Here is a 144179-nt window from a genome sequence, read left to right as displayed (position 1 = left end):
CAAATAGTATTTAATTCACTTCCCGAGCCCCTGGAAGCATGAAAATCACTTTAAACATGCTAATTTTAGCTCTAACACTGATGATCCACCTACAAATGTGAACTGACGTTCAAAAATAAAACATTTGAAAACGGACCATTTTCCACATTTCTGAAGCATGACGTAATGGGGGGGTGTTATCTCTCTTGTCGAAAATCAGCCGTTTTTGCTCGAACATTAAATGCCTCCAAATGGTATTTAATTAACTTCCCGGGGTGAAGAAACCCTTTTTGAGAACTCAGAGTGAGTAAATTGGCCATTTTCATGCACTTTTAACCCTTCCATAAATCTTGTGTTTAGGGCCCCTGGAAGCATGAAAATCACTTTAAACATGCTAATTTTAGCTCTAACACTGATGATCCACCTACAAATGTGAACTGACGTTAAAAAATAAAACATTTGAAAACAGACCATTTTCCACATTTCTGAAGCATGACGTAATGGGGGGGTGTTATCTCTTTTGTCAAAAATCTGCTGTTTTTGATTGAACATTAAATGCCTCCAAATAGTATTTAATTCACTTCCCGAGCCCCTGGACGCATTAAAATCACTTTAAACATGCTAATTTTAGCTCTAACACTGATGATCCACCTACAAATGTGAACTGACGTTCAAAAATAAAACATTTGAAAACGGACCATTTTCCACATTTCTGAAGCATGACGTAATGGGGGGTGTTATCTCTTTTGTCGAAAGCCAGCCGTTTTTGCTCGAACATTAAATGCCTCCAAATGGTATTTAATTAACTTCCCGGGGTGAAGAAACCCTTATTGAGAACTCAGAGTGAGTAAATTGGCCATTTTCATGCACTTTTAACCATTCCATAAATCTTGTGTTTAGGGCTCCTGGAAGCATGAAAATCACTTTAAACATGCTAATTTTAGCTCTAACACTGATGATCCACCTACAAATGTGAACTGACGTTCAAAAATAAAACATTTGAAAACGGACCATTTTCCACATTTCTGAAGCATGACGTAATGGGGGGGTGTTATCTCTTTTGTCAAAAATCAGCTGTTTTTGATTGAACATTAAATGCCTCCAAATAGTATTTAATTCACTTCCCGAGCCCCTGGAAGCATGAAAATCACTTTAAACATGCTAATTTTAGCTCTAACACTGATGATCCACCTACAAATGTGAACTGACGTTCAAAAATAAAACATTTGAAAACGGACCTTTTTCCACATTTCTGAAGCATGACATAATGGGGGGGTGTTATCTCTTTTGTCGAAAATCAGCCGTTTTTGCTCGAACATTAAATGCCTCCAAATGGTATTTAATTAACTTCCCGGGGTGAAGAAACCCTTTTTGAGAACTCAGAGTGAGTAAATTGGCCATTGTCATGCACTTTTAACCATTCCATAAATCTTGTGTTTAGGGCCCCTGGAAGCATGAAAATCACTTTAAACATGCTAATTTTAGCTCTAACACTGATGATCCACCTACAAATGTGAACCGACGTTCAAAAATAAAACATTTGAAAACGGACAACTTTCCACATTTCTGAAGCATGACGTAATGGGGGGTGTTATCTCTTTTGTCAAAAATCAGCTGTTTTTGATTGAACAATAAATGCCTCCAAATAGTATTTAATTCACTTCCCGAGCCCCTGGAAGCATGAAAATCACTTTAAACATGCTAATTTTAGCTCTAACACTGATGATCCACCTACAAATGTGAACTGACGTTCAAAAATTCTGAAGCATGACGTAATGGGGGGGTGTTATCTCTTTTGTCGAAAATCAGCTGTTTTTGCTCGAACATTAAATGCCTCCAAATGGTATTTAATTAACTTCCAGGGGTGAAGAAACCCTTTTTGAGAACTCAGAGTGAGTAAATTGGCCATTTTCATGCACTTTTAACCATTCCATAAATCTTGTGTTTAGGGCCCCTGGAAGCATGAAAATCACTTTAAACATGCTAATTTTAGCTCTAACACTGATGATCCACCTACAAATGTGAACTGACGTTCAAAAATAAAACATTTGAAAACGGACCATTTTCCACATTTCTGAAGCATGATGGAATGGGGGGTGTTATCTCTTTTGTCAAAAATCAGCTGTTTTTGGTTGAACATTAAATGCCTCCAAATAGTATTTAATTCACTTCCCGAGCCCCTGGAAGCATGAAAATCACTTTAAACATGCTAATTATAGCTCTAACACTGATGATCCACCTACAAATGTGAACTGACGTTCAAAAATAAAACATTTGAAAACTGACCATTTTCCACATTTCTGAAGCATGACGTTATGGCGGGGTGTTATCTCTTTTGTCGAAAATCAGCCGTTTTTGCTCGAACATTAAATGCCTCCAAATGGTATTTAATTAACTTCCCGGGGTGAAGAAATCCTTTTTGAGAACTCAGAGTGAGTAAATTGGCCATTTTCATGCACTTTTAACCATTCCATAAATCTTGTGTTTAGGGCCCCTGGAAGCATGAAAATCACTTTAAACATGCTAATTTTAGCTCTAACACTGATGATCCACCTACAAATGTGAACTGACGTTAAAAAATAAAACATTTGAAAACGGACCATTTTCCACATTTCTGAAGCATGACGTAATGGGGGGGTGATATCTCTTTTGTCAAAAATCAGCTGTTTTTGTTCGAACATTAAATGCCTCCAAATAGTATTTAATTCACTTCCCGAGCCCCTGGAAGCATGAAAATCACTTTAAACATGCTAATTTTAGCTCTAACACTGATGATCCACCTACAAATGTGAACTGATGTTCAAAAATAAAACATTTGAAAACGGACCATTTTCCACATTTCTGAAGCATGACGTAATGGGGGGGTGTTATCTCTTTTGTCGAAAATCAGCCGTTTTTGCTCGAACATTAAATGCCTCCAAATGGTATTTAATTAACTTCCCGGGGTAAAGAAACCCTTTTTGAGAACTCAGAGTGAGTAAATTGGCCATTTTCATGCACTTTTAACCATTCCATAAATCTTGTGTTTAGGGCCCCTGGAAGCATGAAAATCACTTTAAACATGCTAATTTTAGCTCTAACACTGATGATCCACCTACAAATGTGAACTGACGTTCAAAAATAAAACATTTGAAAACGGACCATTTTCCACATTTCTGAAGCATGACGTAATGGGGGGGGGGGTGTTATCTCTTTTGTCAAAAATCAGCTGTTTTTGCTTGAACATTAAATGCCTCCAAATAGTATTTAATTCACTTCCCGAGCCCCTGGAAGCATGAAAATCACTTTAAACATGCTAATTTTAGCTCTAACACTGATGATCCACCTACAAATGTGAACTGACGTTCAAAAATAAAACATTTGAAAACGGACCTTTTTCCACATTTCTGAAGCATGACGTAATGGGGGGGTGTTATCTCTTTTGTCGAAAATCAGCCGTTTTTGCTCGAACATTAAATGCCTCCAAATGGTATTTAATTAACTTCCCGGGGTGAAGAAACCCTTTTTGAGAACTCAGAGTGAGTAAATTGGCCATTTTCATGCACTTTTAACCATTCCATAATTCTTGTGTTTAGGGCCTCTGGAAGCATGAAAATCACTTTAAACATGCTAATTTTAGCTCTAACACTGATGATCCACCTACAAATGTGAACTGACGTTCAAAAATAAAACATTTGAAAACGGACCATTTTCCACATTTCTGAAGCATGACGTAATGGGGGGGTGTTATCTCTTTTGTCGAAAATCAGCCGTTTTTGCTCGAACATTAAATGCCTCCAAATGGTATTTAATTAACTCCCGGGGTGAAGAAACCCTTTTTGAGAACTCAGAGTAGGTAAATTGGCCATTTTCATGCACTTTTAACCATTCCATAAATCTTGTGTTTAGGGCCCCTGGAAGCATGAAAATCACTTTAAACATGCTAATTTTAGCTCCAACACTGATGATCCACCTACAAATGTGAACTGACGTTCAAAAATAAAACATTTTAAAACGGACCATTTTCCACATTTCTGAAGCATGACGTAATGGAGGGGTGTTATCTCTTTTGTCAAAAATCAGCTGTTTTTGATTGAACATTAAATGCCTCCAAATAGTATTTAATTTACTTCCCGAGCTCCTGGAAGCATGAAAATCACTTTAAACATGCTAATTTTAGCTCTAACACTGATGATCCACCTACAAATGTGAACTGACGTTCAAAAATTAAACATTTGAAAACGGACCATTTTCCACATTTCTGAAGCATGACGTAATGGGGGGGTGTTATCTCTTTTGTCAAAAATCAGCTGTTTTTGATTGAACATTAAATGCCTCCAAATAGTATTTAATTCACTTCCCGAGCCCCTGGAAGCATGAAAATCACTTTAAACATGCTAATTTTAGCTCTAACACTGATGATCCACCTACAAATGTGAACTGACGTTCAAAAATAAAACATTTGAAAACGGACCATTTTCCACATTTCTGAAGCATGACGTAATGGGGGGGTGTTATCTCTCTTGTCGAAAATCAGCCGTTTTTGCTCGAACATTAAATGCCTCCAAATGGTATTTAATTAACTTCCCGGGGTGAAGAAACCCTTTTTGAGAACTCAGAGTGAGTAAATTGGCCATTTTCATGCACTTTTAACCCTTCCATAAATCTTGTGTTTAGGGCCCCTGGAAGCATGAAAATCACTTTAAACATGCTAATTTTAGCTCTAACACTGATGATCCACCTACAAATGTGAACTGACGTTAAAAAATAAAACATTTGAAAACAGACCATTTTCCACATTTCTGAAGCATGACGTAATGGGGGGGTGTTATCTCTTTTGTCAAAAATCTGCTGTTTTTGATTGAACATTAAATGCCTCCAAATAGTATTTAATTCACTTCCCGAGCCCCTGGACGCATTAAAATCACTTTAAACATGCTAATTTTAGCTCTAACACTGATGATCCACCTACAAATGTGAACTGACGTTCAAAAATAAAACATTTGAAAACGGACCATTTTCCACATTTCTGAAGCATGACGTAATGGGGGGTGTTATCTCTTTTGTCGAAAGCCAGCCGTTTTTGCTCGAACATTAAATGCCTCCAAATGGTATTTAATTAACTTCCCGGGGTGAAGAAACCCTTATTGAGAACTCAGAGTGAGTAAATTGGCCATTTTCATGCACTTTTAACCATTCCATAAATCTTGTGTTTAGGGCTCCTGGAAGCATGAAAATCACTTTAAACATGCTAATTTTAGCTCTAACACTGATGATCCACCTACAAATGTGAACTGACGTTCAAAAATAAAACATTTGAAAACGGACCATTTTCCACATTTCTGAAGCATGACGTAATGGGGGGGTGTTATCTCTTTTGTCAAAAATCAGCTGTTTTTGATTGAACATTAAATGCCTCCAAATAGTATTTAATTCACTTCCCGAGCCCCTGGAAGCATGAAAATCACTTTAAACATGCTAATTTTAGCTCTAACACTGATGATCCACCTACAAATGTGAACTGACGTTCAAAAATAAAACATTTGAAAACGGACCTTTTTCCACATTTCTGAAGCATGACATAATGGGGGGGTGTTATCTCTTTTGTCGAAAATCAGCCGTTTTTGCTCGAACATTAAATGCCTCCAAATGGTATTTAATTAACTTCCCGGGGTGAAGAAACCCTTTTTGAGAACTCAGAGTGAGTAAATTGGCCATTGTCATGCACTTTTAACCATTCCATAAATCTTGTGTTTAGGGCCCCTGGAAGCATGAAAATCACTTTAAACATGCTAATTTTAGCTCTAACACTGATGATCCACCTACAAATGTGAACCGACGTTCAAAAATAAAACATTTGAAAACGGACAACTTTCCACATTTCTGAAGCATGACGTAATGGGGGGTGTTATCTCTTTTGTCAAAAATCAGCTGTTTTTGATTGAACAATAAATGCCTCCAAATAGTATTTAATTCACTTCCCGAGCCCCTGGAAGCATGAAAATCACTTTAAACATGCTAATTTTAGCTCTAACACTGATGATCCACCTACAAATGTGAACTGACGTTCAAAAATTCTGAAGCATGACGTAATGGGGGGGTGTTATCTCTTTTGTCGAAAATCAGCTGTTTTTGCTCGAACATTAAATGCCTCCAAATGGTATTTAATTAACTTCCAGGGGTGAAGAAACCCTTTTTGAGAACTCAGAGTGAGTAAATTGGCCATTTTCATGCACTTTTAACCATTCCATAAATCTTGTGTTTAGGGCCCCTGGAAGCATGAAAATCACTTTAAACATGCTAATTTTAGCTCTAACACTGATGATCCACCTACAAATGTGAACTGACGTTCAAAAATAAAACATTTGAAAACGGACCATTTTCCACATTTCTGAAGCATGATGGAATGGGGGGTGTTATCTCTTTTGTCAAAAATCAGCTGTTTTTGGTTGAACATTAAATGCCTCCAAATAGTATTTAATTCACTTCCCGAGCCCCTGGAAGCATGAAAATCACTTTAAACATGCTAATTATAGCTCTAACACTGATGATCCACCTACAAATGTGAACTGACGTTCAAAAATAAAACATTTGAAAACTGACCATTTTCCACATTTCTGAAGCATGACGTTATGGCGGGGTGTTATCTCTTTTGTCGAAAATCAGCCGTTTTTGCTCGAACATTAAATGCCTCCAAATGGTATTTAATTAACTTCCCGGGGTGAAGAAATCCTTTTTGAGAACTCAGAGTGAGTAAATTGGCCATTTTCATGCACTTTTAACCATTCCATAAATCTTGTGTTTAGGGCCCCTGGAAGCATGAAAATCACTTTAAACATGCTAATTTTAGCTCTAACACTGATGATCCACCTACAAATGTGAACTGACGTTAAAAAATAAAACATTTGAAAACGGACCATTTTCCACATTTCTGAAGCATGACGTAATGGGGGGGTGATATCTCTTTTGTCAAAAATCAGCTGTTTTTGTTCGAACATTAAATGCCTCCAAATAGTATTTAATTCACTTCCCGAGCCCCTGGAAGCATGAAAATCACTTTAAACATGCTAATTTTAGCTCTAACACTGATGATCCACCTACAAATGTGAACTGATGTTCAAAAATAAAACATTTGAAAACGGACCATTTTCCACATTTCTGAAGCATGACGTAATGGGGGGGTGTTATCTCTTTTGTCGAAAATCAGCCGTTTTTGCTCGAACATTAAATGCCTCCAAATGGTATTTAATTAACTTCCCGGGGTAAAGAAACCCTTTTTGAGAACTCAGAGTGAGTAAATTGGCCATTTTCATGCACTTTTAACCATTCCATAAATCTTGTGTTTAGGGCCCCTGGAAGCATGAAAATCACTTTAAACATGCTAATTTTAGCTCTAACACTGATGATCCACCTACAAATGTGAACTGACGTTCAAAAATAAAACATTTGAAAACGGACCATTTTCCACATTTCTGAAGCATGACGTAATGGGGGGGGGGGTGTTATCTCTTTTGTCAAAAATCAGCTGTTTTTGCTTGAACATTAAATGCCTCCAAATAGTATTTAATTCACTTCCCGAGCCCCTGGAAGCATGAAAATCACTTTAAACATGCTAATTTTAGCTCTAACACTGATGATCCACCTACAAATGTGAACTGACGTTCAAAAATAAAACATTTGAAAACGGACCTTTTTCCACATTTCTGAAGCATGACGTAATGGGGGGGTGTTATCTCTTTTGTCGAAAATCAGCCGTTTTTGCTCGAACATTAAATGCCTCCAAATGGTATTTAATTAACTTCCCGGGGTGAAGAAACCCTTTTTGAGAACTCAGAGTGAGTAAATTGGCCATTTTCATGCACTTTTAACCATTCCATAATTCTTGTGTTTAGGGCCTCTGGAAGCATGAAAATCACTTTAAACATGCTAATTTTAGCTCTAACACTGATGATCCACCTACAAATGTGAACTGACGTTCAAAAATAAAACATTTGAAAACGGACCATTTTCCACATTTCTGAAGCATGACGTAATGGGGGGGTGTTATCTCTTTTGTCGAAAATCAGCCGTTTTTGCTCGAACATTAAATGCCTCCAAATGGTATTTAATTAACTCCCGGGGTGAAGAAACCCTTTTTGAGAACTCAGAGTAGGTAAATTGGCCATTTTCATGCACTTTTAACCATTCCATAAATCTTGTGTTTAGGGCCCCTGGAAGCATGAAAATCACTTTAAACATGCTAATTTTAGCTCCAACACTGATGATCCACCTACAAATGTGAACTGACGTTCAAAAATAAAACATTTTAAAACGGACCATTTTCCACATTTCTGAAGCATGACGTAATGGAGGGGTGTTATCTCTTTTGTCAAAAATCAGCTGTTTTTGATTGAACATTAAATGCCTCCAAATAGTATTTAATTTACTTCCCGAGCTCCTGGAAGCATGAAAATCACTTTAAACATGCTAATTTTAGCTCTAACACTGATGATCCACCTACAAATGTGAACTGACGTTCAAAAATTAAACATTTGAAAACGGACCATTTTCCACATTTCTGAAGCATGACGTAATGGGGGGGTGTTATCTCTTTTGTCAAAAATCAGCTGTTTTTGATTGAACATTAAATGCCTCCAAATAGTATTTAATTCACTTCCCGAGCCCCTGGAAGCATGAAAATCACTTTAAACATGCTAATTTTAGCTCTAACACTGATGATCCACCTACAAATGTGAACTGACGTTCAAAAATAAAACATTTGAAAACGGACCATTTTCCACATTTCTGAAGCATGACGTAATGGGGGGGTGTTATCTCTCTTGTCGAAAATCAGCCGTTTTTGCTCGAACATTAAATGCCTCCAAATGGTATTTAATTAACTTCCCGGGGTGAAGAAACCCTTTTTGAGAACTCAGAGTGAGTAAATTGGCCATTTTCATGCACTTTTAACCCTTCCATAAATCTTGTGTTTAGGGCCCCTGGAAGCATGAAAATCACTTTAAACATCCTAATTTTAGCTCTAACACTGATGATCCACCTACAAATGTGAACTGACGTTAAAAAATAAAACATTTGAAAACAGACCATTTTCCACATTTCTGAAGCATGACGTAATGGGGGGGTGTTATCTCTTTTGTCAAAAATCAGCTGTTTTTGATTGAACATTAAATGCCTCCAAATAGTATTTAATTCACTTCCCGAGCCCCTGGACGCATTAAAATCACTTTAAACATGCTAATTTTAGCTCTAACACTGATGATCCACCTACAAATGTGAACTGACGTTCAAAAATAAAACATTTGAAAACGGACCATTTTCCACATTTCTGAAGCATGACGTAATGGGGGGTGTTATCTCTTTTGTCGAAAGCCAGCCGTTTTTGCTCGAACATTAAATGCCTCCAAATGGTATTTAATTAACTTCCCGGGGTGAAGAAACCCTTATTGAGAACTCAGAGTGAGTAAATTGGCCATTTTCATGCACTTTTAACCATTCCATAAATCTTGTGTTTAGGGCTCCTGGAAGCATGAAAATCACTTTAAACATGCTAATTTTAGCTCTAACACTGATGATCCACCTACAAATGTGAACTGACGTTCAAAAATAAAACATTTGAAAACGGACCATTTTCCACATTTCTGAAGCATGACGTAATGGGGGGGTGTTATCTCTTTTGTCAAAAATCAGCTGTTTTTGATTGAACATTAAATGCCTCCAAATAGTACTTAATTCACTTCCCGAGCCCCTGGAAGCATGAAAATCACTTTAAACATGCTAATTTTAGCTCTAACACTGATGATCCACCTACAAATGTGAACTGACGTTCAAAAATAAAACATTTGAAAACGGACCTTTTTCCACATTTCTGAAGCATGACATAATGGGGGGGTGTTATCTCTTTTGTCGAAAATCAGCCGTTTTTGCTCGAACATTAAATGCCTCCAAATGGTATTTAATTAACTTCCCGGGGTGAAGAAACCCTTTTTGAGAACTCAGAGTGAGTAAATTGGCCATTGTCATGCACTTTTAACCATTCCATAAATCTTGTGTTTAGGGCCCCTGGAAGCATGAAAATCACTTTAAACATGCTAATTTTAGCTCTAACACTGATGATCCACCTACAAATGTGAACCGACGTTCAAAAATAAAACATTTGAAAATGGACAATTTTCCACATTTCTGAAGCATGACGTAATGGGGGGGGGTGTTATCTCTTTTGTCAAAAATCAGCTGTTTTTGATTGAACAATAAATGCCTCCAAATAGTATTTAATTCACTTCCCGAGCCCCTGGAAGCATGAAAATCACTTTAAACATGCTAATTTTAGCTCTAACAATGATGATCCACCTACAAATGTGAACTGACGTTCAAAAATTCTGAAGCATGACGTAATGGGGGGGTGTTATCTCTTTTGTCGAAAATCAGCCGTTTTTGCTCGAACATTAAATGCCTCCAAATGGTATTTAATTAACTTCCAGGGGTGAAGAAACCCTTTTTGAGAACTCAGAGTGAGTAAATTGGCCATTTTCATGCACTTTTAACCATTCCATAAATCTTGTGTTTAGGGCCCCTGGAAGCATGAAAATCACTTTAAACATGCTAATTTTAGCTCTAACACTGATGATCCACCTACAAATGTGAACTGACGTTCAAAAATAAAACATTTGAAAACGGACCATTTTCCACATTTCTGAAGCATGATGGAATGGGGGGTGTTATCTCTTTTGTCAAAAATCAGCTGTTTTTGGTTGAACATTAAATGCCTCCAAATAGTATTTAATTCACTTCCCGAGCCCCTGGAAGCATGAAAATCACTTTAAACATGCTAATTATAGCTCTAACACTGATGATCCACCTACAAATGTGAACTGACGTTCAAAAATAAAACATTTGAAAACTGACCATTTTCCACATTTCTGAAGCATGACGTTATCGCGGGGTGTTATCTCTTTTGTCGAAAATCAGCCGTTTTTGCTCGAACATTAAATGCCTCCAAATGGTATTTAATTAACTTCCCGGGGTGAAGAAATCCTTTTTGAGAACTCAGAGTGAGTAAATTGGCCATTTTCATGCACTTTTAACCATTCCATAAATCTTGTGTTTAGGGCCCCTGGAAGCATGAAAATCACTTTAAACATGCTAATTTTAGCTCTAACACTGATGATCCACCTACAAATGTGAACTGACGTTAAAAAATAAAACATTTGAAAACGGACCATTTTCCACATTTCTGAAGCATGACGTAATGGGGGGTGATATCTCTTTTGTCAAAAATCAGCTGTTTTTGATTGAACATTAAATGCCTCCAAATAGTATTTAATTCACTTCCCGAGCCCCTGGAAGCATGAAAATCACTTTAAACATGCTAATTTTAGCTCTAACACTGATGATCCACCTACAAATGTGAACTGATGTTCAAAAATAAAACATTTGAAAATGGACCATTTTCCACATTTCTGAAGCATGACGTAATGGGGGGGTGTTATCTCTTTTGTCGAAAATCAGCCGTTTTTGCTCGAACATTAAATGCCTCCAAATGGTATTTAATTAACTTCCCGGGGTAAAGAAACCCTTTTTGAGAACTCAGAGTGAGTAAATTGGCCATTTTCATGCACTTTTAACCATTCCATAAATCTTGTGTTTAGGGCCCCTGGAAGCATGAAAATCACTTTAAACATGCTAATTTTAGCTCTAACACTGATGATCCACCTACAAATGTGAACTGACGTTCAAAAATAAAACATTTGAAAACGGACCATTTTCCACATTTCTGAAGCATGACGTAATGGGGGGGGGGTGTTATCTCTTTTGTCAAAAATCAGCTGTTTTTGCTTGAACATTAAATGCCTCCAAATAGTATTTAATTCACTTCCCGAGCCCCTGGAAGCATGAAAATCACTTTAAACATGCTAATTTTAGCTCTAACACTGATGATCCACCTACAAATGTGAACTGACGTTCAAAAATAAAACATTTGAAAACTGACCATTTTCCACATTTCTGAAGCATGACGTAATGGCGGGGTGTTATCTCTTTTGTCGAAAATCAGCAGTTTTTGCTCGAACATTAAATGCCTCCAAATGGTATTTAATTAACTTCCGGGGTGAAGAAACCCTTTTTGAGAACTCAGAGTGAGTAAATTGGCCATTTTCATGCACTTTTAACCATTCCATAAATCTTGTGTTTAGGGCCCCTGGAAGCATGAAAATCACTTTAAACATGCTAATTTTAGCTCTAACACTGATGATCCACCTACAAATGTGAACTGACGTTCAAAAATAAAACATTTGAAAACGGACCATTTTCCACATTTCTGAAGCATGACGTAATGGGGGGGTGTTATCTCTTTTGTCAAAAATCAGCTGTTTTGATTGAACATTAAATGCCTCCAAATAGTATTTAATTCACTTCCCGAGCCCCTGGAAGCATGAAAATCACTTTAAACATGCTAATTTTAGCTCTAACACTGATGATCCACCTACAAATGTGAACTGACGTTCAAAAATAAAACATTTGAAAACGGACCATTTTCCACATTTCTGAAGCATGACGTAATGGGGGGGTGTTATCTCTTTTGTCGAAAATCAGCCGTTTTTGCTCGAACATTAAATGCCTCCAAATGGTATTTAATTAACTTCCCGGGGTGAAGAAACCCTTTTTGAGAACTCACAGTGAATAAATTGGCCATTTTCATGCACTTTTAACCATTCCATAAATCTTGTGTTTAGGGCCCCTGGAAGCATGAGAATCACTTTAAACATGCTAATTTTAGCTCTAACACTGATAATCCACCTACAAATGTGAACTGACGTTCAAAAATAAAACATTTGAAAACGGACCATTTTCCACATTTCTGAAGCATGACGTAATGGGGGGGTGTTATCTCTTTTATCAAAAATCAGCTGTTTTTGCTTGAACATTAAATGCCTCCAAATAGTATTTAATTCACTTCCCGAGCCCCTGGAAGCATGAAAATCACTTTAAACATGCTAATTTTAGCTCTAACACTGATGATCCACCTACAAATGTGAACTGACGTTCAAAAATAAAACATTTGAAAACGGACCATTTTCCACATTTCTGAAGCATGACGTAATGGGGGGGGTGTTATCTCTTTTGTCGAAAATCAGCCGTTTTTGCTCAAACATTAAATGCCTCCAAATGGTATTTAATTAACTTCCCGGGGTGAAGAAACACTTTTTGAGAACTCAGAGTGAGTAAATTGGCCATTTTCATGCACTTTTAACCATTCCATAAATCTTGTGTTTAGGGCCCCTGGAAGCATGAAAATCACTTTAAACATGCTAATTTTAGCTCTAACACTGATGATCCACCTACAAATGTGAACTGACGTTCAAAAATAAAACATTTGAAAACGGACCATTTTCCACATTTCTGAAGCATGACGTAATGGGGGGGTGTTATCTCTTTTGTCGAAAATCAGCCGTTTTTGCTCGAACATTAAATGCCTCCAAATGGTATTTAATTAACTTCCCGGGGTGAAGAAACCCTTTTTGAGAACTCAGAGTGAGTAAATTGGCCATTTTCATGCACTTTTAACCATTCCATAAATCTTGTGTTTAGGGCCCCTGGAAGCATGAAAATCACTTTAAACATGCTAATTTTAGCTCTAACACTGATGATCCACCTACAAATGTGAACTGACGTTCAAAAATAAAACATTTGAAAACGGACCATTTTCCACATTTCTGAAGCATGACGTAATGGGGGGGTGTTATCTCTTTTGTCAAAAATCAGCTGTTTTTGCTTGAACATTAAATGCCTCCAAATAGTATTTAATTCACTTCCCGAGCCCCTGGAAGCATGAAAATCACTTTAAACATGGTAATTTTAGCTCTAACACTGATGATCCACCTACAAATGTGAACTGACGTTCAAAAATAAAACATTTGAAAACGGACCATTTTCAACATTTCTGAAGCATGACGTAATGGGGGGGTGTTATCTCTTTTGTCGAAAATCAGCCGTTTTTGCTCGAACATTAAATGCCTCCAAATGGTATTTAATTAACTTCCCGGGGTGAAGAAACCCTTTTTGAGAACTCAGAGTGAGTAAATTGGCCATTTTCATGCACTTTTAACCATTCCATAAATCTTGTGTTTAGGGCCCCTGGAAGCATGAAAATCACTTTAAACATGCTAATTTTAGCTCTAACACTGATGATCCACCTACAAATGTGAACTGACGTTAAAAAATAAAACATTTGAAAACAGACCATTTTCCACATTTCTGAAGCATGACGTAATGGGGGGGTGTTATCTCTTTTGTCAAAAATCAGCTGTTTTTGATTGAACATTAAATGTCTCCAAATAGTATTTAATTCACTTCCCGAGCCCCTGGAAGCATTAAAATCACTTTAAACATGCTAATTTTAGCTCTAACACTGATGATCCACCTACAAATGTGAACTGACGTTCAAAAATAAAACATTTGAAAACGGACCATTTTCCACATTTCTGAAGCATGACGTAATGGGGGGGTGTTATCTCTTTTGTCGAAAGCCAGCCGTTTTTGCTCGAACATTAAATGCCTCCAAATGGTATTTAATTAACTTCCCGGGGTGAAGAAACCCTTTTTGAGAACTCAGAGTGAGTAAATTGGCCATTTTCATGCACTTTTAACCATTCCATAAATCTTGTGTTTAGGGCTCCTGGAAGCATGAAAATCACTTTAAACATGCTAATTTTAGCTCTAACACTGATGATCCACCTACAAATGTGAACTGACGTTCAAAAATAAAACATTTGAAAACGGACCATTTTCCACATTTCTGAAGCATGACGTAATGGGGGGGTGTTATCTCTTTTGTCAAAAATCAGCTGTTTTTGATTGAACATTAAATGCCTCCAAATAGTATTTAATTCACTTCCCGAGCCCCTGGAAGCATGAAAATCACTTTAAACATGCTAATTTTAGCTCTAACACTGATGATCCACCTACAAATGTGAACTGACGTTCAAAAATAAAACATTTGAAAACGGACCATTTTCCACATTTCTGAAGCATGACGTAATGGGGGGGTGTTATCTCTTTTGTCGAAAATCAGCCGTTTTTGCTCGAACATTAAATGCCTCCAAATGGTATTTAATTAACTTCCCGGGGTGAAGAAACCCTTTTTGAGAACTCAGAGTGAGTAAATTGGCCATTTTCATGCACTTTTAACCATTCCATAAATCTTGTGTTTAGGGCCCCTGGAAGCATGAAAATCACTTTAAACATGCTAATTTTAGCTCTAACACTGATGATCCACCTACAAATGTGAACTGACGTTCAAAAATAAAACATTTGAATACGGACCATTTTCCACATTTCTGAAGCATGACGTAATGGGGGGGTGTTATCTCTTTTGTCAAAAATCAGCTGTTTTTGATTGAACATTAAATGCCTACAAATAGTATTTAATTCACTTCCCGAGCCCCTGGAAGCATGAAAATCACTTTAAACATGCTAATTTTAGCTCTAACACTGATGATCCACCTACAAATGTGAACTGAGGTTCAAAAATAAAACAATTGAAAACGGACCATTTTCCACATTTCTGAAGCATGACGTAATGGGGGGGTGTTATCTCTTTTGTCGAAACTCAGCCGTTTTTGCTCGAACATTAAATGCCTCCAAATGGTATTTAATTAACTTCCCGAGGTGAAGAAACCCTTTTTGAGAACTCAGAGTGAGTAAATTGGCCATTTTCATGCACTTTTAACCATTCCATAAATCTTGTGTTTAGGGCCCCTGGAAGCATGAAAATCACTTTAAACATGCTAATTTTAGCTCTAACACTGATGACCCACCTACAAATGTGAACTGACGTTCAAAAATAAAACATTTGAAAACGGACCATTTTCCACATTTCTGAAGCATGACGTAATGGGGGGGTGTTATCTCTTTTGTCAAAAATCAGCTGTTTTTGCTTGAACATTAAATGCCTCCAAATAGTATTTAATTCACTTCCGAGCCCCTGGAAGCATGAAAATCACTTTAAACATGCTAATTTTAGCTCTAACACTGATGATCCACCTACAAATGTGAACTGACGTTCAAAAATAAAACATTTGAAAACGGACCATTTTCCACATTTCTGAAGCATGACGTAATGGGGGGGTGTTATCTCTTTTGTCGAAAATCAGCCGTTTTTGCTCGAACATTAAATGCCTCCAAATGGTATTTAATTAACTTCCCGGGGTGAAGAAACCCTTTTTGAGAACTCAGAGTGAGTAAATTGGCCATTTTCATGCACTTTTAACCATTCCATAAATCTTGTGTTTAGGGCCCCTGGAAGCATGAAAATCACTTTAAACATGCTAATTTTAGCTCTAACACTGATAATCCACCTACAAATGTGAACTGACGTTCAAAAATAAAACATTTGAAAATGGACCATTTTCCACATTTCTGAAGCATGACGTAATGGGGGGGTGTTATCTCTTTTATCAAAAATCAGCTGTTTTTGCTTGAACATTAAATGCCTCCAAATAGTATTTAATTCACTTCCCGAGCCCCTGGAAGCATGAAAATCACTTTAAACATGCTAATTTTAGCTCTAACACTGATGATCCACCTACAAATGTGAACTGAGGTTCAAAAATAAAACATTTGAAAACGGACCATTTTCCACATTTCTGAAGCATGACGTAATGGGGGGGTGTTATCTCTTTTGTCGAAAATCAGCCGTTTTTGCGCAAACATTAAATGCCTCCAAATGGTATTTAATTAACTTCCCGGGGTGAAGAAACACTTTTTGAGAACTCAGAGTGAGTAAATTGGCCATTTTCATGCACTTTTAACCATTCCATAAATCTTGTGTTTAGGGCCCCTGGAAGCATGAAAATCACTTTAAACATGCTAATTTTAGCTCTAACACTGATGATCCACCTACAAATGTGAACTGACGTTCAAAAATAAAACATTTGAAAACGGACCATTTTCCACATTTCTGAAGCATGACGTAATGGGGGGTGTTATCTCTTTTGTCGAAAATCAGCCGTTTTTGCTCGAACATTAAATGCCTCCAAATGGTATTTAATTAACTTCCCGGGGTGAAGAAACCCTTTTTGAGAACTCAGAGTGAGTAAATTGGCCATTTTCATGCACTTTTAACCATTCCATAAATCTTGTGTTTAGGGCCCCTGGAAGCATGAAAATCACTTTAAACATGCTAATTTTAGCTCTTACACTGATGATCCACCTACAAATGTGAACTGACTTTCAAAAATAAAACACTTGAAAACAGACCATTTTCCACATTTCTGAAGCATGACGTAATGGGGGGGTGTTATCTCTTTTGTCAAAAATCAGCTGTTTTTGATTGAACATTAAATGCCTCCAAATAGTATTTAATTCACTTCCCGAGCCCCTGGAAGCATGAAAATCACTTTAAACATGCTAATTTTAGCTCTAACACTGATGATCCACCTACAAATGTGAACTGACGTTCAAAAATAAAACATTTGAAAACGGACCATTTTGCACATTTCTGAAGCATGACGTAATGGGGGGGTGTTATCTCTTTTGTCGAAAATCAGCCGTTTTTGCTCGAACATTAAATGCCTCCAAATGGTATTTAATTAACTTCCCGGGGTGAAGAAACCCTTTTTGAGAACTCAGAGTGAGTAAATTGGCCATTTTCATGCACTTTTAACCATTCCATAAATCTTGTGTTTAGGGCTCCTGGAAGCATGAAAATCACTTTAAACATGCTAATTTTAGCTCTAACACTGATGATCCACCTACAAATGTGAACTGACGTTCAAAAATAAAACATTTGAAAACGGACCATTTTCCACATTTCTGAAGCATGACGTAATGGGGGGGTGTTATCTCTTTTGTCAAAAATCAGCTGTTTTTGATTGAACATTAAATGCCTCCAAATAGTATTTAATTCACTTCCCGAGCCCCTGGAAGCATGAAAATCACTTTAAACATGCTAATTTTAGCTCTAACACTGATGATCCACCTACAAATGTGAACTGACGTTCAAAAATAAAACATTTGAAAACGGACCATTTTCCACATTTCTGAAGCATGACGTAATGGGGGGGGTGTTATCTCTTTTGTCGAAAATCAGCCGTTTTTGCTCGAACATTAAATGCCTCCAAATGGTATTTAATTAACTTCCCGGGGTGAAGAAACCCTTTTTGAGAACTCAGAGTGAGTAAATTGGCCATTTTCATGCACTTTTAACCATTCCATAAATCTTGTGTTTAGGGCCCCTGGAAGCATGAAAATCACTTTAAACATGCTAATTTTAGCTCTAGCACTGATGATCCACCTACAAATGTGAACTGACGTTAAAAAATAAAACATTTGAAAACGGACCATTTTCCACATTTCTGAAGCATGACGTAATGGGGGGGGTGTTATCTCTTTTGTCAAAAATCAGCTGTTTTTGATTGAACATTAAATGCCTCCAAATAGTATTTAATTCACTGCCCGAGCCCCTGGAAGCATTAAAATCACATTAAACATGCTAATTTTAGCTCTAACACTGATGATCCACCTACAAATGTGAACTGACGTTCAAAAATAAAACATTTGAAAACGGACCATTTTCCACATTTCTGAAGCATGACGTAATGGGGGGGTGTTATGTCTTTTGTCGAAAATCAGCCGTTTTTGCTCGAACATTAAATGCCTCCAAATGGTATTTAATTAACTTCCCGGGGTGAAGAAACCCTTTTTGAGAACTCAGAGTGAGTAAATTGGCCATTTTCATGCACTTTTAACCATTCCATAAATCTTGTGTTTAGGGCCCCTGGAAGCATGAAAATCACTTTAAACATGCTAATTTTAGCTCTAACACTGATGATCCACCTACAAATGTGAACTGACGTTCAAAAATAAAACATTTGAATACGGACCATTTTCCACATTTCTGAAGCATGACGTAATGGGGGGGGGTGTTATCTCTTTTGTCAAAAATCAGCTGTTTTTGATTGAACATTAAATGCCTACAAATAGTATTTAATTCACTTCCAGAGCCCCTGGAAGCATGAAAATCACTTTAAACATGCTAATTTTAGCTCTAACACTGATGATCCACCTACAAATGTGAACTGACGTTCAAAAATAAAACATTTGAAAACGGACCATTTTCCATATTTCTGAAGCATGACGTAATGGGGGGGTATTATCTCTTTTGTCGAAAATCAGCCGTTTTTGCTCGAACATTAAATGCCTCCAAATGGTATTTAATTAACTTCCCGAGGTGAAGAAACCCTTTTTGAGAACTCAGAGTGAGTAAATTGGCCATTTTCATGCACTTTTAACCATTCCATAAATCTTGTGTTTAGGGCCCCTGGAAGCATGAAAATCACTTTAAACATGCTAATTTTAGCTCTAACACTGATGACCCACCTACAAATGTGAACTGACGTTCAAAAATAAAACATTTGAAAACGGACCATTTTCCACATTTCTGAAGCATGACGTAATGGGGGGGTGTTATCTCTTTTGTCAGAAATCAGCTGTTTTTGCTTGAACATTAAATGCCTCCAAATAGTATTTAATTCACTTCCCGAGCCCCTGGAAGCATGAAAATCACTTTAAACATGCTAATTTTAGCTCTAACACTGATGATCCACCTACAAATGTGAACTGACGTTCAAAAATAAAACATTTTAAAACGGACCATTTTCCACATTTCTGAAGCATGACGTAATGGGGGGGTGTTATCTCTTTTGTCGAAAATCAGCCGTTTTTGCTCGAACATTAAATGCCTCCAAATGGTATTTAATTAACTTCCCGGGGTGAAGAAACCCTTTTTGAGAACTCAGAGTGAGTAAATTGGCCATTTTCATGCACTTTTAACCATTCCATAAATCTTGTGTTTAGGGCCCCTGGAAGCATGAAAATCACTTTAAACATGCTAATTTTAGCTCTAACACTGATAATCCACCTACAAATGTGAACTGACGTTCAAAAATAAAACATTTGAAAATGGACCATTTTCCACATTTCTGAAGCATGACGTAATGGGGGGGTGTTATCTCTTTTATCAAAAATCAGCTGTTTTTGCTTGAACATTAAATGCCTCCAAATAGTATTTAATTCACTTCCCGAGCCCCTGGAAGCATGAAAATCACTTTAAACATGCTAATTTTAGCTCTAACACTGATGATCCACCTACAAATGTGAACTGACGTTCAAAAATAAAACATTTGAAAACGGACCATTTTCCACATTTCTGAAGCATGACGTAATGGGGGGGTGTTATCTCTTTTGTCGAAAATCAGCCGTTTTTGCTCAAACATTAAATGCCTCCAAATGGTATTTAATTAACTTCCCGGGGTGAAGAAACACTTTTTGAGAACTCAGAGTGAGTAAATTGGCCATTTTCATGCACTTTTAACCATTCCATAAATCTTGTGTTTAGGGCCCCTGGAAGCATGAAAATCACTTTAAACATGCTAATTTTAGCTCTAACACTGATGATCCACCTACAAATGTGAACTGACATTCAAAAATAAAACATTTGAAAACGGACCATTTTCCACATTTCTGAAGCATGACGTAATGGGGGGTGTTATCTCTTTTGTCGAAAATCAGCCGTTTTTGCTCGAACATTAAATGCCTCCAAATGGTATTTAATTAACTTCCCGGGGTGAAGAAACCCTTTTTGAGAACTCAGAGTGAGTAAATTGGCCATTTTCATGCACTTTTAACCATTCCATAAATCTTGTGTTTAGGGCCCCTGGAAGCATGAAAATCACTTTAAACATGCTAATTTTAGCTCTAACACTGACGATCCACCTACAAATGTGAACTGACGTTCAAAAATAAAACATTTGAAAACGGACCATTTTCCACATTTCTGAAGCATGACGTAATGGGGGGGTGTTATTTCTTTTGTCGAAAATCAGCCGTTTTTGCTCGAACATTAAATGCCTCCAAATGGTATTTAATTAACTTCCCGGGGTGAAGAAACCCTTTTTGAGAACTCAGAGTGAGTAAATTGGCCATTTTCATTCACTTTTAACTATTCCATAAATCTTGTGTTTAGGGCCCCTGGAAGCATGAAAATCACTTTAAACATGCTAATTTTAGCTCTAACACTGATGATCCACCTACAAATGTGAACTGACGTTCAAAAATAAAACATTTGAAAACGGACCATTTTCCACATTTCTGAAGCATGACGTAATGGGGGGGTGTTATCTCTTTTGTCAAAAATCACCTGTTTTTGCTTGAACATTAAATGCCTCCAAATAGTATTTAATTCACTTGCCGAGCCCCTGGAAGCATGACAATCACTTTAAACATGCTAATTTTAGCTCTAACACTGATGATCCACCTACAAATGTGAACTGACGTTCAAAAATAAAACATTTGAAAACGGACCATTTTCCACATTTCTGAAGCATGACGTAATGGGGGGGTGTTATCTCTTTTGTCGAAAATCAGCCGTTTTTGCTCGAACATTAAATGCCTCCAAATGGTATTCAATTATTTTCCCGGGGTGAAGAAACCCTTTTTGAGAACTCAGAGTGAGTAAATTGGCCATTTTCATGCACTTTTAACCATTCCATAAATCTTGTGTTTAGGGCCTCTGGAAGCATGAAAATCACTTTAAACATGCTAATTTTAGCTCTAACACTGATGATCCACCTACAAATGTGAACTGACTTTCAAAAATAAAACATTTGAAAACAGACCATTTTCCACATTTCTGAAGCATGACGTAATGGGGGGGTGTTATCTCTTTTGTCAAAAATCAGCTGTTTTTGATTGAACATTAAATGCCTCCAAATAGTATTTAATTCACTTCCCGAGCCCCTGGAAGCATGAAAATCACTTTAAACATGCTAATTTTAGCTCTAACACTGATGATCCACCTACAAATGTGAACTGACGTTCAAAAATAAAACATTTGAAAACGGACCATTTTGCACATTTCTGAAGCATGACGTAATGGGGGGGTGTTATCTCTTTTGTCGAAAATCAGCCGTTTTTGCTCGAACATTAAATGCCTCCAAATGGTATTTAATTAACTTCCCGGGGTGAAGAAACCCTTTTTGAGAACTCAGAGTGAGTAAATTGGCCATTTTCATGCACTTTTAACCATTCCATAAATCTTGTGTTTAGGGCCCCTGGAAGCATGAAAATCACTTTAAACATGCTAATTTTAGCTCTAACACTGATGATCCACCTACAAATGTGAACTGACGTTAAAAAATAAAACATTTGAAAACAGACCATTTTCCACATTTCTGAAGCATGACGTAATGGGGGGGTGTTATCTCTTTTGTCAAAAATCAGCTGTTTTTGATTGAACATTAAATGTCTCCAAATAGTATTTAATTCACTTCCCGAGCCCCTGGAAGCATTAAAATCACTTTAAACATGCTAATTTTAGCTCTAACACTGATGATCCACCTACAAATGTGAACTGACGTTCAAAAATAAAACATTTGAAAACGGACCATTTTCCACATTTCTGAAGCATGACGTAATGGGGGGGTGTTATCTCTTTTGTCGAAAGCCAGCCGTTTTTGCTCGAACATTAAATGCCTCCAAATGGTATTTAATTAACTTCCCGGGGTGAAGAAACCCTTTTTGAGAACTCAGAGTGAGTAAATTGGCCATTTTCATGCACTTTTAACCATTCCATAAATCTTGTGTTTAGGGCCCCTGGAAGCATGAAAATCACTTTAAACATGCTAATTTTAGCTCTAACACTGATGATCCACCTACAAATGTGAACTGACGTTCAAAAATAAAACATTTGAAAACGGACCATTTTCCACATTTCTGAAGCATGACGTAATGGGGGGGTGTTATCTCTTTTGTCAAAAATCACCTGTTTTTGCTTGAACATTAAATGCCTCCAAATAGTATTTAATTCACTTGCCGAGCCCCTGGAAGCATGACAATCACTTTAAACATGCTAATTTTAGCTCTAACACTGATGATCCACCTACAAATGTGAACTGACGTTCAAAAATAAAACATTTGAAAACGGACCATTTTCCACATTTCTGAAGCATGACGTAATGGGGGGGTGTTATCTCTTTTGTCGAAAATCAGCCGTTTTTGCTCGAACATTAAATGCCTCCAAATGGTATTCAATTATTTTCCCGGGGTGAAGAAACCCTTTTTGAGAACTCAGAGTGAGTAAATTGGCCATTTTCATGCACTTTTAACCATTCCATAAATCTTGTGTTTAGGGCCCCTGGAAGCATGAAAATCACTTTAAACATGCTAATTTTAGCTCTAACACTGATGATCCACCTACAAATGTGAACTGACGTTAAAAAATAAAACATTTGAAAACAGACCATTTTCCACATTTCTGAAGCATGACGTAATGGGGGGGTGTTATCTCTTTTGTCAAAAATCAGCTGTTTTTGATTGAACATTAAATGTCTCCAAATAGTATTTAATTCACTTCCCGAGCCCCTGGAAGCATTAAAATCACTTTAAACATGCTAATTTTAGCTCTAACACTGATGATCCACCTACAAATGTGAACTGACGTTCAAAAATAAAACATTTGAAAACGGACCATTTTCCACATTTCTGAAGCATGACGTAATGGGGGGGGGTGTTATCTCTTTTGTCGAAAGCCAGCCGTTTTTGCTCGAACATTAAATGCCTCCAAATGGTATTTAATTAACTTCCCGGGGTGAAGAAACCCTTTTTGAGAACTCAGAGTGAGTAAATTGGCCATTTTCATGCACTTTTAACCATTCCATAAATCTTGTGTTTAGGGCTCCTGGAAGCATGAAAATCACTTTAAACATGCTAATTTTAGCTCTAACACTGATGATCCACCTACAAATGTGAACTGACGTTCAAAAATAAAACATTTGAAAACGGACCATTTTCCACATTTCTGAAGCATGACGTAATGGGGGGGGGTGTTATCTCTTTTGTCAAAAATCAGCTGTTTTTGATTGAACATTAAATGCCTCCAAATAGTATTTAATTCACTTCCCGAGCCCCTGGAAGCATGAAAATCACTTTAAACATGCTAATTTTAGCTCTAACACTGATGATCCACCTACAAATGTGAACTGACGTTCAAAAATAAAACATTTGAAAACGGACCATTTTCCACATTTCTGAAGCATGACGTAATGGGGGGGTGTTATTTCTTTTGTCGAAAATCAGCCGTTTTTGCTCGAACATTAAATGCCTCCAAATGGTATTTAATTAACTTCCCGGGGTGAAGAAACCCTTTTTGAGAACTCAGAGTGAGTAAATTGGCCATTTTCATGCACTTTTAACCATTCCATAAATCTTGTGTTTAGGGCCCCTGGAAGCATGAAAATCACTTTAAACATGCTAATTTTAGCTCTAGCACTGATGATCCACCTACAAATGTGAACTGACGTTAAAAAATAAAACATTTGAAAACGGACCATTTTCCACATTTCTGAAGCATGACGTAATGGGGGGGGTGTTATCTCTTTTGTCAAAAATCAGCTGTTTTTGATTGAACATTAAATGCCTCCAAATAGTATTTAATTCACTGCCCGAGCCCCTGGAAGCATTAAAATCACATTAAACATGCTAATTTTAGCTCTAACACTGATGATCCACCTACAAATGTGAACTGACGTTCAAAAATAAAACATTTGAAAACGGACCATTTTCCACATTTCTGAAGCATGACGTAATGGGGAGGTGTTATCTCTTTTGTCGAAAATCAGCCGTTTTTGCTCGAACATTAAATGCCTCCAAATGGTATTTAATTAACTTCCCGGGGTGAAGAAACCCTTTTTGAGAACTCAGAGTGAGTAAATTGGCCATTTTCATGCACTTTTAACCATTCCATAAATCTTGTGTTTAGGGCCCCTGGAAGCATGAAAATCACTTTAAACATGCTAATTTTAGCTCTAACACTGATGATCCACCTACAAATGTGAACTGACGTTCAAAAATAAAACATTTGAATACGGACCATTTTCCACATTTCTGAAGCATGACGTAATGGGGGGGGTGTTATCTCTTTTGTCAAAAATCAGCTGTTTTTGATTGAACATTAAATGCCTACAAATAGTATTTAATTCACTTCCAGAGCCCCTGGAAGCATGAAAATCACTTTAAACATGCTAATTTTAGCTCTACCACTGATGATCCACCTACAAATGTGAACTGACGTTCAAAAATAAAACATTTGAAAACGGACCATTTTCCACATTTCTGAAGCATGACGTAATGGGGGGGGTGTTATCTCTTTTGTCAAAAATCAGCTGTTTTTGCTTGAACATTAAATGCCTCCAAATAGTATTTAATTCATTTCCCGAGCCCCTGGAAGCATGAAAATCACTTTAAACATGCTAATTTTAGCTCTAACACTGATGATCCACCTACAAATGTGAACTGACGTTCAAAAATAAAACATTTGAAAACGGATCATTTTCCACATTTTTGAAGCTTGACGTAATGGGGGGGTGTTATCTCTTTTGTCGAAAATCAGCCGTTTTTGCTCGAACATTAAATGCCTCCAAATGGTATTTAATTAACTTCCCGGGGTGAAGAAACCCTTTTTGAGAACTCAGAGTGAGTAAATTGGCCATTTTCATGCACTTTTAACCATTCCATAAATCTTGTGTTTAGGGCCCCTGGAAGCATGAAAATCACTTTAAACATGCTAATTTTAGCTCTAACACTGATGATCCACCTACAAATGTGAACTGACGTTCAAAAATAAAACATTTGAAAACGGACCATTTTCCACATTTCTGAAGCATGACGTAATGGGGGGGTGTTATCTCTTTTGTCGAAAATCAGCCGTTTTTGCTCGAACATTAAATGCCTCCAAATGGTATTTAATTAACTTCCCGGGGTGAAGAAACCCTTTTTGAGAACTCAGAGTGAGTAAATTGGCCATTTTCATGCACTTTTAACCATTCCATAAATCTTGTGTTTAGGGCCCCTGGAAGCATGAAAATCACTTTAAACATGCTAATTTTAGCTCTAACACTGATGATCCACCTACAAATGTGAACTGACGTTCAAAAATAAAACATTTGAAAACGGACCATTTTCCACATTTCTGAAGCATGACGTAATGGGGGGGTGTTATCTCTTTTGTCGAAAATCAGCCGTTTTTGCTCGAACATTAAATGCCTCCAAATGGTATTCAATTAACTTCCCGGGGTGAAGAAACCCTTTTTGAGAACTCAGAGTGAGTAAATTGGCCATTTTCATGCACTTTTAACCATTCCATAAATCTTGTGTTTAGGGCCCCTGGAAGCATGAAAATCACTTTAAACATGCTAATTTTAGCTCCAACACTGATGTTCCACCTACAAATGTGAACTGACGTTAAAAAATAAAACATTTGAAAACGGACCATTTTCCACATTTCTGAAGCATGACGTAATGGGGGGGTGTTATCTCTTTTGTCAAAAATCAGCTGTTTTTGATTGAACATTAAATGCCTCCAAATAGTATTTAATTCACTTCCCGAGCCCCTGGAAGCATGAAAATCACTTTAAACATGCTAATTTTAGCTCTAACACTGATGATCCACCTACAAATGTGAACTGACGTTCAAAAATAAAACATTTGAAAACGGACCATTTTGCACATTTCTGAAGCATGACGTAATGGGGGGGTGTTATCTCTTTTGTCGAAAATCAGCCGTTTTTGCTCGAACATTAAATGCCTCCAAATGGTATTTAATTAACTTCCCGGGGTGAAGAAACCCTTTTTGAGAACTCAGAGTGAGTAAATTGGCCATTTTCATGCACTTTTAACCATTCCATAAATCTTGTGTTTAGGGCCCCTGGAAGCATGAAAATCACTTTAAACATGCTAATTTTAGCTCTAACACTGATGATCCACCTACAAATGTGAACTGACGTTAAAAAATAAAACATTTGAAAACAGACCATTTTCCACATTTCTGAAGCATGACGTAATGGGGGGGTGTTATCTCTTTTGTCAAAAATCAGCTGTTTTTGATTGAACATTAAATGTCTCCAAATAGTATTTAATTCACTTCCCGAGCCCCTGGAAGCATTAAAATCACTTTAAACATGCTAATTTTAGCTCTAACACTGATGATCCACCTACAAATGTGAACTGACGTTCAAAAATAAAACATTTGAAAACGGACCATTTTCCACATTTCTGAAGCATGACGTAATGGGGGGGTGTTATCTCTTTTGTCGAAAGCCAGCCGTTTTTGCTCGAACATTAAATGCCTCCAAATGGTATTTAATTAACTTCCCGGGGTGAAGAAACCCTTTTTGAGAACTCAGAGTGAGTAAATTGGCCATTTTCATGCACTTTTAACCATTCCATAAATCTTGTGTTTAGGGCCCCTGGAAGCATGAAAATCACTTTAAACATGCTAATTTTAGCTCTAACACTGATGATCCACCTACAAATGTGAACTGACGTTCAAAAATAAAACATTTGAAAACGGACCATTTTCCACATTTCTGAAGCATGACGTAATGGGGGGGTGTTATCTCTTTTGTCAAAAATCACCTGTTTTTGCTTGAACATTAAATGCCTCCAAATAGTATTTAATTCACTTGCCGAGCCCCTGGAAGCATGACAATCACTTTAAACATGCTAATTTTAGCTCTAACACTGATGATCCACCTACAAATGTGAACTGACGTTCAAAAATAAAACATTTGAAAACGGACCATTTTCCACATTTCTGAAGCATGACGTAATGGGGGGGTGTTATCTCTTTTGTCGAAAATCAGCCGTTTTTGCTCGAACATTAAATGCCTCCAAATGGTATTCAATTATTTTCCCGGGGTGAAGAAACCCTTTTTGAGAACTCAGAGTGAGTAAATTGGCCATTTTCATGCACTTTTAACCATTCCATAAATCTTGTGTTTAGGGCCTCTGGAAGCATGAAAATCACTTTAAACATGCTAATTTTAGCTCTAACACTGATGATCCACCTACAAATGTGAACTGACTTTCAAAAATAAAACATTTGAAAACAGACCATTTTCCACATTTCTGAAGCATGACGTAATGGGGGGGTGTTATCTCTTTTGTCAAAAATCAGCTGTTTTTGATTGAACATTAAATGCCTCCAAATAGTATTTAATTCACTTCCCGAGCCCCTGGAAGCATGAAAATCACTTTAAACATGCTAATTTTAGCTCTAACACTGATGATCCACCTACAAATGTGAACTGACGTTCAAAAATAAAACATTTGAAAACGGACCATTTTGCACATTTCTGAAGCATGACGTAATGGGGGGGTGTTATCTCTTTTGTCGAAAATCAGCCGTTTTTGCTCGAACATTAAATGCCTCCAAATGGTATTTAATTAACTTCCCGGGGTGAAGAAACCCTTTTTGAGAACTCAGAGTGAGTAAATTGGCCATTTTCATGCACTTTTAACCATTCCATAAATCTTGTGTTTAGGGCCCCTGGAAGCATGAAAATCACTTTAAACATGCTAATTTTAGCTCTAACACTGATGATCCACCTACAAATGTGAACTGACGTTAAAAAATAAAACATTTGAAAACAGACCATTTTCCACATTTCTGAAGCATGACGTAATGGGGGGGTGTTATCTCTTTTGTCAAAAATCAGCTGTTTTTGATTGAACATTAAATGTCTCCAAATAGTATTTAATTCACTTCCCGAGCCCCTGGAAGCATTAAAATCACTTTAAACATGCTAATTTTAGCTCTAACACTGATGATCCACCTACAAATGTGAACTGACGTTCAAAAATAAAACATTTGAAAACGGACCATTTTCCACATTTCTGAAGCATGACGTAATGGGGGGGGGTGTTATCTCTTTTGTCGAAAGCCAGCCGTTTTTGCTCGAACATTAAATGCCTCCAAATGGTATTTAATTAACTTCCCGGGGTGAAGAAACCCTTTTTGAGAACTCAGAGTGAGTAAATTGGCCATTTTCATGCACTTTTAACCATTCCATAAATCTTGTGTTTAGGGCTCCTGGAAGCATGAAAATCACTTTAAACATGCTAATTTTAGCTCTAACACTGATGATCCACCTACAAATGTGAACTGACGTTCAAAAATAAAACATTTGAAAACGGACCATTTTCCACATTTCTGAAGCATGACGTAATGGGGGGGGGTGTTATCTCTTTTGTCAAAAATCAGCTGTTTTTGATTGAACATTAAATGCCTCCAAATAGTATTTAATTCACTTCCCGAGCCCCTGGAAGCATGAAAATCACTTTAAACATGCTAATTTTAGCTCTAACACTGATGATCCACCTACAAATGTGAACTGACGTTCAAAAATAAAACATTTGAAAACGGACCATTTTCCACATTTCTGAAGCATGACGTAATGGGGGGGTGTTATTTCTTTTGTCGAAAATCAGCCGTTTTTGCTCGAACATTAAATGCCTCCAAATGGTATTTAATTAACTTCCCGGGGTGAAGAAACCCTTTTTGAGAACTCAGAGTGAGTAAATTGGCCATTTTCATGCACTTTTAACCATTCCATAAATCTTGTGTTTAGGGCCCCTGGAAGCATGAAAATCACTTTAAACATGCTAATTTTAGCTCTAGCACTGATGATCCACCTACAAATGTGAACTGACGTTAAAAAATAAAACATTTGAAAACGGACCATTTTCCACATTTCTGAAGCATGACGTAATGGGGGGGGTGTTATCTCTTTTGTCAAAAATCAGCTGTTTTTGATTGAACATTAAATGCCTCCAAATAGTATTTAATTCACTGCCCGAGCCCCTGGAAGCATTAAAATCACATTAAACATGCTAATTTTAGCTCTAACACTGATGATCCACCTACAAATGTGAACTGACGTTCAAAAATAAAACATTTGAAAACGGACCATTTTCCACATTTCTGAAGCATGACGTAATGGGGAGGTGTTATCTCTTTTGTCGAAAATCAGCCGTTTTTGCTCGAACATTAAATGCCTCCAAATGGTATTTAATTAACTTCCCGGGGTGAAGAAACCCTTTTTGAGAACTCAGAGTGAGTAAATTGGCCATTTTCATGCACTTTTAACCATTCCATAAATCTTGTGTTTAGGGCCCCTGGAAGCATGAAAATCACTTTAAACATGCTAATTTTAGCTCTAACACTGATGATCCACCTACAAATGTGAACTGACGTTCAAAAATAAAACATTTGAATACGGACCATTTTCCACATTTCTGAAGCATGACGTAATGGGGGGGGTGTTATCTCTTTTGTCAAAAATCAGCTGTTTTTGATTGAACATTAAATGCCTACAAATAGTATTTAATTCACTTCCAGAGCCCCTGGAAGCATGAAAATCACTTTAAACATGCTAATTTTAGCTCTACCACTGATGATCCACCTACAAATGTGAACTGACGTTCAAAAATAAAACATTTGAAAACGGACCATTTTCCACATTTCTGAAGCATGACGTAATGGGGGGGGTGTTATCTCTTTTGTCAAAAATCAGCTGTTTTTGCTTGAACATTAAATGCCTCCAAATAGTATTTAATTCATTTCCCGAGCCCCTGGAAGCATGAAAATCACTTTAAACATGCTAATTTTAGCTCTAACACTGATGATCCACCTACAAATGTGAACTGACGTTCAAAAATAAAACATTTGAAAACGGATCATTTTCCACATTTTTGAAGCTTGACGTAATGGGGGGGTGTTATCTCTTTTGTCGAAAATCAGCCGTTTTTGCTCGAACATTAAATGCCTCCAAATGGTATTTAATTAACTTCCCGGGGTGAAGAAACCCTTTTTGAGAACTCAGAGTGAGTAAATTGGCCATTTTCATGCACTTTTAACCATTCCATAAATCTTGTGTTTAGGGCCCCTGGAAGCATGAAAATCACTTTAAACATGCTAATTTTAGCTCTAACACTGATGATCCACCTACAAATGTGAACTGACGTTCAAAAATAAAACATTTGAAAACGGACCATTTTCCACATTTCTGAAGCATGACGTAATGGGGGGGTGTTATCTCTTTTGTCGAAAATCAGCCGTTTTTGCTCGAACATTAAATGCCTCCAAATGGTATTTAATTAACTTCCCGGGGTGAAGAAACCCTTTTTGAGAACTCAGAGTGAGTAAATTGGCCATTTTCATGCACTTTTAACCATTCCATAAATCTTGTGTTTAGGGCCCCTGGAAGCATGAAAATCACTTTAAACATGCTAATTTTAGCTCTAACACTGATGATCCACCTACAAATGTGAACTGACGTTCAAAAATAAAACATTTGAAAACGGACCATTTTCCACATTTCTGAAGCATGACGTAATGGGGGGGTGTTATCTCTTTTGTCGAAAATCAGTCGTTTTTGCTCGAACATTAAATGCCTCCAAATGGTATTCAATTAACTTCCCGGGGTGAAGAAACCCTTTTTGAGAACTCAGAGTGAGTAAATTGGCCATTTTCATGCACTTTTAACCATTCCATAAATCTTGTGTTTAGGGCCCCTGGAAGCATGAAAATCACTTTAAACATGCTAATTTTAGCTCCAACACTGATGATCCACCTACAAATGTGAACTGACGTTAAAAAATAAAACATTTGAAAACGGACCATTTTCCACATTTCTGAAGCATGACGTAATGGGGGGGTGTTATCTCTTTTGTCAAAAATCAGCTGTTTTTGATTGAACATTAAATGCCTCCAAATAGTATTTAATTCACTTCCCGAGCCCCTGGAAGCATGAAAATCACTTTAAACATGCTAATTTTAGCTCTAACACTGATGATCCACCTACAAATGTGAACTGATGTTCAAAAATAAAACATTTGAAAATGGAACATTTTCCACATTTCTGAAGCATGACGTAATGGGAGGGTGTTATCTCTTTTGTCGAAAATCAGCCGTTTTTGCTCGAACATTAAATGCCTCCAAATGGTATTTAATTAACTCCCGGGGTGAAGAAACCCTTTTTGAGAACTCAGAGTGAGTAAATTGGCCATTTTCATGCACTTTTAACCATTCCATAAATCTTGTGTTTAGGGCCCCTGGAAGCATGAAAATCACTTTAAACATGCTAATTTTAGCTCCAACACTGATGATCCACCTACAAATGTGAACTGACGTTAAAAAATAAAACATTTGAAAACGGACCATTTTCCACATTTCTAAAGCATGACGTAATGGGGGGGTGTTATCTCTTTTGTCAAAAATCAGCTGTTTTTGATTGAACATTAAATGCCTCCAAATAGTATTTAATTCACTTCCTGAGCCCCTGGAAGCATGAAAATCACTTTAAAAATGCTAATGTTAGCTCTAACACTGATGATGCACCTACAAATGTGAACTGACGTTCAAAAATAAAACATTTGAAAAGGGACCATTTTCCACATTTCTGAAGCATGACGTAATGGGGGGGTGTTATCTCTTTTGTCGAAAATCAGCCGTTTTTGCTCGAACATTAAATGCCTCCAAATGGTATTTAATTAACTTCCAGGGGTGAAGAAACCCTTTTTGAGAACTCAGAGTGAGTAAATTGGCCATTTTCATGCACTTTTAACCATTCCATAAATCTTGTGTTTAGGGCCCCTGGAAGCATGAAAATCACTTTAAACATGCTAATTTTAGCTCTAACACCGATGATCCACCTACAAATGTGAACTGACGTTCAAAAATAAAACATTTGAAAACGGACCATTTTCCACATTTCTGAAGCATGATGTAATGGGGGGTGTTATCTCTTTTGTCAAAAATCAGCTGTTTTTGGTTGAACATTAAATGCCTCCAAATAGTATTTAATTCACTTCCCGAGCCCCTGGAAGCATGAAAATCACTTTAAACATGCTAATTATAGCTCTAACACGGATGATCCACCTACAAATGTGAACTGACGTTCAAAAATAAAACATTTGAAAACTGACCATTTTCACCATTTCTGAAGCATGACGTAATGGCGGGGTGTTATCTCTTTTGTCGAAAATCAGCCGTTTTTGCTCGAACATTAAATGCCTCCGAATGGTATTTAATTAACTTCCGGGGTGAAGAAACCCTTTTTGAGAACTCAGAGTGAGTAAATTGGCCATTTTCATGCACTTTTAACCATTCCATAAATCTTGTGTTTAGGGCCCCTGGAAGCATGAAAATCACTTTAAACATGCTAATTTTAGCTCTAACACTGATGATCCACCTACAAATGTGAACTGACGTTCAAAAATAAAACATTTGAAAACGGACCATTTTCCACATTTCTGAAGCATGACGTAATGGGGGGGTGTTATCTCTTTTGTCAAAAATCAGCTGTTTTTGATTGAACATTAAATGCGTCCAAATAGTATTTAATTCACTTCCCGAGCCCCTGGAAGCATGAAAATCACTTTAAAGATGCTAATTTTAGCTCTAACACTGATGATCCACCTACAAATGTGAACTGACGTTCAAAAATAAAACATTTGAAAACGGACCATTTTCCACATTTCTGAAGCATGACGTAATGGGGGGGTGTTATCTCTTTTGTCGAAAATCAGCCGTTTTAGCTCGAACATTAAATGCCTCCAAATGGTATTTAATTAACTTCCCGGGGTGAAGAAACCCTTTTTGAGAACTCAGAGTGAGTAAATTGGCCATTTTCATGCACTTTTAACCATTCCATAAATCTTGTGTTTAGGGCCCCTGGAAGCATGAAAATCACTTTAAACATGCTAATTTTAGCTCTAACACTGATGATCCACCTACAAATGTGAACTGACGTTAAAAAATAAAACATTTGAAAACAGACCATTTTCCACATTTCTGAAGCATGACGTAATGGGGGGGTGTTATCTCTTTTGTCAAAAATCAGCTGTTTTTGATTGAACATTAAATGTCTCCAAATAGTATTTAATTCACTTCCCGAGCCCCTGGAAGCATTAAAATCACTTTAAACATGCTAATTTTAGCTCTAACACTGATGATCCACCTACAAATGTGAACTGACGTTCAAAAATAAAACATTTGAAAACGGACCATTTTCCACATTTCTGAAGCATGACGTAATGGGGGGGTGTTATCTCTTTTGTCGAAAGCCAGCCGTTTTTGCTCGAACATTAAATGCCTCCAAATGGTATTTAATTAACTTCCCGGGGTGAAGAAACCCTTTTTGAGAACTCAGAGTGAGTAAATTGGCCATTTTCATGCACTTTTAACCATTCCATAAATCTTGTGTTTAGGGCTCCTGGAAGCATGAAAATCACTTTAAACATGCTAATTTTAGCTCTAACACTGATGATCCACCTACAAATGTGAACTGACGTTCAAAAATAAAACATTTGAAAACGGACCATTTTCCACATTTCTGAAGCATGACGTAATGGGGGGGTGTTATCTCTTTTGTCAAAAATCAGCTGTTTTTGATTGAACATTAAATGCCTCCAAATAGTATTTAATTCACTTCCCGAGCCCCTGGAAGCATGAAAATCACTTTAAACATGCTAATTTTAGCTCTAACACTGATGATCCACCTACAAATGTGAACTGACGTTCAAAAATAAAACATTTGAAAACGGACCATTTTCCACATTTCTGAAGCATGACGTAATGGGGGGGTGTTATCTCTTTTGTCGAAAATCAGCCGTTTTTGCTCGAACATTAATTGCCTCCAAATGGTATTTAATTAACTTCCCGGGGTGAAGAAACCCTTTTTGAGAACTCAGAGTGAGTAAATTGGCCATTTTCATGCACTTTTAACCATTCCATAAATCTTGTGTTTAGGGCCCCTGGAAGCATGAAAATCACTTTAAACATGCTAATTTTAGCTCTAACACTGATGATCCACCTACAAATGTGAACTGACGTTCAAAAATAAAACATTTGAATACGGACCATTTTCCACATTTCTGAAGCATGACGTAATGGGGGGGTGTTATCTCTTTTGTCAAAAATCAGCTGTTTTTGATTGAACATTAAATGCCTACAAATAGTATTTAATTCACTTCCCGAGCCCCTGGAAGCATGAAAATCACTTTAAACATGCTAATTTTAGCTCTAACACTGATGATCCACCTACAAATGTGAACTGACGTTCAAAAATAAAACATTTGAAAACGGACCATTTTCCACATTTCTGAAGCATGACGTAATGGGGGGGTGTTATCTCTTTTGTCGAAACTCAGCCGTTTTTGCTCAAACATTAAATGCCTCCAAATGGTATTTAATTAACTTCCCGAGGTGAAGAAACCCTTTTTGAGAACTCAGAGTGAGTAAATTGGCCATTTTCATGCACTTTTAACCATTCCACAAATCTTGTGTTTAGGGCCCCTGGAAGCATGAAAATCACTTTAAACATGCTAATTTTAGCTCTAACACTGATGACCCACCTACAAATGTGAACTGACGTTCAAAAATAAAACATTTGAAAACGGACCATTTTCCACATTTCTGAAGCATGACGTAATGGGGGGGTGTTATCTCTTTTGTCAAAAATCAGCTGTTTTTGCTTGAACATTAAATGCCTCCAAATAGTATTTAATTCACTTCCGAGCCCCTGGAAGCATGAAAATCACTTTAAACATGCTAATTTTAGCTCTAACACTGATGATCCACCTACAAATGTGAACTGACGTTCAAAAATAAAACATTTGAAAACGGACCATTTTCCACATTTCTGAAGCAGGACGTAATGGGGGGGTGTTATCTCTTTTGTCGAAAATCAGCCGTTTTTGCTCGAACATTAAATGCCTCCAAATGGTATTTAATTAACTTCCCGGGGTGAAGAAACCCTTTTTGAGAACTCAGAGTGAGTAAATTGGCCATTTTCATGCACTTTTAACCATTCCATAAATCTTGTGTTTAGGGCCCCTGGAAGCATGAAAATCACTTTAAACATGCTAATTTTAGCTCTAACACTGATAATCCACCTACAAATGTGAACTGACGTTCAAAAATAAAACATTTGAAAATGGACCATTTTCCACATTTCTGAAGCATGACGTAATGGGGGGGTGTTATCTCTTTTATCAAAAATCAGCTGTTTTTGCTTGAACATTAAATGCCTCCAAATAGTATTTAATTCACTTCCCGAGCCCCTGGAAGCATGAAAATCACTTTAAACATGCTAATTTTAGCTCTAACACTGATGATCCACCTACAAATGTGAACTGAGGTTCAAAAATAAAACATTTGAAAACGGACCATTTTCCACATTTCTGAAGCATGACGTAATGGGGGGGTGTTATCTCTTTTGTCGAAAATCAGCCGTTTTTGCTCCAACATTAAATGCCTCCAAATGGTATTTAATTAACTTCCCGGGGTGAAGAAACCCTTTTTGAGAACTCAGAGTGAGTAAATTGGCCATTTTCATGCACTTTTAACCATTCCATAAATCTTGTGTTTAGGGCCCCTGGAAGCATGAAAATCACTTTAAACATGCTAATTTTAGCTCTAACACTGATAATCCACCTACAAATGTGAACTGACGTTCAAAAATAAAACATTTGAAAATGAACCATTTTCCACATTTCTGAAGCATGACGTAATGGGGGGGTGTTATCTCTTTTATCAAAAATCAGCTGTTTTTGCTTGAACATTAAATGCCTCCAAATAGTATTTAATTCACTTCCCGAGCCCCTGGAAGCATGAAAATCACTTTAAACATGCTAATTTTAGCTCTAACACTGATGATCCACCTACAAATGTGAACTGAGGTTCAAAAATAAAACATTTGAAAACGGACCATTTTCCACATTTCTGAAGCATGACGTAATGGGGGGGTGTTATCTCTTTTGTCGAAAATCAGCCGTTTTTGCGCAAACATTAAATGCCTCCAAATGGTATTTAATTAACTTCCCGGGGTGAAGAAACACTTTTTGAGAACTCAGAGTGAGTAAATTGGCCATTTTCATGCACTTTTAACCATTCCATAAATCTTGTGTTTAGGGCCCCTGGAAGCATGAAAATCACTTTAAACATGCTAATTTTAGCTCTAACACTGATGATCCACCTACAAATGTGAACTGACGTTCAAAAATAAAACATTTGAAAACGGACCATTTTCCACATTTCTGAAGCATGATGTAATGGGGGGTGTTATCTCTTTTGTCGAAAATCAGCCGTTTTTGCTCGAACATTAAATGCCTCCAAATGGTATTTAATTAACTTCCCGGGGTGAAGAAACCCTTTTTGAGAACTCAGAGTGAGTAAATTGGCCATTTTCATGCACTTTTAACCATTCCATAAATCTTGTGGTTAGGGCCCCTGGAAGCATGAAAATCACTTTAAACATGCTAATTTTAGCTCTAACACTGATGAACCACCTACAAATGTGAACTGACGTTCAAAAATAAAACATTTGAAAACGGACCATTTTCCACATTTCTGAAGCATGACGTAATGGGGGGGTGTTATTTCTTTTGTCGAAAATCAGCCGTTTTTGCTCGAACATTAAATGCCTCCAAATGGTATTTAATTAACTTCCCGGGGTGAAGAAACCCTTTTTGAGAACTCAGAGTGAGTAAATTGGCCATTTTCATGCACTTTTAACTATTCCATAAATCTTGTGTTTAGGGCCCCTGGAAGCATGAAAATCACTTTAAACATGCTAATTTTAGCTCTAACACTGATGATCCACCTACAAATGTGAACTGACGTTCAAAAATAAAACATTTGAAAACGGACCATTTTCCACATTTCTGAAGCATGACGTAATGGGGGGGTGTTATCTCTTTTGTCAAAAATCACCTGTTTTTGCTTGAACATTAAATGCCTCCAAATAGTATTTAATTCACTTGCCGAGCCCCTGGAAGCATGACAATCACTTTAAACATGCTAATTTTAGCTCTAACACTGATGATCCACCTACAAATGTGAACTGACGTTCAAAAATAAAACATTTGAAAACGGACCATTTTCCACATTTCTGAAGCATGACGTAATGGGGGGGTGTTATCTCTTTTGTCGAAAATCAGCCGTTTTTGCTCGAACATTAAATGCCTCCAAATGGTATTCAATTAACTTCCCGGGGTGAAGAAACCCTTTTTGAGAACTCAGAGTGAGTAAATTGGCCATTTTCATGCACTTTTAACCATTCCATAAATCTTGTGTTTAGGGCCCCTGGAAGCATGAAAATCACTTTAAACATGCTAATTTTAGCTCTAACACTGATGATCCACCTACAAATGTGAACTGACGTTCAAAAATAAAACATTTGAAAACGGACCATTTTCCACATTTCTGAAGCATGACGTAATGGGGGGGTGTTATTTCTTTTGTCGAAAATCAGCCGTTTTTGCTCGAACATTAAATGCCTCCAAATGGTATTTAATTAACTTCCCGGGGTGAAGAAACCCTTTTTGAGAACTCAGAGTGAGTAAATTGGCCATTTTCATGCACTTTTAACTATTCCATAAATCTTGTGTTTAGGGCCCCTGGAAGCATGAAAATCACTTTAAACATGCTAATTTTAGCTCTAACACTGATGATCCACCTACAAATGTGAACTTACGTTCAAAAATAAAACATTTGAAAACGGACCATTTTCCACATTTCTGAAGCATGACGTAATGGGGGGGTGTTATCTCTTTTGTAAAAAATCACCTGTTTTTGCTTGAACATTAAATGCCTCCAAATAGTATTTAATTCACTTGCCGAGCCCCTGGAAGCATGACAATCACTTTAAACATGCTAATTTTAGCTCTAACACTGATGATCCACCTACAAATGTGAACTGACGTTCAAAAATAAAACATTTGAAAACGGACCATTTTCCACATTTCTGAAGCATGACGTAATGGGGGGGTGTTATCTCTTTTGTCGAAAATCAGCCGTTTTTGCTCGAACATTAAATGCCTCCAAATGGTATTCAATTAACTTCCCGGGGTGAAGAAACCCTTTTTGAGAACTCAGAGTGAGTAAATTGGCCATTTTCATGCACTTTTAACCATTCCATAAATCTTGTGTTTAGGGCCTCTGGAAGCATGAAAATCACTTTAAACATGCTAATTTTAGCTCTAACACTGATGATCCACCTACAAATGTGAACTGACGTTCAAAAATAAAACATTTGAAAACGGACCATTTTCCACATTTCTGAAGCATGACGTAATGGGGGGGTGTTATCTCTTTTGTCGAAAATCAGCCGTTTTTGCTCGAACATTAAATGCCTCCAAATGGTATTTAATTAACTCCCGGGGTGAAGAAACCCTTTTTGAGAACTCAGAGTGAGTAAATTGGCCATTTTCATGCACTTTTAACCATTCCATAAATCTTGTGTTTAGGGCCCCTGGAAGCATGAAAATCACTTTAAACATGCTAATTTTAGCTCCAACACTGATGATCCACCTACAAATGTGAACTGACGTTCAAAAATAAAAATTTTAAAACGGACCATTTTCCACATTTCTGAAGCATGACGTAATGGAGGGGTGTTATCTCTTTTGTCAAAAATCAGCTGTTTTTGATTGAACATTAAATGCCTCCAAATAGTATTTAATTCACTTCCCGAGCCCCTGGAAGCATGAAAATCACTTTAAACATGCTAATTTTAGCTCTAACACTGATGATCCACCTACAAATGTGAACTGACTTTCAAAAATAAAACATTTGAAAACAGACCATTTTCCACATTTCTGAAGCATGACGTAATGGGGGGGTGTTATCTCTTTTGTCAAAAATCAGCTGTTTTTGATTGAACATTAAATGCCTCCAAATAGTATTTAATTCACTTCCCGAGCCCCTGGAAGCATGAAAATCACTTTAAACATGCTAATTTTAGCTCTAACACTGATGATCCACCTACAAATGTGAACTGACGTTCAAAAATAAAACATTTGAAAACGGACCATTTTGCACATTTCTGAAGCATGACGTAATGGGGGGGTGTTATCTCTTTTGTCGAAAATCAGCCGTTTTTGCTCGAACATTAAATGCCTCCAAATGGTATTTAATTAACTTCTCGGGGTGAAGAAACCCTTTTTGAGAACTCAGAGTGAGTAAATTGGCCATTTTCATGCACTTTTAACCATTCCATAAATCTTGTGTTTAGGGCCCCTGGAAGCATGAAAATCACTTTAAACATGCTAATTTTAGCTCTAACACTGATGATCCACCTACAAATGTGAACTGACGTTAAAAAATAAAACATTTGAAAACAGACCATTTTCCACATTTCTGAAGCATGACGTAATGGGGGGGTGTTATCTCTTTTGTCAAAAATCAGCTGTTTTTGATTGAACATTAAATGTCTCCAAATAGTATTTAATTCACTTCCCGAGCCCCTGGAAGCATTAAAATCACTTTAAACATGCTAATTTTAGCTCTAACACTGATGATCCACCTACAAATGTGAACTGACGTTCAAAAATAAAACATTTGAAAACGGACCATTTTCCACATTTCTGAAGCATGACGTAATGGGGGGGTGTTATCTCTTTTGTCGAAAGCCAGCCGTTTTTGCTCGAACATTAAATGCCTCCAAATGGTATTTAATTAACTTCCCGGGGTGAAGAAACCCTTTTTGAGAACTCAGAGTGAGTAAATTGGCCATTTTCATGCACTTTTAACCATTCCATAAATCTTGTGTTTAGGGCTCCTGGAAGCATGAAAATCACTTTAAACATGCTAATTTTAGCTCTAACACTGACGATCCACCTACAAATGTGAACTGACGTTCAAAAATAAAACATTTGAAAACGGACCATTTTCCACATTTCTGAAGCATGACGTAATGGGGGGGTGTTATCTCTTTTGTCAAAAATCAGCTGTTTTTGATTGAACATTAAATGCCTCCAAATAGTATTTAATTCACTTCCCGAGCCCCTGGAAGCATGAAAATCACTTTAAACATGCTAATTTTAGCTCTAACACTGATGATCCACCTACAAATGTGAACTGACGTTCAAAAATAAAACATTTGAAAACGGACCATTTTCCACATTTCTGAAGCATGACGTAATGGGGGGGTGTTATCTCTTTTGTCGAAAATCAGCCGTTTTTGCTCGAACATTAAATGCCTCCAAATGGTATTTAATTAACTTCCCGGGGTGAAGAAACCCTTTTTGAGAACTCAGAGTGAGTAAATTGGCCATTTTCATGCACTTTTAACCATTCCATAAATCTTGTGTTTAGGGCCCCTGGAAGCATGAAAATCACTTTAAACATGCTAATTTTAGCTCTAACACTGATGATCCACCTACAAATGTGAACTGACGTTCAAAAATAAAACATTTGAATACGGACCATTTTCCACATTTCTGAAGCATGACGTAATGGGGGGGGGTGTTATCTCTTTTGTCAAAAATCAGCTGTTTTTGATTGAACATTAAATGCCTACAAATAGTATTTAATTCACTTCCAGAGCCCCTGGAAGCATGAAAATCACTTTAAACATGCTAATTTTAGCTCTAACACTGATGATCCACCTACAAATGTGAACTGACGTTCAAAAATAAAACATTTGAAAACGGACCATTTTCCATATTTCTGAAGCATGACGTAATGGGGGGGTGTTATCTCTTTTGTCGAAAATCAGCCGTTTTTGCTCGAACATTAAATGCCTCCAAATGGTATTTAATTAACTTCCCGAGGTGAAGAAACCCTTTTTGAGAACTCAGAGTGAGTAAATTGGCCATTTTCATGCACTTTTAACCATTCCATAAATCTTGTGTTTAGGGCCCCTGGAAGCATGAAAATCACTTTAAACATGCTAATTTTAGCTCTAACACTGATGACCCACCTACAAATGTGAACTGACGTTCCAAAATAAAACATTTGAAAACGGACCATTTTCCACATTTCTGAAGCATGACGTAATGGGGGGGTGTTATCTCTTTTGTCAAAAATCAGCTGTTTTTGCTTGAACATTAAATGCCTCCAAATAGTATTTAATTCACTTCCCGAGCCCCTGGAAGCATGAAAATCACTTTAAACATGCTAATTTTAGCTCTAACACTGATGATCCACCTACAAATGTGAACTGACGTTCAAAAATAAAACATTTGAAAACGGACCATTTTCCACATTTCTGAAGCATGACGTAATGGGGGGGTGTTATCTCTTTTGTCGAAAATCAGCCGTTTTTGCTCGAACATTAAATGCCTCCAAATGGTATTTAATTAACTTCCCGGGGTGAAGAAACCCTTTTTGAGAACTCAGAGTGAGTAAATTGGCCATTTTCATGCACTTTTAACCATTCCATAAATCTTGTGTTTAGGGCCCCTGGAAGCATGAAAATCACTTTAAACATGCTAATTTTAGCTCTAACACTGATAATCCACCTACAAATGTGAACTGACGTTCAAAAATAAAACATTTGAAAATGGACCATTTTCCACATTTCTGAAGCATGACGTAATGGGGGGGTGTTATCTCTTTTATCAAAAATCAGCTGTTTTTGCTTGAACATTAAATGCCTCCAAATAGTATTTAATTGACTTCCCGAGCCCCTGGAAGCATGAAAATCACTTTAAACATGCTAATTTTAGCTCTAACACTGATGATCCACCTACAAATGTGAACTGACGTTCAAAAATAAAACATTTGAAAACGGACCATTTTCCACATTTCTGAAGCATGACGTAATGGGGGGGTGTTATCTCTTTTGTCGAAAATCAGCCGTTTTTGCTCAAACATTAAATGCCTCCAAATGGTATTTAATTAACTTCCCGGGGTGAAGAAACACTTTTTGAGAACTCAGAGTGAGTAAATTGGCCATTTTCATGCACTTTTAACCATTCCATAAATCTTGTGTTTAGGGCCCCTGGAAGCATGAAAATCACTTTAAACATGCTAATTTTAGCTCTAACACTGATGATCCACCTACAAATGTGAACTGACATTCAAAAATAAAACATTTGAAAACGGACCATTTTCCACATTTCTGAAGCATGACGTAATGGGGGGTGTTATCTCTTTTGTCGAAAATCAGCCGTTTTTGCTCGAACATTAAATGCCTCCAAATGGTATTTAATTAACTTCCCGGGGTGAAGAAACCCTTTTTGAGAACTCAGAGTGAGTAAATTGGCCATTTTCATGCACTTTTAACCATTCCATAAATCTTGTGTTTAGGGCCCCTGGAAGCATGAAAATCACTTTAAACATGCTAATTTTAGCTCTAACACTGACGATCCACCTACAAATGTGAACTGACGTTCAAAAATAAAACATTTGAAAACGGACCATTTTCCACATTTCTGAAGCATGACGTAATGGGGGGGTGTTATTTCTTTTGTCGAAAATCAGCCATTTTTGCTCGAACATTAAATGCCTCCAAATGGTATTTAATTAACTTCCCGGGGTGAAGAAACCCTTTTTGAGAACTCAGAGTGAGTAAATTGGCCATTTTCATTCACTTTTAACTATTCCATAAATCTTGTGTTTAGGGCCCCTGGAAGCATGAAAATCACTTTAAACATGCTAATTTTAGCTCTAACACTGATGATCCACCTACAAATGTGAACTGACGTTCAAAAATAAAACATTTGAAAACGGACCATTTTCCACATTTCTGAAGCATGACGTAATGGGGGGGTGTTATCTCTTTTGTCAAAAATCACCTGTTTTTGCTTGAACATTAAATGCCTCCAAATAGTATTTAATTCACTTGCCGAGCCCCTGGAAGCATGACAATCACTTTAAACATGCTAATTTTAGCTCTAACACTGATGATCCACCTACAAATGTGAACTGACGTTCAAAAATAAAACATTTGAAAACGGACCATTTTCCACATTTCTGAAGCATGACGTAATGGGGGGGTGTTATCTCTTTTGTCGAAAATCAGCCGTTTTTGCTCGAACATTAAATGCCTCCAAATGGTATTCAATTATTTTCCCGGGGTGAAGAAACCCTTTTTGAGAACTCAGAGTGAGTAAATTGGCCATTTTCATGCACTTTTAACCATTCCATAAATCTTGTGTTTAGGGCCTCTGGAAGCATGAAAATCACTTTAAACATGCTAATTTTAGCTCTAACACTGATGATCCACCTACAAATGTGAACTGACGTTCAAAAATAAAACATTTGAAAACGGACCATTTTCCACATTTCTGAAGCATGACGTAATGGGGGGGTGTTATCTCTTTTGTCGAAAATCAGCCGTTTTTGCTCGAACATTAAATGCCTCCAAATGGTATTTAATTAACTCCCGGGGTGAAGAAACCCTTTTTGAGAACTCAGAGTGAGTAAATTGGCCATTTTCATGCACTTTTAACCATTCCATAAATCTTGTGTTTAGGGCCCCTGGAAGCATGAAAATCACTTTAAACATGCTAATTTTAGCTCCAACACTGATGATCCACCTACAAATGTGAACTGACTTTCAAAAATAAAACATTTTAAAACGGACCATTTTCCACATTTCTGAAGCATGACGTAATGGAGGGGTGTTATCTCTTTTGTCAAAAATCAGCTGTTTTTGATTGAACATTAAATGCCTCCAAATAGTATTTAATTCACTTCCCGAGCCCCTGGAAGCATGAAAATCACTTTAAACATGCTAATTTTAGCTCTAACACTGATGATCCACCTACAAATGTGAACTGACGTTCAAAAATAAAACATTTGAAAACGGACCATTTTCCACATTTCTGAAGCATGACGTAATGGGGGGGTGTTATCTCTTTTGTCAAAAATCAGCTGTTTTTGATTGAACATTAAATGCCTCCAAATAGTATTTAATTCACTTCCCGAGCCCCTGGAAGCATGAAAATCACTTTAAACATGCTAATTTTAGCTCTAACACTGATGATCCACCTACAAATGTGAACTGACGTTCAAAAATAAAACATTTGAAAACGGACCATTTTGCACATTTCTGAAGCATGACGTAATGGGGGGGTGTTATCTCTTTTGTCGAAAATCAGCCGTTTTTGCTCGAACATTAAATGCCTCCAAATGGTATTTAATTAACTTCCCGGGGTGAAGAAACCCTTTTTGAGAACTCAGAGTGAGTAAATTGGCCATTTTCATGCACTTTTAACCATTCCATAAATCTTGTGTTTAGGGCCCCTGGAAGCATGAAAATCACTTTAAACATGCTAATTTTAGCTCTAACACTGATGATCCACCTACAAATGTGAACTGACGTTCAAAAATAAAACATTTGAAAACGGACCATTTTCCACATTTCTGAAGCATGACGTAATAGGGGGGTGTTATCTCTTTTGTCAAAAATCTGCTGTTTTTGATTGAACATTAAATGCCTCCAAATAGTATTTAATTCACTTCCAGAGCCCCTGGAAGCATTAAAATCACTTTAAACATGCTAATTTTAGCTCTAACACTGATGATCCACCTACAAATGTGAACTGACGTTCAAAAATAAAACATTTGAAAACGGACCATTTTCCACATTTCTGAAGCATGACGTAATGGGGGGGTGTTATCTCTTTTGTCGAAAATCAGCCGTTTTTGCTCGAACATTAAATGCCTCCAAATGGTATTTAATTAACTTCCCGGGGTGAAGAAACCCTTTTTGAGAACTCAGAGTGAGTAAATTGGCCATTTTCATGCACTTTTAACCATTCCATAAATCTTGTGTTTAGGGCCCCTGGAAGCATGAAAATCACTTTAAACATGCTAATTTTAGCTCTAACACTGATGATCCACCTACAAATGTGAACTGACGTTCAAAAATAAAACATTTGAATACGGACCATTTTCCACATTTCTGAAGCATGACGTAATGGGGGGGTGTTATCTCTTTTGTCAAAAATCAGCTGTTTTTGATTGAACATTAAATGCCTCCAAATAGTATTTAATTCACTTCCCGAGCCCCTGGAAGCATGAAAATCACTTTAAACATGCTAATTTTGGCTCTAACACTGATGATCCACCTACAAATGTGAACTGACATTCAAAAATAAAACATTTGAAAACGGACCATTTTCCAAATTTCTGAAGCATGACGTAATGGGGGGGTGTTATCTCTTTTGTCGAAAATCAGCCGTTTTTGCTCGAACATTAAATGCCTCCAAATGGTATTTAATTAACTTCCCGGGGTGAAGAAACCCTTTTTGAGAACTCAGAGTGAGTAAATTGGCCATTTTCATTCACTTTTAACTATTCCATAAATCTTGTGTTTAGGGCCCCTGGAAGCATGAAAATCACTTTAAACATGCTAATTTTAGCTCTAACACTGATGATCCACCTACAAATGTGAACTGACGTTCAAAAATAAAACATTTGAAAACGGACCATTTTCCACATTTCTGAAGCATGACGTAATGGGGGGGTGTTATCTCTTTTGTCAAAAATCACCTGTTTTTGCTTGAACATTAAATGCCTCCAAATAGTATTTAATTCACTTGCCGAGCCCCTGGAAGCATGACAATCACTTTAAACATGCTAATTTTAGCTCTAACACTGATGATCCACCTACAAATGTGAACTGACGTTCAAAAATAAAACATTTGAAAACGGACCATTTTCCACATTTCTGAAGCATGACGTAATGGGGGGGTGTTATCTCTTTTGTCGAAAATCAGCCGTTTTTGCTCGAACATTAAATGCCTCCAAATGGTATTCAATTATTTTCCCGGGGTGAAGAAACCCTTTTTGAGAACTCAGAGTGAGTAAATTGGCCATTTTCATGCACTTTTAACCATTCCATAAATCTTGTGTTTAGGGCCTCTGGAAGCATGAAAATCACTTTAAACATGCTAATTTTAGCTCTAACACTGATGATCCACCTACAAATGTGAACTGACGTTCAAAAATAAAACATTTGAAAACGGACCATTTTCCACATTTCTGAAGCATGACGTAATGGGGGGGTGTTATCTCTTTTGTCGAAAATCAGCCGTTTTTGCTCGAACATTAAATGCCTCCAAATGGTATTTAATTAACTCCCGGGGTGAAGAAACCCTTTTTGAGAACTCAGAGTGAGTAAATTGGCCATTTTCATGCACTTTTAACCATTCCATAAATCTTGTGTTTAGGGCCCCTGGAAGCATGAAAATCACTTTAAACATGCTAATTTTAGCTCCAACACTGATGATCCACCTACAAATGTGAACTGACTTTCAAAAATAAAACATTTTAAAACGGACCATTTTCCACATTTCTGAAGCATGACGTAATGGAGGGGTGTTATCTCTTTTGTCAAAAATCAGCTGTTTTTGATTGAACATTAAATGCCTCCAAATAGTATTTAATTCACTTCCCGAGCCCCTGGAAGCATGAAAATCACTTTAAACATGCTAATTTTAGCTCTAACACTGATGATCCACCTACAAATGTGAACTGACGTTCAAAAATAAAACATTTGAAAACGGACCATTTTCCACATTTCTGAAGCATGACGTAATGGGGGGGTGTTATCTCTTTTGTCAAAAATCAGCTGTTTTTGATTGAACATTAAATGCCTCCAAATAGTATTTAATTCACTTCCCGAGCCCCTGGAAGCATGAAAATCACTTTAAACATGCTAATTTTAGCTCTAACACTGATGATCCACCTACAAATGTGAACTGACGTTCAAAAATAAAACATTTGAAAACGGACCATTTTGCACATTTCTGAAGCATGACGTAATGGGGGGGTGTTATCTCTTTTGTCGAAAATCAGCCGTTTTTGCTCGAACATTAAATGCCTCCAAATGGTATTTAATTAACTTCCCGGGGTGAAGAAACCCTTTTTGAGAACTCAGAGTGAGTAAATTGGCCATTTTCATGCACTTTTAACCATTCCATAAATCTTGTGTTTAGGGCCCCTGGAAGCATGAAAATCACTTTAAACATGCTAATTTTAGCTCTAACACTGATGATCCACCTACAAATGTGAACTGACGTTCAAAAATAAAATATTTGAAAACGGACCATTTTCCACATTTCTGAAGCATGACGTAATAGGGGGGTGTTATCTCTTTTGTCAAAAATCTGCTGTTTTTGATTGAACATCAAATGCCTCCAAATAGTATTTAATTCACTTCCAGAGCCCCTGGAAGCATTAAAATCACTTTAAACATGCTAATTTTAGCTCTAACACTGATGATCCACCTACAAATGTGAACTGACGTTCAAAAATAAAACATTTGAAAACGGACCATTTTCCACATTTCTGAAGCATGACGTAATGGGGGGGTGTTATCTCTTTTGTCGAAAATCAGCCGTTTTTGCTCGAACATTAAATGCCTCCAAATGGTATTTAATTAACTTCCCGGGGTGAAGAAACCCTTTTTGAGAACTCAGAGTGAGTAAATTGGCCATTTTCATGCACTTTTAACCATTCCATAAATCTTGTGTTTAGGGCCCCTGGAAGCATGAAAATCACTTTAAACATGCTAATTTTAGCTCTAACACTGATGATCCACCTACAAATGTGAACTGACGTTCAAAAATAAAACATTTGAATACGGACCATTTTCCACATTTCTGAAGCATGACGTAATGGGGGGGTGTTATCTCTTTTGTCAAAAATCAGCTGTTTTTGATTGAACATTAAATGCCTCCAAATAGTATTTAATTCACTTCCCGAGCCCCTGGAAGCATGAAAATCACTTTAAACATGCTAATTTTGGCTCTAACACTGATGATCCACCTACAAATGTGAACTGACATTCAAAAATAAAACATTTGAAAACGGACCATTTTCCAAATTTCTGAAGCATGACGTAATGGGGGGGTGTTATCTCTTTTGTCGAAAATCTGCCGTTTTTGCTCGAACATTAAATGCCTCCAAATGGTATTTAATTAACTTCCTGGGTGAAGAAACCCTTTTTGAGAACTCAGAGTGAGTAAATTGGCCATTTTCATGCACTTTTAACCATTCCATAAATCTTGTGTTTAGGGCCCCTGGAAGCATGAAAATCACTTTAAACATGCTAATTTTAGCTCTACCACTGATGATCCACCTACAAATGTGAACTGACGTTCAAAAATAAAACATTTGAAAACGGACCATTTTCCACATTTCTGAAGCATGACGTAATGGGGGGGTGTTATCTCTTTTGTCAAAAATCAGCTGTTTTTGCTTGAACATTAAATGCCTCCAAATAGTATTTAATTCATTTCCCGAGCCCCTGGAAGCATGAAAATCACTTTAAACATGCTAATTTTAGCTCTAACACTGATGATCCACCTACAAATGTGAACTGACGTTCAAAAATAAAACATTTGAAAACGGATCATTTTCCACATTTTTGAAGCTTGACGTAATGGGGGGGTGTTATCTCTTTTGTCGAAAATCAGCCGTTTTTGCTCGAACATTAAATGCCTCCAAATGGTATTTAATTAACTTCCCGGGGTGAAGAAACCCTTTTTGAGAACTCAGAGTGAGTAAATTGGCCATTTTCATGCACTTTTCACCATTCCATAAATCTTGTGTTTAGGGCCCCTGGAAGCATGAAAATCACTTTAAACATGCTAATTTTAGCTCTAACACTGATGATCCACCTACAAATGTGAACTGACGTTCAAAAATAAAACATTTGAAAACGGACCATTTTCCACATTTCTGAAGCATGACGTAATGGGGGGGTGTTATCTCTTTTGTCGAAAATCAGCCGTTTTTGCTCGAACATTAAATGCCTCCAAATGGTATTTAATTAACTTCCCGGGGTGAAGAAACCCTTTTTGAGAACTCAGAGTGAGTAAATTGGCCATTTTCATGCACTTTTAACCATTCCATAAATCTTGTGTTTAGGGCCCCTGGAAGCATGAAAATCACTTTAAACATGCTAATTTTAGCTCTAACACTGATGATCCACCTACAAATGTGAACTGACGTTCAAAAATAAAACATTTGAAAACTGACCATTTTCCACATTTCTGAAGCATGACGTAATGGGGGGGTGTTATCTCTTTTGTCGAAAATCAGCCGTTTTTGCTCGAACATTAAATGCCTCCAAATGGTATTCAATTAACTTCCCGGGGTGAAGAAACCCTTTTTGAGAACTCAGAGTGAGTAAATTGGCCATTTTCATGCACTTTTAACCATTCCATAAATCTTGTGTTTAGGGCCCCTGGAAGCATGAAAATCACTTTAAACATGCTAATTTTAGCTCCAACACTGATGATCCACCTACAAATGTGAACTGACGTTAAAAAATAAAACATTTGAAAACGGACCATTTTCCACATTTCTGAAGCATGACGTAATGGGGGGGTGTTATCTCTTTTGTCAAAAATCAGCTGTTTTTGATTGAACATTAAATGCCTCCAAATAGTATTTAATTCACTTCCCGAGCCCCTGGAAGCATGAAAATCACTTTAAACATGCTAATTTTAGCTCTAACACTGATGATCCACCTACAAATGTGAACTGATGTTCAAAAATAAAACATTTGAAAATGGAACATTTTCCACATTTCTGAAGCATGACGTAATGGGAGGGTGTTATCTCTTTTGTCGAAAATCAGCCGTTTTTGCTCGAACATTAAATGCCTCCAAATGGTATTTAATTAACTCCCGGGGTGAAGAAACCCTTTTTGAGAACTCAGAGTGAGTAAATTGGCCATTTTCATGCACTTTTAACCATTCCATAAATCTTGTGTTTAGGGCCCCTGGAAGCATGAAAATCACTTTAAACATGCTAATTTTAGCTCCAACACTGATGATCCACCTACAAATGTGAACTGACGTTAAAAAATAAAACATTTGAAAACGGACCATTTTCCACATTTCTGAAGCATGACGTAATGGGGGGGTGTTATCTCTTTTGTCAAAAATCAGCTGTTTTTGATTGAACATTAAATGCCTCCAAATAGTATTTAATTCACTTCCTGAGCCCCTGGAAGCATGAAAATCACTTTAAACATGCTAATTTTAGCTCTAACACTGATGATCCACCTACAAATGTGAACTGATGTTCAAAAATAAAACATTTGAAAACGGACCATTTTCCACATTTCTGAAGCATGACGTAATGGGGGGGTGTTATCTCTTTTGTCGAAAATCAGCCGTTTTTGCTTGAACATTAAATGCCTCCAAATGGTATTTAATTAACTTCCCGGGGTGAAGAAACCCTTTTTGAGAACTCAGAGTGAGTAAATTGGCCATTTTCATGCACTTTTAACCATTCCATAAATCTTGTGTTTAGGGCCCCTGGAAGCATGAAAATCACTTTAAAAATGCTAATTTTAGCTCTAACACTGATGATCCACCTACAAATGTGAACTGACGTTCAAAAATAAAACCTTTGAAAACGGACCATTTTCCACATTTCTGAAGCATGACGTAATGGGGGGGTGTTATCTCTTTTGTCAAAAATCAGCTGTTTTTGCTTGAACATTAAATGCCTCCAAATAGTATTTAATTCACTTCCCGAGCCCCTGGAAGCATGAAAATCACTTTAAACATGCTAATTTTAGCTCTAACACTGATGATGCACCTACAAATGTGAACTGACGTTCAAAAATAAAACATTTGAAAAGGGACCATTTTCCACATTTCTGAAGCATGACGTAATGGGGGGGTGTTATCTCTTTTGTCGAAAATCAGCCGTTTTTGCTCGAACATTAAATGCCTCCAAATGGTATTTAATTAACTTCCAGGGGTGAAGAAACCCTTTTTGAGAACTCAGAGTGAGTAAATTGGCCATTTTCATGCACTTTTAACCATTCCATAAATCTTGTGTTTAGGGCCCCTGGAAGCATGAAAATCACTTTAAAAATGCTAATTTTAGCTCTAACACTGATGATCCACCTACAAATGTGAACTGACGTTCAAAAATAAAACCTTTGAAAACGGACCATTTTCCACATTTCTGAAGCATGACGTAATGGGGGGGTGTTATCTCTTTTGTCAAAAATCAGCTGTTTTTGCTTGAACATTAAATGCCTCCAAATAGTATTTAATTCACTTCCCGAGCCCCTGGAAGCATGAAAATCACTTTAAACATGCTAATTTTAGCTCTAACACTGATGATGCACCTACAAATGTGAACTGACGTTCAAAAATAAAACATTTGAAAAGGGACCATTTTCCACATTTCTGAAGCATGACGTAATGGGGGGGTGTTATCTCTTTTGTCAAAAATCAGCTGTTTTTGGTTGAACATTAAATGCCTCCAAATAGTATTTAATTCACTTCCCGAGCCCCTGGAAGCATGAAAATCACTTTAAACATGCTAATTATAGCTCTAACACGGATGATCCACCTACAAATGTGAACTGACGTTCAAAAATAAAACATTTGAAAACTGACCATTTTCACCATTTCTGAAGCATGACGTAATGGCGGGGTGTTATCTCTTATGTCGAAAATCAGCCGTTTTTGCTCGAACATTAAATGCCTCCGAATGGTATTTAATTAACTTCCGGGGTGAAGAAACCCTTTTTGAGAACTCAGAGTGAGTAAATTGGCCATTTTCATGCACTTTTAACCATTCCATAAATCTTGTGTTTAGGGCCCCTGGAAGCATGAAAATCACTTTAAACATGCTAATTTTAGCTCTAACACTGATTATCCACCTACAAATGTGAACTGACGTTCAAAAATAAAACATTTGAAAACGGACCATTTTCCACATTTCTGAAGCATGACGTAATGGGGGGGTGTTATCTCTTTTGTCAAAAATCAGCTGTTTTTGATTGAACATTAAATGCGTCCAAATAGTATTTAATTCACTTCCCGAGCCCCTGGAAGCATGAAAATCACTTTAAAGATGCTAATTTTAGCTCTAACACTGATGATCCACCTACAAATGTGAACTGACGTTCAAAAATAAAACATTTGAAAACGGACCATTTTCCACATTTCTGAAGCATGACGTAATGGGGGGGTGTTATCTCTTTTGTCAAAAATCAGCCGTTTTTGCTCGAACATTAAATGCCTCCAAATGGTATTTAATTAACTTCCCGGGGTGAAGAAACCCTTTTTGAGAACTCAGAGTGAGTAAATTGGCCATTTTCATGCACTTTTAACCATTCCATAAATCTTGTGTTTAGGGCCCCTGGAAGCATGAAAATCACTTTAAACATGCTAATTTTAGCTCTAACACTGATGATCCACCTACAAATCTGAACTGACGTTAAAAAATAAAACATTTGAAAACGGACCATTTTCCACATTTCTGAAGCATGACGTAATGGGGGGGTGTTATCTCTTTTGTCAAAAATCAGCTGTTTTTGATTGAACATTAAATGCCTCCAAATAGTATTTAATTCACTTCCTGAGCCCCTGGAAGCATGAAAATCACTTTAAACATGCTAATTTTAGCTCTAACACTGATGATCCACCTACAAATGTGAACTGATGTTCAAAAATAAAACATTTGAAAACGGACCATTTTCCACATTTCTGAAGCATGACGTAATGGGGGGGTGTTATCTCTTTTGTCGAAAATCAGCCGTTTTTGCTCGAACATTAAATGCCTCCAAATGGTATTTAATTAACTTCCCGGGGTGAAGAAACCCTTTTTGAGAACTCAGAGTGAGTAAATTGGCCATTTTCATGCACTTTTAACCATTCCATAAATCTTGTGTTTAGGGCCCCTGGAAGCATGAAAATCACTTTAAAAATGCTAATTTTAGCTCTAACACTGATGATCCACCTACAAATGTGAACTGACGTTCAAAAATAAAACCTTTGAAAACGGACCATTTTCCACATTTCTGAAGCATGACGTAATGGGGGGGTGTTATCTCTTTTGTCAAAAATCAGCTGTTTTTGCTTGAACATTAAATGCCTCCAAATAGTATTTAATTCACTTCCCGAGCCCCTGGAAGCATGAAAATCACTTTAAACATGCTAATTTTAGCTCTAACACTGATGATGCACCTACAAATGTGAACTGACGTTCAAAAATAAAACATTTGAAAAGGGACCATTTTCCACATTTCTGAAGCATGACGTAATGGGGGGGTGTTATCTCTTTTGTCGAAAATCAGCCGTTTTTGCTCGAACATTAAATGCCTCCAAATGGTATTTAATTAACTTCCAGGGGTGAAGAAACCCTTTTTGAGAACTCAGAGTGAGTAAATTGGCCATTTTCATGCACTTTTAACCATTCCATAAATCTTGTGTTTAGGGCCCCTGGAAGCATGAAAATCACTTTAAACATGCTAATTTTAGCTCTAACACCGATGATCCACCTACAAATGTGAACTGACGTTCAAAAATAAAACATTTGAAAACGGACCATTTTCCACATTTCTGAAGCATGATGTAATGGGGGGTGTTATCTCTTTTGTCAAAAATCAGCTGTTTTTGGTTGAACATTAAATGCCTCCAAATAGTATTTAATTCACTTCCCGAGCCCCTGGAAGCATGAAAATCACTTTAAACATGCTAATTATAGCTCTAACACGGATGATCCACCTACAAATGTGAACTGACGTTCAAAAATAAAACATTTGAAAACTGACCATTTTCACCATTTCTGAAGCATGACGTAATGGCGGGGTGTTATCTCTTTTGTCGAAAATCAGCCGTTTTTGCTCGAACATTAAATGCCTCCGAATGGTATTTAATTAACTTCCGGGGTGAAGAAACCCTTTTTGAGAACTCAGAGTGAGTAAATTGGCCATTTTCATGCACTTTTAACCATTCCATAAATCTTGTGTTTAGGGCCCCTGGAAGCATGAAAATCACTTTAAACATGCTAATTTTAGCTCTAACACTGATGATCCACCTACAAATGTGAACTGACGTTCAAAAATAAAACATTTGAAAACGGACCATTTTCCACATTTCTGAAGCATGACGTAATGGGGGGGTGTTATCTCTTTTGTCAAAAATCAGCTGTTTTTGATTGAACATTAAATGCGTCCAAATAGTATTTAATTCACTTCCCGAGCCCCTGGAAGCATGAAAATCACTTTAAAGATGCTAATTTTAGCTCTAACACTGATGATCCACCTACAAATGTGAACTGACGTTCAAAAATAAAACATTTGAAAACGGACCATTTTCCACATTTCTGAAGCATGACGTAATGGGGGGGTGTTATCTCTTTTGTCGAAAATCAGCCGTTTTTGCTCGAACATTAAATGCCTCCAAATGGTATTTAATTAACTTCCCGGGGTGAAGAAACCCTTTTTGAGAACTCAGAGTGAGTAAATTGGCCATTTTCATGCACTTTTAACCATTCCATAAATCTTGTGTTTAGGGCCCCTGGAAGCATGAAAATCACTTTAAACATGCTAATTTTAGCTCTAACACTGATGATCCACCTACAAATCTGAACTGACGTTCAAAAATAAAACATTTGAAAACGGACCATTTTCCACATTTCTGAAGCATGACGTAATGGGGGGGTGTTATCTCTTTTGTCGAAAATCAGCCGTTTTTGCTCGAACATTAAATGCCTCCAAATGGTATTCAATTAACTTCCCGGGGTGAAGAAACCCTTTTTGAGAACTCAGAGTGAGTAAATTGGCCATTTTCATGCACTTTTAACCATTCCATAAATCTTGTGTTTAGGGCCCCTGGAAGCATGAAAATCACTTTAAACATGCTAATTTTAGCTCTAACACTGATGATCCACCTACAAATGTGAACTGACGTTAAAAAATAAAACATTTGAAAATGGAACATTTTCCACATTTCTGAAGCATGACGTAATGGGAGGGTGTTATCTCTTTTGTCGAAAATCAGCCGTTTTTGCTCGAACATTAAATGCCTCCAAATGGTATTTAATTAACTCCCGGGGTGAAGAAACCCTTTTTGAGAACTCAGAGTGAGTAAATTGGCCATTTTCATGCACTTTTAACCATTCCATAAATCTTGTGTTTAGGGCCCCTGGAAGCATGAAGATCACTTTAAACATGCTAATTTTAGCTCCAACACTGATGATCCACCTACAAATGTGAACTGACGTTAAAAAATAAAACATTTGAAAACGGACCATTTTCCACATTTCTGAAGCATGACGTAATGGGGGGGTGTTATCTCTTTTGTCAAAAATCAGCTGTTTTTGATTGAACATTAAATGCCTCCAAATAGTATTTAATTCACTTCCTGAGCCCCTGGAAGCATGAAAATTACTTTAAACATGCTAATTTTAGCTCTAACACTGATGATCCACCTACAAATGTGAACTGATGTTCAAAAATAAAACATTTGAAAACGGACCATTTTCCACATTTCTGAAGCATGACGTAATGGGGGGGTGTTATCTCTTTTGTCGAAAATCAGCCGTTTTTGCTCGAACATTAAATGCCTCCAAATGGTATTTATTTAACTTCCCGGGGTGAAGAAACCCTTTTTGAGAACTCAGAGTGAGTAAATTGGCCATTTTCATGCACTTTTAACCATTCCATAAATCTTGTGTTTAGGGCCCCTGGAAGCATGAAAATCACTTTAAAAATGCTAATTTTAGCTCTAACACTGATGATCCACCTACAAATGTGAACTGACGTTCAAAAATAAAACCTTTGAAAACTGACCATTTTCCACATTTCTGAAGCATGACGTAATGGGGGGGGTGTTATCTCTTTTGTCAAAAATCAGCTGTTTTTGCTTGAACATTAAATGCCTCCAAATAGTATTTAATTCACTTCCCGAGCCCCTGGAAGCATGAAAATCACTTTAAACATGCTAATTTTAGCTCTAACACTGATGATGCACCTACAAATGTGAACTGACGTTCAAAAATAAAACATTTGAAAACGGACCATTTTCCACATTTCTGAAGCATGACGTAATGGGGGGGTGTTATCTCTTTTGTCGAAAATCAGCCGTTTTTGCTCGAACATTAAATGCCTCCAAATGGTATTTAATTAACTTCCCGGGGTGAAGAAACCCTTTTTGAGAACTCAGAGTGAGTAAATTGGCCATTTTCATGCACTTTTAACCATTCCATAAATCTTGTGTTTAGGGCCCCTGGAAGCATGAAAATCACTTTAAACATGCTAATTTTAGCTCTAACACTGATGATCCACCTACAAATGTGAACTGACGTTCAAAAATAAAACATTTGAATACGGACCATTTTCCACATTTCTGAAGCATGACGTAATGGGGGGTGTTATCTCTTTTGTCAAAAATCTGCTGTTTTTGATTGAACATTAAATGCCTCCAAATAGTATTTAATTCACTTCCCGAGCCCCTGGAAGCATGAAAATCACTTTAAACATGCTAATTTTGGCTCTAACACTGATGATCCACCTACAAATGTGAACTGACATTCAAAAATAAAACATTTGAAAACGGACCATTTTCCACATTTCTGAAGCATGACGTAATGGGGGGGTGTTATCTCTTTTGTCGAAAATCAGCCGTTTTTGCTCGAACATTAAATGCCTCCAAATGGTATTTAATTAACTTCCGGGGTGAAGAAACCCTTTTTGAGAACTCAGAGTGAGTAAATTGGCCATTTTCATGCACTTTTAACCATTCCATAAATCTTGTGTTTAGGGCCCCTGGAAGCATGAAAATCACTTTAAACATGCTAATTTTAGCTCTAACACTGATAATCCACCTACAAATGTGAACTGACGTTCAAAAATAAAACATTTGAAAACGGACCATTTTCCACATTTCTGAAGCATGACGTAATGGGGGGTGTTATCTCTTTTATCAAAAATCAGCTGTTTTTGCTTGAACATTAAATGCCTCCAAATAGTATTTAATTCACTTCCCGAGCCCCTGGAAGCATGAAAATCACTTTAAACATGCTAATTTTAGCTCTAACACTGATGATCCACCTACAAATGTGAACTGACGTTCAAAAATAAAACATTTGAAAACAGACCATTTTCCACATTTCTGAAGCATGACGTAATGGGGGGGTGTTATCTCTTTTGTCGAAAATCAGCCGTTTTTGCTCAAACATTAAATGCCTCCAAATGGTATTTAATTAACTTCCCGGGGTGAAGAAACACTTTTTGAGAACTCAGAGTGAGTAAATTGGCCATTTTCATGCACTTTTAACCATTCCATAAATCTTGTGTTTAGGGCCCGTGGAAGCATGAAAATCACTTTAAACATGCTAATTTTAGCTCTAACACTGATGATCCACCTACAAATGTGAACTGACGTTCAAAAATAAAACATTTGAAAACGGACCATTTTCCACATTTCTGAAGCATGACGTAATGGGGGGGTGTTATCTCTTTTGTCGAAAATCAGCCGTTTTTGCTCGAACATTAAATGCCTCCAAATGGTATTTAATTAACTTCCCGGGGTGAAGAAACCCTTTTTGAGAACTCAGAGTGAGTAAATTGGCCATTTTCATGCACTTTTAACCATTCCATAAATCTTGTGTTTAGGGCCCCTGGAAGCATGAAAATCACTTTAAACATGCTAATTTTAGCTCTAACACTGATGATCCACCTACAAATGTGAACTGACGTTCAAAAATAAAACATTTGAAAACGGACCATTTTCCACATTTCTGAAGCATGACATAATGGGGGGGTGTTATCTCTTTTGTCGAAAATTAGCCGTTTTTGCTCGAACATTAAATGCCTCCAAATGGTATTTAATTAACTTCCCGGGGTGAAGAAATTCTTTTTGAGAACTCAGAGTGAGTAAATTGGCCATTTTCATGCACTTTTAACCATTCCATAAATCTTGTGTTTAGGGCCCCTGGAAGCATGAAAATCACTTTAAACATGCTAATTTTAGCTCTAACACTGATGATCCACCTACAAATGTGAACTGACGTTCAAAAATAAAACATTTTAAAACGGACCATTTTCCACATTTCTGAAGCATGACGTAATGGAGGCGTGTTATCTCTTTTGTCAAAAATCAGCTGTTTTTGATTGAACATTAAATGCCTCCAAATAGTATTTAATTCACTTCCCGAGCCCCTGGAAGCATTAAAATCACTTTAAACATGCTAATTTTAGCTCTAACACTGATGATCCACCTACAAATGTGAACTGACGTTCAAAAATAAAACATTTGAAAACGGACCATTTTCCACATTTCTGAAGCATGACGTAATGGGGGGGTGTTATCTCTTTTGTCGAAAATCAGCCGTTTTTGCTCGAACATTAAATGCCTCCAAATGGTATTTAATTAACTTCCCGGGGTGAAGAAACCCTTTTTGAGAACTCAGAGTGAGTAAATTGGCCATTTTCATGCACTTTTAACCATTCCATAAATCTTGTGTTTAGGGCCCCTGGAAGTATGAAAATCACTTTAAACATGCTAATTTTAGCTCTAACACTGATGATCCACCTACAAATGTGAACTGACGTTCAAAAATAAAACATTTGAATACGGACCATTTTCCACATTTCTGAAGCATGACGTAATGGGGGGGTGTTATCTCTTTTGTCAAAAATCAGCTGTTTTTGATTGAACATTAAATGCCTCCAAATAGTGTTTAATTCACTTCCCGAGCCCCTGGAAGCATGAAAATCACTTTAAACATGCTAATTTTGGCTCTAACACTGATGATCCACCTACAAATGTGAACTGACATTCAAAAATAAAACATTTGAAAACGGACCATTTTCCACATTTCTGAAGCATGACGTAATGGGGGGGTGTTATCTCTTTTGTCGAAAATCAGCCGTTTTTGCTCGAACATTAAATGCCTCCAAATGGTATTTAATTAACTTCCGGGGTGAAGAAACCCTTTTTGAGAACTCAGAGTGAGTAAATTGGCCATTTTCATGCACTTTTAACCATTCCATAAATCTTGTGTTTAGGGCCCCTGGAAGCATGAAAACCACTTTAAACATGCTAATTTTAGCTCTACCACTGATGATCCACCTACAAATGTGAACTGACGTTCAAAAATAAAACATTTGAAAACGGACCATTTTCCACATTTCTGAAGCATGACGTAATGGGGGGGTGTTATCTCTTTTGTCAAAAATCAGCTGTTTTTGATTGAACATTAAATGCCTACAAATAGTATTTAATTCACTTCCCGAGCCCCTGGAAGCATGAAAATCACTTTAAACATGCTAATTTTAGCTCTAACACTGATGATCCACCTACAAATGTGAACTGACGTTCAAAAATAAAACATTTGAAAACGGACCATTTTCCACATTTCTGAAGCATGACGTAATGGGGGGTATTATCTCTTTTGTCGAAAATCAGCCGTTTTTGCTCGAACATTAAATGCCTCCAAATGGTATTTAATTAACTTCCCGAGGTGAAGAAACCCTTTTTGAGAACTCAGAGTGAGTAAATTGGCCATTTTCATGCACTTTTAACCATTCCATAAATCTTGTGTTTAGGGCCCCTGGAAGCATGAAAATCACTTTAAACATGCTAATTTTAGCTCTAACACTGATGATCCACCTACAAATGTGAACTGACGTTCAAAAATAAAACATTTGAAAACGGACCATTTTCCACATTTCTGAAGCATGACGTAATGGGGGGGTGTTATCTCTTTTGTCAAAAATCAGCTGTTTTTGCTTGAACATTAAATGCCTCCAAATAGTATTTAATTCACTTCCTGAGCCCCTGGAAGCATGAAAATCACTTTAAACATGCTAATTTTAGCTCTAACACTGATGATCCACCTACAAATGTGAACTGACGTTCAAAAATAAAACATTTGAAAACGGACCATTTTCCACATTTCTGAAGCATGACGTAATGGGGGGGGTGTTATCTCTTTTGTCGAAAATCAGCCGTTTTTGCTCGAACATTAAATGCCTCCAAATGGTATTTAATTAACTTCCCGAGGTGAAGAAACCCTTTTTGAGAACTCAGAGTGAGTAAATTGGCCATTTTCATGCACTTTTAACCATTCCATAAATCTTGTGTTTAGGGCCCCTGGAAGCATGAAAATCACTTTAAACATGCTAATTTTAGCTCTAACACTGATGATCCAGCTACAAATGTGAACTGACGTTCAAAAATAAAACATTTGAAAACGGACCATTTTCCACATTTCTGAAGCATGACGTAATGGGGGGGTGTTATCTCTTTTGTCAAAAATCAGCTGTTTTTGCTTGAACATTAAATGCCTCCAAATAGTATTTAATTCACTTCCCGAGCCCCTGGAAGCATGAAAATCACTTTAAACATGCTAATTTTAGCTCTAACACTGATGATCCACCTACAAATGTGAACTGACGTTCAAAAATAAAACATTTGAAAACGGACCATTTTCCACATTTCTGAAGCATGACGTAATGGGGGGGGTGTTATCTCTTTTGTCGAAAATCAGCCGTTTTTGCGCGAACATTAAATGCCTCCAAATGGTATTTAATTAACTTCCCGGGGTGAAGAAACCCTTTTTGAGAACTCAGAGTGAGTAAATTGGCCATTTTCATGCACTTTTAACCATTCCATAAATCTTGTGTTTAGGGCCCCTGGAAGCATGAAAATCACTTTAAACATGCTAATTTTAGCTCTAACACTGATGATCCACCTACAAATGTGAACTGACGTTCAAAAATAAAACATTTGAAAACGGACCATTTTCCACATTTCTGAAGCATGACGTAATGGGGGGTGTTATCTCTTTTGTCGAAAATCAGCCGTTTTTGCTCGAACATTAAATGCCTCCAAATGGTATTTAATTAACTCCCGGGGTGAAGAAACCCTTTTTGAGAACTCAGAGTGAGTAAATTGGCCATTTTCATGCACTTTTAACCATTCCATAAATCTTGTGTTTAGGGCCCCTGGAAGCATGAAAATCACTTTAAACATGCTAATTTTAGCTCCAACACTGATGATCCACCTACAAATGTGAACTGACGTTCAAAAATAAAACATTTTAAAACGGACCATTTTCCACATTTTTGAAGCATGACGTAATGGAGGGGTGTTATCTCTTTTGTCAAAAATCAGCTGTTTTTGATTGAACATTAAATGCCTCCAAATAGTATTTAATTCACTTCCCGAGCCCCTGGAAGCATGAAAATCACTTTAAACATGCTAATTTTAGCTCTAACACTGATGATCCACCTACAAATGTGAAGTGACGTTCAAAAATAAAACATTTGAAAACGGACCATTTTCCACATTTCTGAAGCATGACGTAATGGGGGGGTGTTATCTCTTTTGTCAAAAATCAGCTGTTTTTGATTGAACATTAAATGCCTCCAAATAGTATTTAATTCACTTCCCGAGCCCCTGGAAGCATGAAAATCACTTTAAACATGCTAATTTTAGCTCTAACACTGATGATCCACCTACAAATGTGAACTGACGTTCAAAAATAAAACATTTGAAAACGGACCATTTTCCACATTTCTGAAGCATGACGTAATGGGGGGGTGTTATCTCTTTTGTCGAAAATCAGCCGTTTTTGCTCAAACATTAAATGCCTCCAAATGGTATTTAATTAACTTCCCGGGGTGAAGAAACACTTTTTGAGAACTCAGAGTGAGTAAATTGGCCATTTTCATGCACTTTTAACCATTCCATAAATCTTGTGTTTAGGGCCCGTGGAAGCATGAAAATCACTTTAAACATGCTAATTTTAGCTCTAACACTGATGATCCACCTACAAATGTGAACTGACGTTCAAAAATAAAACATTTGAAAACGGACCATTTTCCACATTTCTGAAGCATGACGTAATGGGGGGGTGTTATCTCTTTTGTCGAAAATCAGCCGTTTTTGCTCGAACATTAAATGCCTCCAAATGGTATTTAATTAACTTCCCGGGGTGAAGAAACCCTTTTTGAGAACTCAGAGTGAGTAAATTGGCCATTTTCATGCACTTTTAACCATTCCATAAATCTTGTGTTTAGGGCCCCTGGAAGCATGAAAATCACTTTAAACATGCTAATTTTAGCTCTAACACTGATGATCCACCTACAAATGTGAACTGACGTTCAAAAATAAAACATTTGAAAACTGACCATTTTCCACATTTCTGAAGCATGACGTAATGGGGGGGTGTTATCTCTTTTGTCGAAAATTAGCCGTTTTTGCTCGAACATTAAATGCCTCCAAATGGTATTTAATTGACTTCCCGGGGTGAAGAAATTCTTTTTGAGAACTCAGAGTGAGTAAATTGGCCATTTTCATGCACTTTTAACCATTCCATAAATCTTGTGTTTAGGGCCCCTGGAAGCATGAAAATCACTTTAAACATGCTAATTTTAGCTCTAACACTGATGATCCACCTACAAATGTGAACTGACGTTCAAAAATAAAACATTTGAAAACGGACCATTTTCCACATTTCTGAAGCATGACGTAATGGGGGGGTGTTTTCTCTTTTGTCAAATATCAGCTGTTTTTGCTTGAACATTAAATGCCTCCAAATAGTATTTAATTCACTTCCCGAGCCCCTGGAAGCATGAAAATCACTTTAAACATGCTAATTTTAGCTCTAACACTGATGATCCACCTACAAATGTGAACTGACGTTCAAAAATAAAACATTTGAAAACGGACCATTTTCCACATTTCTGAAGCATGACGTAATGGGGGGTGTTATCTCTTTTGTCGAAAATCAGCCATTTTTGCTCGAACATTAAATGCCTCCAAATGGTATTCAATTAACTTCCCGGGGTGAAGAAACCCTTTTTGAGAACTCAGAGTGAGTAAATTGGCCATTTTCATGCACTTTTAACCATTCCATAAATCTTGTGTTTAGGGCCTCTGGAAGCATGAAAATCACTTTAAACGTGCTAATTTTAGCTCTAACACTGATGATCCACCTACAAATGTGAACTGACGTTCAAAAATAAAACATTTTAAAACGGACCATTTTCCACATTTCTGAAACATGACGTAATGGAGGCGTGTTATCTCTTTTGTCAAAAATCAGCTGTTTTTGATTGAACATTAAATGCCTCCAAATAGTATTTAATTCACTTCCCGAGCCCCTGGAAGCATGAAAATCACTTTAAACATGCTAATTTTAGCTCTAACACTGATGATCCACCTACAAATGTGAACTGACGTTCAAAAATAAAACATTTGAAAACGGACCATTTTCCACATTTCTGAAGCATGACGTAATGGGGGGGTGTTTTCTCTTTTGTCAAATATCAGCTGTTTTTGCTTGAACATTAAATGCCTCCAAATAGTATTTAATTCACTTCCCGAGCCCCTGGAAACATGAAAATCACTTTAAACATGCTAATTTTAGCTCTAACACTGATGATCCACCTACAAATGTGAACTGACGTTCAAAAATAAAACATTTGAAAACGGACCATTTTCCACATTTCTGAAGCATGACGTAATGGGGGGTGTTATCTCTTTTGTCGAAAATCAGCCGTTTTTGCTCGAACATTAAATGCCTCCAAATGGTATTCAATTAACTTCCCGGGGTGAAGAAACCCTTTTTGAGAACTCAGAGTGAGTAAATTGGCCATTTTCATGCACTTTTAACCATTCCATAAATCTTGTGTTTAGGGCCTCTGGAAGCATGAAAATCACTTTAAACATGCTAATTTTAGCTCTAACACTGATGATCCACCTACAAATGTGAACTGACGTTCAAAAATAAAACATTTTAAAACGGACCATTTTCCACATTTCTGAAGCATGACGTAATGGAGGCGTGTTATCTCTTTTGTCAAAAATCAGCTGTTTTTGATTGAACATTAAATGCCTCCAAATAGTATTTAATTCACTTCCCGAGCCCCTGGAAGCATTAAAATCACTTTAAACATGCTAATTTTAGCTCTAACACTGATGATCCACCTACAAATGTGAACTGACGTTCAAAAATAAAACATTTGAAAACGGACCATTTTCCACATTTCTGAAGCATGACGTAATGGGGGGGTGTTATCTCTTTTGTCGAAAATCAGCCGTTTTTGCTCGAACATTAAATGCCTCCAAATGGTATTTAATTAACTTCCCGGGGTGAAGAAACCCTTTTTGAGAACTCAGAGTGAGTAAATTGGCCATTTTCATGCACTTTTAACCATTCCATAAATCTTGTGTTTAGGGCCCCTGGAAGCATGAAAATCACTTTAAACATGCTAATTTTAGCTCTAACACTGATGATCCACCTACAAATGTGAACTGACGTTCAAAAATAAAACATTTGAAAACTGACCATTTTCCACATTTCTGAAGCATGACGTAATGGGGGGGTGTTATCTCTTTTGTCGAAAATTAGCCGTTTTTGCTCGAACATTAAATGCCTCCAAATGGTATTTAATTGACTTCCCGGGGTGAAGAAATTCTTTTTGAGAACTCAGAGTGAGTAAATTGGCCATTTTCATGCACTTTTAACCATTCCATAAATCTTGTGTTTAGGGCCCCTGGAAGCATGAAAATCACTTTAAACATGCTAATTTTAGCTCTAACACTGATGATCCACCTACAAATGTGAACTGACGTTCAAAAATAAAACATTTGAAAACGGACCATTTTCCACATTTCTGAAGCATGACGTAATGGGGGGGTGTTATCTCTTTTGTCAAAAATCAGCTGTTTTTGATTGAACATTAAATGCGTCCAAATAGTATTTAATTCACTTCCCGAGCCCCTGGAAGCATGAAAATCACTTTAAAGATGCTAATTTTAGCTCTAACACTGATGATCCACCTACAAATGTGAACTGACGTTCAAAAATAAAACATTTGAAAACGGACCATTTTCCACATTTCTGAAGCATGACGTAATGGGGGGGTGTTATCTCTTTTGTCGAAAATCAGCCGTTTTAGCTCGAACATTAAATGCCTCCAAATGGTATTTAATTAACTTCCCGGGGTGAAGAAACCCTTTTTGAGAACTCAGAGTGAGTAAATTGGCCATTTTCATGCACTTTTAACCATTCCATAAATCTTGTGTTTAGGGCCCCTGGAAGCATGAAAATCACTTTAAACATGCTAATTTTAGCTCTAACACTGATGATCCACCTACAAATGTGAACTGACGTTAAAAAATAAAACATTTGAAAACAGACCATTTTCCACATTTCTGAAGCATGACGTAATGGGGGGGTGTTATCTCTTTTGTCAAAAATCAGCTGTTTTTGATTGAACATTAAATGTCTCCAAATAGTATTTAATTCACTTCCCGAGCCCCTGGAAGCATTAAAATCACTTTAAACATGCTAATTTTAGCTCTAACACTGATGATCCACCTACAAATGTGAACTGACGTTCAAAAATAAAACATTTGAAAACGGACCATTTTCCACATTTCTGAAGCATGACGTAATGGGGGGGTGTTATCTCTTTTGTCGAAAGCCAGCCGTTTTTGCTCGAACATTAAATGCCTCCAAATGGTATTTAATTAACTTCCCGGGGTGAAGAAACCCTTTTTGAGAACTCAGAGTGAGTAAATTGGCCATTTTCATGCACTTTTAACCATTCCATAAATCTTGTGTTTAGGGCTCCTGGAAGCATGAAAATCACTTTAAACATGCTAATTTTAGCTCTAACACTGATGATCCACCTACAAATGTGAACTGACGTTCAAAAATAAAACATTTGAAAACGGACCATTTTCCACATTTCTGAAGCATGACGTAATGGGGGGGTGTTATCTCTTTTGTCAAAAATCAGCTGTTTTTGATTGAACATTAAATGCCTCCAAATAGTATTTAATTCACTTCCCGAGCCCCTGGAAGCATGAAAATCACTTTAAACATGCTAATTTTAGCTCTAACACTGATGATCCACCTACAAATGTGAACTGACGTTCAAAAATAAAACATTTGAAAACGGACCATTTTCCACATTTCTGAAGCATGACGTAATGGGGGGGTGTTATCTCTTTTGTCGAAAATCAGCCGTTTTTGCTCGAACATTAATTGCCTCCAAATGGTATTTAATTAACTTCCCGGGGTGAAGAAACCCTTTTTGAGAACTCAGAGTGAGTAAATTGGCCATTTTCATGCACTTTTAACCATTCCATAAATCTTGTGTTTAGGGCCCCTGGAAGCATGAAAATCACTTTAAACATGCTAATTTTAGCTCTAACACTGATGATCCACCTACAAATGTGAACTGACGTTCAAAAATAAAACATTTGAATACGGACCATTTTCCACATTTCTGAAGCATGACGTAATGGGGGGGTGTTATCTCTTTTGTCAAAAATCAGCTGTTTTTGATTGAACATTAAATGCCTACAAATAGTATTTAATTCACTTCCCGAGCCCCTGGAAGCATGAAAATCACTTTAAACATGCTAATTTTAGCTCTAACACTGATGATCCACCTACAAATGTGAACTGACGTTCAAAAATAAAACATTTGAAAACGGACCATTTTCCACATTTCTGAAGCATGACGTAATGGGGGGGTGTTATCTCTTTTGTCGAAACTCAGCCGTTTTTGCTCAAACATTAAATGCCTCCAAATGGTATTTAATTAACTTCCCGAGGTGAAGAAACCCTTTTTGAGAACTCAGAGTGAGTAAATTGGCCATTTTCATGCACTTTTAACCATTCCACAAATCTTGTGTTTAGGGCCCCTGGAAGCATGAAAATCACTTTAAACATGCTAATTTTAGCTCTAACACTGATGACCCACCTACAAATGTGAACTGACGTTCAAAAATAAAACATTTGAAAACGGACCATTTTCCACATTTCTGAAGCATGACGTAATGGGGGGGTGTTATCTCTTTTGTCAAAAATCAGCTGTTTTTGCTTGAACATTAAATGCCTCCAAATAGTATTTAATTCACTTCCGAGCCCCTGGAAGCATGAAAATCACTTTAAACATGCTAATTTTAGCTCTAACACTGATGATCCACCTACAAATGTGAACTGACGTTCAAAAATAAAACATTTGAAAACGGACCATTTTCCACATTTCTGAAGCAGGACGTAATGGGGGGGTGTTATCTCTTTTGTCGAAAATCAGCCGTTTTTGCTCGAACATTAAATGCCTCCAAATGGTATTTAATTAACTTCCCGGGGTGAAGAAACCCTTTTTGAGAACTCAGAGTGAGTAAATTGGCCATTTTCATGCACTTTTAACCATTCCATAAATCTTGTGTTTAGGGCCCCTGGAAGCATGAAAATCACTTTAAACATGCTAATTTTAGCTCTAACACTGATAATCCACCTACAAATGTGAACTGACGTTCAAAAATAAAACATTTGAAAATGGACCATTTTCCACATTTCTGAAGCATGACGTAATGGGGGGGTGTTATCTCTTTTATCAAAAATCAGCTGTTTTTGCTTGAACATTAAATGCCTCCAAATAGTATTTAATTCACTTCCCGAGCCCCTGGAAGCATGAAAATCACTTTAAACATGCTAATTTTAGCTCTAACACTGATGATCCACCTACAAATGTGAACTGAGGTTCAAAAATAAAACATTTGAAAACGGACCATTTTCCACATTTCTGAAGCATGACGTAATGGGGGGGTGTTATCTCTTTTGTCGAAAATCAGCCGTTTTTGCTCCAACATTAAATGCCTCCAAATGGTATTTAATTAACTTCCCGGGGTGAAGAAACCCTTTTTGAGAACTCAGAGTGAGTAAATTGGCCATTTTCATGCACTTTTAACCATTCCATAAATCTTGTGTTTAGGGCCCCTGGAAGCATGAAAATCACTTTAAACATGCTAATTTTAGCTCTAACACTGATAATCCACCTACAAATGTGAACTGACGTTCAAAAATAAAACATTTGAAAATGAACCATTTTCCACATTTCTGAAGCATGACGTAATGGGGGGGTGTTATCTCTTTTATCAAAAATCAGCTGTTTTTGCTTGAACATTAAATGCCTCCAAATAGTATTTAATTCACTTCCCGAGCCCCTGGAAGCATGAAAATCACTTTAAACATGCTAATTTTAGCTCTAACACTGATGATCCACCTACAAATGTGAACTGAGGTTCAAAAATAAAACATTTGAAAACGGACCATTTTCCACATTTCTGAAGCATGACGTAATGGGGGGGTGTTATCTCTTTTGTCGAAAATCAGCCGTTTTTGCGCAAACATTAAATGCCTCCAAATGGTATTTAATTAACTTCCCGGGGTGAAGAAACACTTTTTGAGAACTCAGAGTGAGTAAATTGGCCATTTTCATGCACTTTTAACCATTCCATAAATCTTGTGTTTAGGGCCCCTGGAAGCATGAAAATCACTTTAAACATGCTAATTTTAGCTCTAACACTGATGATCCACCTACAAATGTGAACTGACGTTCAAAAATAAAACATTTGAAAACGGACCATTTTCCACATTTCTGAAGCATGATGTAATGGGGGGTGTTATCTCTTTTGTCGAAAATCAGCCGTTTTTGCTCGAACATTAAATGCCTCCAAATGGTATTTAATTAACTTCCCGGGGTGAAGAAACCCTTTTTGAGAACTCAGAGTGAGTAAATTGGCCATTTTCATGCACTTTTAACCATTCCATAAATCTTGTGGTTAGGGCCCCTGGAAGCATGAAAATCACTTTAAACATGCTAATTTTAGCTCTAACACTGATGAACCACCTACAAATGTGAACTGACGTTCAAAAATAAAACATTTGAAAACGGACCATTTTCCACATTTCTGAAGCATGACGTAATGGGGGGGTGTTATTTCTTTTGTCGAAAATCAGCCGTTTTTGCTCGAACATTAAATGCCTCCAAATGGTATTTAATTAACTTCCCGGGGTGAAGAAACCCTTTTTGAGAACTCAGAGTGAGTAAATTGGCCATTTTCATGCACTTTTAACTATTCCATAAATCTTGTGTTTAGGGCCCCTGGAAGCATGAAAATCACTTTAAACATGCTAATTTTAGCTCTAACACTGATGATCCACCTACAAATGTGAACTGACGTTCAAAAATAAAACATTTGAAAACGGACCATTTTCCACATTTCTGAAGCATGACGTAATGGGGGGGTGTTATCTCTTTTGTCAAAAATCACCTGTTTTTGCTTGAACATTAAATGCCTCCAAATAGTATTTAATTCACTTGCCGAGCCCCTGGAAGCATGACAATCACTTTAAACATGCTAATTTTAGCTCTAACACTGATGATCCACCTACAAATGTGAACTGACGTTCAAAAATAAAACATTTGAAAACGGACCATTTTCCACATTTCTGAAGCATGACGTAATGGGGGGGTGTTATCTCTTTTGTCGAAAATCAGCCGTTTTTGCTCGAACATTAAATGCCTCCAAATGGTATTCAATTAACTTCCCGGGGTGAAGAAACCCTTTTTGAGAACTCAGAGTGAGTAAATTGGCCATTTTCATGCACTTTTAACCATTCCATAAATCTTGTGTTTAGGGCCCCTGGAAGCATGAAAATCACTTTAAACATGCTAATTTTAGCTCTAACACTGATGATCCACCTACAAATGTGAACTGACGTTCAAAAATAAAACATTTGAAAACGGACCATTTTCCACATTTCTGAAGCATGACGTAATGGGGGGGTGTTATTTCTTTTGTCGAAAATCAGCCGTTTTTGCTCGAACATTAAATGCCTCCAAATGGTATTTAATTAACTTCCCGGGGTGAAGAAACCCTTTTTGAGAACTCAGAGTGAGTAAATTGGCCATTTTCATGCACTTTTAACTATTCCATAAATCTTGTGTTTAGGGCCCCTGGAAGCATGAAAATCACTTTAAACATGCTAATTTTAGCTCTAACACTGATGATCCACCTACAAATGTGAACTTACGTTCAAAAATAAAACATTTGAAAACGGACCATTTTCCACATTTCTGAAGCATGACGTAATGGGGGGGTGTTATCTCTTTTGTAAAAAATCACCTGTTTTTGCTTGAACATTAAATGCCTCCAAATAGTATTTAATTCACTTGCCGAGCCCCTGGAAGCATGACAATCACTTTAAACATGCTAATTTTAGCTCTAACACTGATGATCCACCTACAAATGTGAACTGACGTTCAAAAATAAAACATTTGAAAACGGACCATTTTCCACATTTCTGAAGCATGACGTAATGGGGGGGTGTTATCTCTTTTGTCGAAAATCAGCCGTTTTTGCTCGAACATTAAATGCCTCCAAATGGTATTCAATTAACTTCCCGGGGTGAAGAAACCCTTTTTGAGAACTCAGAGTGAGTAAATTGGCCATTTTCATGCACTTTTAACCATTCCATAAATCTTGTGTTTAGGGCCTCTGGAAGCATGAAAATCACTTTAAACATGCTAATTTTAGCTCTAACACTGATGATCCACCTACAAATGTGAACTGACGTTCAAAAATAAAACATTTGAAAACGGACCATTTTCCACATTTCTGAAGCATGACGTAATGGGGGGGTGTTATCTCTTTTGTCGAAAATCAGCCGTTTTTGCTCGAACATTAAATGCCTCCAAATGGTATTTAATTAACTCCCGGGGTGAAGAAACCCTTTTTGAGAACTCAGAGTGAGTAAATTGGCCATTTTCATGCACTTTTAACCATTCCATAAATCTTGTGTTTAGGGCCCCTGGAAGCATGAAAATCACTTTAAACATGCTAATTTTAGCTCCAACACTGATGATCCACCTACAAATGTGAACTGACGTTCAAAAATAAAAAATTTAAAACGGACCATTTTCCACATTTCTGAAGCATGACGTAATGGAGGGGTGTTATCTCTTTTGTCAAAAATCAGCTGTTTTTGATTGAACATTAAATGCCTCCAAATAGTATTTAATTCACTTCCCGAGCCCCTGGAAGCATGAAAATCACTTTAAACATGCTAATTTTAGCTCTAACACTGATGATCCACCTACAAATGTGAACTGACTTTCAAAAATAAAACATTTGAAAACAGACCATTTTCCACATTTCTGAAGCATGACGTAATGGGGGGGTGTTATCTCTTTTGTCAAAAATCAGCTGTTTTTGATTGAACATTAAATGCCTCCAAATAGTATTTAATTCACTTCCCGAGCCCCTGGAAGCATGAAAATCACTTTAAACATGCTAATTTTAGCTCTAACACTGATGATCCACCTACAAATGTGAACTGACGTTCAAAAATAAAACATTTGAAAACGGACCATTTTGCACATTTCTGAAGCATGACGTAATGGGGGGGTGTTATCTCTTTTGTCGAAAATCAGCCGTTTTTGCTCGAACATTAAATGCCTCCAAATGGTATTTAATTAACTTCTCGGGGTGAAGAAACCCTTTTTGAGAACTCAGAGTGAGTAAATTGGCCATTTTCATGCACTTTTAACCATTCCATAAATCTTGTGTTTAGGGCCCCTGGAAGCATGAAAATCACTTTAAACATGCTAATTTTAGCTCTAACACTGATGATCCACCTACAAATGTGAACTGACGTTAAAAAATAAAACATTTGAAAACAGACCATTTTCCACATTTCTGAAGCATGACGTAATGGGGGGGTGTTATCTCTTTTGTCAAAAATCAGCTGTTTTTGATTGAACATTAAATGTCTCCAAATAGTATTTAATTCACTTCCCGAGCCCCTGGAAGCATTAAAATCACTTTAAACATGCTAATTTTAGCTCTAACACTGATGATCCACCTACAAATGTGAACTGACGTTCAAAAATAAAACATTTGAAAACGGACCATTTTCCACATTTCTGAAGCATGACGTAATGGGGGGGTGTTATCTCTTTTGTCGAAAGCCAGCCGTTTTTGCTCGAACATTAAATGCCTCCAAATGGTATTTAATTAACTTCCCGGGGTGAAGAAACCCTTTTTGAGAACTCAGAGTGAGTAAATTGGCCATTTTCATGCACTTTTAACCATTCCATAAATCTTGTGTTTAGGGCTCCTGGAAGCATGAAAATCACTTTAAACATGCTAATTTTAGCTCTAACACTGACGATCCACCTACAAATGTGAACTGACGTTCAAAAATAAAACATTTGAAAACGGACCATTTTCCACATTTCTGAAGCATGACGTAATGGGGGGGTGTTATCTCTTTTGTCAAAAATCAGCTGTTTTTGATTGAACATTAAATGCCTCCAAATAGTATTTAATTCACTTCCCGAGCCCCTGGAAGCATGAAAATCACTTTAAACATGCTAATTTTAGCTCTAACACTGATGATCCACCTACAAATGTGAACTGACGTTCAAAAATAAAACATTTGAAAACGGACCATTTTCCACATTTCTGAAGCATGACGTAATGGGGGGGTGTTATCTCTTTTGTCGAAAATCAGCCGTTTTTGCTCGAACATTAAATGCCTCCAAATGGTATTTAATTAACTTCCCGGGGTGAAGAAACCCTTTTTGAGAACTCAGAGTGAGTAAATTGGCCATTTTCATGCACTTTTAACCATTCCATAAATCTTGTGTTTAGGGCCCCTGGAAGCATGAAAATCACTTTAAACATGCTAATTTTAGCTCTAACACTGATGATCCACCTACAAATGTGAACTGACGTTCAAAAATAAAACATTTGAATACGGACCATTTTCCACATTTCTGAAGCATGACGTAATGGGGGGGGGTGTTATCTCTTTTGTCAAAAATCAGCTGTTTTTGATTGAACATTAAATGCCTACAAATAGTATTTAATTCACTTCCAGAGCCCCTGGAAGCATGAAAATCACTTTAAACATGCTAATTTTAGCTCTAACACTGATGATCCACCTACAAATGTGAACTGACGTTCAAAAATAAAACATTTGAAAACGGACCATTTTCCATATTTCTGAAGCATGACGTAATGGGGGGGTGTTATCTCTTTTGTCGAAAATCAGCCGTTTTTGCTCGAACATTAAATGCCTCCAAATGGTATTTAATTAACTTCCCGAGGTGAAGAAACCCTTTTTGAGAACTCAGAGTGAGTAAATTGGCCATTTTCATGCACTTTTAACCATTCCATAAATCTTGTGTTTAGGGCCCCTGGAAGCATGAAAATCACTTTAAACATGCTAATTTTAGCTCTAACACTGATGACCCACCTACAAATGTGAACTGACGTTCCAAAATAAAACATTTGAAAACGGACCATTTTCCACATTTCTGAAGCATGACGTAATGGGGGGGTGTTATCTCTTTTGTCAAAAATCAGCTGTTTTTGCTTGAACATTAAATGCCTCCAAATAGTATTTAATTCACTTCCCGAGCCCCTGGAAGCATGAAAATCACTTTAAACATGCTAATTTTAGCTCTAACACTGATGATCCACCTACAAATGTGAACTGACGTTCAAAAATAAAACATTTGAAAACGGACCATTTTCCACATTTCTGAAGCATGACGTAATGGGGGGGTGTTATCTCTTTTGTCGAAAATCAGCCGTTTTTGCTCGAACATTAAATGCCTCCAAATGGTATTTAATTAACTTCCCGGGGTGAAGAAACCCTTTTTGAGAACTCAGAGTGAGTAAATTGGCCATTTTCATGCACTTTTAACCATTCCATAAATCTTGTGTTTAGGGCCCCTGGAAGCATGAAAATCACTTTAAACATGCTAATTTTAGCTCTAACACTGATAATCCACCTACAAATGTGAACTGACGTTCAAAAATAAAACATTTGAAAATGGACCATTTTCCACATTTCTGAAGCATGACGTAATGGGGGGGTGTTATCTCTTTTATCAAAAATCAGCTGTTTTTGCTTGAACATTAAATGCCTCCAAATAGTATTTAATTGACTTCCCGAGCCCCTGGAAGCATGAAAATCACTTTAAACATGCTAATTTTAGCTCTAACACTGATGATCCACCTACAAATGTGAACTGACGTTCAAAAATAAAACATTTGAAAACGGACCATTTTCCACATTTCTGAAGCATGACGTAATGGGGGGGTGTTATCTCTTTTGTCGAAAATCAGCCGTTTTTGCTCAAACATTAAATGCCTCCAAATGGTATTTAATTAACTTCCCGGGGTGAAGAAACACTTTTTGAGAACTCAGAGTGAGTAAATTGGCCATTTTCATGCACTTTTAACCATTCCATAAATCTTGTGTTTAGGGCCCCTGGAAGCATGAAAATCACTTTAAACATGCTAATTTTAGCTCTAACACTGATGATCCACCTACAAATGTGAACTGACATTCAAAAATAAAACATTTGAAAACGGACCATTTTCCACATTTCTGAAGCATGACGTAATGGGGGGTGTTATCTCTTTTGTCGAAAATCAGCCGTTTTTGCTCGAACATTAAATGCCTCCAAATGGTATTTAATTAACTTCCCGGGGTGAAGAAACCCTTTTTGAGAACTCAGAGTGAGTAAATTGGCCATTTTCATGCACTTTTAACCATTCCATAAATCTTGTGTTTAGGGCCCCTGGAAGCATGAAAATCACTTTAAACATGCTAATTTTAGCTCTAACACTGACGATCCACCTACAAATGTGAACTGACGTTCAAAAATAAAACATTTGAAAACGGACCATTTTCCACATTTCTGAAGCATGACGTAATGGGGGGGTGTTATTTCTTTTGTCGAAAATCAGCCATTTTTGCTCGAACATTAAATGCCTCCAAATGGTATTTAATTAACTTCCCGGGGTGAAGAAACCCTTTTTGAGAACTCAGAGTGAGTAAATTGGCCATTTTCATTCACTTTTAACTATTCCATAAATCTTGTGTTTAGGGCCCCTGGAAGCATGAAAATCACTTTAAACATGCTAATTTTAGCTCTAACACTGATGATCCACCTACAAATGTGAACTGACGTTCAAAAATAAAACATTTGAAAACGGACCATTTTCCACATTTCTGAAGCATGACGTAATGGGGGGGTGTTATCTCTTTTGTCAAAAATCACCTGTTTTTGCTTGAACATTAAATGCCTCCAAATAGTATTTAATTCACTTGCCGAGCCCCTGGAAGCATGACAATCACTTTAAACATGCTAATTTTAGCTCTAACACTGATGATCCACCTACAAATGTGAACTGACGTTCAAAAATAAAACATTTGAAAACGGACCATTTTCCACATTTCTGAAGCATGACGTAATGGGGGGGTGTTATCTCTTTTGTCGAAAATCAGCCGTTTTTGCTCGAACATTAAATGCCTCCAAATGGTATTCAATTATTTTCCCGGGGTGAAGAAACCCTTTTTGAGAACTCAGAGTGAGTAAATTGGCCATTTTCATGCACTTTTAACCATTCCATAAATCTTGTGTTTAGGGCCTCTGGAAGCATGAAAATCACTTTAAACATGCTAATTTTAGCTCTAACACTGATGATCCACCTACAAATGTGAACTGACGTTCAAAAATAAAACATTTGAAAACGGACCATTTTCCACATTTCTGAAGCATGACGTAATGGGGGGGTGTTATCTCTTTTGTCGAAAATCAGCCGTTTTTGCTCGAACATTAAATGCCTCCAAATGGTATTTAATTAACTCCCGGGGTGAAGAAACCCTTTTTGAGAACTCAGAGTGAGTAAATTGGCCATTTTCATGCACTTTTAACCATTCCATAAATCTTGTGTTTAGGGCCCCTGGAAGCATGAAAATCACTTTAAACATGCTAATTTTAGCTCCAACACTGATGATCCACCTACAAATGTGAACTGACTTTCAAAAATAAAACATTTTAAAACGGACCATTTTCCACATTTCTGAAGCATGACGTAATGGAGGGGTGTTATCTCTTTTGTCAAAAATCAGCTGTTTTTGATTGAACATTAAATGCCTCCAAATAGTATTTAATTCACTTCCCGAGCCCCTGGAAGCATGAAAATCACTTTAAACATGCTAATTTTAGCTCTAACACTGATGATCCACCTACAAATGTGAACTGACGTTCAAAAATAAAACATTTGAAAACGGACCATTTTCCACATTTCTGAAGCATGACGTAATGGGGGGGTGTTATCTCTTTTGTCAAAAATCAGCTGTTTTTGATTGAACATTAAATGCCTCCAAATAGTATTTAATTCACTTCCCGAGCCCCTGGAAGCATGAAAATCACTTTAAACATGCTAATTTTAGCTCTAACACTGATGATCCACCTACAAATGTGAACTGACGTTCAAAAATAAAACATTTGAAAACGGACCATTTTGCACATTTCTGAAGCATGACGTAATGGGGGGGTGTTATCTCTTTTGTCGAAAATCAGCCGTTTTTGCTCGAACATTAAATGCCTCCAAATGGTATTTAATTAACTTCCCGGGGTGAAGAAACCCTTTTTGAGAACTCAGAGTGAGTAAATTGGCCATTTTCATGCACTTTTAACCATTCCATAAATCTTGTGTTTAGGGCCCCTGGAAGCATGAAAATCACTTTAAACATGCTAATTTTAGCTCTAACACTGATGATCCACCTACAAATGTGAACTGACGTTCAAAAATAAAACATTTGAAAACGGACCATTTTCCACATTTCTGAAGCATGACGTAATAGGGGGGTGTTATCTCTTTTGTCAAAAATCTGCTGTTTTTGATTGAACATTAAATGCCTCCAAATAGTATTTAATTCACTTCCAGAGCCCCTGGAAGCATTAAAATCACTTTAAACATGCTAATTTTAGCTCTAACACTGATGATCCACCTACAAATGTGAACTGACGTTCAAAAATAAAACATTTGAAAACGGACCATTTTCCACATTTCTGAAGCATGACGTAATGGGGGGGTGTTATCTCTTTTGTCGAAAATCAGCCGTTTTTGCTCGAACATTAAATGCCTCCAAATGGTATTTAATTAACTTCCCGGGGTGAAGAAACCCTTTTTGAGAACTCAGAGTGAGTAAATTGGCCATTTTCATGCACTTTTAACCATTCCATAAATCTTGTGTTTAGGGCCCCTGGAAGCATGAAAATCACTTTAAACATGCTAATTTTAGCTCTAACACTGATGATCCACCTACAAATGTGAACTGACGTTCAAAAATAAAACATTTGAATACGGACCATTTTCCACATTTCTGAAGCATGACGTAATGGGGGGGTGTTATCTCTTTTGTCAAAAATCAGCTGTTTTTGATTGAACATTAAATGCCTCCAAATAGTATTTAATTCACTTCCCGAGCCCCTGGAAGCATGAAAATCACTTTAAACATGCTAATTTTGGCTCTAACACTGATGATCCACCTACAAATGTGAACTGACATTCAAAAATAAAACATTTGAAAACGGACCATTTTCCAAATTTCTGAAGCATGACGTAATGGGGGGGTGTTATCTCTTTTGTCGAAAATCAGCCGTTTTTGCTCGAACATTAAATGCCTCCAAATGGTATTTAATTAACTTCCCGGGGTGAAGAAACCCTTTTTGAGAACTCAGAGTGAGTAAATTGGCCATTTTCATTCACTTTTAACTATTCCATAAATCTTGTGTTTAGGGCCCCTGGAAGCATGAAAATCACTTTAAACATGCTAATTTTAGCTCTAACACTGATGATCCACCTACAAATGTGAACTGACGTTCAAAAATAAAACATTTGAAAACGGACCATTTTCCACATTTCTGAAGCATGACGTAATGGGGGGGTGTTATCTCTTTTGTCAAAAATCACCTGTTTTTGCTTGAACATTAAATGCCTCCAAATAGTATTTAATTCACTTGCCGAGCCCCTGGAAGCATGACAATCACTTTAAACATGCTAATTTTAGCTCTAACACTGATGATCCACCTACAAATGTGAACTGACGTTCAAAAATAAAACATTTGAAAACGGACCATTTTCCACATTTCTGAAGCATGACGTAATGGGGGGGTGTTATCTCTTTTGTCGAAAATCAGCCGTTTTTGCTCGAACATTAAATGCCTCCAAATGGTATTCAATTATTTTCCCGGGGTGAAGAAACCCTTTTTGAGAACTCAGAGTGAGTAAATTGGCCATTTTCATGCACTTTTAACCATTCCATAAATCTTGTGTTTAGGGCCTCTGGAAGCATGAAAATCACTTTAAACATGCTAATTTTAGCTCTAACACTGATGATCCACCTACAAATGTGAACTGACGTTCAAAAATAAAACATTTGAAAACGGACCATTTTCCACATTTCTGAAGCATGACGTAATGGGGGGGTGTTATCTCTTTTGTCGAAAATCAGCCGTTTTTGCTCGAACATTAAATGCCTCCAAATGGTATTTAATTAACTCCCGGGGTGAAGAAACCCTTTTTGAGAACTCAGAGTGAGTAAATTGGCCATTTTCATGCACTTTTAACCATTCCATAAATCTTGTGTTTAGGGCCCCTGGAAGCATGAAAATCACTTTAAACATGCTAATTTTAGCTCCAACACTGATGATCCACCTACAAATGTGAACTGACTTTCAAAAATAAAACATTTTAAAACGGACCATTTTCCACATTTCTGAAGCATGACGTAATGGAGGGGTGTTATCTCTTTTGTCAAAAATCAGCTGTTTTTGATTGAACATTAAATGCCTCCAAATAGTATTTAATTCACTTCCCGAGCCCCTGGAAGCATGAAAATCACTTTAAACATGCTAATTTTAGCTCTAACACTGATGATCCACCTACAAATGTGAACTGACGTTCAAAAATAAAACATTTGAAAACGGACCATTTTCCACATTTCTGAAGCATGACGTAATGGGGGGGTGTTATCTCTTTTGTCAAAAATCAGCTGTTTTTGATTGAACATTAAATGCCTCCAAATAGTATTTAATTCACTTCCCGAGCCCCTGGAAGCATGAAAATCACTTTAAACATGCTAATTTTAGCTCTAACACTGATGATCCACCTACAAATGTGAACTGACGTTCAAAAATAAAACATTTGAAAACGGACCATTTTGCACATTTCTGAAGCATGACGTAATGGGGGGGTGTTATCTCTTTTGTCGAAAATCAGCCGTTTTTGCTCGAACATTAAATGCCTCCAAATGGTATTTAATTAACTTCCCGGGGTGAAGAAACCCTTTTTGAGAACTCAGAGTGAGTAAATTGGCCATTTTCATGCACTTTTAACCATTCCATAAATCTTGTGTTTAGGGCCCCTGGAAGCATGAAAATCACTTTAAACATGCTAATTTTAGCTCTAACACTGATGATCCACCTACAAATGTGAACTGACGTTCAAAAATAAAATATTTGAAAACGGACCATTTTCCACATTTCTGAAGCATGACGTAATAGGGGGGTGTTATCTCTTTTGTCAAAAATCTGCTGTTTTTGATTGAACATTAAATGCCTCCAAATAGTATTTAATTCACTTCCAGAGCCCCTGGAAGCATTAAAATCACTTTAAACATGCTAATTTTAGCTCTAACACTGATGATCCACCTACAAATGTGAACTGACGTTCAAAAATAAAACATTTGAAAACGGACCATTTTCCACATTTCTGAAGCATGACGTAATGGGGGGGTGTTATCTCTTTTGTCGAAAATCAGCCGTTTTTGCTCGAACATTAAATGCCTCCAAATGGTATTTAATTAACTTCCCGGGGTGAAGAAACCCTTTTTGAGAACTCAGAGTGAGTAAATTGGCCATTTTCATGCACTTTTAACCATTCCATAAATCTTGTGTTTAGGGCCCCTGGAAGCATGAAAATCACTTTAAACATGCTAATTTTAGCTCTAACACTGATGATCCACCTACAAATGTGAACTGACGTTCAAAAATAAAACATTTGAATACGGACCATTTTCCACATTTCTGAAGCATGACGTAATGGGGGGGTGTTATCTCTTTTGTCAAAAATCAGCTGTTTTTGATTGAACATTAAATGCCTCCAAATAGTATTTAATTCACTTCCCGAGCCCCTGGAAGCATGAAAATCACTTTAAACATGCTAATTTTGGCTCTAACACTGATGATCCACCTACAAATGTGAACTGACATTCAAAAATAAAACATTTGAAAACGGACCATTTTCCAAATTTCTGAAGCATGACGTAATGGGGGGGTGTTATCTCTTTTGTCGAAAATCAGCCGTTTTTGCTCGAACATTAAATGCCTCCAAATGGTATTTAATTAACTTCCTGGGTGAAGAAACCCTTTTTGAGAACTCAGAGTGAGTAAATTGGCCATTTTCATGCACTTTTAACCATTCCATAAATCTTGTGTTTAGGGCCCCTGGAAGCATGAAAATCACTTTAAACATGCTAATTTTAGCTCTACCACTGATGATCCACCTACAAATGTGAACTGACGTTCAAAAATAAAACATTTGAAAACGGACCATTTTCCACATTTCTGAAGCATGACGTAATGGGGGGGTGTTATCTCTTTTGTCAAAAATCAGCTGTTTTTGCTTGAACATTAAATGCCTCCAAATAGTATTTAATTCATTTCCCGAGCCCCTGGAAGCATGAAAATCACTTTAAACATGCTAATTTTAGCTCTAACACTGATGATCCACCTACAAATGTGAACTGACGTTCAAAAATAAAACATTTGAAAACGGATCATTTTCCACATTTTTGAAGCTTGACGTAATGGGGGGGTGTTATCTCTTTTGTCGAAAATCAGCCGTTTTTGCTCGAACATTAAATGCCTCCAAATGGTATTTAATTAACTTCCCGGGGTGAAGAAACCCTTTTTGAGAACTCAGAGTGAGTAAATTGGCCATTTTCATGCACTTTTCACCATTCCATAAATCTTGTGTTTAGGGCCCCTGGAAGCATGAAAATCACTTTAAACATGCTAATTTTAGCTCTAACACTGATGATCCACCTACAAATGTGAACTGACGTTCAAAAATAAAACATTTGAAAACGGACCATTTTCCACATTTCTGAAGCATGACGTAATGGGGGGGTGTTATCTCTTTTGTCGAAAATCAGCCGTTTTTGCTCGAACATTAAATGCCTCCAAATGGTATTTAATTAACTTCCCGGGGTGAAGAAACCCTTTTTGAGAACTCAGAGTGAGTAAATTGGCCATTTTCATGCACTTTTAACCATTCCATAAATCTTGTGTTTAGGGCCCCTGGAAGCATGAAAATCACTTTAAACATGCTAATTTTAGCTCTAACACTGATGATCCACCTACAAATGTGAACTGACGTTCAAAAATAAAACATTTGAAAACTGACCATTTTCCACATTTCTGAAGCATGACGTAATGGGGGGGTGTTATCTCTTTTGTCGAAAATCAGCCGTTTTTGCTCGAACATTAAATGCCTCCAAATGGTATTCAATTAACTTCCCGGGGTGAAGAAACCCTTTTTGAGAACTCAGAGTGAGTAAATTGGCCATTTTCATGCACTTTTAACCATTCCATAAATCTTGTGTTTAGGGCCCCTGGAAGCATGAAAATCACTTTAAACATGCTAATTTTAGCTCCAACACTGATGATCCACCTACAAATGTGAACTGACGTTAAAAAATAAAACATTTGAAAACGGACCATTTTCCACATTTCTGAAGCATGACGTAATGGGGGGGTGTTATCTCTTTTGTCAAAAATCAGCTGTTTTTGATTGAACATTAAATGCCTCCAAATAGTATTTAATTCACTTCCCGAGCCCCTGGAAGCATGAAAATCACTTTAAACATGCTAATTTTAGCTCTAACACTGATGATCCACCTACAAATGTGAACTGATGTTCAAAAATAAAACATTTGAAAATGGAACATTTTCCACATTTCTGAAGCATGACGTAATGGGAGGGTGTTATCTCTTTTGTCGAAAATCAGCCGTTTTTGCTCGAACATTAAATGCCTCCAAATGGTATTTAATTAACTCCCGGGGTGAAGAAACCCTTTTTGAGAACTCAGAGTGAGTAAATTGGCCATTTTCATGCACTTTTAACCATTCCATAAATCTTGTGTTTAGGGCCCCTGGAAGCATGAAAATCACTTTAAACATGCTAATTTTAGCTCCAACACTGATGATCCACCTACAAATGTGAACTGACGTTAAAAAATAAAACATTTGAAAACGGACCATTTTCCACATTTCTGAAGCATGACGTAATGGGGGGGTGTTATCTCTTTTGTCAAAAATCAGCTGTTTTTGATTGAACATTAAATGCCTCCAAATAGTATTTAATTCACTTCCTGAGCCCCTGGAAGCATGAAAATCACTTTAAACATGCTAATTTTAGCTCTAACACTGATGATCCACCTACAAATGTGAACTGATGTTCAAAAATAAAACATTTGAAAACGGACCATTTTCCACATTTCTGAAGCATGACGTAATGGGGGGGTGTTATCTCTTTTGTCGAAAATCAGCCGTTTTTGCTTGAACATTAAATGCCTCCAAATGGTATTTAATTAACTTCCCGGGGTGAAGAAACCCTTTTTGAGAACTCAGAGTGAGTAAATTGGCCATTTTCATGCACTTTTAACCATTCCATAAATCTTGTGTTTAGGGCCCCTGGAAGCATGAAAATCACTTTAAAAATGCTAATTTTAGCTCTAACACTGATGATCCACCTACAAATGTGAACTGACGTTCAAAAATAAAACCTTTGAAAACGGACCATTTTCCACATTTCTGAAGCATGACGTAATGGGGGGGTGTTATCTCTTTTGTCAAAAATCAGCTGTTTTTGCTTGAACATTAAATGCCTCCAAATAGTATTTAATTCACTTCCCGAGCCCCTGGAAGCATGAAAATCACTTTAAACATGCTAATTTTAGCTCTAACACTGATGATGCACCTACAAATGTGAACTGACGTTCAAAAATAAAACATTTGAAAAGGGACCATTTTCCACATTTCTGAAGCATGACGTAATGGGGGGGTGTTATCTCTTTTGTCGAAAATCAGCCGTTTTTGCTCGAACATTAAATGCCTCCAAATGGTATTTAATTAACTTCCAGGGGTGAAGAAACCCTTTTTGAGAACTCAGAGTGAGTAAATTGGCCATTTTCATGCACTTTTAACCATTCCATAAATCTTGTGTTTAGGGCCCCTGGAAGCATGAAAATCACTTTAAAAATGCTAATTTTAGCTCTAACACTGATGATCCACCTACAAATGTGAACTGACGTTCAAAAATAAAACCTTTGAAAACGGACCATTTTCCACATTTCTGAAGCATGACGTAATGGGGGGGTGTTATCTCTTTTGTCAAAAATCAGCTGTTTTTGCTTGAACATTAAATGCCTCCAAATAGTATTTAATTCACTTCCCGAGCCCCTGGAAGCATGAAAATCACTTTAAACATGCTAATTTTAGCTCTAACACTGATGATGCACCTACAAATGTGAACTGACGTTCAAAAATAAAACATTTGAAAAGGGACCATTTTCCACATTTCTGAAGCATGACGTAATGGGGGGGTGTTATCTCTTTTGTCAAAAATCAGCTGTTTTTGGTTGAACATTAAATGCCTCCAAATAGTATTTAATTCACTTCCCGAGCCCCTGGAAGCATGAAAATCACTTTAAACATGCTAATTATAGCTCTAACACGGATGATCCACCTACAAATGTGAACTGACGTTCAAAAATAAAACATTTGAAAACTGACCATTTTCACCATTTCTGAAGCATGACGTAATGGCGGGGTGTTATCTCTTATGTCGAAAATCAGCCGTTTTTGCTCGAACATTAAATGCCTCCGAATGGTATTTAATTAACTTCCGGGGTGAAGAAACCCTTTTTGAGAACTCAGAGTGAGTAAATTGGCCATTTTCATGCACTTTTAACCATTCCATAAATCTTGTGTTTAGGGCCCCTGGAAGCATGAAAATCACTTTAAACATGCTAATTTTAGCTCTAACACTGATTATCCACCTACAAATGTGAACTGACGTTCAAAAATAAAACATTTGAAAACGGACCATTTTCCACATTTCTGAAGCATGACGTAATGGGGGGGTGTTATCTCTTTTGTCAAAAATCAGCTGTTTTTGATTGAACATTAAATGCGTCCAAATAGTATTTAATTCACTTCCCGAGCCCCTGGAAGCATGAAAATCACTTTAAAGATGCTAATTTTAGCTCTAACACTGATGATCCACCTACAAATGTGAACTGACGTTCAAAAATAAAACATTTGAAAACGGACCATTTTCCACATTTCTGAAGCATGACGTAATGGGGGGGTGTTATCTCTTTTGTCAAAAATCAGCCGTTTTTGCTCGAACATTAAATGCCTCCAAATGGTATTTAATTAACTTCCCGGGGTGAAGAAACCCTTTTTGAGAACTCAGAGTGAGTAAATTGGCCATTTTCATGCACTTTTAACCATTCCATAAATCTTGTGTTTAGGGCCCCTGGAAGCATGAAAATCACTTTAAACATGCTAATTTTAGCTCTAACACTGATGATCCACCTACAAATCTGAACTGACGTTAAAAAATAAAACATTTGAAAACGGACCATTTTCCACATTTCTGAAGCATGACGTAATGGGGGGGTGTTATCTCTTTTGTCAAAAATCAGCTGTTTTTGATTGAACATTAAATGCCTCCAAATAGTATTTAATTCACTTCCTGAGCCCCTGGAAGCATGAAAATCACTTTAAACATGCTAATTTTAGCTCTAACACTGATGATCCACCTACAAATGTGAACTGATGTTCAAAAATAAAACATTTGAAAACGGACCATTTTCCACATTTCTGAAGCATGACGTAATGGGGGGGTGTTATCTCTTTTGTCGAAAATCAGCCGTTTTTGCTCGAACATTAAATGCCTCCAAATGGTATTTAATTAACTTCCCGGGGTGAAGAAACCCTTTTTGAGAACTCAGAGTGAGTAAATTGGCCATTTTCATGCACTTTTAACCATTCCATAAATCTTGTGTTTAGGGCCCCTGGAAGCATGAAAATCACTTTAAAAATGCTAATTTTAGCTCTAACACTGATGATCCACCTACAAATGTGAACTGACGTTCAAAAATAAAACCTTTGAAAACGGACCATTTTCCACATTTCTGAAGCATGACGTAATGGGGGGGTGTTATCTCTTTTGTCAAAAATCAGCTGTTTTTGCTTGAACATTAAATGCCTCCAAATAGTATTTAATTCACTTCCCGAGCCCCTGGAAGCATGAAAATCACTTTAAACATGCTAATTTTAGCTCTAACACTGATGATGCACCTACAAATGTGAACTGACGTTCAAAAATAAAACATTTGAAAAGGGACCATTTTCCACATTTCTGAAGCATGACGTAATGGGGGGGTGTTATCTCTTTTGTCGAAAATCAGCCGTTTTTGCTCGAACATTAAATGCCTCCAAATGGTATTTAATTAACTTCCAGGGGTGAAGAAACCCTTTTTGAGAACTCAGAGTGAGTAAATTGGCCATTTTCATGCACTTTTAACCATTCCATAAATCTTGTGTTTAGGGCCCCTGGAAGCATGAAAATCACTTTAAACATGCTAATTTTAGCTCTAACACCGATGATCCACCTACAAATGTGAACTGACGTTCAAAAATAAAACATTTGAAAACGGACCATTTTCCACATTTCTGAAGCATGATGTAATGGGGGGTGTTATCTCTTTTGTCAAAAATCAGCTGTTTTTGGTTGAACATTAAATGCCTCCAAATAGTATTTAATTCACTTCCCGAGCCCCTGGAAGCATGAAAATCACTTTAAACATGCTAATTATAGCTCTAACACGGATGATCCACCTACAAATGTGAACTGACGTTCAAAAATAAAACATTTGAAAACTGACCATTTTCACCATTTCTGAAGCATGACGTAATGGCGGGGTGTTATCTCTTTTGTCGAAAATCAGCCGTTTTTGCTCGAACATTAAATGCCTCCGAATGGTATTTAATTAACTTCCGGGGTGAAGAAACCCTTTTTGAGAACTCAGAGTGAGTAAATTGGCCATTTTCATGCACTTTTAACCATTCCATAAATCTTGTGTTTAGGGCCCCTGGAAGCATGAAAATCACTTTAAACATGCTAATTTTAGCTCTAACACTGATGATCCACCTACAAATGTGAACTGACGTTCAAAAATAAAACATTTGAAAACGGACCATTTTCCACATTTCTGAAGCATGACGTAATGGGGGGGTGTTATCTCTTTTGTCAAAAATCAGCTGTTTTTGATTGAACATTAAATGCGTCCAAATAGTATTTAATTCACTTCCCGAGCCCCTGGAAGCATGAAAATCACTTTAAAGATGCTAATTTTAGCTCTAACACTGATGATCCACCTACAAATGTGAACTGACGTTCAAAAATAAAACATTTGAAAACGGACCATTTTCCACATTTCTGAAGCATGACGTAATGGGGGGGTGTTATCTCTTTTGTCGAAAATCAGCCGTTTTTGCTCGAACATTAAATGCCTCCAAATGGTATTTAATTAACTTCCCGGGGTGAAGAAACCCTTTTTGAGAACTCAGAGTGAGTAAATTGGCCATTTTCATGCACTTTTAACCATTCCATAAATCTTGTGTTTAGGGCCCCTGGAAGCATGAAAATCACTTTAAACATGCTAATTTTAGCTCTAACACTGATGATCCACCTACAAATCTGAACTGACGTTCAAAAATAAAACATTTGAAAACGGACCATTTTCCACATTTCTGAAGCATGACGTAATGGGGGGGTGTTATCTCTTTTGTCGAAAATCAGCCGTTTTTGCTCGAACATTAAATGCCTCCAAATGGTATTCAATTAACTTCCCGGGGTGAAGAAACCCTTTTTGAGAACTCAGAGTGAGTAAATTGGCCATTTTCATGCACTTTTAACCATTCCATAAATCTTGTGTTTAGGGCCCCTGGAAGCATGAAAATCACTTTAAACATGCTAATTTTAGCTCTAACACTGATGATCCACCTACAAATGTGAACTGACGTTAAAAAATAAAACATTTGAAAATGGAACATTTTCCACATTTCTGAAGCATGACGTAATGGGAGGGTGTTATCTCTTTTGTCGAAAATCAGCCGTTTTTGCTCGAACATTAAATGCCTCCAAATGGTATTTAATTAACTCCCGGGGTGAAGAAACCCTTTTTGAGAACTCAGAGTGAGTAAATTGGCCATTTTCATGCACTTTTAACCATTCCATAAATCTTGTGTTTAGGGCCCCTGGAAGCATGAAGATCACTTTAAACATGCTAATTTTAGCTCCAACACTGATGATCCACCTACAAATGTGAACTGACGTTAAAAAATAAAACATTTGAAAACGGACCATTTTCCACATTTCTGAAGCATGACGTAATGGGGGGGTGTTATCTCTTTTGTCAAAAATCAGCTGTTTTTGATTGAACATTAAATGCCTCCAAATAGTATTTAATTCACTTCCTGAGCCCCTGGAAGCATGAAAATTACTTTAAACATGCTAATTTTAGCTCTAACACTGATGATCCACCTACAAATGTGAACTGATGTTCAAAAATAAAACATTTGAAAACGGACCATTTTCCACATTTCTGAAGCATGACGTAATGGGGGGGTGTTATCTCTTTTGTCGAAAATCAGCCGTTTTTGCTCGAACATTAAATGCCTCCAAATGGTATTTATTTAACTTCCCGGGGTGAAGAAACCCTTTTTGAGAACTCAGAGTGAGTAAATTGGCCATTTTCATGCACTTTTAACCATTCCATAAATCTTGTGTTTAGGGCCCCTGGAAGCATGAAAATCACTTTAAAAATGCTAATTTTAGCTCTAACACTGATGATCCACCTACAAATGTGAACTGACGTTCAAAAATAAAACCTTTGAAAACTGACCATTTTCCACATTTCTGAAGCATGACGTAATGGGGGGGGTGTTATCTCTTTTGTCAAAAATCAGCTGTTTTTGCTTGAACATTAAATGCCTCCAAATAGTATTTAATTCACTTCCCGAGCCCCTGGAAGCATGAAAATCACTTTAAACATGCTAATTTTAGCTCTAACACTGATGATGCACCTACAAATGTGAACTGACGTTCAAAAATAAAACATTTGAAAACGGACCATTTTCCACATTTCTGAAGCATGACGTAATGGGGGGGTGTTATCTCTTTTGTCGAAAATCAGCCGTTTTTGCTCGAACATTAAATGCCTCCAAATGGTATTTAATTAACTTCCCGGGGTGAAGAAACCCTTTTTGAGAACTCAGAGTGAGTAAATTGGCCATTTTCATGCACTTTTAACCATTCCATAAATCTTGTGTTTAGGGCCCCTGGAAGCATGAAAATCACTTTAAACATGCTAATTTTAGCTCTAACACTGATGATCCACCTACAAATGTGAACTGACGTTCAAAAATAAAACATTTGAATACGGACCATTTTCCACATTTCTGAAGCATGACGTAATGGGGGGTGTTATCTCTTTTGTCAAAAATCTGCTGTTTTTGATTGAACATTAAATGCCTCCAAATAGTATTTAATTCACTTCCCGAGCCCCTGGAAGCATGAAAATCACTTTAAACATGCTAATTTTGGCTCTAACACTGATGATCCACCTACAAATGTGAACTGACATTCAAAAATAAAACATTTGAAAACGGACCATTTTCCACATTTCTGAAGCATGACGTAATGGGGGGGTGTTATCTCTTTTGTCGAAAATCAGCCGTTTTTGCTCGAACATTAAATGCCTCCAAATGGTATTTAATTAACTTCCGGGGTGAAGAAACCCTTTTTGAGAACTCAGAGTGAGTAAATTGGCCATTTTCATGCACTTTTAACCATTCCATAAATCTTGTGTTTAGGGCCCCTGGAAGCATGAAAATCACTTTAAACATGCTAATTTTAGCTCTAACACTGATAATCCACCTACAAATGTGAACTGACGTTCAAAAATAAAACATTTGAAAACGGACCATTTTCCACATTTCTGAAGCATGACGTAATGGGGGGTGTTATCTCTTTTATCAAAAATCAGCTGTTTTTGCTTGAACATTAAATGCCTCCAAATAGTATTTAATTCACTTCCCGAGCCCCTGGAAGCATGAAAATCACTTTAAACATGCTAATTTTAGCTCTAACACTGATGATCCACCTACAAATGTGAACTGACGTTCAAAAATAAAACATTTGAAAACGGACCATTTTCCACATTTCTGAAGCATGACGTAATGGGGGGGTGTTATCTCTTTTGTCGAAAATCAGCCGTTTTTGCTCGAACATTAAATGCCTCCAAATGGTATTTAATTAACTTCCCGGGGTGAAGAAACCCTTTTTGAGAACTCAGAGTGAGTAAATTGGCCATTTTCATGCACTTTTAACCATTCCATAAATCTTGTGTTTAGGGCCCCTGGAAGCATGAAAATCACTTTAAACATGCTAATTTTAGCTCTAACACTGATGATCCACCTACAAATGTGAACTGACGTTCAAAAATAAAACATTTGAAAACGGACCATTTTCCACATTTCTGAAGCATGACATAATGGGGGGGTGTTATCTCTTTTGTCGAAAATTAGCCGTTTTTGCTCGAACATTAAATGCCTCCAAATGGTATTTAATTAACTTCCCGGGGTGAAGAAATTCTTTTTGAGAACTCAGAGTGAGTAAATTGGCCATTTTCATGCACTTTTAACCATTCCATAAATCTTGTGTTTAGGGCCCCTGGAAGCATGAAAATCACTTTAAACATGCTAATTTTAGCTCTAACACTGATGATCCACCTACAAATGTGAACTGACGTTCAAAAATAAAACATTTTAAAACGGACCATTTTCCACATTTCTGAAGCATGACGTAATGGAGGCGTGTTATCTCTTTTGTCAAAAATCAGCTGTTTTTGATTGAACATTAAATGCCTCCAAATAGTATTTAATTCACTTCCCGAGCCCCTGGAAGCATTAAAATCACTTTAAACATGCTAATTTTAGCTCTAACACTGATGATCCACCTACAAATGTGAACTGACGTTCAAAAATAAAACATTTGAAAACGGACCATTTTCCACATTTCTGAAGCATGACGTAATGGGGGGGTGTTATCTCTTTTGTCGAAAATCAGCCGTTTTTGCTCGAACATTAAATGCCTCCAAATGGTATTTAATTAACTTCCCGGGGTGAAGAAACCCTTTTTGAGAACTCAGAGTGAGTAAATTGGCCATTTTCATGCACTTTTAACCATTCCATAAATCTTGTGTTTAGGGCCCCTGGAAGTATGAAAATCACTTTAAACATGCTAATTTTAGCTCTAACACTGATGATCCACCTACAAATGTGAACTGACGTTCAAAAATAAAACATTTGAATACGGACCATTTTCCACATTTCTGAAGCATGACGTAATGGGGGGGTGTTATCTCTTTTGTCAAAAATCAGCTGTTTTTGATTGAACATTAAATGCCTCCAAATAGTGTTTAATTCACTTCCCGAGCCCCTGGAAGCATGAAAATCACTTTAAACATGCTAATTTTGGCTCTAACACTGATGATCCACCTACAAATGTGAACTGACATTCAAAAATAAAACATTTGAAAACGGACCATTTTCCACATTTCTGAAGCATGACGTAATGGGGGGGTGTTATCTCTTTTGTCGAAAATCAGCCGTTTTTGCTCGAACATTAAATGCCTCCAAATGGTATTTAATTAACTTCCGGGGTGAAGAAACCCTTTTTGAGAACTCAGAGTGAGTAAATTGGCCATTTTCATGCACTTTTAACCATTCCATAAATCTTGTGTTTAGGGCCCCTGGAAGCATGAAAACCACTTTAAACATGCTAATTTTAGCTCTACCACTGATGATCCACCTACAAATGTGAACTGACGTTCAAAAATAAAACATTTGAAAACGGACCATTTTCCACATTTCTGAAGCATGACGTAATGGGGGGGTGTTATCTCTTTTGTCAAAAATCAGCTGTTTTTGATTGAACATTAAATGCCTACAAATAGTATTTAATTCACTTCCCGAGCCCCTGGAAGCATGAAAATCACTTTAAACATGCTAATTTTAGCTCTAACACTGATGATCCACCTACAAATGTGAACTGACGTTCAAAAATAAAACATTTGAAAACGGACCATTTTCCACATTTCTGAAGCATGACGTAATGGGGGGTATTATCTCTTTTGTCGAAAATCAGCCGTTTTTGCTCGAACATTAAATGCCTCCAAATGGTATTTAATTAACTTCCCGAGGTGAAGAAACCCTTTTTGAGAACTCAGAGTGAGTAAATTGGCCATTTTCATGCACTTTTAACCATTCCATAAATCTTGTGTTTAGGGCCCCTGGAAGCATGAAAATCACTTTAAACATGCTAATTTTAGCTCTAACACTGATGATCCACCTACAAATGTGAACTGACGTTCAAAAATAAAACATTTGAAAACGGACCATTTTCCACATTTCTGAAGCATGACGTAATGGGGGGGTGTTATCTCTTTTGTCAAAAATCAGCTGTTTTTGCTTGAACATTAAATGCCTCCAAATAGTATTTAATTCACTTCCTGAGCCCCTGGAAGCATGAAAATCACTTTAAACATGCTAATTTTAGCTCTAACACTGATGATCCACCTACAAATGTGAACTGACGTTCAAAAATAAAACATTTGAAAACGGACCATTTTCCACATTTCTGAAGCATGACGTAATGGGGGGGGTGTTATCTCTTTTGTCGAAAATCAGCCGTTTTTGCTCGAACATTAAATGCCTCCAAATGGTATTTAATTAACTTCCCGAGGTGAAGAAACCCTTTTTGAGAACTCAGAGTGAGTAAATTGGCCATTTTCATGCACTTTTAACCATTCCATAAATCTTGTGTTTAGGGCCCCTGGAAGCATGAAAATCACTTTAAACATGCTAATTTTAGCTCTAACACTGATGATCCAGCTACAAATGTGAACTGACGTTCAAAAATAAAACATTTGAAAACGGACCATTTTCCACATTTCTGAAGCATGACGTAATGGGGGGGTGTTATCTCTTTTGTCAAAAATCAGCTGTTTTTGCTTGAACATTAAATGCCTCCAAATAGTATTTAATTCACTTCCCGAGCCCCTGGAAGCATGAAAATCACTTTAAACATGCTAATTTTAGCTCTAACACTGATGATCCACCTACAAATGTGAACTGACGTTCAAAAATAAAACATTTGAAAACGGACCATTTTCCACATTTCTGAAGCATGACGTAATGGGGGGGGTGTTATCTCTTTTGTCGAAAATCAGCCGTTTTTGCGCGAACATTAAATGCCTCCAAATGGTATTTAATTAACTTCCCGGGGTGAAGAAACCCTTTTTGAGAACTCAGAGTGAGTAAATTGGCCATTTTCATGCACTTTTAACCATTCCATAAATCTTGTGTTTAGGGCCCCTGGAAGCATGAAAATCACTTTAAACATGCTAATTTTAGCTCTAACACTGATGATCCACCTACAAATGTGAACTGACGTTCAAAAATAAAACATTTGAAAACGGACCATTTTCCACATTTCTGAAGCATGACGTAATGGGGGGTGTTATCTCTTTTGTCGAAAATCAGCCGTTTTTGCTCGAACATTAAATGCCTCCAAATGGTATTTAATTAACTCCCGGGGTGAAGAAACCCTTTTTGAGAACTCAGAGTGAGTAAATTGGCCATTTTCATGCACTTTTAACCATTCCATAAATCTTGTGTTTAGGGCCCCTGGAAGCATGAAAATCACTTTAAACATGCTAATTTTAGCTCCAACACTGATGATCCACCTACAAATGTGAACTGACGTTCAAAAATAAAACATTTTAAAACGGACCATTTTCCACATTTTTGAAGCATGACGTAATGGAGGGGTGTTATCTCTTTTGTCAAAAATCAGCTGTTTTTGATTGAACATTAAATGCCTCCAAATAGTATTTAATTCACTTCCCGAGCCCCTGGAAGCATGAAAATCACTTTAAACATGCTAATTTTAGCTCTAACACTGATGATCCACCTACAAATGTGAAGTGACGTTCAAAAATAAAACATTTGAAAACGGACCATTTTCCACATTTCTGAAGCATGACGTAATGGGGGGGTGTTATCTCTTTTGTCAAAAATCAGCTGTTTTTGATTGAACATTAAATGCCTCCAAATAGTATTTAATTCACTTCCCGAGCCCCTGGAAGCATGAAAATCACTTTAAACATGCTAATTTTAGCTCTAACACTGATGATCCACCTACAAATGTGAACTGACGTTCAAAAATAAAACATTTGAAAACGGACCATTTTCCACATTTCTGAAGCATGACGTAATGGGGGGGTGTTATCTCTTTTGTCGAAAATCAGCCGTTTTTGCTCAAACATTAAATGCCTCCAAATGGTATTTAATTAACTTCCCGGGGTGAAGAAACACTTTTTGAGAACTCAGAGTGAGTAAATTGGCCATTTTCATGCACTTTTAACCATTCCATAAATCTTGTGTTTAGGGCCCGTGGAAGCATGAAAATCACTTTAAACATGCTAATTTTAGCTCTAACACTGATGATCCACCTACAAATGTGAACTGACGTTCAAAAATAAAACATTTGAAAACGGACCATTTTCCACATTTCTGAAGCATGACGTAATGGGGGGGTGTTATCTCTTTTGTCGAAAATCAGCCGTTTTTGCTCGAACATTAAATGCCTCCAAATGGTATTTAATTAACTTCCCGGGGTGAAGAAACCCTTTTTGAGAACTCAGAGTGAGTAAATTGGCCATTTTCATGCACTTTTAACCATTCCATAAATCTTGTGTTTAGGGCCCCTGGAAGCATGAAAATCACTTTAAACATGCTAATTTTAGCTCTAACACTGATGATCCACCTACAAATGTGAACTGACGTTCAAAAATAAAACATTTGAAAACTGACCATTTTCCACATTTCTGAAGCATGACGTAATGGGGGGGTGTTATCTCTTTTGTCGAAAATTAGCCGTTTTTGCTCGAACATTAAATGCCTCCAAATGGTATTTAATTGACTTCCCGGGGTGAAGAAATTCTTTTTGAGAACTCAGAGTGAGTAAATTGGCCATTTTCATGCACTTTTAACCATTCCATAAATCTTGTGTTTAGGGCCCCTGGAAGCATGAAAATCACTTTAAACATGCTAATTTTAGCTCTAACACTGATGATCCACCTACAAATGTGAACTGACGTTCAAAAATAAAACATTTGAAAACGGACCATTTTCCACATTTCTGAAGCATGACGTAATGGGGGGGTGTTTTCTCTTTTGTCAAATATCAGCTGTTTTTGCTTGAACATTAAATGCCTCCAAATAGTATTTAATTCACTTCCCGAGCCCCTGGAAGCATGAAAATCACTTTAAACATGCTAATTTTAGCTCTAACACTGATGATCCACCTACAAATGTGAACTGACGTTCAAAAATAAAACATTTGAAAACGGACCATTTTCCACATTTCTGAAGCATGACGTAATGGGGGGTGTTATCTCTTTTGTCGAAAATCAGCCATTTTTGCTCGAACATTAAATGCCTCCAAATGGTATTCAATTAACTTCCCGGGGTGAAGAAACCCTTTTTGAGAACTCAGAGTGAGTAAATTGGCCATTTTCATGCACTTTTAACCATTCCATAAATCTTGTGTTTAGGGCCTCTGGAAGCATGAAAATCACTTTAAACGTGCTAATTTTAGCTCTAACACTGATGATCCACCTACAAATGTGAACTGACGTTCAAAAATAAAACATTTTAAAACGGACCATTTTCCACATTTCTGAAACATGACGTAATGGAGGCGTGTTATCTCTTTTGTCAAAAATCAGCTGTTTTTGATTGAACATTAAATGCCTCCAAATAGTATTTAATTCACTTCCCGAGCCCCTGGAAGCATGAAAATCACTTTAAACATGCTAATTTTAGCTCTAACACTGATGATCCACCTACAAATGTGAACTGACGTTCAAAAATAAAACATTTGAAAACGGACCATTTTCCACATTTCTGAAGCATGACGTAATGGGGGGGTGTTTTCTCTTTTGTCAAATATCAGCTGTTTTTGCTTGAACATTAAATGCCTCCAAATAGTATTTAATTCACTTCCCGAGCCCCTGGAAACATGAAAATCACTTTAAACATGCTAATTTTAGCTCTAACACTGATGATCCACCTACAAATGTGAACTGACGTTCAAAAATAAAACATTTGAAAACGGACCATTTTCCACATTTCTGAAGCATGACGTAATGGGGGGTGTTATCTCTTTTGTCGAAAATCAGCCGTTTTTGCTCGAACATTAAATGCCTCCAAATGGTATTCAATTAACTTCCCGGGGTGAAGAAACCCTTTTTGAGAACTCAGAGTGAGTAAATTGGCCATTTTCATGCACTTTTAACCATTCCATAAATCTTGTGTTTAGGGCCTCTGGAAGCATGAAAATCACTTTAAACATGCTAATTTTAGCTCTAACACTGATGATCCACCTACAAATGTGAACTGACGTTCAAAAATAAAACATTTTAAAACGGACCATTTTCCACATTTCTGAAGCATGACGTAATGGAGGCGTGTTATCTCTTTTGTCAAAAATCAGCTGTTTTTGATTGAACATTAAATGCCTCCAAATAGTATTTAATTCACTTCCCGAGCCCCTGGAAGCATTAAAATCACTTTAAACATGCTAATTTTAGCTCTAACACTGATGATCCACCTACAAATGTGAACTGACGTTCAAAAATAAAACATTTGAAAACGGACCATTTTCCACATTTCTGAAGCATGACGTAATGGGGGGGTGTTATCTCTTTTGTCGAAAATCAGCCGTTTTTGCTCGAACATTAAATGCCTCCAAATGGTATTTAATTAACTTCCCGGGGTGAAGAAACCCTTTTTGAGAACTCAGAGTGAGTAAATTGGCCATTTTCATGCACTTTTAACCATTCCATAAATCTTGTGTTTAGGGCCCCTGGAAGCATGAAAATCACTTTAAACATGCTAATTTTAGCTCTAACACTGATGATCCACCTACAAATGTGAACTGACGTTCAAAAATAAAACATTTGAAAACTGACCATTTTCCACATTTCTGAAGCATGACGTAATGGGGGGGTGTTATCTCTTTTGTCGAAAATTAGCCGTTTTTGCTCGAACATTAAATGCCTCCAAATGGTATTTAATTGACTTCCCGGGGTGAAGAAATTCTTTTTGAGAACTCAGAGTGAGTAAATTGGCCATTTTCATGCACTTTTAACCATTCCATAAATCTTGTGTTTAGGGCCCCTGGAAGCATGAAAATCACTTTAAACATGCTAATTTTAGCTCTAACACTGATGATCCACCTACAAATGTGAACTGACGTTCAAAAATAAAACATTTGAAAACGGACCATTTTCCACATTTCTGAAGCATGACGTAATGGGGGGGTGTTTTCTCTTTTGTCAAATATCAGCTGTTTTTGCTTGAACATTAAATGCCTCCAAATAGTATTTAATTCACTTCCCGAGCCCCTGGAAGCATGAAAATCACTTTAAACATGCTAATTTTAGCTCTAACACTGATGATCCACCTACAAATGTGAACTGACGTTCAAAAATAAAACATTTGAAAACGGACCATTTTCCACATTTCTGAAGCATGACGTAATGGGGGGTGTTATCTCTTTTGTCGAAAATCAGCCGTTTTTGCTCGAACATTAAATGCCTCCAAATGGTATTCAATTAACTTCCCGGGGTGAAGAAACCCTTTTTGAGAACTCAGAGTGAGTAAATTGGCCATTTTCATGCACTTTTAACCATTCCATAAATCTTGTGTTTAGGGCCTCTGGAAGCATGAAAATCACTTTAAACGTGCTAATTTTAGCTCTAACACTGATGATCCACCTACAAATGTGAACTGACGTTCAAAAATAAAACATTTTAAAACGGACCATTTTCCACATTTCTGAAACATGACGTAATGGAGGCGTGTTATCTCTTTTGTCAAAAATCAGCTGTTTTTGATTGAACATTAAATGCCTCCAAATAGTATTTAATTCACTTCCCGAGCCCCTGGAAGCATGAAAATCACTTTAAACATGCTAATTTTAGCTCTAACACTGATGATCCACCTACAAATGTGAACTGACGTTCAAAAATAAAACATTTGAAAACGGACCATTTTCCACATTTCTGAAGCATGACGTAATGGGGGGGTGTTTTCTCTTTTGTCAAATATCAGCTGTTTTTGCTTGAACATTAAATGCCTCCAAATAGTATTTAATTCACTTCCCGAGCCCCTGGAAGCATGAAAATCACTTTAAACATGCTAATTTTAGCTCTAACACTGATGATCCACCTACAAATGTGAACTGACGTTCAAAAATAAAACATTTGAAAACGGACCATTTTCCACATTTCTGAAGCATGACGTAATGGGGGGTGTTATCTCTTTTGTCGAAAATCAGCCGTTTTTGCTCGAACATTAAATGCCTCCAAATGGTATTCAATTAACTTCCCGGGGTGAAGAAACCCTTTTTGAGAACTCAGAGTGAGTAAATTGGCCATTTTCATGCACTTTTAACCATTCCATAAATCTTGTGTTTAGGGCCTCTGGAAGCATGAAAATCACTTTAAACATGCTAATTTTAGCTCTAACACTGATGATCCACCTACAAATGTGAACTGACGTTCAAAAATAAAACATTTTAAAACGGACCATTTTCCACATTTCTGAAGCATGACGTAATGGAGGCGTGTTATCTCTTTTGTCAAAAATCAGCTGTTTTTGATTGAACATTAAATGCCTCCAAATAGTATTTAATTCACTTCCCGAGCCCCTGGAAGCATTAAAATCACTTTAAACATGCTAATTTTAGCTCTAACACTGATGATCCACCTACAAATGTGAACTGACGTTCAAAAATAAAACATTTGAAAACGGACCATTTTCCACATTTCTGAAGCATGACGTAATGGGGGGGTGTTATCTCTTTTGTCGAAAATCAGCCGTTTTTGCTCGAACATTAAATGCCTCCAAATGGTATTTAATTAACTTCCCGGGGTGAAGAAACCCTTTTTGAGAACTCAGAGTGAGTAAATTGGCCATTTTCATGCACTTTTAACCATTCCATAAATCTTGTGTTTAGGGCCCCTGGAAGCATGAAAATCACTTTAAACATGCTAATTTTAGCTCTAACACTGATGATCCACCTACAAATGTGAACTGACGTTCAAAAATAAAACATTTGAATACGGACCATTTTCCACATTTCTGAAGCATGACGTAATGGGGGGGTGTTATCTCTTTTGTCAAAAATCAGCTGTTTTTGATTGAACATTAAATGCCTCCAAATAGTGTTTAATTCACTTCCCGAGCCCCTGGAAGCATGAAAATCACTTTAAACATGCTAATTTTGGCTCTAACACTGATGATCCACCTACAAATGTGAACTGACATTCAAAAATAAAACATTTGAAAACGGACCATTTTCCACATTTCTGAAGCATGACGTAATGGGGGGGTGTTATCTCTTTTGTCGAAAATCAGCCGTTTTTGCTCGAACATTAAATGCCTCCAAATGGTATTTAATTAACTTCCGGGGTGAAGAAACCCTTTTTGAGAACTCAGAGTGAGTAAATTGGCCATTTTCATGCACTTTTAACCATTCCATAAATCTTGTGTTTAGGGCCCCTGGAAGCATGAAAATCACTTTAAACATGCTAATTTTAGCTCTACCACTGATGATCCACCTACAAATGTGAACTGACGTTCAAAAATAAAACATTTGAAAACGGACCATTTTCCACATTTCTGAAGCATGACGTAATGGGGGGGTGTTATCTCTTTTGTCAAAAATCAGCTGTTTTTGATTGAACATTAAATGCCTACAAATAGTATTTAATTCACTTCCCGAGCCCCTGGAAGCATGAAAATCACTTTAAACATGCTAATTTTAGCTCTAACACTGATGATCCACCTACAAATGTGAACTGACGTTCAAAAATAAAACATTTGAAAACGGACCATTTTCCACATTTCTGAAGCATGACGTAATGGGGGGTATTATCTCTTTTGTCGAAAATCAGCCGTTTTTGCTCGAACATTAAATGCCTCCAAATGGTATTTAATTAACTTCCCGAGGTGAAGAAACCCTTTTTGAGAACTCAGAGTGAGTAAATTGGCCATTTTCATGCACTTTTAACCATTCCATAAATCTTGTGTTTAGGGCCCCTGGAAGCATGAAAATCACTTTAAACATGCTAATTTTAGCTCTAACACTGATGATCCACCTACAAATGTGAACTGACGTTCAAAAATAAAACATTTGAAAACGGACCATTTTCCACATTTCTGAAGCATGACGTAATGGGGGGGTGTTATCTCTTTTGTCAAAAATCAGCTGTTTTTGCTTGAACATTAAATGCCTCCAAATAGTATTTAATTCACTTCCCGAGCCCCTGGAAGCATGAAAATCACTTTAAACATGCTAATTTTAGCTCTAACACTGATGATCCACCTACAAATGTGAACTGACGTTCAAAAATAAAACATTTGAAAACGGACCATTTTCCACATTTCTGAAGCATGACGTAATGGGGGGGGTGTTATCTCTTTTGTCGAAAAATCAGCCGTTTTTGCTCGAACATTAAATGCCTCCAAATGGTATTTAATTAACTTCCCGAGGTGAAGAAACCCTTTTTGAGAACTCAGAGTGAGTAAATTGGCCATTTTCATGCACTTTTAACCATTCCATAAATCTTGTGTTTAGGGCCCCTGGAAGCATGAAAATCACTTTAAACATGCTAATTTTAGCTCTAACACTGATGATCCAGCTACAAATGTGAACTGACGTTCAAAAATAAAACATTTGAAAACGGACCATTTTCCACATTTCTGAAGCATGACGTAATGGGGGGGTGTTATCTCTTTTGTCAAAAATCAGCTGTTTTTGCTTGAACATTAAATGCCTCCAAATAGTATTTAATTCACTTCCCGAGCCCCTGGAAGCATGAAAATCACTTTAAACATGCTAATTTTAGCTCTAACACTGATGATCCACCTACAAATGTGAACTGACGTTCAAAAATAAAACATTTGAAAACGGACCATTTTCCACATTTCTGAAGCATGACGTAATGGGGGGGGTGTTATCTCTTTTGTCGAAAATCAGCCGTTTTTGCGCGAACATTAAATGCCTCCAAATGGTATTTAATTAACTTCCCGGGGTGAAGAAACCCTTTTTGAGAACTCAGAGTGAGTAAATTGGCCATTTTCATGCACTTTTAACCATTCCATAAATCTTGTGTTTAGGGCCCCTGGAAGCATGAAAATCACTTTAAACATGCTAATTTTAGCTCTAACACTGATGATCCACCTACAAATGTGAACTGACGTTCAAAAATTAAAAATTTGAAAACGGACCATTTTCCACATTTCTGAAGCATGACGTAATGGGGGGTGTTATCTCTTTTGTCGAAAATCAGCAATTTTTGCTCGAACATTAAATGCCTCCAAATGGTATTTAATTAACTCCCGGGGTGAAGAAACCCTTTTTGAGAACTCAGAGTGAGTAAATTGGCCATTTTCATGCACTTTTAACCATTCCATAAATCTTGTGTTTAGGGCCCCTGGAAGCATGAAAATCACTTTAAACATGCTAATTTTAGCTCCAACACTGATGATCCACCTACAAAAGTGAACTGACGTTCAAAAATAAAACATTTTAAAACGGACCATTTTCCACATTTTTGAAGCATGACGTAATGGAGGGGTGTTATCTCTTTTGTCAAAAATCAGCTGTTTTTGATTGAACATTAAATGCCTCCAAATAGTATTTAATTCACTTCCCGAGCCCCTGGAAGCATGAAAATCACTTTAAACATGCTAATTTTAGCTCTAACACTGATGATCCACCTACAAATGTGAAGTGACGTTCAAAAATAAAACATTTGAAAACGGACCATTTTCCACATTTCTGAAGCATGACGTAATGGGGGGGTGTTATCTCTTTTGTCAAAAATCAGCTGTTTTTGATTGAACATTAAATGCCTCCAAATAGTATTTAATTCACTTCCCGAGCCCCTGGAAGCATGAAAATCACTTTAAACATGCTAATTTTAGCTCTAACACTGATGATCCACCTACAAATGTGAACTGACGTTCAAAAATAAAACATTTGAAAACGGACCATTTTCCACATTTCTGAAGCATGACGTAATGGGGGGGGTGTTATCTCTTTTGTCGAAAATCAGCCGTTTTTGCTCGAACATTAAATGCCTCCAAATGGTATTTAATTAACTTCCCGGGGTGAAGAAACCCTTTTTGAGAACTCAGAGTGAGTAAATTGGCCATTTTCATGCACTTTTAACCATTCCATAAATCTTGTGTTTAGGGCCCCTGGAAGCATGAAAATCACTTTAAACATGCTAATTTTAGCTCTAACACTGATGATCCACCTACAAATGTGAACTGACGTTCAAAAATAAAACATTTGAATACGGACCATTTTCCACATTTCTGAAGCATGACGTAATGGGGGGTGTTATCTCTTTTGTCAAAAATCTGCTGTTTTTGATTGAACATTAAATGCCTTCAAATAGTATTTAATTCACTTCCCGAGCCCCTGGAAGCATGAAAATCACTTTAAACATGCTAATTTTGGCTCTAACACTGATGATCCACCTACAAATGTGAACTGACATTCAAAAATAAAACATTTGAAAACGGACCATTTTCCACATTTCTGAAGCATGACGTAATGGGGGGGTGTTATCTCTTTTGTCGAAAATCAGCCGTTTTTGCTCGAACATTAAATGCCTCCAAATGGTATTTAATTAACTTCCGGGGTGAAGAAACCCTTTTTGAGAACTCAGAGTGAGTAAATTGGCCATTTTCATGCACTTTTAACCATTCCATAAATCTTGTGTTTAGGGCCCCTGGAAGCATGAAAATCACTTTAAACATGCTAATTTTAGCTCTAACACTGATAATCCACCTACAAATGTGAACTGACGTTCAAAAATAAAACATTTGAAAACGGACCATTTTCCACATTTCTGAAGCATGACGTAATGGGGGGGTGTTATCTCTTTTGTCGAAAATCAGCCGTTTTTGCTCAAACATTAAATGCCTCCAAATGGTATTTAATTAACTTCCCGGGTTGAAGAAACACTTTTTGAGAACTCAGAGTGAGTAAATTGGCCATTTTCATGCACTTTTAACCATTCCATAAATCTTGTGTTTAGGGCCCGTGGAAGCATGAAAATCACTTTAAACATGCTAATTTTAGCTCTAACACTGATGATCCACCTACAAATGTGAACTGACGTTCAAAAATAAAACATTTGAAAACGGACCATTTTCCACATTTCTGAAGCATGACGTAATGGGGGGGTGTTATCTCTTTTGTCGAAAATCAGCCGTTTTTGCTCGAACATTAAATGCCTCCAAATGGTATTTAATTAACTTCCCGGGGTGAAGAAACCCTTTTTGAGAACTCAGAGTGAGTAAATTGGCCATTTTCATGCACTTTTAACCATTCCATAAATCTTGTGTTTAGGGCCCCTGGAAGCATGAAAATCACTTTAAACATGCTAATTTTATCTCTAACACTGATGATCCACCTACAAATGTGAACTGACGTTCAAAAATAAAACATTTGAAAACGGACCATTTTCCACATTTCTGAAGCATGACGTAATGGGGGGGTGTTATCTCTTTTGTCGAAAATTAGCCGTTTTTGCTCGAACATTAAATGCCTCCAAATGGTATTTAATTGACTTCCCGGGGTGAAGAAATTCTTTTTGAGAACTCAGAGTGAGTAAATTGGCCATTTTCATGCACTTTTAACCATTCCATAAATCTTGTGTTTAGGGCCCCTGGAAGCATGAAAATCACTTTAAACATGCAAATTTTAGCTCTAACACTGATGATCCACCTACAAATGTGAACTGACGTTCAAAAATAAAACATTTGAAAACAGACCATTTTCCACATTTCTGAAGCATGACGTAATGGGGGGTGTTATCTCTTTTGTCGAAAATCAGCCGTTTTTGCTCGAACATTAAATGCCTCCAAATGGTATTCAATTAACTTCCCGGGGTGAAGAAACACTTTTTGAGAACTCAGAGTGAGTAAATTGGCCATTTTCATGCACTTTTAACCATTCCATAAATCTTGTGTTTAGGGCCCGTGGAAGCATGAAAATCACTTTAAACATGCTAATTTTAGCTCTAACACTGATGATCCACCTACAAATGTGAACTGACGTTCAAAAATAAAACATTTGAAAACGGACCATTTTCCACATTTCTGAAGCATGACGTAATGGGGGGGTGTTATCTCTTTTGTCAAAAATCAGCTGTTTTTGCTTGAACATTAAATGCCTCCAAATAGTATTTAATTCACTTCCCGAGCCCCTGGAAGCATGAAAATCACTTTAAACATGCTAATTTTAGCTCTAACACTGATGATCCACCTACAAATGTGAACTGACGTTCAAAAATAAAACATTTGAAAACGGACCATTTTCCACATTTCTGAAGCATGACGTAATGGGGGGGGTGTTATCTCTTTTGTCGAAAAATCAGCCGTTTTTGCTCGAACATTAAATGCCTCCAAATGGTATTTAATTAACTTCCCGAGGTGAAGAAACCCTTTTTGAGAACTCAGAGTGAGTAAATTGGCCATTTTCATGCACTTTTAACCATTCCATAAATCTTGTGTTTAGGGCCCCTGGAAGCATGAAAATCACTTTAAACATGCTAATTTTAGCTCTAACACTGATGATCCAGCTACAAATGTGAACTGACGTTCAAAAATAAAACATTTGAAAACGGACCATTTTCCACATTTCTGAAGCATGACGTAATGGGGGGGTGTTATCTCTTTTGTCAAAAATCAGCTGTTTTTGCTTGAACATTAAATGCCTCCAAATAGTATTTAATTCACTTCCCGAGCCCCTGGAAGCATGAAAATCACTTTAAACATGCTAATTTTAGCTCTAACACTGATGATCCACCTACAAATGTGAACTGACGTTCAAAAATAAAACATTTGAAAACGGACCATTTTCCACATTTCTGAAGCATGACGTAATGGGGGGGTGTTTTCTCTTTTGTCAAATATCAGCTGTTTTTGCTTGAACATTAAATGCCTCCAAATAGTATTTAATTCACTTCCCGAGCCCCTGGAAGCATGAAAATCACTTTAAACATGCTAATTTTAGCTCTAACACTGATGATCCACCTACAAATGTGAACTGACGTTCAAAAATAAAACATTTGAAAACGGACCATTTTCCACATTTCTGAAGCATGACGTAATGGGGGGTGTTATCTCTTTTGTCGAAAATCAGCCGTTTTTGCTCGAACATTAAATGCCTCCAAATGGTATTCAATTAACTTCCCGGGGTGAAGAAACCCTTTTTGAGAACTCAGAGTGAGTAAATTGGCCATTTTCATGCACTTTTAACCATTCCATAAATCTTGTGTTTAGGGCCTCTGGAAGCATGAAAATCACTTTAAACGTGCTAATTTTAGCTCTAACACTGATGATCCACCTACAAATGTGAACTGACGTTCAAAAATAAAACATTTTAAAACGGACCATTTTCCACATTTCTGAAACATGACGTAATGGAGGCGTGTTATCTCTTTTGTCAAAAATCAGCTGTTTTTGATTGAACATTAAATGCCTCCAAATAGTATTTAATTCACTTCCCGAGCCCCTGGAAGCATGAAAATCACTTTAAACATGCTAATTTTAGCTCTAACACTGATGATCCACCTACAAATGTGAACTGACGTTCAAAAATAAAACATTTGAAAACGGACCATTTTCCACATTTCTGAAGCATGACGTAATGGGGGGGTGTTTTCTCTTTTGTCAAATATCAGCTGTTTTTGCTTGAACATTAAATGCCTCCAAATAGTATTTAATTCACTTCCCGAGCCCCTGGAAGCATGAAAATCACTTTAAACATGCTAATTTTAGCTCTAACACTGATGATCCACCTACAAATGTGAACTGACGTTCAAAAATAAAACATTTGAAAACGGACCATTTTCCACATTTCTGAAGCATGACGTAATGGGGGGTGTTATCTCTTTTGTCGAAAATCAGCCGTTTTTGCTCGAACATTAAATGCCTCCAAATGGTATTCAATTAACTTCCCGGGGTGAAGAAACCCTTTTTGAGAACTCAGAGTGAGTAAATTGGCCATTTTCATGCACTTTTAACCATTCCATAAATCTTGTGTTTAGGGCCTCTGGAAGCATGAAAATCACTTTAAACATGCTAATTTTAGCTCTAACACTGATGATCCACCTACAAATGTGAACTGACGTTCAAAAATAAAACATTTTAAAACGGACCATTTTCCACATTTCTGAAGCATGACGTAATGGAGGCGTGTTATCTCTTTTGTCAAAAATCAGCTGTTTTTGATTGAACATTAAATGCCTCCAAATAGTATTTAATTCACTTCCCGAGCCCCTGGAAGCATTAAAATCACTTTAAACATGCTAATTTTAGCTCTAACACTGATGATCCACCTACAAATGTGAACTGACGTTCAAAAATAAAACATTTGAAAACGGACCATTTTCCACATTTCTGAAGCATGACGTAATGGGGGGGTGTTATCTCTTTTGTCGAAAATCAGCCGTTTTTGCTCGAACATTAAATGCCTCCAAATGGTATTTAATTAACTTCCCGGGGTGAAGAAACCCTTTTTGAGAACTCAGAGTGAGTAAATTGGCCATTTTCATGCACTTTTAACCATTCCATAAATCTTGTGTTTAGGGCCCCTGGAAGCATGAAAATCACTTTAAACATGCTAATTTTAGCTCTAACACTGATGATCCACCTACAAATGTGAACTGACGTTCAAAAATAAAACATTTGAATACGGACCATTTTCCACATTTCTGAAGCATGACGTAATGGGGGGGTGTTATCTCTTTTGTCAAAAATCAGCTGTTTTTGATTGAACATTAAATGCCTCCAAATAGTGTTTAATTCACTTCCCGAGCCCCTGGAAGCATGAAAATCACTTTAAACATGCTAATTTTGGCTCTAACACTGATGATCCACCTACAAATGTGAACTGACATTCAAAAATAAAACATTTGAAAACGGACCATTTTCCACATTTCTGAAGCATGACGTAATGGGGGGGTGTTATCTCTTTTGTCGAAAATCAGCCGTTTTTGCTCGAACATTAAATGCCTCCAAATGGTATTTAATTAACTTCCGGGGTGAAGAAACCCTTTTTGAGAACTCAGAGTGAGTAAATTGGCCATTTTCATGCACTTTTAACCATTCCATAAATCTTGTGTTTAGGGCCCCTGGAAGCATGAAAACCACTTTAAACATGCTAATTTTAGCTCTACCACTGATGATCCACCTACAAATGTGAACTGACGTTCAAAAATAAAACATTTGAAAACGGACCATTTTCCACATTTCTGAAGCATGACGTAATGGGGGGGTGTTATCTCTTTTGTCAAAAATCAGCTGTTTTTGATTGAACATTAAATGCCTACAAATAGTATTTAATTCACTTCCCGAGCCCCTGGAAGCATGAAAATCACTTTAAACATGCTAATTTTAGCTCTAACACTGATGATCCACCTACAAATGTGAACTGACGTTCAAAAATAAAACATTTGAAAACGGACCATTTTCCACATTTCTGAAGCATGACGTAATGGGGGGTATTATCTCTTTTGTCGAAAATCAGCCGTTTTTGCTCGAACATTAAATGCCTCCAAATGGTATTTAATTAACTTCCCGAGGTGAAGAAACCCTTTTTGAGAACTCAGAGTGAGTAAATTGGCCATTTTCATGCACTTTTAACCATTCCATAAATCTTGTGTTTAGGGCCCCTGGAAGCATGAAAATCACTTTAAACATGCTAATTTTAGCTCTAACACTGATGATCCACCTACAAATGTGAACTGACGTTCAAAAATAAAACATTTGAAAACGGACCATTTTCCACATTTCTGAAGCATGACGTAATGGGGGGGTGTTATCTCTTTTGTCAAAAATCAGCTGTTTTTGCTTGAACATTAAATGCCTCCAAATAGTATTTAATTCACTTCCTGAGCCCCTGGAAGCATGAAAATCACTTTAAACATGCTAATTTTAGCTCTAACACTGATGATCCACCTACAAATGTGAACTGACGTTCAAAAATAAAACATTTGAAAACGGACCATTTTCCACATTTCTGAAGCATGACGTAATGGGGGGGGTGTTATCTCTTTTGTCGAAAATCAGCCGTTTTTGCTCGAACATTAAATGCCTCCAAATGGTATTTAATTAACTTCCCGAGGTGAAGAAACCCTTTTTGAGAACTCAGAGTGAGTAAATTGGCCATTTTCATGCACTTTTAACCATTCCATAAATCTTGTGTTTAGGGCCCCTGGAAGCATGAAAATCACTTTAAACATGCTAATTTTAGCTCTAACACTGATGATCCAGCTACAAATGTGAACTGACGTTCAAAAATAAAACATTTGAAAACGGACCATTTTCCACATTTCTGAAGCATGACGTAATGGGGGGGTGTTATCTCTTTTGTCAAAAATCAGCTGTTTTTGCTTGAACATTAAATGCCTCCAAATAGTATTTAATTCACTTCCCGAGCCCCTGGAAGCATGAAAATCACTTTAAACATGCTAATTTTAGCTCTAACACTGATGATCCACCGACAAATGTGAACTGACGTTCAAAAATAAAACATTTGAAAACGGACCATTTTCCACATTTCTGAAGCATGACGTAATGGGGGGGGTGTTATCTCTTTTGTCGAAAATCAGCCGTTTTTGCGCGAACATTAAATGCCTCCAAATGGTATTTAATTAACTTCCCGGGGTGAAGAAACCCTTTTTGAGAACTCAGAGTGAGTAAATTGGCCATTTTCATGCACTTTTAACCATTCCATAAATCTTGTGTTTAGGGCCCCTGGAAGCATGAAAATCACTTTAAACATGCTAATTTTAGCTCTAACACTGATGATCCACCTACAAATGTGAACTGACGTTCAAAAATAAAACATTTGAAAACGGACCATTTTCCACATTTCTGAAGCATGACGTAATGGGGGGTGTTATCTCTTTTGTCGAAAATCAGCCGTTTTTGCTCGAACATTAAATGCCTCCAAATGGTATTTAATTAACTCCCGGGGTGAAGAAACCCTTTTTGAGAACTCAGAGTGAGTAAATTGGCCATTTTCATGCACTTTTAACCATTCCATAAATCTTGTGTTTAGGGCCCCTGGAAGCATGAAAATCACTTTAAACATGCTAATTTTAGCTCCAACACTGATGATCCACCTACAAATGTGAACTGACGTTCAAAAATAAAACATTTTAAAACGGACCATTTTCCACATTTTTGAAGCATGACGTAATGGAGGGGTGTTATCTCTTTTGTCAAAAATCAGCTGTTTTTGATTGAACATTAAATGCCTCCAAATAGTATTTAATTCACTTCCCGAGCCCCTGGAAGCATGAAAATCACTTTAAACATGCTAATTTTAGCTCTAACACTGATGATCCACCTACAAATGTGAAGTGACGTTCAAAAATAAAACATTTGAAAACGGACCATTTTCCACATTTCTGAAGCATGACGTAATGGGGGGGTGTTATCTCTTTTGTCAAAAATCAGCTGTTTTTGATTGAACATTAAATGCCTCCAAATAGTATTTAATTCACTTCCCGAGCCCCTGGAAGCATGAAAATCACTTTAAACATGCTAATTTTAGCTCTAACACTGATGATCCACCTACAAATGTGAACTGACGTTCAAAAATAAAACATTTGAAAACGGACCATTTTCCACATTTCTGAAGCATGACGTAATGGGGGGGTGTTATCTCTTTTGTCGAAAATCAGCCGTTTTTGCTCAAACATTAAATGCCTCCAAATGGTATTTAATTAACTTCCCGGGGTGAAGAAACACTTTTTGAGAACTCAGAGTGAGTAAATTGGCCATTTTCATGCACTTTTAACCATTCCATAAATCTTGTGTTTAGGGCCCGTGGAAGCATGAAAATCACTTTAAACATGCTAATTTTAGCTCTAACACTGATGATCCACCTACAAATGTGAACTGACGTTCAAAAATAAAACATTTGAAAACGGACCATTTTCCACATTTCTGAAGCATGACGTAATGGGGGGGTGTTATCTCTTTTGTCGAAAATCAGCCGTTTTTGCTCGAACATTAAATGCCTCCAAATGGTATTTAATTAACTTCCCGGGGTGAAGAAACCCTTTTTGAGAACTCAGAGTGAGTAAATTGGCCATTTTCATGCACTTTTAACCATTCCATAAATCTTGTGTTTAGGGCCCCTGGAAGCATGAAAATCACTTTAAACATGCTAATTTTAGCTCTAACACTGATGATCCACCTACAAATGTGAACTGACGTTCAAAAATAAAACATTTGAAAACTGACCATTTTCCACATTTCTGAAGCATGACGTAATGGGGGGGTGTTATCTCTTTTGTCGAAAATTAGCCGTTTTTGCTCGAACATTAAATGCCTCCAAATGGTATTTAATTGACTTCCCGGGGTGAAGAAATTCTTTTTGAGAACTCAGAGTGAGTAAATTGGCCATTTTCATGCACTTTTAACCATTCCATAAATCTTGTGTTTAGGGCCCCTGGAAGCATGAAAATCACTTTAAACATGCTAATTTTAGCTCTAACACTGATGATCCACCTACAAATGTGAACTGACGTTCAAAAATAAAACATTTGAAAACGGACCATTTTCCACATTTCTGAAGCATGACGTAATGGGGGGGTGTTTTCTCTTTTGTCAAATATCAGCTGTTTTTGCTTGAACATTAAATGCCTCCAAATAGTATTTAATTCACTTCCCGAGCCCCTGGAAGCATGAAAATCACTTTAAACATGCTAATTTTAGCTCTAACACTGATGATCCACCTACAAATGTGAACTGACGTTCAAAAATAAAACATTTGAAAACGGACCATTTTCCACATTTCTGAAGCATGACGTAATGGGGGGTGTTATCTCTTTTGTCGAAAATCAGCCGTTTTTGCTCGAACATTAAATGCCTCCAAATGGTATTCAATTAACTTCCCGGGGTGAAGAAACCCTTTTTGAGAACTCAGAGTGAGTAAATTGGCCATTTTCATGCACTTTTAACCATTCCATAAATCTTGTGTTTAGGGCCTCTGGAAGCATGAAAATCACTTTAAACGTGCTAATTTTAGCTCTAACACTGATGATCCACCTACAAATGTGAACTGACGTTCAAAAATAAAACATTTTAAAACGGACCATTTTCCACATTTCTGAAACATGACGTAATGGAGGCGTGTTATCTCTTTTGTCAAAAATCAGCTGTTTTTGATTGAACATTAAATGCCTCCAAATAGTATTTAATTCACTTCCCGAGCCCCTGGAAGCATGAAAATCACTTTAAACATGCTAATTTTAGCTCTAACACTGATGATCCACCTACAAATGTGAACTGACGTTCAAAAATAAAACATTTGAAAACGGACCATTTTCCACATTTCTGAAGCATGACGTAATGGGGGGGTGTTTTCTCTTTTGTCAAATATCAGCTGTTTTTGCTTGAACATTAAATGCCTCCAAATAGTATTTAATTCACTTCCCGAGCCCCTGGAAGCATGAAAATCACTTTAAACATGCTAATTTTAGCTCTAACACTGATGATCCACCTACAAATGTGAACTGACGTTCAAAAATAAAACATTTGAAAACGGACCATTTTCCACATTTCTGAAGCATGACGTAATGGGGGGTGTTATCTCTTTTGTCGAAAATCAGCCGTTTTTGCTCGAACATTAAATGCCTCCAAATGGTATTCAATTAACTTCCCGGGGTGAAGAAACCCTTTTTGAGAACTCAGAGTGAGTAAATTGGCCATTTTCATGCACTTTTAACCATTCCATAAATCTTGTGTTTAGGGCCTCTGGAAGCATGAAAATCACTTTAAACATGCTAATTTTAGCTCTAACACTGATGATCCACCTACAAATGTGAACTGACGTTCAAAAATAAAACATTTTAAAACGGACCATTTTCCACATTTCTGAAGCATGACGTAATGGAGGCGTGTTATCTCTTTTGTCAAAAATCAGCTGTTTTTGATTGAACATTAAATGCCTCCAAATAGTATTTAATTCACTTCCCGAGCCCCTGGAAGCATTAAAATCACTTTAAACATGCTAATTTTAGCTCTAACACTGATGATCCACCTACAAATGTGAACTGACGTTCAAAAATAAAACATTTGAAAACGGACCATTTTCCACATTTCTGAAGCATGACGTAATGGGGGGGTGTTATCTCTTTTGTCGAAAATCAGCCGTTTTTGCTCGAACATTAAATGCCTCCAAATGGTATTTAATTAACTTCCCGGGGTGAAGAAACCCTTTTTGAGAACTCAGAGTGAGTAAATTGGCCATTTTCATGCACTTTTAACCATTCCATAAATCTTGTGTTTAGGGCCCCTGGAAGCATGAAAATCACTTTAAACATGCTAATTTTAGCTCTAACACTGATGATCCACCTACAAATGTGAACTGACGTTCAAAAATAAAACATTTGAAAACTGACCATTTTCCACATTTCTGAAGCATGACGTAATGGGGGGGTGTTATCTCTTTTGTCGAAAATTAGCCGTTTTTGCTCGAACATTAAATGCCTCCAAATGGTATTTAATTGACTTCCCGGGGTGAAGAAATTCTTTTTGAGAACTCAGAGTGAGTAAATTGGCCATTTTCATGCACTTTTAACCATTCCATAAATCTTGTGTTTAGGGCCCCTGGAAGCATGAAAATCACTTTAAACATGCTAATTTTAGCTCTAACACTGATGATCCACCTACAAATGTGAACTGACGTTCAAAAATAAAACATTTGAAAACGGACCATTTTCCACATTTCTGAAGCATGACGTAATGGGGGGGTGTTTTCTCTTTTGTCAAATATCAGCTGTTTTTGCTTGAACATTAAATGCCTCCAAATAGTATTTAATTCACTTCCCGAGCCCCTGGAAGCATGAAAATCACTTTAAACATGCTAATTTTAGCTCTAACACTGATGATCCACCTACAAATGTGAACTGACGTTCAAAAATAAAACATTTGAAAACGGACCATTTTCCACATTTCTGAAGCATGACGTAATGGGGGGTGTTATCTCTTTTGTCGAAAATCAGCCGTTTTTGCTCGAACATTAAATGCCTCCAAATGGTATTCAATTAACTTCCCGGGGTGAAGAAACCCTTTTTGAGAACTCAGAGTGAGTAAATTGGCCATTTTCATGCACTTTTAACCATTCCATAAATCTTGTGTTTAGGGCCTCTGGAAGCATGAAAATCACTTTAAACGTGCTAATTTTAGCTCTAACACTGATGATCCACCTACAAATGTGAACTGACGTTCAAAAATAAAACATTTTAAAACGGACCATTTTCCACATTTCTGAAACATGACGTAATGGAGGCGTGTTATCTCTTTTGTCAAAAATCAGCTGTTTTTGATTGAACATTAAATGCCTCCAAATAGTATTTAATTCACTTCCCGAGCCCCTGGAAGCATGAAAATCACTTTAAACATGCTAATTTTAGCTCTAACACTGATGATCCACCTACAAATGTGAACTGACGTTCAAAAATAAAACATTTGAAAACGGACCATTTTCCACATTTCTGAAGCATGACGTAATGGGGGGGTGTTTTCTCTTTTGTCAAATATCAGCTGTTTTTGCTTGAACATTAAATGCCTCCAAATAGTATTTAATTCACTTCCCGAGCCCCTGGAAGCATGAAAATCACTTTAAACATGCTAATTTTAGCTCTAACACTGATGATCCACCTACAAATGTGAACTGACGTTCAAAAATAAAACATTTGAAAACGGACCATTTTCCACATTTCTGAAGCATGACGTAATGGGGGGTGTTATCTCTTTTGTCGAAAATCAGCCGTTTTTGCTCGAACATTAAATGCCTCCAAATGGTATTCAATTAACTTCCCGGGGTGAAGAAACCCTTTTTGAGAACTCAGAGTGAGTAAATTGGCCATTTTCATGCACTTTTAACCATTCCATAAATCTTGTGTTTAGGGCCTCTGGAAGCATGAAAATCACTTTAAACATGCTAATTTTAGCTCTAACACTGATGATCCACCTACAAATGTGAACTGACGTTCAAAAATAAAACATTTTAAAACGGACCATTTTCCACATTTCTGAAGCATGACGTAATGGAGGCGTGTTATCTCTTTTGTCAAAAATCAGCTGTTTTTGATTGAACATTAAATGCCTCCAAATAGTATTTAATTCACTTCCCGAGCCCCTGGAAGCATTAAAATCACTTTAAACATGCTAATTTTAGCTCTAACACTGATGATCCACCTACAAATGTGAACTGACGTTCAAAAATAAAACATTTGAAAACGGACCATTTTCCACATTTCTGAAGCATGACGTAATGGGGGGGTGTTATCTCTTTTGTCGAAAATCAGCCGTTTTTGCTCGAACATTAAATGCCTCCAAATGGTATTTAATTAACTTCCCGGGGTGAAGAAACCCTTTTTGAGAACTCAGAGTGAGTAAATTGGCCATTTTCATGCACTTTTAACCATTCCATAAATCTTGTGTTTAGGGCCCCTGGAAGCATGAAAATCACTTTAAACATGCTAATTTTAGCTCTAACACTGATGATCCACCTACAAATGTGAACTGACGTTCAAAAATAAAACATTTGAATACGGACCATTTTCCACATTTCTGAAGCATGACGTAATGGGGGGGTGTTATCTCTTTTGTCAAAAATCAGCTGTTTTTGATTGAACATTAAATGCCTCCAAATAGTGTTTAATTCACTTCCCGAGCCCCTGGAAGCATGAAAATCACTTTAAACATGCTAATTTTGGCTCTAACACTGATGATCCACCTACAAATGTGAACTGACATTCAAAAATAAAACATTTGAAAACGGACCATTTTCCACATTTCTGAAGCATGACGTAATGGGGGGGTGTTATCTCTTTTGTCGAAAATCAGCCGTTTTTGCTCGAACATTAAATGCCTCCAAATGGTATTTAATTAACTTCCGGGGTGAAGAAACCCTTTTTGAGAACTCAGAGTGAGTAAATTGGCCATTTTCATGCACTTTTAACCATTCCATAAATCTTGTGTTTAGGGCCCCTGGAAGCATGAAAATCACTTTAAACATGCTAATTTTAGCTCTACCACTGATGATCCACCTACAAATGTGAACTGACGTTCAAAAATAAAACATTTGAAAACGGACCATTTTCCACATTTCTGAAGCATGACGTAATGGGGGGGTGTTATCTCTTTTGTCAAAAATCAGCTGTTTTTGATTGAACATTAAATGCCTACAAATAGTATTTAATTCACTTCCCGAGCCCCTGGAAGCATGAAAATCACTTTAAACATGCTAATTTTAGCTCTAACACTGATGATCCACCTACAAATGTGAACTGACGTTCAAAAATAAAACATTTGAAAACGGACCATTTTCCACATTTCTGAAGCATGACGTAATGGGGGGTATTATCTCTTTTGTCGAAAATCAGCCGTTTTTGCTCGAACATTAAATGCCTCCAAATGGTATTTAATTAACTTCCCGAGGTGAAGAAACCCTTTTTGAGAACTCAGAGTGAGTAAATTGGCCATTTTCATGCACTTTTAACCATTCCATAAATCTTGTGTTTAGGGCCCCTGGAAGCATGAAAATCACTTTAAACATGCTAATTTTAGCTCTAACACTGATGATCCACCTACAAATGTGAACTGACGTTCAAAAATAAAACATTTGAAAACGGACCATTTTCCACATTTCTGAAGCATGACGTAATGGGGGGGTGTTATCTCTTTTGTCAAAAATCAGCTGTTTTTGCTTGAACATTAAATGCCTCCAAATAGTATTTAATTCACTTCCCGAGCCCCTGGAAGCATGAAAATCACTTTAAACATGCTAATTTTAGCTCTAACACTGATGATCCACCTACAAATGTGAACTGACGTTCAAAAATAAAACATTTGAAAACGGACCATTTTCCACATTTCTGAAGCATGACGTAATGGGGGGGGTGTTATCTCTTTTGTCGAAAAATCAGCCGTTTTTGCTCGAACATTAAATGCCTCCAAATGGTATTTAATTAACTTCCCGAGGTGAAGAAACCCTTTTTGAGAACTCAGAGTGAGTAAATTGGCCATTTTCATGCACTTTTAACCATTCCATAAATCTTGTGTTTAGGGCCCCTGGAAGCATGAAAATCACTTTAAACATGCTAATTTTAGCTCTAACACTGATGATCCAGCTACAAATGTGAACTGACGTTCAAAAATAAAACATTTGAAAACGGACCATTTTCCACATTTCTGAAGCATGACGTAATGGGGGGGTGTTATCTCTTTTGTCAAAAATCAGCTGTTTTTGCTTGAACATTAAATGCCTCCAAATAGTATTTAATTCACTTCCCGAGCCCCTGGAAGCATGAAAATCACTTTAAACATGCTAATTTTAGCTCTAACACTGATGATCCACCTACAAATGTGAACTGACGTTCAAAAATAAAACATTTGAAAACGGACCATTTTCCACATTTCTGAAGCATGACGTAATGGGGGGGGTGTTATCTCTTTTGTCGAAAATCAGCCGTTTTTGCGCGAACATTAAATGCCTCCAAATGGTATTTAATTAACTTCCCGGGGTGAAGAAACCCTTTTTGAGAACTCAGAGTGAGTAAATTGGCCATTTTCATGCACTTTTAACCATTCCATAAATCTTGTGTTTAGGGCCCCTGGAAGCATGAAAATCACTTTAAACATGCTAATTTTAGCTCTAACACTGATGATCCACCTACAAATGTGAACTGACGTTCAAAAATTAAAAATTTGAAAACGGACCATTTTCCACATTTCTGAAGCATGACGTAATGGGGGGTGTTATCTCTTTTGTCGAAAATCAGCAATTTTTGCTCGAACATTAAATGCCTCCAAATGGTATTTAATTAACTCCCGGGGTGAAGAAACCCTTTTTGAGAACTCAGAGTGAGTAAATTGGCCATTTTCATGCACTTTTAACCATTCCATAAATCTTGTGTTTAGGGCCCCTGGAAGCATGAAAATCACTTTAAACATGCTAATTTTAGCTCCAACACTGATGATCCACCTACAAAAGTGAACTGACGTTCAAAAATAAAACATTTTAAAACGGACCATTTTCCACATTTTTGAAGCATGACGTAATGGAGGGGTGTTATCTCTTTTGTCAAAAATCAGCTGTTTTTGATTGAACATTAAATGCCTCCAAATAGTATTTAATTCACTTCCCGAGCCCCTGGAAGCATGAAAATCACTTTAAACATGCTAATTTTAGCTCTAACACTGATGATCCACCTACAAATGTGAAGTGACGTTCAAAAATAAAACATTTGAAAACGGACCATTTTCCACATTTCTGAAGCATGACGTAATGGGGGGGTGTTATCTCTTTTGTCAAAAATCAGCTGTTTTTGATTGAACATTAAATGCCTCCAAATAGTATTTAATTCACTTCCCGAGCCCCTGGAAGCATGAAAATCACTTTAAACATGCTAATTTTAGCTCTAACACTGATGATCCACCTACAAATGTGAACTGACGTTCAAAAATAAAACATTTGAAAACGGACCATTTTCCACATTTCTGAAGCATGACGTAATGGGGGGGGTGTTATCTCTTTTGTCGAAAATCAGCCGTTTTTGCTCGAACATTAAATGCCTCCAAATGGTATTTAATTAACTTCCCGGGGTGAAGAAACCCTTTTTGAGAACTCAGAGTGAGTAAATTGGCCATTTTCATGCACTTTTAACCATTCCATAAATCTTGTGTTTAGGGCCCCTGGAAGCATGAAAATCACTTTAAACATGCTAATTTTAGCTCTAACACTGATGATCCACCTACAAATGTGAACTGACGTTCAAAAATAAAACATTTGAATACGGACCATTTTCCACATTTCTGAAGCATGACGTAATGGGGGGTGTTATCTCTTTTGTCAAAAATCTGCTGTTTTTGATTGAACATTAAATGCCTTCAAATAGTATTTAATTCACTTCCCGAGCCCCTGGAAGCATGAAAATCACTTTAAACATGCTAATTTTGGCTCTAACACTGATGATCCACCTACAAATGTGAACTGACATTCAAAAATAAAACATTTGAAAACGGACCATTTTCCACATTTCTGAAGCATGACGTAATGGGGGGGTGTTATCTCTTTTGTCGAAAATCAGCCGTTTTTGCTCGAACATTAAATGCCTCCAAATGGTATTTAATTAACTTCCGGGGTGAAGAAACCCTTTTTGAGAACTCAGAGTGAGTAAATTGGCCATTTTCATGCACTTTTAACCATTCCATAAATCTTGTGTTTAGGGCCCCTGGAAGCATGAAAATCACTTTAAACATGCTAATTTTAGCTCTAACACTGATAATCCACCTACAAATGTGAACTGACGTTCAAAAATAAAACATTTGAAAACGGACCATTTTCCACATTTCTGAAGCATGACGTAATGGGGGGGTGTTATCTCTTTTGTCGAAAATCAGCCGTTTTTGCTCAAACATTAAATGCCTCCAAATGGTATTTAATTAACTTCCCGGGTTGAAGAAACACTTTTTGAGAACTCAGAGTGAGTAAATTGGCCATTTTCATGCACTTTTAACCATTCCATAAATCTTGTGTTTAGGGCCCGTGGAAGCATGAAAATCACTTTAAACATGCTAATTTTAGCTCTAACACTGATGATCCACCTACAAATGTGAACTGACGTTCAAAAATAAAACATTTGAAAACGGACCATTTTCCACATTTCTGAAGCATGACGTAATGGGGGGGTGTTATCTCTTTTGTCGAAAATCAGCCGTTTTTGCTCGAACATTACATGCCTCCAAATGGTATTTAATTAACTTCCCGGGGTGAAGAAACCCTTTTTGAGAACTCAGAGTGAGTAAATTGGCCATTTTCATGCACTTTTAACCATTCCATAAATCTTGTGTTTAGGGCCCCTGGAAGCATGAAAATCACTTTAAACATGCTAATTTTATCTCTAACACTGATGATCCACCTACAAATGTGAACTGACGTTCAAAAATAAAACATTTGAAAACGGACCATTTTCCACATTTCTGAAGCATGACGTAATGGGGGGGTGTTATCTCTTTTGTCGAAAATTAGCCGTTTTTGCTCGAACATTAAATGCCTCCAAATGGTATTTAATTGACTTCCCGGGGTGAAGAAATTCTTTTTGAGAACTCAGAGTGAGTAAATTGGCCATTTTCATGCACTTTTAACCATTCCATAAATCTTGTGTTTAGGGCCCCTGGAAGCATGAAAATCACTTTAAACATGCAAATTTTAGCTCTAACACTGATGATCCACCTACAAATGTGAACTGACGTTCAAAAATAAAACATTTGAAAACAGACCATTTTCCACATTTCTGAAGCATGACGTAATGGGGGGTGTTATCTCTTTTGTCGAAAATCAGCCGTTTTTGCTCGAACATTAAATGCCTCCAAATGGTATTCAATTAACTTCCCGGGGTGAAGAAACCCTTTTTGAGAACTCAGAGTGAGTAAATTGGCCATTTTCATGCACTTTTAACCATTCCATAAATCTTGTGTTTAGGGCCTCTGGAAGCATGAAAATCACTTTAAACATGCTAATTTTAGCTCTAACACTGATGATCCACCTACAAATGTGAACTGACGTTCAAAAATAAAACATTTTAAAACGGACCATTTTCCACATTTCTGAAACATGACGTAATGGAGGCGTGTTATCTCTTTTGTCAAAAATCAGCTGTTTTTGATTGAACATTAAATGCCTCCAAATAGTATTTAATTCACTTCCCGAGCCCCTGGAAGCATGAAAATCACTTTAAACATGCTAATTTTAGCTCTAACACTGATGATCCACCTACAAATGTGAACTGGCGTTCAAAAATAAAACATTTGAAAACGGACCATTTTCCACATTTCTGAAGCATGACGTAATGGGGGGGTGTTATCTCTTTTGTCAAAAATCAGCTGTTTTTGATTGAACATTAAATGCCTCCAAATAGTATTTAATTCACTTCCCGAGCCCCTGGAAGCATTAAAATCACTTTAAACATGCTAATTTTAGCTCTAACACTGATGATCCACCTACAAATGTGAACTGACGTTCAAAAATAAAACATTTGAAAACGGACCATTTTCCACATTTCTGAAGCATGACGTAATGGGGGGGTGTTATCTCTTTTGTCGAAAATCAGCCGTTTTTGCTCGAACATTAAATGCCTCCAAATGGTATTTAATTAACTTCCGGGGGTGAAGAAACCCTTTTTGAGAACTCAGAGTGAGTAAATTGGCCATTTTCATGCACTTTTAACCATTCCATAAATCTTGTGTTTAGGGCCCCTGGAAGCATGAAAATCACTTTAAACATGCTAATTTTAGCTCTAACACTGATGATCCACCTACAAATGTGAACTGACGTTCAAAAATAAAACATTTGAATACGGACCATTTTCCACATTTCTGAAGCATGACGTAATGGGGGGGTGTTATCTCTTTTGTCAAAAATCAGCTGTTTTTGATTGAACATTAAATGCCTTCAAATAGTATTTAATTCACTTCCCGAGCCCCTGGAAGCATGAAAATCACTTTAAACATGCTAATTTTGGCTCTACCACTGATGATCCACCTACAAATGTGAACTGACATTCAAAAATAAAACATTTGAAAACGGAACATTTTCCACATTTCTGAAGCATGACGTAATGGGGGGGTGTTATCTCTTTTGTCGAAAATCAGCCGTTTTTGCTCGAACATTAAATGCCTCCAAATGGTATTTAATTAACTTCCGGGGTGAAGAAACCCTTTTTGAGAACTCAGAGTGAGTAAATTGGCCATTTTCATGCACTTTTAACCATTCCATAAATCTTGTGTTTAGGGCCCCTGGAAGCATGAAAATCACTTTAAACATGCTAATTTTAGCTCTAACACTGATAATTCACCTACAAATGTGAACTGACGTTCAAAAATAAAACATTTGAAAACGGACCATTTTCCACATTTCTGAAGCATGACGTAATGGGGGGGTGTTATCTCTTTTATCAAAAATCAGCTGTTTTTGCTTGAACATTAAATGCCTCCAAATAGTATTTAATTCACTTCCCGAGCCCCTGGAAGCATGAAAATCACTTTAAACATGCAAATTTTAGCTCTAACACTGATGATCCACCTACAAATGTGAACTGACGTTCAAAAATAAAACATTTGAAAACGGACCATTTTCCACATTTCTGAAGCATGACGTAATGGGGGGGTGTTATCTCTTTTGTCGAAAATCAGCCGTTTTTGCTCAAACATTAAATGCCTCCAAATGGTATTTAATTAACTTCCCGGGGTGAAGAAACACTTTTTGAGAACTCAGAGTGAGTAAATTGGCCATTTTCATGCACTTTTAACCATTCCATAAATCTTGTGTTTAGGGCCCGTGGAAGCATGAAAATCACTTTAAACATGCTAATTTTAGCTCTAACACTGATGATCCACCTACAAATGTGAACTGACGTTCAAAAATAAAACATTTGAAAACGGACCATTTTCCACATTTCTGAAGCATGACGTAATGGGGGGGTGTTATCTCTTTTGTCGAAAATCAGCCGTTTTTGCTCGAACATTAAATGCCTCCAAATGGTATTTAATTAACTTCCCGGGGTGAAGAAACCCTTTTTGAGAACTCAGAGTGAGTAAATTGGCCATTTTCATGCACTTTTAACCATTCCATAAATCTTGTGTTTAGGGCCCCTGGAAGCATGAAAATCACTTTAAACATGCTAATTTTAGCTCTAACACTGATGATCCACCTACAAATGTGAACTGACGTTCAAAAATAAAACATTTGAAAACGGACCATTTTCCACATTTCTGAAGCATGACGTAATGGGGGGGTGTTATCTCTTTTGTCGAAAATTAGCCGTTTTTGCTCGAACATTAAATGCCTCCAAATGGTATTTAATTGACTTCCCGGGGTGAAGAAATTCTTTTTGAGAACTCAGAGTGAGTAAATTGGCCATTTTCATGCACTTTTAACCATTCCATAAATCTTGTGTTTAGGGCCCCTGGAAGCATGAAAATCACTTTAAACATGCTAATTTTAGCTCTAACACTGATGATCCACCTACAAATGTGAACTGACGTTCAAAAATAAAACATTTGAAAACGGACCATTTTCCACATTTCTGAAGCATGACGTAATGGGGGGGTGTTTTCTCTTTTGTCAAATATCAGCTGTTTTTGCTTGAACATTAAATGCCTCCAAATAGTATTTAATTCACTTCCCGAGCCCCTGGAAGCATGAAAATCACTTTAAACATGCTAATTTTAGCTCTAACACTGATGATCCACCTACAAATGTGAACTGACGTTCAAAAATAAAACATTTGAAAACAGACCATTTTCCACATTTCTGAAGCATGACGTAATGGGGGGTGTTATCTCTTTTGTCGAAAATCAGCCGTTTTTGCTCGAACATTAAATGCCTCCAAATGGTATTCAATTAACTTCCCGGGGTGAAGAAACCCTTTTTGAGAACTCAGAGTGAGTAAATTGGCCATTTTCATGCACTTTTAACCATTCCATAAATCTTGTGTTTAGGGCCTCTGGAAGCATGAAAATCACTTTAAACATGCTAATTTTAGCTCTAACACTGATGATCCACCTACAAATGTGAACTGACGTTCAAAAATAAAACATTTGAAAACGGACCATTTTCCACATTTCTGAAGCATGACGTAATGGGGGGGTGTTATCTCTTTTGTCAAAAATCAGCTGTTTTTGATTGAACATTAAATGCCTCCAAATAGTATTTAATTCACTTCCCGAGCCCCTGGAAGCATTAAAATCACTTTAAACATGCTAATTTTAGCTCTAACACTGATGATCCACCTACAAATGTGAACTGACGTTCAAAAATAAAACATTTGAAAACGGACCATTTTCCACATTTCTGAAGCATGACGTAATGGGGGGGTGTTATCTCTTTTGTCGAAAATCAGCCGTTTTTGCTCGAACATTAAATGCCTCCAAATGGTATTTAATTAACTTCCTGGGGTGAAGAAACCCTTTTTGAGAACTCAGAGTGAGTAAATTGGCCATTTTCATGCACTTTTAACCATTCCATAAATCTTGTGTTTAGGGCCCCTGGAAGCATGAAAATCACTTTAAACATGCTAATTTTAGCTCTAACACTGATGATCCACCTACAAATGTGAACTGACGTTCAAAAATAAAACATTTGAATACGGACCATTTTCCACATTTCTGAAGCATGACGTAATGGGGGGGTGTTATCTCTTTTGTCAAAAATCAGCTGTTTTTGATTGAACATTAAATGCCTCCAAATAGTGTTTAATTCACTTCCCGAGCCCCTGGAAGCATGAAAATCACTTTAAACATGCTAATTTTGGCTCTAACACTGATGATCCACCTACAAATGTGAACTGACATTCAAAAATAAAACATTTGAAAACGGACCATTTTCCACATTTCTGAAGCATGACGTAATGGGGGGGTGTTATCTCTTTTGTCGAAAATCAGCCGTTTTTGCTCGAACATTAAATGCCTCCAAATGGTATTTAATTAACTTCCGGGGTGAAGAAACCCTTTTTGAGAACTCAGAGTGAGTAAATTGGCCATTTTCATGCACTTTTAACCATTCCATAAATCTTGTGTTTAGGGCCCCTGGAAGCATGAAAATCACTTTAAACATGCTAATTTTAGCTCTACCACTGATGATCCACCTACAAATGTGAACTGACGTTCAAAAATAAAACATTTGAAAACGGACCATTTTCCACATTTCTGAAGCATGACGTAATGGGGGGGTGTTATCTCTTTTGTCAAAAATCAGCTGTTTTTGATTGAACATTAAATGCCTACAAATAGTATTTAATTCACTTCCCGAGCCCCTGGAAGCATGAAAATCACTTTAAACATGCTAATTTTAGCTCTAACACTGATGATCCACCTACAAATGTGAACTGACGTTCAAAAATAAAACATTTGAAAACGGACCATTTTCCACATTTCTGAAGCATGACGTAATGGGGGGTGTTATCTCTTTTGTCGAAAATCAGCCGTTTTTGCTCGAACATTAAATGCCTCCAAATGGTATTTAATTAACTTCCCGAGGTGAAGAAACCCTTTTTGAGAACTCAGAGTGAGTAAATTGGCCATTTTCATGCACTTTTAACCATTCCATAAATCTTGTGTTTAGGGCCCCTGGAAGCATGAAAATCACTTTAAACATGCTAATTTTAGCTCTAACACTGATGATCCACCTACAAATGTGAACTGACGTTCAAAAATAAAACATTTGAAAACGGACCATTTTCCACATTTCTGAAGCATGACGTAATGGGGGGGTGTTATCTCTTTTGTCAAAAATCTGCTGTTTTTGCTTGAACATTAAATGCCTCCAAATAGTATTTAATTCACTTCCCGAGCCCCTGGAAGCATGAAAATCACTTTAAACATGCTAATTTTAGCTCTAACACTGATGATCCACCTACAAATGTGAACTGACGTTCAAAAATAAAACATTTGAAAACGGACCATTTTCCACATTTCTGAAGCATGACGTAATGGGGGGTGTTATCTCTTTTGTCGAAAATCAGCCGTTTTTGCTCGAACATTAAATGCCTCCAAATGGTATTTAATTAACTTCCCGAGGTGAAGAAACCCTTTTTGAGAACTCAGAGTGAGTAAATTGGCCATTTTCATGCACTTTTAACCATTCCATAAATCTTGTGTTTAGGGCCCCTGGAAGCATGAAAATCACTTTAAACATGCTAATTTTAGCTCTAACACTGATGATCCAGCTACAAATGTGAACTGACGTTCAAAAATAAAACATTTGAAAACGGACCATTTTCCACATTTCTGAAGCATGACGTAATGGGGGGGTGTTATCTCTTTTGTCAAAAATCAGCTGTTTTTGCTTGAACATTAAATGCCTCCAAATAGTATTTAATTCACTTCCCGAGCCCCTGGAAGCATGAAAATCACTTTAAACATGCTAATTTTAGCTCTAACACTGATGATCCACCTACAAATGTGAACTGACATTCAAAAATAAAACATTTGAAAACGGACCATTTTCCACATTTCTGAAGCATGACGTAATGGGGGGGTGTTATCTCTTTTGTCGAAAATCAGCCGTTTTTGCGCGAACATTAAATGCCTCCAAATGGTATTTAATTAACTTCCCGGGGTGAAGAAACCCTTTTTGAGAACTCAGAGTGAGTAAATTGGCCATTTTCATGCACTTTTAACCATTCCATAAATCTTGTGTTTAGGGCCCCTGGAAGCATGAAAATCACTTTAAACATGCTAATTTTAGCTCTAACACTGATGATCCACCTACAAATGTGAACTGACGTTCAAAAATAAAAAATTTGAAAACGGACCATTTTCCACATTTCTGAAGCATGACGTAATGGGGGGTGTTATCTCTTTTGTCGAAAATCAGCCGTTTTTGCTCGAACATTAAATGCCTCCAAATGGTATTTAATTAACTTCCCGGGGTGAAGAAACCCTTTTTGAGAACTCAGAGTGAGTAAATTGGCCATTTTCATGCACTTTTAACCATTCCATGAATCTTGTGTTTAGGGCCCCTGGAAGCATGAAAATCACTTTAAACATGCTAATTTTAGCTCTAACACTGATGATCCACCTACAAATGTGAACTGACGTTCAAAAATAAAACATTTGAAAACGGACCATTTTCCACATTTCTGAAGCATGACGTAATGGGGGGGGTGTTATCTCTTTTGTCGAAAATCAGCCGTTTTTGCTCGAACATTAAATGCCTCCAAATGGTATTTAATTAACTTCCCGGGGTGAAGAAACCCTTTTTGAGAACTCAGAGTGAGTAAATTGGCCATTTTCATGCACTTTTAACCATTCCATAAATCTTGTGTTTAGGGCCCCTGGAAGCATGAAAATCACTTTAAACATGCTAATTTTAGCTCTAACACTGATGATCCACCTACAAATGTGAACTGACGTTCAAAAATAAAACATTTGAAAACGGACCATTTTCCACATTTCTGAAGCATGACGTAATGGGGGGGTGTTATCTCTTTTGTCGAAAATCAGCCGTTTTTGCTCGAACATTAAATGCCTCCAAATGGTATTCAATTAACTTCCCGGGGTGAAGAAACCCTTTTTGAGAACTCAGAGTGAGTAAATTGGCCATTTTCATGCACTTTTAACCATTCCCTAAATCTTGTGTTTAGGGCCTCTGGAAGCATGAAAATCACATTAAACATGCTAATTTTAGCTCTAACACTGATGATCCACCTACAAATGTGAACTGACGTTCAAAAATAAAAGATTTGAAAATGGACCATTTTCCACATTTCTGAAGCATGACGTAATGGGAGGGTGTTATCGCTTTTGTCGAAAATCAGCCATTTTTGCTCGAACATTAAATGCCTCCAAATGGTATTTAATTAACTCCCAGGGTGAAGAAACCCTTTTTGAGAACTCAGAGTGAGTAAATTGGCCATTTTCATGCACTTTTAACCATTCCATAAATCTTGTGTTTAGGGCCCCTGGAAGCATGAAAATCACTTTAAACATGCTAATTTTAGCTCCAACACTGATGATCCACCTACAAATGTGAACTGACGTTAAAAAATAAAACATTTGAAAACGGACCATTTTCCACATTTCTGAAGCATGACGTAATGGGGGGTGTTATCTCTTTTGTCAAAAATCAGCTGTTTTTGATTGAACATTAAATGCCTCCAAATAGTATTTAATTCACTTCCCGAGCCCCTGGAAGCATGAAAATCACTTTAAACATGCTAATTTTAGCTCTAACACTGATGATCCACCTACAAATGTGAACTGATGTTCAAAAATAAAACATTTGAAAACGGACCATTTTCCACATTTCTGAAGCATGACGTAATGGGGGGGTGTTATCTCTTTTGTCGAAAATCAGCCGTTTTTGCTCGAACATTAAATGCCTCCAAATGGTATTTAATTAACTTCCCGGGGTGAAGAAACCCTTTTTGAGAACTCAGAGTGAGTAAATTGGCCATTTTCATGCACTTTTAACCATTCCATAAATCTTGTGTTTAGGGCCCCTGGAAGCATGAAAATCACTTTAAAAATGCTAATTTTAGCTCTAACACTGATGATCCACCTACAAATGTGAACTGACGTTCAAAAATAAAACATTTGAAAACGGACCATTTTCCACATTTCTGAAGCATGACGTAATGAGGGGGTGTTATCTCTTTTGTCAAAAATCAGCTGTTTTTGCTTGAACATTAAATGCCTCCAAATAGTATTTAATTCACTTCCCGAGCCCCTGGAAGCATGAAAATCACTTTAAACATGCTAATTTTAGCTCTAACACTGATGATGCACCTACAAATGTGAACTGACGTTCAAAAATAAAACATTTGAAAACGGACCATTTTCCACATTTCTGAAGCATGACGTAATGGGGGGGTGTTATCTCTTTTGTCGAAAATCAGCCGTTTTTGCTCGAACATTAAATGCCTCCAAATGGTATTTCATTAACTTCCAGGGGTGAAGAAACCCTTTTTGAGAACTCAGAGTGAGTAAATTGGCCATTTTCATGCACTTTTAACCATTCCATAAATCTTGTGTTTAGGGCCCCTGGAAGCATGAAAATCACTTTAAACATGCTAATTTTAGCTCTAACACTGATGATCCACCTACAAATGTGAACTGACGTTCAAAAATAAAACATTTGAAAACGGACCATTTTCCACATTTCTGAAGCATGATGTAATGGGGGGTGTTATCTCTTTTGTCAAAAATCAGCTGTTTTTGGTTGAACATTAAATGCCTCCAAATAGTATTTAATTCACTTCCCGAGCCCCTGGAAGCATGAAAATCACTTTAAACATGCTAATTATAGCTCTAACACTGATGATCCACCTACAAATGTGAACTGACTTTCAAAAATAAAACATTTGAAAACTGACCATTTTCCACATTTCTGAAGCATGACGTAATGGCGGGGTGTTATCTCTTTTGTCGAAAATCAGCCGTTTTTGCTCGAACATTAAATGCCTCCAAATGGTATTTAATTAACTTCCGGGGTGAAGAAACCCTTTTTGAGAACTCAGAGTGAGTAAATTGGCCATTTTCATGCACTTTTAACCATTTCATAAATCTTGTGTTTAGGGCCCCTGGAAGCATGAAATTCACTTTAAACATGCTAATTTTAGCTCTAACACTGATGATCCACCTACAAATGTGAACTGACGTTCAAAAATAAAACATTTGAAAACGGACCATTTTCCACATTTCTGAAGCATGACGTAATGGGGGGGGGGTGTTATCTCTTTTGTCGAAAATCAGCCGTTTTTGCTCGAACATTAAATGCCTCCAAATGGTATTTAATTAACTTCCCGGGGTGAAGAAACCCTTTTTGAGAACTCAGATTGAGTAAATTGGCCATTTTCATGCACTTTTAACCATTCCATAAATCTTGTGTTTAGGGCCCCTGGAAGCATGAAAATCACTTTAAACATGCTAATTTTAGCTCTAACACTGATGATCCACCTACAAATCTGAACTGACGTTCAAAAATAAAACATTTGAAAACGGACCATTTTCCACATTTCTGAAGCATGACGTAATGGGGGGGTTGGTTATCCAACACCGCCGACACCTTAGCACCACTGAAAAAACGTCAATGCAAACCTGGCAGCAAGAAGGCCTCATGGTTCAACGATGATCTTAAGAAGTCCAAGAAACACTGCCGCTCCCTTGAAAAGGCCTGGAAAAAAGACCCAAACACTAGCACCAAGGACGCCTTCAAAAGTGCCACCCGCTCACACCACCAACTAATTCGAATGGCCAAGAAAACAGCATTCAAGGATCGACTAGACAACAACGCCCACAACAGCAAGGAACTTTTCAACATTGTCAAGGAATTTACCAATCCCTCAGCCAACTCCAACGACATCACCCCCTCTCAAGCCCTCATCCTCCTCGACCTCTCTGCAGCTTTCGACACAGTCTGCCACAGCACCCTTTTACAACGCCTCAGAAACATTGGAATACAAGGAAAAGCACTGGAATGGATCACCTCGTTCCTCACCGGAAGAACACAGAAAGTCCGCCTTCCACCATTCAAGTCCGAGGCCACTGAAGTCATCTGTGGCGTACCACAAGGTTCCTCACTCAGTCCCACCCTCTTCAACGTATACATGAGCCCCCTTGCGACCATCGCTCGCCAACACAACCTCAACATCATCTCCTACGCGGATGACACCCAATTGATCCTTTCTCTCACCAATGACCCCAGCACCGCCAAAACTAACCTACACGAAGGAATGAAAGAAGTTGCCGAATGGATGAAACACAGCCGTCTGAAACTCAACTCAGATAAAACAGAAGTCCTCATCTTAGGTACATCCCCCTCTGCATGGGACGACTCTTGGTGGCCGGAAGCCCTTGGAAAAGCACCCATCCCGACAGACCACGCACGGAACCTAGGCGTTATCCTGGATTCTTCACTCTCAATGAACAGACAAGTCAGCGCTGTATCCTCATCCTGCTTCAACATTCTTCGCATGCTCAAAAAAACATTTCGCTGGATCCCTACCGAAACCAGAAAAACAGTCACCCATGCTCTGGTCACGAGCCGACTGGACTACGGAAACACCCTCTATGCAGGTACCACCGCTAAACTCCAGAAGAAACTCCAACGAATCCAAAACGCCTCAGCCAGGATCATATTAGACATCCCGCGTAACGAACACATCTCCGGTCACCTGAAAGACCTCCACTGGCTACCCGTCAATAAGAGGATCACTTTCCGACTGCTAACCCACGCACACAAATCACTTTACGACATCGGACCAGAATGCCTCAACTCACGACTGTCCTTCTACACCCCCCCCCGCCAACTACGTTCTTCCAACCAAGCCCTCGCCACTGTACCTCGCATCAACAAGACCACCATGGGAGGCAGATCCTTCTCATACCTGGCAGCTAAAACATGGAACTCACTCCCCACTCACCTTCGCCTTACCCAGAACCACCTAGCATTCAGAAAGCAACTTAAAACATGGATATTTGACAAGTAATCCTCCTCCCCTCCCTAAGCGCCTTGAGACCCTATGGGTATGTAGTGCGCTATATAAATTCTTTGACTTGACTTGACTTGACTCCAAATAGTATTTAATTCACTTCCCGAGCCCCTGGAAGCATGAAAATCACTTTAAACATGCTAATTTTAGCTCTAACACTGATGATCCACCTACAAATGTGAACTGACGTTCAAAAATAAAACATTTGAAAACGGACCATTTTCCACATTTCTGAAGCATGACGTAATGGGGGGTGTTATCTCTTTTGTCGAAAATCAGCCGTTTTTGCTCGAACATTAAATGCCTCCAAATGGTATTTAATTAACTCCCGGGGTGAAGAAACCCTTTTTGAGAACTCAGAGTGAGTAAATTGGCCATTTTCATGCACTTTTAACCATTCCATAAATCTTGTGTTTAGGGCCCCTGGAAGCATGAAAATCACTTTAAACATGCTAATTTTAGCTCCAACACTGATGATCCACCTACAAATGTGAACTGACGTTCAAAAATAAAACATTTTAAAACGGACCATTTTCCACATTTCTGAAGCATGACGTAATGGAGGGGTGTTATCTCTTTTGTCAAAAATCAGCTGTTTTTGATTGAACATTAAATGCCTCCAAATAGTATTTAATTCACTTCCCGAGCCCCTGGAAGCATGAAAATCACTTTAAACATGCTAATTTTAGCTCTAACACTGATGATCCACCTACAAATGTGAAGTGACGTTCAAAAATAAAACATTTGAAAACGGACCATTTTCCACATTTCTGAAGCATGACGTAATGGGGGGGTGTTATCTCTTTTGTCAAAAATCAGCTGTTTTTGATTGAACATTAAATGCCTCCAAATAGTATTTAATTCACTTCCCGAGCCCCTGGAAGCATGAAAATCACTTTAAACATGCTAATTTTAGCTCTAACACTGATGATCCACCTACAAATGTGAACTGACGTTCAAAAATAAAACATTTGAAAACGGACCATTTTCCACATTTCTGAAGCATGACGTAATGGGGGGGTGTTATCTCTTTTGTCGAATATCAGCCGTTTTTGCTCGAACATTAAATGCCTCCAAATGGTATTTAATTAACTTCCGGGGTGAAGAAACCCTTTTTGAGAACTCAGAGTGAGTAAATTGGCCATTTTCATGCACTTTTAACCATTCCATAAATCTTGTGTTTAGGGCCCCTGGAAGCATGAAAATCACTTTAAACATGCTAATTTTAGCTCTAACACTGATGATCCACCTACAAATGTGAACTGACGTTCAAAAATAAAACATTTGAATACGGACCATTTTCCACATTTCTGAAGCATGACGTAATGGGGGGGTGTTATCTCTTTTGTCAAAAATCAGCTGTTTTTGATTGAACATTAAATGCCTCCAAATAGTATTTAATTCACTTCCCGAGCCCCTGAAAGCATGAAAATCACTTTAAACATGCTAATTTTGGCTCTAACACTGATGATCCACCTACAAATGTGAACTGACATTCAAAAATAAAACATTTGAAAACGGACCATTTTCCACATTTCTGAAGCATGACGTAATGGGGGGGTGTTATCTCTTTTGTCGAAAATCAGCCGTTTTTGCTCGAACATTAAATGCCTCCAAATGGTATTTAATTAACTTCCTGGGTGAAGAAACCCTTTTTGAGAACTCAGAGTGAGTAAATTGGCCATTTTCATGCACTTTTAACCATTCCATAAATCTTGTGTTTAGGGCCCCTGGAAGCATGAAAATCACTTTAAACATGCTAATTTTAGCTCTACCACTGATGATCCACCTACAAATGTGAACTGACGTTCAAAAATAAAACATTTGAAAACGGACCATTTTCCACATTTCTGAAGCATGACGTAATGGGGGGGTGTTATCTCTTTTGTCAAAAATCAGCTGTTTTTGATTGAACATTAAATGCCTACAAATAGTATTTAATTCACTTCCCGAGCCCCTGGAAGCATGAAAATCACTTTAAACATGCTAATTTTAGCTCTAACACTGATGATCCACCTACAAATGTGAACTGACGTTCAAAAATAAAACATTTGAAAACGGACCATTTTCCACATTTCTGAAGCATGACGTAATGGGGGGGTGTTATCTCTTTTGTCGAAAATCAGCCGTTTTTGCTCGAACATTAAATGCCTCCAAATGGTATTTAATTAACTTCCCGAGGTGAAGAAACCCTTTTTGAGAACTCAGAGTGAGTAAATTGGCCATTTTCATGCACTTTTAACCATTCCATAAATCTTGTGTTTAGGGCCCCTGGAAGCATGAAAATCACTTTAAACATGCTAATTTTAGCTCTAACACTGATGATCCACCTACAAATGTGAACTGACGTTCAAAAATAAAACATTTGAAAACGGACCATTTTCCACATTTCTGAAGCATGACGTAATGGGGGGGGGGTGTTATCTCTTTTGTCAAAAATCAGCTGTTTTTGCTTGAACATTAAATGCCTCCAAATAGTATTTAATTCACTTCCCGAGCCCCTGGAAGCATGAAAATCACTTTAAACATGCTAATTTTAGCTCTAACACTGATGATCCACCTACAAATGTGGACTGACGTTCAAAAATAAAACATTTGAAAACGGACCATTTTCCACATTTCTGAAGCATGACGTAATGGGGGGGTGTTATCTCTTTTGTCGAAAATCAGCCGTTTTTGCTCGACATTAAATGCCTCCAAATGGTATTTAATTAACTTCCCGGGGTGAAGAAACCCTTTTTGAGAACTCAGAGTGAGTAAATTTGCCATTTTCATGCACTTTTAACCATTCCATAAATCTTGTGTTTAGGGCCCCTGGAAGCATGAAAATCACTTTAAACATGCTAATTTTAGCTCTAACACTGATGATCCACCTACAAATGTGAACTGACGTTCAAAAATAAAACATTTGAAAACGGACCATTTTCCACATTTCTGAAGCATGACGTAATGGGGGGGTGTTATCTCTTTTGTCGAAAATCAGCAGTTTTTGCTCGAACATTAAATGCCTCCAAATGGTATTTAATTAACTTCCCGGGGTGAAGAAACCCTTTTTGAGAACTCAGAGTGAGTAAATTGGCCATTTTCATGCACTTTTAACCATTCCATAAATCTTGTGTTTAGGGCCCCTGGAAGCATGAAAATCACTTTAAACATGCTAATTTTAGCTCTAACACTGATGATCCACCTACAAATGTGAACTGACGTTCAAAAATAAAACATTTGAAAACGGACCATTTTCCACATTTCTGAAGCATGACGTAATGGGGGGGTGTTATCTCTTTTGTCGAAAATCAGCCGTTTTTGCTCGAACATTAAATGCCTCCAAATGGTATTTAATTAACTTCCCGGGGTGAAGAAACCCTTTTTGAGAACTCAGAGTGAGTAAATTGGCCATTTTCATGCACTTTTAACCATTCCATAAATCTTGTTTTTAGGGCCCCTGGAAGCATGAAAATCACTTTAAACATGCTAATTTTAGCTCTAACACTGATGATCCACCTACAAATGTGAACTGACGTTCAAAAATAAAACATTTGAAAACGGACCATTTTCCACATTTCTGAAGCATGACGTAATGGGGGGGTGTTATCTCTTTTGTCAAAAATCAGCTGTTTTTGCTTGAACATTAAATGCCTCCAAATAGTATTTAATTCACTTCCCGAGCCCCTGGAAGCATGAAAATCACTTTAAACATGCTAATTTTAGCTCTAACACTGATGATCCACCTACAAATGTGAACTGACGTTCAAAAATAAAACATTTGAAAACGGACCATTTTCCACATTTCTGAAGCATGACGTAATGGGGGGGTGTTATCTCTTTTGTCGAAAATCAGCCGTTTTTGCTCGAACATTAAATGCCTCCAAATGGTATTCAATTAACTTCCCGGGGTGAAGAAACCCTTTTTGAGAACTCAGAGTGAGTAAATTGGCCATTTTCATGCACTTTTAACCATTCCATAAATCTTGTGTTTAGGGCCCCTGGAAGCATGAAAATCACTTTAAACATGCTAATTTTAGCTCCAACACTGATGATCCACCTACAAATGTGAACTGACGTTAAAAAATAAAACATTTGAAAACGGACCATTTTCCACATTTCTGAAGCATGACGTAATGGGGGGGTGTTATCTCTTTTGTCAAAAATCAGCTGTTTTTGATTGAACATTAAATGCCTCCAAATAGTATTTAATTCACTTCCCGAGCCCCTGGAAGCATGAAAATCACTTTAAACATGCTAATTTTAGCTCTAACACTGATGATCCACCTACAAATGTGAACTGATGTTCAAAAATAAAACATTTGAAAATGGACCATTTTCCACATTTCTGAAGCATGACGTAATGGGAGGGTGTTATCTCTTTTGTCGAAAATCAGCCGTTTTTGCTCGAACATTAAATGCCTCCAAATGGTATTTAATTAACTCCCGGGGTGAAGAAACCCTTTTTGAGAACTCAGAGTGAGTAAATTGGCCATTTTCATGCACTTTTAACCATTCCATAAATCTTGTGTTTAGGGCCCCTGGAAGCATGAAAATCACTTTAAACATGCTAATTTTAGCTCCAACACTGATGATCCACCTACAAATGTGAACTGACGTTAAAAAATAAAACATTTGAAAACGGACCATTTTCCACATTTCTGAAGCATGACGTAATGGGGGGGTGTTATCTCTTTTGTCAAAAATCAGCTGTTTTTGATTGAACATTAAATGCCTCCAAATAGTATTTAATTCACTTCCCGAGCCCCTGGAAGCATGAAAATCACTTTAAACATGCTAATTTTAGCTCTAACACTGATGATCCACCTACAAATGTGAACTGATGTTCAAAAATAAAACATTTGAAAACGGACCATTTTCCACATTTCTGAAGCATGACGTAATGGGGGGGTGTTATCTCTTTTGTCAAAAATCAGCCGTTTTTGCTCGAACATTAAATGCCTCCAAATGGTATTTAATTAACTTCCCGGGGTGAAGAAACCCTTTTTGAGAACTCAGAGTGAGTAAATTGGCCATTTTCATGCACTTTTAACCATTCCATAAATCTTGTGTTTAGGGCCCCTGGAAGCATGAAAATCACTTTAAAAATGCTAATTTTAGCTCTAACACTGATGATCCACCTACAAATGTGAACTGACTTTCAAAAATAAAACCTTTGAAAACGGACCATTTTCCACATTTCTGAAGCATGACATAATGGGGGGGGTGTTATCTCTTTTGTCAAAAATCAGCTGTTTTTGCTTGAACATTAAATGCCTCCAAATAGTATTTAATTCACTTCCCGAGCCCCTGGAAGCATGAAAATCACTTTAAACATGCTAATTTTAGCTCTAACACTGATGATGCACCTACAAATGTGAACTGACGTTCAAAAATAAAACATTTGAAAAGGGACCATTTTCCACATTTCTGAAGCATGACGTAATGGGGGGGTGTTATCTCTTTTGTCGAAAATCAGCCGTTTTTGCTCGAACATTAAATGCCTCCAAATGGTATTTAATTAACTTCCAGGGGTGAAGAAACCCTTTTTGAGAACTCAGAGTGAGTAAATTGGCCATTTTCATGCACTTTTAACCATTCCATAAATCTTGTGTTTAGGGCCCCTGGAAGCATGAAAATCACTTTAAACATGCTAATTTTAGCTCTAACACTGATGATCCACCTACAAATGTGAACTGACGTTCAAAAATAAAACATTTGAAAACGGACCATTTTCCACATTTCTGAAGCATGATGTAATGGGGGGTGTTATCTCTTTTGTCAAAAATCAGCTGTTTTTGGTTGAACATTAAATGCCTCCAAATAGTATTTAATTCACTTCCCGAGCCCCTGGAAGCATGAAAATCACTTTAAACATGCTAATTATAGCTCTAACACGGATGATCCACCTACAAATGTGAACTGACGTTCAAAAATAAAACATTTGAAAACTGACCATTTTCCACATTTCTGAAGCATGACGTAATGGCGGGGTGTTATCTCTTTTGTCGAAAATCAGCCGTTTTTGCTCGAACATTAAATGCCTCCAAATGGTATTTAATTAACTTCCGGGGTGAAGAAACCCTTTTTGAGAACTCAGAGTGAGTAAATTGGCCATTTTCATGCACTTTTAACCATTCCATAAATCTTGTGTTTAGGGCCCCTGGAAGCATGAAAATCACTTTAAACATGCTAATTTTAGCTCTAACACTGATGATCCACCTACAAATGTGAACTGACGTTCAAAAATAAAACATTTGAAAACGGACCATTTTCCACATTTCTGAAGCATGACGTAATGGGGGGGTGTTATCTCTTTTGTCAAAAATCAGCTGTTTTTGCTTGAACATTAAATGCCTCCAAATAGTATTTAATTCACTTCCCGAGCCCCTGGAACCATGAAACTCACTTTAAACATGCTAATTTTAGCTCTAACACTGATGATCCACCTACAAATGTGAACTGACGTTCAAAAATAAAACATTTGAAAACGGACCATTTTCCACATTTCTGAAGCATGACGTAATGGGGGGTGTTATCTCTTTTGTCGAAAATCAGCCGTTTTTGCTCGAACATTAAATGCCTCCAAATGGTATTTAATTAACTTCCCGGGGTGAAGAAACCCTTTTTGAGAACTCAGAGTGAGTAAATTGGCCATTTTCATGCACTTTTAACCATTCCATAAATCTTGTGTTTAGGGCCCATGGAAGCATGAAAATCACTTTAAACATGCTAATTTTAGCTCTAACACTGATGATCCACCTACAAATCTGAACTGACGTTCAAAAATAAAACATTTGAAAACGGACCATTTTCCACATTTCTGAAGCATGACGTAATGGGGGGGTGTTATCTCTTTTGTCAAAAATCAGCTGTTTTTGCTTGAACATTAAATGCCTCCAAATAGTATTTAATTCACTTCCCGAGCCCCTGGAAGCATGAAACTCACTTTAAACATGCTAATTTTAGCTCTAACACTGATGATCCACCTACAAATGTGAACTGACGTTCAAAAATAAAACATTTGAAAACGGACCATTTTCCACATTTCTGAAGCATGACGTAATGGGGGGTGTTATCTCTTTTGTCGAAAATCAGCCGTTTTTGCTCGAACATTAAATGCCTCCAAATGGTATTTAATTAACTCCCGGGGTGAAGAAACCCTTTTTGAGAACTCAGAGTGAGTAAATTGGCCATTTTCATGCACTTTTAACCATTCCATAAATCTTGTGTTTAGGGCCCCTGGAAGCATGAAAATCACTTTAAACATGCTAATTTTAGCTCCAACACTGATGATCCACCTACAAATGTGAACTGACGTTCAAAAATAAAACATTTTAAAACGGACCATTTTCCACATTTCTGAAGCATGACGTAATGGAGGGGTGTTATCTCTTTTGTCAAAAATCAGCTGTTTTTGATTGAACATTAAATGCCTCCAAATAGTATTTAATTCACTTCCCGAGCCCCTGGAAGCATGAAAATCACTTTAAACATGCTAATTTTAGCTCTAACACTGATGATCCACCTACAAATGTGAACTGACGTTCAAAAATAAAACATTTGAAAACGGACCATTTTCCACATTTCTGAAGCATGACGTAATGGGGGGGTGTTATCTCTTTTGTCAAAAATCAGCTGTTTTTGATTGAACATTAAATGCCTCCAAATAGTATTTAATTCACTTCCCGAGCCCCTGGAAGCATTAAAATCACATTAAACATGCTAATTTTAGCTCTAACACTGATGATCCACCTACAAATGTGAACTGACGTTCAAAAATAAAACATTTGAAAACGGACCATTTTCCACATTTCTGAAGCATGACGTAATGGGGGGGTGTTATCTCTTTTGTCGAAAATCAGCCGTTTTTGCTCGAACATTAAATGCCTCCAAATGGTATTTAATTAACTTCCCGGGGTGAAGAAACCCTTTTTGAGAACTCAGAGTGAGTAAATTGGCCATTTTCATGCACTTTTAACCATTCCATAAATCTTGTGTTTAGGGCCCCTGGAAGCATGAAAATCACTTTAAACATGCTAATTTTAGCTCTAACACTGATGATCCACCTACAAATGTGAACTGACGTTCAAAAATAAAACATTTGAATACGGACCATTTTCCACATTTCTGAAGCATGACGTAATGGGGGGGTGTTATCTCTTTTGTCAAAAATCTGCTGTTTTTGATTGAACATTAAATGCCTCCAAATAGTATTTAATTCACTTCCCGAGCCCCTGGAAGCATGAAAATCACTTTAAACATGCTAATTTTGGCTCTAACACTGATGATCCACCTACAAATGTGAACTGACATTCAAAAATAAAACATTTGAAAACGGACCATTTTCCACATTTCTGAAGCATGACGTAATCGGGGGGTGTTATCTCTTTTGTCGAAAATCAGCCGTTTTTGCTCGAACATTAAATGCCTCCAAATGGTATTTAATTAACTTCCGGGGTGAAGAAACCCTTTTTGAGAACTCAGAGTGAGTAAATTGGCCATTTTCATGCACTTTTAACCATTCCATAAATCTTGTGTTTAGGGCCCCTGGAAGCATGAAAATCACTTTAAACATGCTAATTTTAGCTCTAACACTGATGATCCACCTACAAATGTGAACTGACGTTCAAAAATAAAACATTTGAAAACGGACCATTTTCCACATTTCTGAAGCATGACGTAATGGGGGGGTGTTATCTCTTTTGTCGAAAATCAGCAGTTTTTGCTCAAACATTAAATGCCTCCAAATGGTATTTAATTAACTTCCCGGGGTGAAGAAACACTTTTTGAGAACTCAGAGTGAGTAAATTGGCCATTTTCATGCACTTTTAACCATTCCATAAATCTTGTGTTTAGGGCCCCTGGAAGCATGAAAATCACTTTAAAAATGCTAATTTTAGCTCTAACACTGATGATCCACCTACAAATGTGAACTGACGTTCAAAAATAAAACCTTTGAAAACGGACCATTTTCCACATTTCTGAAGCATGACATAATGGGGGGGTGTTATCTCTTTTGTCAAAAATCAGCTGTTTTTGCTTGAACATTAAATGCCTCCAAATAGTATTTAATTCACTTCCCGAGCCCCTGGAAGCATGAAAATCACTTTAAACATGCAAATTTTAGCTCCAACACTGATGATGCACCTACAAATGTGAACTGACGTTCAAAAATAAAACATTTGAAAAGGGACCATTTTCCACATTTCTGAAGCATGACGTAATGGGGGGGTGTTATCTCTTTTGTCGAAAATCAGCCGTTTTTGCTCGAACATTAAATGCCTCCAAATGGTATTTAATTAACTTCCAGGGGTGAAGAAACCCTTTTTGAGAACTCAGAGTGAGTAAATTGGCCATTTTCATGCACTTTTAACCATTCCATAAATCTTGTGTTTAGGGCCCCTGGAAGCATGAAAATCACTTTAAACATGCTAATTTTAGCTCTAACACTGATGATCCACCTACAAATGTGAACTGACGTTCAAAAATAAAACATTTGAAAACGGACCATTTTCCACATTTCTGAAGCATGATGTAATGGGGGGTGTTATCTCTTTTGTCAAAAATCAGCTGTTTTTGGTTGAACATTAAATGCCTCCAAATAGTATTTAATTCACTTCCCGAGCCCCTGGAAGCATGAAATTCACTTTAAACATGCTAATTATAGCTCTAACACGGATGATCCACCTACAAATGTGAACTGACGTTCAAAAATAAAACATTTGAAAACTGACCATTTTCCACATTTCTGAAGCATGACGTAATGGCGGGGTGTTATCTCTTTTGTCGAAAATCAGCCGTTTTTGCTCGAACATTAAATGCCTCCAAATGGTATTTAATTAACTTCCGGGGTGAAGAAACCCTTTTTGAGAACTCAGAGTGAGTAAATTGGCCATTTTCATGCACTTTTAACCATTCCATAAATCTTGTGTTTAGGGCCCCTGGAAGCATGAAAATCACTTTAAACATGCTAATTTTAGCTCTAACACTGATGATCCACCTACAAATGTGAACTGACGTTCAAAAATAAAACATTTGAAAACGGACCATTTTCCACATTTCTGAAGCATGACGTAATGGGGGGGTGTTATCTCTTTTGTCAAAAATCAGCTGTTTTTGCTTGAACATTAAATGCCTCCAAATAGTATTTAATTCACTTCCCGAGCCCCTGGAACCATGAAACTCACTTTAAACATGCTAATTTTAGCTCTAACACTGATGATCCACCTACAAATGTGAACTGACGTTCAAAAATAAAACATTTGAAAACGGACCATTTTCCACATTTCTGAAGCATGACGTAATGGGGGGTGTTATCTCTTTTTTGAAAATCAGCCGTTTTTGCTCGAACATTAAATGCCTCCAAATGGTATTTAATTAACTTCCCGGGGTGAAGAAACCCTTTTTGAGAACTCAGAGTGAGTAAATTGGCCATTTTCATGCACTTTTAACCATTCCATAAATCTTGTGTTTAGGGCCCATGGAAGCATGAAAATCACTTTAAACATGCTAATTTTAGCTCTAACACTGATGATCCACCTACAAATCTGAACTGACGTTCAAAAATAAAACATTTGAAAACGGACCATTTTCCACATTTCTGAAGCATGATGTAATGGGGGGTGTTATCTCTTTTGTCAAAAATCAGCTGTTTTTGGTTGAACATTAAATGCCTCCAAATAGTATTTAATTCACTTCCCGAGCCCCTGGAAGCATGAAATTCACTTTAAACATGCTAATTATAGCTCTAACACGGATGATCCACCTACAAATGTGAACTGACGTTCAAAAATAAAACATTTGAAAACTGACCATTTTCCACATTTCTGAAGCATGACGTAATGGAGGGGTGTTATCTCTTTTGTCGAAAATCAGCCGTTTTTGCTCGAACATTAAATGCCTCCAAATGGTATTTAATTAACTTCCGGGGTGAAGAAACCCTTTTTGAGAACTCAGAGTGAGTAAATTGGCCATTTTCATGCACTTTTAACCATTCCATAAATCTTGTGTTTAGGGCCCCTGGAAGCATGAAAATCACTTTAAACATGCTAATTTTAGCTCTAACACTGATGATCCACCTACAAATGTGAACTGACGTTCAAAAATAAAACATTTGAAAACGGACCATTTTCCACATTTCTGAAGCATGACGTAATGGGGGGGTGTTATCTCTTTTGTCAAAAATCAGCTGTTTTTGCTTGAACATTAAATGCCTCCAAATAGTATTTAATTCACTTCCCGAGCCCCTGGAACCATGAAACTCACTTTAAACATGCTAATTTTAGCTCTAACACTGATGATCCACCTACAAATGTGAACTGACGTTCAAAAATAAAACATTTGAAAACGGACCATTTTCCACATTTCTGAAGCATGACGTAATGGGGGGTGTTATCTCTTTTGTCGAAAATCAGCCGTTTTTGCTCGAACATTAAATGCCTCCAAATGGTATTTAATTAACTTCCCGGGGTGAAGAAACCCTTTTTGAGAACTCAGAGTGAGTAAATTGGCCATTTTCATGCACTTTTAACCATTCCATAAATCTTGTGTTTAGGGCCCATGGAAGCATGAAAATCACTTTAAACATGCTAATTTTAGCTCTAACACTGATGATCCACCTACAAATCTGAACTGACGTTCAAAAATAAAACATTTGAAAACGGACCATTTTCCACATTTCTGAAGCATGACGTAATGGGGGGGTGTTATCTCTTTTGTCAAAAATCAGCTGTTTTTGCTTGAACATTAAATGCCTCCAAATAGTATTTAATTCACTTCCCGAGCCCCTGGAAGCATGAAACTCACTTTAAACATGCTAATTTTAGCTCTAACACTGATGATCCACCTACAAATGTGAACTGACGTTCAGAAATAAAACATTTGAAAACGGACCATTTTCCACATTTCTGAAGCATGACGTAATGGGGGGTGTTATCTCTTTTGTCGAAAATCAGCCGTTTTTGCTCGAACATTAAATGCCTCCAAATGGTATTTAATTAACTCCCGGGGTGAAGAAACCCTTTTTGAGAACTCAGAGTGAGTAAATTGGCCATTTTCATGCACTTTTAACCATTCCATAAATCTTGTGTTTAGGGCCCCTGGAAGCATGAAAATCACTTTAAACATGCTAATTTTAGCTCCAACACTGATGATCCACCTACAAATGTGAACTGACGTTCAAAAATAAAACATTTTAAAACGGACCATTTTCCACATTTCTGAAGCATGACGTAATGGAGGGGTGTTATCTCTTTTGTCAAAAATCAGCTGTTTTTGATTGAACATTAAATGCCTCCAAATAGTATTTAATTCACTTCCCGAGCCCCTGGAAGCATGAAAATCACTTTAAACATGCTAATTTTAGCTCTAACACTGATGATCCACCTACAAATGTGAACTGACGTTCAAAAATAAAACATTTGAAAACGGACCATTTTCCACATTTCTGAAGCATGACGTAATGGGGGGGTGTTATCTCTTTTGTCGAAAATCAGCAGTTTTTGCTCGAACATTAAATGCCTCCAAATGGTATTTAATTAACTTCCCGGGGTGAAGAAACCCTTTTTGAGAACTCAGAGTGAGTAAATTGGCCATTTTCATGCACTTTTAACCATTCCATAAATCTTGTGTTTAGGGCCCCTGGAAGCATGAAAATCACTTTAAACATGCTAATTTTAGCTCTAACACTGATGATCCACCTACAAATGTGAACTGACGTTCAAAAATAAAACATTTGAAAACGGACCATTTTCCACATTTCTGAAGCATGACGTAATGGGGGGGTGTTATCTCTTTTGTCGAAAATCAGCCGTTTTTGCTCGAACATTAAATGCCTCCAAATGGTATTTAATTAACTTCCCGGGGTGAAGAAACCCTTTTTGAGAACTCAGAGTGAGTAAATTGGCCATTTTCATGCACTTTTAACCATTCCATAAATCTTGTTTTTAGGGCCCCTGGAAGCATGAAAATCACTTTAAACATGCTAATTTTAGCTCTAACACTGATGATCCACCTACAAATGTGAACTGACGTTCAAAAATAAAACATTTGAAAACGGACCATTTTCCACATTTCTGAAGCATGACGTAATGGGGGGGTGTTATCTCTTTTGTCAAAAATCAGCTGTTTTTGCTTGAACATTAAATGCCTCCAAATAGTATTTAATTCACTTCCCGAGCCCCTGGAAGCATGAAAATCACTTTAAACATGCTAATTTTAGCTCTAACACTGATGATCCACCTACAAATGTGAACTGACGTTCAAAAATAAAACATTTGAAAACGGACCATTTTCCACATTTCTGAAGCATGACGTAATGGGGGGGTGTTATCTCTTTTGTCGAAAATCAGCCGTTTTTGCTCGAACATTAAATGCCTCCAAATGGTATTCAATTAACTTCCCGGGGTGAAGAAACCCTTTTTGAGAACTCAGAGTGAGTAAATTGGCCATTTTCATGCACTTTTAACCATTCCATAAATCTTGTGTTTAGGGCCCCTGGAAGCATGAAAATCACTTTAAACATGCTAATTTTAGCTCCAACACTGATGATCCACCTACAAATGTGAACTGACGTTAAAAAATAAAACATTTGAAAACGGACCATTTTCCACATTTCTGAAGCATGACGTAATGGGGGGGTGTTATCTCTTTTGTCAAAAATCAGCTGTTTTTGATTGAACATTAAATGCCTCCAAATAGTATTTAATTCACTTCCCGAGCCCCTGGAAGCATGAAAATCACTTTAAACATGCTAATTTTAGCTCTAACACTGATGATCCACCTACAAATGTGAACTGATGTTCAAAAATAAAACATTTGAAAATGGACCATTTTCCACATTTCTGAAGCATGACGTAATGGGAGGGTGTTATCTCTTTTGTCGAAAATCAGCCGTTTTTGCTCGAACATTAAATGCCTCCAAATGGTATTTAATTAACTCCCGGGGTGAAGAAACCCTTTTTGAGAACTCAGAGTGAGTAAATTGGCCATTTTCATGCACTTTTAACCATTCCATAAATCTTGTGTTTAGGGCCCCTGGAAGCATGAAAATCACTTTAAACATGCTAATTTTAGCTCCAACACTGATGATCCACCTACAAATGTGAACTGACGTTAAAAAATAAAACATTTGAAAACGGACCATTTTCCACATTTCTGAAGCATGACGTAATGGGGGGGTGTTATCTCTTTTGTCAAAAATCAGCTGTTTTTGATTGAACATTAAATGCCTCCAAATAGTATTTAATTCACTTCCCGAGCCCCTGGAAGCATGAAAATCACTTTAAACATGCTAATTTTAGCTCTAACACTGATGATCCACCTACAAATGTGAACTGATGTTCAAAAATAAAACATTTGAAAACGGACCATTTTCCACATTTCTGAAGCATGACGTAATGGGGGGGTGTTATCTCTTTTGTCAAAAATCAGCCGTTTTTGCTCGAACATTAAATGCCTCCAAATGGTATTTAATTAACTTCCCGGGGTGAAGAAACCCTTTTTGAGAACTCAGAGTGAGTAAATTGGCCATTTTCATGCACTTTTAACCATTCCATAAATCTTGTGTTTAGGGCCCCTGGAAGCATGAAAATCACTTTAAAAATGCTAATTTTAGCTCTAACACTGATGATCCACCTACAAATGTGAACTGACGTTCAAAAATAAAACCTTTGAAAACGGACCATTTTCCACATTTCTGAAGCATGACATAATGGGGGGGTGTTATCTCTTTTGTCAAAAATCAGCTGTTTTTGCTTGAACATTAAATGCCTCCAAATAGTATTTAATTCACTTCCCGAGCCCCTGGAAGCATGAAAATCACTTTAAA

Source organism: Lissotriton vulgaris, chromosome 5, assembly GCF_964263255.1.
Source record: "Lissotriton vulgaris chromosome 5, aLisVul1.2, whole genome shotgun sequence".
Lineage (NCBI taxonomy): Eukaryota > Metazoa > Chordata > Amphibia > Caudata > Salamandridae > Lissotriton > Lissotriton vulgaris.
This window is presented reverse-complemented; position numbering follows the sequence as displayed.